Genomic DNA, 144,179 nt, shown 5'->3' with positions numbered 1-144,179 from the left:
AGAGCATATGTCAGCAGCTTGACAGCACACCTAAAAGCTCTAGAACAAAAAGAAGCAAATACACCCAGGAGGAGTAGAAGGCAGGAAATAATCAAACTCAGAGCTGAAATCAATCAAGTAGAAACAAAAAGGAACATAGAAAGAATCAACAGAACCCAAAGTTGGTTCTTTGAAAAAATCAACAAGATAGATAAACCGTTAGCCAGACTAACGAGAGGACACAGAGAGTGTGTCCAAATTAACAAAATCAGAAATGAAAAGGGAGACATAACTACAGATTCAGAGGAAATTCAAAAAATCATCAGATCTTACTATAAAAACCTATATTCAACAAAATTTGAAAATCTTCAGGAAATGGACAATTTCCTAGACAGATACCAGGTACCGAAGTTAAATCAGGAACAGATAAACCAGTTAAACAACCCCATAACTCCTAAGGAAATAGAAGCAGTCATTAAAGGTCTCCCAACCAAAAAGAGCCCAGGTCCAGATGGGTTTAGTGCAGAATTCTATGAAAACTTCATAAAAGACCTCATACCAATATTATCCAAACTATTCCACAAAATTGAAACAGATGGAGTCCTACCGAATTCCTTCTACGAATCTACAATTACTCTTATACCTAAACCACACAAAGACACAACAAAGAAAGAGAACTTCAGACCAATTTCCCTTATGAATATCGACGCAAAAATACTCAATAAAATTCTGGCAAACCGAATTCAAGAGCACATCAAAACAATCATCCACCATGATCAAGTAGGCTTCATCCCAGGCATGCAGGGATGGTTTAATATACGGAAAACCATCAACGTGATCCATTATATAAACAAACTGAAAGAACAGAACCACATGATCATTTCATTAGATGCTGAGAAAGCATTTGACAAAATTCAACACCCCTTCATGATAAAAGTCCTGGAAAGAATAGGAATTCAAGGCCCATACCTAAACATAGTAAAAGCCATATACAGCAAACCAGTTGCTAACATTAAACTAAATGGAGAGAAACTTGAAGCAATCACACTAATATCTGGGACTAGACAAGGCTGCCTACTCTCTCCCTACTTATTCAATATAGTTCTTGAAGTTCTAGCCAGAGCAATCAGACAACAAAAGGAGATCAAGGGGATACAGATCAGAAAAGAAGAAGTCAAAATATCCCTTTTTGCAGATGACATGATAGTATATTATAGTGATCCCAAAAGTTCCACCAGAGAACTACTAAAGCTGATAAACAACTTCAGCAAAGTGGCTGGGTATAAAATTAACTCAAATAAATCAGTTGCCTTCCTCTATACAAAAGAGAAACAAGCCGAGAAAGAAATTAGGGAAACGACACGCTTCATAATAGACCCAAATAATATAAAGTACCTCGGTGTGACTTTAACCAAGCAAGTAAAAGATTTGTACAATAAGAACTTCAAGACACTGAAGAAAGAAATTGAAGAAGACCTCAGAAGATGGAAAGATCTCCCATGCTCATGGATTGGCAGGATTAATATAGTAAAAATGGCCATTTTACCAAAAGCAATCTACAGATTCAATGCAATCCCCATCAAAATACCAATCCAATTCTTCAAAAAGGTAGACAGAACAATTTGCAAATTCATCTGGAATAACAAAAAACCCAGGATAGCTAAAGCTATCCTCAACAATAAAAGGACATCAGGGGGAATCACTATCCCTGAACTCAAGCAGTATTACAGAGCAATAGTGATAAAAACTGCATGGTATTGGTACAGAGACAGACAGATAGACCAATGGAATAGAATTGAAGACCCAGAAATGAATCCACACACCTATGGTCACTTGATTTTTGACAAAGGAGCCAAGACCATCCAATGGAAAAAAGATAGCATTTTCAGCAAATGGTGCTGGTTCAACTGGAGGGCAACATGTAGAAGAATGCAGATCGATCCATCCTTATCACCCTGTACAAAGCTTAAGTCCAAGTGGATCAAGGACCTCCACATCAAACCAGACACACTCAAACTAATAGAAGAAAAACTAGGGAAGCATCTGGAACACATGGGCACTGGAAAAAATTTCCTGAACAAAACACCAATGGCTTATGCTCTAAGATCAACAATCGACAAATGGGATCTCATAAAACTGCAAAGCTTCTGTAAGGCAAAGGACACTGTGGTTAGGACAAAACGGCAACCAACAGATTGGGAAAAGATCTTTACCAATCCTACAACAGATAGAGGCCTTATATCCAAAATATACAAAGAACTCAAGAAGTTAGACCGCAGGGAAACAAATAACCCTATTAAAAAAATGGGGTTCAGAGCTAAACAAAGAATTCACAGCTGAGGAATGCCGAATGGCTGAGAAACACCTAAAGAAATGTTCAACATCTTTAGTCATAAGGGAAATGCAAATCAAAACAACCCTGAGATTTCACCTCACACCAGTGAGAATGGCTAAGATCAAAAACTCAGGTGACAGCAGATGCTGGCGAGGATGTGGAGGAAGAGGAACACTCCTCCATTGTTGGTGGGATTGCAGACTGGTAAAACCATTCTGGAAATCAGTCTGGAGGTTCCTCAGAAAATTGGACATTGAACTGCCTGAGGATCCAGCTATACCTCTCTTGGGCATGTACCCAAAAGATGCCTCAACATATAAAAGAGACACGTGCTCCACTATGTTCATAGCATCCTTATTTATAATAGCCAGAAACTGGAAAGAACCCAGATCCCCTTCAACAGAGGAATGGATACAGAAAATGTGGTACATCTACACAATGGAATATTACTCAGCTATCAAAAACAACGAGTTTATGAAATTCGTAGGCAAATGGTTGGAACTGGAAAATATCATCCTGACTGAGCTAACCCAATCACAGAAAGACATACATGGTATGCACTCATTGATAAGTGGCTATTAGCCCAAATGCTTGAATTACCCTAGATCCCTAGAACAAACGAAACTCAAGACGGATGATCAAAATGTGAATGCTTCACTCCTTCTTTAAATGAGGAAAAAGAATACCCTTGGCAGGGAAGGGAGAGGCAAAGATTAAAACAGAGACTGAAGGAACACCCATTCAGAGCCTGCCCCACATGTGGCCCATACATATACAGCCACCCAATTAGACAAGCTGGATGAAGCAAAGAAGTGCAGACCGACAGGAGCCGGATGTAGATCGCTCCTGAGAGACACAGCCAGAATACAGCAAATACAGAGGTGAATGCCAGCAGCAAACCACTGTACTGAGAATAGGTCCCCCGTTGAAGGAATCAGAGAAAGAACTGGAAGAGCTTGAAGGGGCTCGAGACCCCAAAAGTACAACAATGTCAAGCAACCAGAGCTTCCAGGGACTAAGCCACTACCTAAAGACTATACATGGACTGACCCTGGACTCTAACCCCATAGGTAGCAATGAATATCCTAGTAAGAGCACCAGTGGAAGGGGAAGCCCTGGGTCCTGCTAAGACTGAACCCCCAGTGAACCAGACTATGGGTGGAGGGCGGAAATGGGAGGAGGGTTGGGAGGGGAACACCCATATGGAAGGGGAGGGGGGAAGGGGGATGTTTGCCCGGAAACCGGGAAAGGGAATAACACTTGAAATGTTTATAAGAAATACTCAAGTTAATAAAAAAAAATCCAATTAAAAAAAAGATATCCAATTTAAAAAAAAAAAGGACTGGGATTACAGATGGATTCTACCACATCAGCCCAATGTGTGTTCTGACAATCCAAACCCAGGTCTTCCACTTGTGTGGCAAATTCTTTACTCTATAAGTCATCTGTTTAACCCTATACTTAACATTTTTAAAAGATTAGCACTTCAACCGATAAAGTCGTTTTAGGAAAGTCAAGTAATGTAGAATGAAAATTTAAAGATATTTATGCTATTCTACTATATTCGTGTTGAGTAAGAGGCTGTCCTCCAATGAATGCTCAGCAGCTCCCAGTAACCTGTGTGAATAATGAAGGGATACAATAACAATAATTGCTCAAGTTACAATTTGTTCTACTTCATTGTATATTCAAGCAATTACTTTTCAGAGCATTTTATTTTTCCAGGAGCTTCACATTCATTCTTTTGTCAACAGAATTCTATGCCTTCACATTATTCCTAAGAACATCCAGAGTTTTTCAGCCATATGATTTGTTAAAATGTGTCTTTTGATAAATTATTCTTTTCATATCAACTGACTTCTATTCCAGTTTGGACTCACTGTTTGTAGACTAAATGCATAGTTGCCAAAATACAATGTTTCTCCCTTGCATTTTCAAGATAGGCCAATTGTTTCTTCCACATTTTTTTTCATCCAGGTTTTTAATCTCTAATGTCATACTTCTAGAAGCACTTGAAATCAAAGGTCTGTGTAGCATTAGCATTCTACCACATCACCTGCTGTAAATATCTGTTTTGCCACCTGACTAGGAGTTTGGCTTTACTCCTTTGCCATATGCTTAGCAAGAGCAAAAACATGTGAGTTCTGAAAATCATTCATCTGCTGTAACTTTTGTGTTATCCTGGAATCACTGAAAAGTATCTATATTCAAAAAAAGAAGGGTTAAGTTTGACCTTGGGGAGACAGAGTCACCTCAACATCTATCGCCTGTGACTGTGCTACTTTTAATATGCAGAAGAATTTTTCAGATGTGATTAACATTAAAGACCTTCAAATAAGGAAAGCAAAGCAGAACCTCATTCAAGCGAGTAGAATATAATAACTTGAGCTCTAAAATGCACGGAACTTTCTTTCACTGAAGAAGATACAGGTGTTGAAGGAGAAGACAGCATGAGAATTACCAAATGTATTTGTGTGGTCTTGAGACCAAAAGGGCAATATGATGACAAATGTAGATGTCCTAGAGGAGTGACTCCACCAACAGCCAGAAAAGAAATGCTACTTCTGTGCTAGAAACAAAAGAAGTAAAGTTTCACAAAGTATAGACACACATACACATATATACACACAAATACACACGTACACATACATATACACACTTATTTATTTGCTGTTTTGTCCTTCAGGGGACAAAGTACAGGAAGATGCACTGTGTAAACTTGCACCACTCTTTGACACCTTGTTCAACAGGTCCTATTTTCTTTCCCATCAAAGGCTTCTGGGCCTGAGCAATTAGCACTTGAAGATAGGAGGGAGATCATGATCACTCAAGTCAGGATTTCTAACACTAGATTTATTTTTTACCCTTAGTCAAGAAACAATCTAGTAGACTACCTATTTTATTCTTAGAGATTGTAGGGTATGTAATTAATTAGCCTCAATCAAAGATCCCTGTAGATTAAAAAAGTCTTCTATGTGTTGCCCACCTTTCTTTTCTCACTTGGCTTATAAAGGAAAGGAAACCAACCATAGGTATTTTTGAATATGTAGACCCTCCTTTCATTAACATCAATCCCTGGGTGGAAGGAAAGCCTGTGGCTTCTCATGTAATGTAGTAGGAAATGAGAATACAGATTATACATGACACAGCTGCCTCAACTTTCTAGTCTTCATAACTTTACATTTCTTCTTCTATGCCCTGAAAGTGAGTCCTAGTGAACCAGCCAATCAAGCCAGCTACTAGAGATAGTTCTACAAGGTACCACACTATAATTCAGATCTCTTCGAAAATGTGAAATTGTGTTGAATCTTCAATACATTCTGCTCTTTGTCTTAATTCATTAAAAAGTCATTCATAATTATCTATTCCCAAAAATGTGTTGACATGCTTACAAAGTCTTGTGATTCTTTTAGTAGCTGTGCTATTTCATTCTAGTTTATAAAGTGCCAGTGATTTTGGTACTGGGTGATATTTGGGAAATTTTGGAGATTTGTTTTAATTCTACAATGACAGGGTGGTGTCATTTCTGGTTTCAAGTAGAATTACCAAGTACTCCATAATCAACAATACAGAGCAGAAACCAAGCTCTTAACATGGACCTCTATGAGAAATCTCAAAGCTGCTACCTTCAGTAATCATCAAGGAAGTTTAAAGGTGATGCCTCTGCAGACCAAGGGGTGTCACCCTCTATTTCTCATTGACAGTAATCTTAGCACCACATTTTAGAGGAATGGCTAACCCAGATCATATGCTGTTCTCAGTGATCCTTGAACTTTAAATCAAATGTGTAAAATCAATCAGTAAAATAAAATTTATAGGTCATCACACTTTTCTCCTAATTTTGTGTTGATGGAGAAAGAGCTCATAAATTCAGCTTTATTCAGAAAGACTATTACTAGAGCAAGAGGAAGCCAAAGAAAGAATGCAAGGCAACAGAACTAAATCAGGAAAAACAGGACATGAGGCAGTCATGGAATATGAACCTTCTTTTCAGAGTACTCATCCTCTTCAACCCAAATCAGTAAAAAGAAATTTTAGTTAAAGATTATATTTTATTTTCAGCTAAATTTATTACTCTTAAAATATTTCTTGCTTCAAAAAGATTTGGATATATTTTGGAACACACACACACACACACACACACACACAAAACGTGTTACTAGTGGAAATTTTAGGATGATGCCTCAAGGATGTAGGAGTGGGAAGTCATGCTTTACACTTAATAGTTTATTCTTTGAGGTTTTATTTATCAATGAAGATGCATACAGCCTATGCTTGTGATAAAAATAATCAAAGTAAATATATACTAACTAGATGCAAAACATTTTCAAAGAGACATATCTACTAAGGTTGGTAATTATGTAAATACAAGAGTGCCAAGAGAAATAGCCAAGATAAAATATATTCTGCATCTAGATTCTTAGGCTTTATTTAAAAACAAAAACAAAAATAAAAACCAAGTTATGTGAACCTAAACTTTTAATCTATTGGAAGAATTACATTCATATCACTATACAGAACGATCTAGTAACTAATGAAAAACATCAAGTGTTTAGTAATGAATTAATAACATTTCAACCCTTTCATCAACATTAGCCTAGGGTCTCCTTCAAGAATAAGAACAGCTTAGTTTCTAGACATAGTAGCTTTTACACCCCTACAGTCTAGGTGAATTACCCCTCCATAGTACTTGAAGAAATTGGGATCATTGACAAAACCTGGACTGGTAAGTAAGGAGATACATTCTGAGGTTCCGTTGCTTTTTGGTTGAGGAACATATTTTATCTTAAACTAACTGCTATTTTGAAAATATTATCATGAATAAAAAGTCTTACATTAAAAAAGAAATTTTATTCTGATGCCATTTATAGGAAATGACCTGACACTTTGCCAGAATAATTTCACTGGCCTCCTCTGAGAAATCTACATTCCACCCAAAGCATCTGTAGGCTACAGAATATTATCAGACAACTAATACATCCCAATCAGACTGAATTTATTTATAGACAACGTTCTTTTTGCAATGTTAGATGCCTCATTAACTTGATTCAGCTTGTGCATAGCAAAAATATTCCCTCCCTCTTCAGATTTTTTGATAGAGTGAATTATAATTTCTTGTCTCACTCATTATAAACCTTTAGTTTGAAGGACATTTAAAAAATGTGTAGTGCCACTTACATAGATCCTGGATTGCTTTCCTGTATTAATTATATGCTTTATTTGTTTTACATTGGGGGAGTGGATAGAATGGGCCATTGTCACATTTTTCTTTGCATGGAAAATAAGTTTAATTTTCCATAACCTTAATAATTAAGAAAAATGAGCAGTGACTCTGTATGTTGTAGATGCCAGAACTCTAAAGTTAGTGGTATGTAAGCCTCTCTGGAGTCTTAATAATTCTGTTTACTTTTAAAACGTGTGCCATTGTAAGCAATGCTGTGAAGATGCTGTGAAAATTTAGGTCACACAATGTACATGAACCACATCTTCACATTTTCTAATTTCCTTTTCGATGTTGCTCTATAACTTTCAGGTTGCATGCCTTTTTGATTTGGTTTCCACATTTACAAGTGTGAGTGGAGAAATGCTTTTCTTTCCAAGCCTTCCATCACAGCCATTTAAAGCATCTCTGCTTAGAATGTTGTCATCAAGGGTTATGCCATTAACTGGAAAGGATCTCCCCTCATAGAGAAGTCCTGAATGTATGTTATTTGACGAAATTCCTAATTCTTTGAGAAAACTGGGAATTCATACAGAAAAGTGTCACCAAAGTTTAGTACCTGTTATTCCTTTCTCTTGTAAAGGAGAAAAAGTAGATCATTATTATGAAGCCTCCTCGCTTACAAAATGGCAGCACATGTGCCACATGTTGAGTGTGACTTACATCCATGTCGTTGGCTTAGCTGGTGAGCTCACTTCCACAACATATATGTGAAAACTTCCTTGGAAACTACCTTTTCTTTTCTTTTTTCTTTTACTTTTTTTCTTTTGGTTCTGGAGAAGCTTCAGGTTTACCTGATGATCGATCGGGCTTTAAGGCTTTCAAGGCCATATGGCAAAACCAAGTAAACCACCATCCTCTATTCTAATCACAGCTAAAGTCAGCTGTGGGAGGCTGTCTCCTTTGAATGGTTTATAATCAGCTTGAGACATAAAACTGACTCACTCTGGAAGTGTGGGGGCTGCTCTCTAGTTTTCTCAGTGCGCGAATGCCACTATCAAGCAGGAATAAACGCTCTGACCCCACCACCACTTTTCCTTCCCCGCTCGTTAACTTCTCATGGCATGTGGGCTCATACTGTATGCTTGCTCAGCTTCGAAGCATCTCTCCCACTATTTTGCATTAAGCATCCTGCTTTGTTGTATTGCTATAATAGGCCTAATATCTCCCATGATGTTTTATTTCATTATATTTCTCTATGAAAATCGACACATTAAAAATGAATAAATATAAAACTTGAACTCAGTAAAACAAATTCATTCAATGTCATCTCTTAGGAGACCGCTTGCATTCTCCCTTCATGTTGCTAATGGGAGCTGTAAACTCGTCCTGTAAAGTACTGTTATTATGGAGTCACGCTGAAATTACAGACCTTCGCGAACCTTCTAAAGTTTAAGCTGTAATGTTTTGTTCCTTTCTTTTAGGAGTGTTTGATCTCCTAAATAATGGGCACACATCTTCCAGAATTTTATATTTTACTTGGTGTTCCTTTGGGTGTTGATAAAAATCTTAAAAGATCTATCCTGGTTAAGTTGTTCTTGTCTTGTGCTTCAAATAATCTTCCCATAGCAATTCATAAAGTTAAAAATATTACATGATAATAAAAATTTGGGAGTTGTACCATCAAGCAATCATATTGACTTTTGACTATGAACATTTTGATTCACAGAGGAGGATTGGTATCTACTAAAAGGTTAAATTCAAAAGTTCTTTCAAAAATTTTTACTCACTGTGGGCATAGATGAACTTTTTGAAGGCTCCATGTCTCACTCTTAACAAAATATAGTTTCCCAGAGCATCAGCTCTGTATTAATGCAGAGAGGCCTATGATAGCTTCCCACTAATAGAATGCCTGCTGGATCTTACTCTTTTTTTTTTAATAACTAAAACCAGCTTTTGTGTTTCTTTAATTCAGTTGTTGTTCAGATAGCTTACAAATGTTTTATTTTCCATCTTTATTAAATGGGGTATTTCTTATTTACATTTCTTTTTATTTTTTTTATTAACTTGAGTATTTCTTATTTACATTTCGAATGTTATTCCCTTTCCCGGTTTCTGGGCCAACATCCCCCTAACCCCTCCCCATCCCCTTCTATATGGGTGTTCCGCTCCCCATCCTCCCCCCATTACCGCCCTCCCCCCAACAATCATGTTCACTGGGGGTTCAGTGTTAGCAGCACCAAGGGCTTCCCCTTCCACTGGTGCTCTTACTAGGCTATTCATTGCTACCTATGAGGTTAGAGTCCAGGGTCAGTCCACGTATAGTCTTTGGGTAGTGTCTTAGTCCCTGGAAGCTCTGGTTGGTTGGCATTGTTGTTCATACGGGATCTTGAGCCCCTTCAAGCTCTTCCAGTCCTTTCTCTGATTCCTTCAACTGGGGTCCCATTCTCAGTTCAGTGGTTTGCTGCTGACATTCGCCTATGTGTTTGCTGTATTCTGGCTGTGTCTCTCGGGAGAGATCTACATCCGGTTCCTGTCGGCCTGCACTTCTTTGCTTCATCCATCTTGTCTAATTGGGTGGCTGTATATGCATGGGCCACATGTGGGGCAGACTCTGAATGGGTGTTCCTTCTGCCTCTGTTTTAATCTTTGCCTCCCTATTCCCTGCCAATGGTAGTCTTGTTCCCCTTTTAAAGAAGGAGTGAAGCATTCACATTTTGATCATCTGTCTTGAGTTTCATGTGTTCTGTGCATCTAGGGTAATTCAAGCATTTGGGCTAATAGCCACTTATCAATGAGTGCATACCATGTGTGTTTTTCTGTGATTGGGTTACCTCACTCAGGATGATATTTTCCAGCTCCCTCCATTTGCCTATGAATTTCATAAAGTCATTGTTTTTTTTTATTAACTTGAGTATTTCTTATATACATTTCGAGTGTTATTCCCTTTCCCGGTTTCCGGGCAAACATCCCCCTCCCCCCTCCCCTTCCTTATGGGTGTTCCCCTCCCAACCCTCCCCCCATTGCCGCCCTCCCCCCATAGACTAGTTCACTGGGTCTTAGCAGGACCCAGGGCTTCCCCTTCCACTGGTGCTCTTACTAGGATATTCATTGCTACCTATGGGGTCAGAGTCCAGGGTCAGTCCATGTAAAGTCATTGTTTTTGATAGCTGAGTAATATTCCATTGTGCAGATGTACCACATTTTCTGTATCCATTCCTCTGTTGAAGGGCATCTGGGTTCTTTCCAGCTTCTGGCTATTATAAAAAAGGCTGCGATGAACATAGTGGAGCACGTGTCTTTTTTATATGTTGGGGCATCTTTTGGGTATATGCCCAAGAGAGGTATAGCTGGATCCTCAGGTAGTTCAATGTCCAATTTTCCGAGGAACCTCCAGACTGATTTCCAGAATGGTTGTACCAGTCTGCAATCCTACCAACAATGGAGGAGTGTTCCTCTTTCTCCACATCCTCGCCAGCATTTGCTGTCACCTGAGTTATTGATCTTAGCCATTCTCACTGGTACTAAGTACTGGTACTGAGGTGAAATCTCAGGGTTGTTTTGATTTGCATTTCCGTTATGACTAAAGATGTTGAACATTTCTTTAGGTGTTTCTCAGTCATTCGGCATTCCTCAGCTGTGAATCCTTTGTTTAGCTCTGAACCCCATTTTTAATAGGGTTATTTGTCTCCCTGAGGTCTAACTTCTTGAGTTCTTTGTATATTTTGGATATCTTATTTACATTTCAAATGTTATTCCCTTTCCCAGTTTCCATGCCAACATCCCCCTAACCTCTCCCCCTCCCCTGCTATAGGGGTGCTCCCCTCCCAATCCTCCCCCCATTGCCGCCCTCCCCCCAAGAATTCCAGAAGATTTCTGTAGTGACAATTCTGGAATTTTGGTTTCTTAAAAAAACAATAATATTATAAGAATATGTTTTCATCTTAATTCCAGATGTAGGGAGGAGGGGATGTTTCAAAGCACCTGATGATTTGCTTCATACACTGGCAGAGGCATAGTTTTGTCAGTTTCAGATAGTTTCTATGATTGTGTGATATTTCAAATTCCAGGAATACTTCAGAGGTTATGTTATAGCCCTGAGAGGCAGCGTGTGGGTGATTGTTGGTGGTAGATTTGGGGTGGGGAGGATGAGAGGGCAGCTCCAATCTGTCAGTAGTCATAGTCAAAGAGAAAACAAAGAGTAATTAGATTCATAAATCTCTATACCTCTCTCCCTGTATCCTTCTTTTTCTCCTATCTAGTGATATGGGGTGAAACTGGGAGGATGAAGAGCGGAAAAAAGAAGAACTCACAAAATAGTAAAAGACCAACTGTAAATGTCTCAGCTCCAAGGTCTCCTTGGTGTTGGCATAGCTACATGATTCTTACTTCATTGACTTATCTGGAATCCTGCCCTCTGTAGCTTCTCATTTTCTGAGCAATCATTGTATTCTGACACTTCTGTTTCCATTCAAGCACCATCACTTATACTCACCCCATTTTTGACAATGTGCCGACACTGACTGTGGAAATGATTGTGGGCCTCCATCTGAAATCCCTGAGCCCATCATTTTAATCCTGTACCACTGATCTACATAGTGTATTTGAGATATATACTCCAGTGATTTCCAGATTGCACTTTTCACTGCAATACTAAAAACATCTCTCTCCCCTGTATCCTTCTTTTTCCTCCTATTGTCTCCTTCAGAAGTCAAGATTTTGCACCTCTCTCCTTAAAAATAATTGGATATCAATAAGAAAGAAAAAGGTCAGAATTTCAACTTGGGTGAAAACAAAAGTTACAGGATATAACTTCTAAATAGATTAAATTTCTATAAATTTGAAAATGCAAAACTAAAAGCAATGAAAAATTTCAGCAAAGACAGAAAGACAAAGCATTGGAAACACTGAATCTAACCGTGTTCCAGTGTGTGTAAAATCTTCCATCTGGAAGAGGTATGTAAAATTTGAGGTCCACAGCTTTGATTTTAAAGTCAGTACAAAATCTGAGGTAATTTCACTCTGAGTGTGTGAACGGTGTTCAAGAACATGCGTAAGGTAGCATAATCCACTCACGTCCTACACTTACCTTTCTGTGATGCTTAAGTGAAGAGTTGTACTGTAAAGACCAGCAAGCTGACAGTATTTGAGTGAGTTTTGTCTTTAATAAAAATCTTTTGAAAAATAGGCCTCTAAATAGTACACTATTCATTTTGGGTAAAGAGAATGATAATTAGAACAAAATTATTATCGCAGTGAAAATAAAATAATAAAATTTTCAGCATGAATTCTTTAAATAGTAAAATGGCTATTGGCTGTGCACACCTCTAATCCCAGCACATGAGGGGCAGAGCTAGGTACGTCTCTGAATTCAAGGCCATCCTGGTCTACAGAGCAAATTCCAGAACAGCCAAGGCTACACAGAGAAACCATGTCTTGAAAAAAAAAAACAAACAAACAAACAACAAAAAGAATTTAAATATTCTTTAAATGGTTAAGTAGTTCTTTTATAGGAAGTCTCAGGAAAAGGGGGGGAAACAAAACTCAAAGAATAGAGGGCAAAGCAACAGATGGAAATAAAATGAGATGTGAGCTGTTGAGATTTAGGAAAGTATATGAACAAAAGAATGATTATTCTAGAAGTCAGGCAAATTAAGAAGTATATGATTCTGTCATGATGGAGGCTGGATCAAGACTTCTCCACTCATAAAAGCCAAGAAGAATAATATAAAATACTTTTGTACATTATTATAACAATTTCTATATCACCCTGATCAATCACTAAGAGAGGAAGAAGAAATAGGTGAGTTCATATTTAAGCTGAATTTCTATACGGAAAAGCTCTAGGCCCTCCTTTGATGGTAGTTGGATCAAATGCAGCTCAGCACTTCAAAATAGAGACAGACAGGGCTCAGAGTGTCTGTGGTGCAGTTGTGAGTTTTTTGTTTGTTCATTAGAGTCTTGTATCCCAGGGTAGTCTTGGACTTAAAATGTAACCAAAATGAACTTGAACTTTGTATCCTCATATCTCCACTTTCTGGGTGCTGGGATTACAGGTACATGCCATCACATCCAGTTTTCATGCAGGTTAGGCAAGCACTGTCCCAACTGAGCTATATGTGACTGACATCTTGTAAGGAAGACTGAAGAAAAGCAAACCGCATATGCATAAATATTCAAACTTGTCTCTGAGCTGGTTGTTGGCATCTGTTGTGCTGTAGAGTATGCAGTCAAAAGGAAAGAAAGATGTACACTGAGTTCTATCCCGTACTCACACAGGGCTTTAAGAAGTCCAGACAGCCATAAGCTAAAGAGCAGGCTCCTCACTGTACTCTGTATCATCTGTGGAAACAGCCCATGGGACAAACTGAAAGAAAGACATTCTCCACCTACCCTAACATCAAGGAATGCCATTAGTAGGCAAAACTGAATTACAAGTAATTTAACCATCTGTGTGAATAATTCCAACACATTTTCAAGGAAGGAGAAAATTTTCAACTCTAGGCAGCCGAAAATTTATAGTGTCCAGCCTTCAATCAAATACTACATTTTCCAGGAACAAATATGTCAGTCCAAACAATTTACCAATGACAACAGTAAGGAAATTAACACATACTAAAAGTCTAAAATTATTTTTAAAAAGCTATAATGATAACCAAAACTAAAAAGTAACATAACTGTGATGAGGAAAATATAAAAGTAGATAATAGAAATAGAAAATTTTAAATATGAAGGGATGAATTAGATGAAATAAATACTATGGTACAAACTACTCAAACATCAGATTAAAAACAAAGAGGTCTAAAATCCAATAAGGGACAGAGCCTCAGTGACCTGTAGGGCAACAGTATATAGTAAAACATGGGGAAGGAAAGGGAAAAAAACAGGAGACACTACTATCACAAAATATAAATGGAACAAAGAGTAGACAGGTTTGTACCTTCCAAGAGTGACAAACATCCTCAGGGCAAGTCAGAAAAAAAAAACACACGGGTGAAAGTAATATTTCAGAGATTAACAGAGTGCACATAATATGAACAAAGGGTATTAAATTGTGCTGTGCTTTTAAAGAGAGAGGAAATTCAAACCAGATAACATTAAGATGAGCCACCTATGTGCATTGTAGAAGGCGATCAAATGGGAAGGCTATGAGTCAAAGCAGTATTGTCCACAAAGTCTATCCAATTTGTTTTAGTCTAGAAATATTCCACATATTCAATACTTTAAGTCAATATTTTAGAATAATGGGGAAAAGCATTTAAAGCTTAATGTAAATAAAAACAATAAAGACAACTGTACTTTCTATTAAAAATGAAAAATGTGGTGATGGGGACATGCAACAACTAATATTATAAAGTGACATTTGAACACAGCAATTTCCCCTCAACCCATGGAAGATAAACAACTGTTAATGAATCCTCAAGGTTTCTTTGATGGGGAGATATAGGAGATTGAACAAATGAGGTAGGTTTTGAGCCTAGGTTTTCACTGTGAAGACAGAGCAACACAAACAGAGCAAATCACTGAATGTAGGTTTTGGGGTTGAAAGAATAAACACGATGTCTTATCCACATAATTTCTTTTTTTATCGTGTCAAGCCAGGAGAGGGAGAGAGAGAGAGAGAGAGAGAGAGAGAGAGAGAGAGAGAGAGAGAGAGAGAGAGAGAGAGAGAGAGAGAGCAGAAGAGAAGAAGAGCAGAAGAGAGAGCACATAATTTCTTATGCACATATCAAAGCTCAGTTTGTGGAAAGTGTCTAGGAGTCGTGACATATTAGTAATGAGTACTACTGCAACCCAGTCTTGATTTCAAAGCATTATTTGCTACATAGAAACCAAGAGAGGATCAGAAAATGTACAAAATCAATCTAAAAACCATATTATGATGAGGAACAGTGCTCCAATATATAATGGAGCTGCTGAGTGTTGGCACACAACTTTCATTTGGGCTATCAGAAGATGGGAAAACAGATCTCTGGAAGTTCAAAGCCAAGATTTGATCTATACATTGAAATCCAAGACAACCTGGACTACATAATAAGACTTTTCTCAAGAAAAATAAAACTTATAACAGACAAATGTGGAAAACACACAGAACCAGGCCAAAAAAGGTTTTCCTCTGATGGTTGAAGCCAACTTGAGCACAAAATAAAATAAGGTTATAGACTAGAATACAATAGTGACACTAAAATATATCTGCATTTGATAATTATTAAATATCATTTAATGATTCTTAAGTAAAATGCTGACTGCTGAAATCTTTAAAGGAGAAATATTAATTAAAGTAACTAACTCTTAAATAAGTTAGAAAAATCTATGCTTGCCAAGCATGTGTGATTCCCTGGGTTTAAGCTCCAGAGTCACAAACTATATCATATATATGTATGCATACATATGGGTAGATATACACACAAATACAATGAAGGGTGGATGGACAGAAAAGGGAAGAGGGCAACACTAATGTAGCTAAATATTTTAAATGATCCTTTTTGCTGACATATGTCCTATATTGTCAAGAAACTGTACCTACTTGAAACTGGTCAAGATTATTAACTCATGTACCACTTCATGGTCACTGTGTGAGTGATGAGAACAGAACGTCTACCTTGGGTACATGTCAAGGACATAGTACTGAGTCTTTACCACAACCATCACCTGTGCATTACTGCTCCAGAACTTACTGTCCTTTTTACTGGAAGTCTGTGAGTCCTCTTTGGTCAGTGCCACCTCATTCCCTCCACCTCACGGTCCTGCCAGCTCTTCCCTTCTTCTGTTGGCTTCTTTGAGTTTTGCTTTGGAGCTTGCAAATGAGATCATACAGTCTTTGTCTTCCTGCATTTGGATTTCTTCACACAGTCCTGCAGATCCATCCATCTTATTGCAATGGCAGAATTTTCTTCTCTCTGTAGGCAACATACAGTTCCAATGAGTTTCTTTTCCACAGTGTCTAGATGGTTTCCATACCTTAGCCATGAACAGTGCAGTGGACATGGAGATGCAAGGATCCCTTAACCATACTGAATCAGATGCTTAGGCTACATAGCTTGTAATGGGATTGCTAGGCTATGTATTACACCTAATGTTTGTATTTTAAAATATTAGGAAATTCCATACTCTTTTTATAATGACTAAAGAACATTTTTCCTTTTCCTAGCCATTCATAAGAGTTCTCTTTACCCACTTTGACAATACTTACCAATTCTTCATTATCAAGATTACATCAGTTGATCAACAGGAAATTATTGACTGCTTGGTGGAGGAGAACTGGTCTCAACCCTGATGATCCTCTTGTTGATTGTACAATACAAAGTTATCAGCCCCAAAATTACATACAAACAGAGAACAAAAATGGATTCAGGACAATGTATTTATACGTATTTGTATGTTAACATACATATATATCTAAACATAATTAAAGAATAGGCTAGCAACTTGGAAGATTCAGGAAAGGTTTAAGGAAAGTAGTTGGGGAGTGTTGAAGTAAATAAGGGTAGGGAGAAGTGATTTAATTCTTTCCAAAAAAATTTCCAAATATATATGTATATATATGTATGTATCTTTAAAAATGATTATTTAAGTTTTATTTATATCATGTAAGTTTTATGGTTTTTGTTTTCTATTTCTTTAAAAACTGTATTGAAAATATGATACAAATTATATAGCATCTATAATTAATTTGGATAGCGTATTTTTAAAATATTAATTTTTCCAGTGTTTGAACATGAGATATCTTTACTACTCTGAAGGCAACAGTATAATGAAGCTAAAAACATAGCATTAACTATATCACAAAGTAATATTTGTGATACAGAGTACTAAACTTAATTTCTTATCTTTCATATAGCTGGGTCCTCAGGTGGTACAATGTCCAATTTTCTGAGGAACCTCCAGACTGATTTCCAGAGTGGTTGTACAAGCTTGCAATCTGACAAAGAATGCAGGAGTGTTCATTTTTCTCCACATCCTTGCCAGCATCTGTTGTCCACTGAGTTTTTTACTTTATCCTGACAGATACAAATCTATGTGAGGAATTTGAAATGATTAAAATCAGAACAAGATTTTTTTTTAAATCTGTGTTGTGGAATGGTAGAAAGGGGCCTCACAAAACTAAAGCAGATTCATACATGCGCATGTCAATGGTGCATCCTGAGCCCTCAGGGAGTCACTATGAGAACTGTAGATTTTAGATTATGGGAAACGGTTCAATGACAAGGAAATGGCAAAAAATGGCAAGTTATAAAGCATTCAAGGAACAATACTGGAGAAGTCAAAAAAGACATACAGTACCAAGCATCATTCGAAAGGAAACCCAAAGCAATTGACTGCTTGACTTGATTTTTGTTTTCTCTTCACAAGTCCGTGCAACTGAAGATTCACTGGAAACAGAAACTAGAAATTTCAGCTTACCTTATAGGACGTGGATATTAGATTCATCTGCATGCTTAGCATGCATATATATATTATATATATACATATATATATATCCAATCAATAACTTTCATTTAAATGTTGCTGAACTCAGGGGTAGGGGTATAGCTCCGTGGCACAGCCTTGGATTCAAAACTTCCACCAAACACATTTAATGATCTGTCGGGGTCATTGGGAAAAGTCACACCACATACTTCAGACTCTGTTTCCTACCCCAAAAGTCTAGAACATGACATTTTTTCCAAGGAGCTGTAGGGCCTAATTTCACAAGCTGCCTCCATGGACTCAAAGGGCACTCCAAGGTTGGACTCAGTGGGGATCCCCAGTGCAACTAAGTCATGACATCCTGACATCCAGAACCTGAGTTACTTGCGAGAAAGAGAGAGGGAGTAGGAGCTAAGGGGGGAAAAAGCTTTTATATTCAATGAAAATATGTAGTTTCTTTAGAAGTAATTGTCAAAAAATCACAAAACATTCCTCCTCATATGATAGGATGTGTCACAATTAATTAAACTTTTGATGTTTTATTAATTAACATCTCTATTTCCTTTGTGATTTTTCATGACCCTGGAGGGCAGGTATGTTGATACATGTTATTCTGCTGCACACCATTTTACCTTAGACATTCAACCCACTCCACACTCTTGCACATTCTTTTCCCTAGCATCTTTCCAAGGTGCCCCAATTTCTTAAAGAAAATGTCTATAGAAACAAATATGTGAAGTCCAAGCTGCACATCTGCTGCATATGTGCAGGGAGGCCTAGGTTCACCCTGTGTACGTTTGATCTTTAGTTGATGGTTCAGACTCTGAGAGTCCCAAGGGTCCAGGATACTTAACTCTGTTGGTCTTGTAAATCTTCATGCGAGTCCAGAACAACTGAAGCAGGGACTATCCTAAAAGCTGTTGTCTGTACCTGGGACATATTCTTCTAGCTAGGCTGCCTTATCTCAAAGGGAGAAGAGGCACCTAGCCTCGCAGAAACCTGACATGTTAGGGTGGGGAGATACCTGGAGTTTCCACCCTCTCAGAGGAGAAGGGAATTTGGGATGGAGGAAGGATTGTAAGAGGGGGTTACTGGGAGGGGTGCAGTGAACAGAACATAAAGTGAATAAGTAAAACAATTAAATTAAATTAAAAAGCAATGTCTAATTCATAACCTTTGTCTTTGAGATATATAATGATGGTAATAAAATTTATTTCTGTTAAATGAAGGCATAACTGACTGAATGATATTTTTTTCTTCCTATAGTTCCTTGAATTTTGCTGTAGAAAATTATAAAGAAATTAAAGTGTATTAATATCAAAAATTAAAAAAAAGAAGCCAATATGTTCCTAAGAAGTGCCTGCTGCTAATGAGTATTCTCATTTCTCAGTTCTCTTAACCAATAGACTAAAGGAAAATATGTATATTCTAACATTTTTTTTCTGGACATACAATGTGAATCTGTGCATGAGCCCATAGGAAATGTTCTGACATTGCCACCAAATGAATCACACTTCTTTCTTGTGTATGAATCCTCTTGCTTCAGCAGGAAGAACTGTCACTGTTAATATTCACTATGCATTTATATAAATGACCAATAGTATAAGTATGTGGAGATTTTTAGAATCGATAACACATACCCCTTCGGAAAACAAAAACTAAACCAAAGTACATTGTTTATGTGTGATTCTTTTGCCTTTAACTTATTGCCTCTACAGTTCCAAATATTTTATTAGGCCAAAATATTTTCTTCCCATCTTAGAAGTTAGAGGTTGTTGAACTCATGCTCTACAATATTCTTTTCTCCCAGTTTGCGTCAAAATGTCTCGATGAAGAATCTTTATATCTACTGAGATGTCTCTGTGCTATAAAATTCTACAACTTTGACAAAATCATACTATCTCTGTTCTCTGTTACTTCAGTACCATGCATAATAGCTTCATCATCCCTAAATAAGTAGTCCTGAGAGCTGGACATATAGCACCGGATACATCTGAGCTCAACTCTTAGAAAGTTGAGGCAAGAAGGTCAGGAATTAAGGATCATTCTCAGTTAGATGATGTCTAGACTAACTACAACCACAAGAAAACTTGTCACAAAAAGTAGGGGGACAGTCCTGATTTTTCTAACAAAAACCATCCCTCTTTATAATATTTTTGAAATTATAGCATAATTACATCATCTCCCTTACCTTTTCTCACTCCAAGGACCCAATGGAAATTCCATTTTCTGTGTTAGCATGCCATTTAATGTAATTCTTGTTCAGGTGTTGCTTAGATTGCTATATTGATGAAATTTTACAAGTATAGCTTCTTTGATCATTATCCTTGTTGTCCAACTAAACTCAAACAGTTGAGTACACCTGTGTAGGATGCTTTATTTGTGGACATGGATTAAATAGTCTGACGTAAAAGACCCACCTTAAATCTGGGCCACACCTGGAAGCAGTCCACATAAAAGGACATGGAAGAGGAATCCTTTTGCTCATTGCCTGCTTTCTTTCATTCTCACTGGCAAGTTCATCTATCATATTTCTCAACCATTCCTTGCCTGGTGTTAGAAACTACTTCTTCAGGATTGCAATGTAGATTGAAAACAGGCAGCTCCCTAGGACCTCCCTATGACTCCAGGACCACATTGAGACAGCTAAACCATTCAGCCTCATGGGTTAAACAACTAACAGATCCATTGCATTCCTAGCAGGAGACAGCCATGTATACATCTCATTCAACCAATTCTGGTGCTTTACAGAACCTGACAGATGGATACCTTGGAAACAACAAAGAGAAACGTGCAGTCTGTGTCTTTTGATTAGAGCATGGACTCCATCATTACTTAAAGTTATTGTTAAAAGGTGTGTGTTGGTTCCAGTTATTGTACTATTTAATTTTGTTGCTATTGATTATGTTCTCATTGGTATTTTATGTTTCAGTAACTAAAGTTTCATTTTTTGTCTTTTGATGGCCTATTACCTATGCTCATTCCCTTCGTCAATCTGAAATATTGCTTCCAGTATGGTTGTTTTGTTTGTTTGGTTGGTTGGCTGGTTGGTTGGTTGGTTGTTTTAGGTTTGGTCTGTTGGACATAGATGTTTTAGTTTGTTTGTATTATGAACAGTTATTCTTTCTCCGTCAACTATGCCAGATAATCTTATTGGGTAGATTACTCTAGGTTGGCTATCCTTGTCTTTTAGAGCATGAAATGCATTGCTCCAATTTCTCTTGACTTACAAATTGTCCACTGAGAAATCAGCTATTGTCTTGATTAGTTTTTTTAATATGATTTTCACGTTTTCTCTTTCAGTTTTTAATATTCTTTCTTTGTTCTATGTATTTAGTGTTTAATTACGGTATGACATGAGGAGTATATTTTCTGGTCTTGTCTAGTTGGGGTTCAGTGAGCTTCTAGTATTTTCCATGGATATGTCTTTTCTTAGTTTGAAGAATTTTTTTTTATTGTTCTTGTTGAAGATCTGGTCTAGGCCATTATCCTGGAATTCTCCATCTATTCCTATAATTTCAAGATTTGATAGTTTCAGTGTATGTAGTGACAATTTTGAAATTTTTGGAATTTTAGTTTCTTTTTGAAAACACATAAACATTACAAGAATGTTTATTTTGTTTTAATCCCAATTACAAGATATGGAGCTGCTTTGGATTTTCCACAGTAGCTGACTATGATTTGTCTCATGCTCTAGCCAAGGTATGATTTTTCCAGGTGCAGATAGTTTCAGTGAGTGTATGATGTTTGGAATTCTGTAGCCTTTTCATGGGGTATATAAATGATAGGACCCCAAGACACAGTGGTGGGTTATTGGTTTGTTGTGAGTTCTTGCTGGCTTGCTGTTTTGTTGGTAGTGGTTGCTGCTTGTCACAGTTCATTATGTCATGCACAAAGAAGAAACAAGATGAACAAAAAAATTAGATATCCTGACTGAGACCAAACCTGACCCAAGGAACTCGACACCCCCAACCAGCAGGAAGTAATCTAACGTTAACATCACCCCCTTCCAACTTCTAATTTATTTACAGAGATCTTTTCTTTACCCTCTATCCTTTTTCTCTCCTGTCTAGTGTTAGGGGGATGAACTGATGGAAGAAAAGGGATGGAGATGGAATGAAGAAGCCACAAAATATCAAAGTCCAGCTATAGGTATGCTCCTACATGTCCCCACATTTCCTACATTCTCCTTTTCTGTGTGTAAAAACATGTTTACATATTTTATTTATTTTATCTAGATCCTCTACTTTGTCTTGCAGTCTTGATGGTCTATCTTCAGCTAAATTTATTCTATTTGTCAGACTTTTCTGTACATTTTCCAGTTAGGTTATTGGGTCTTTCAGTTCCATCATTACTTTGGGTCTCATCTTCTTCAATGTTTCCTTCTATTCAGTGTTGATTGAATTCTATTTTCAAATCCTAAACTTTCTTTATCATTTCCATGAGTCTTATGTTTATGTTTTCTTGGGCATCACTTGAGAATTTATTCTCTTTAACTCCACAGAGGTATTTCATTGAGTTGTCTTTAAATTCTTGGAGCTATTTGCTGAAATATAGGCTTGTTCCTTGAAATTCTGTGTCCTCTAGTTCGTGTAGACAATTGAAGGACATTTCTGTAGGACTGATGAATTTGGGACAACAGATACTGTCTTGATTTCTTTTTATATGGTTTGTATTTTTGCAATGAGTTTTGGGTATGTGGACTTTTTCTTCATTAGTTCTATGTCTGGTGTGGTTAGTGAAGATTGAGACAGAACAAAAGATGTGTAATTTGATTTGAGCCTAGAGGTTGAAAATGTCTTAAGTGTAGTCCAAGTGCACAGAAGTCTGGGCCTCTGTGTAAGAAGTGATGACTGGTCTAAGCTTGGAATTTGGAGGTAGATCTAGGTGGTAGGTTTGTTGCATGGTGAGAGGATTGGATAGACTCACCCTGCTAGACTCCAACAGTAACTTGGCTGGGAAGATAATTTCTTGATTGGTGTGGGAGGGCCATGTGAGTTTGGGACAAGCAGGAATTTCCTGGTAGAAGCCTAGAGGTCATGAACAGTGCACACAATGATGGTCAGACTAGGTCAGGATCAGTCACACTCACCAACCTAGATCCTGGTGAAGGATGGCATTCCCTTTTGCTAAATCAATGAATTTTGTATATATAACATTTTAACATTTCTTCACCCATGCATGTACTGAAAACATAAGCTATTTTTCTTCAGTGTTTAGATTTCTTCTTTTAAAATACTATAGGAAATTTTGAATATGAAAACTATACATGTTTGTGTCCAAAACAAAATTAAAGTTTACAAATTATATTTTTGTTAATTGTTTCTATAGGCAAACAAGGTCAAACATATTACTTTCATAAATGTAATTTAGTAAATTTCATAAAACCTAAAATACATTTACTTAACATAATGAATGGGTGATGGTGACATGCATAATGCAATTTTCACAAATGAAGGAAAATGTAAGTTCATATATCTGTATTCAAGAGAACTACGAACTAACTCAATAAAGATGAGCAATATTAACCTTAAGGAGTTAATCATAGCAGTGAATGAGGAAAGATAGTATAATTACCAGTATATGAAGGTAGTCATTAAGGTGAACCAAGTCACATAATATAGTTTGCAGTTTAATGTAAACAAAAGCCAAAGTTCCCATAGCAACACAAACTTTTTTCAAATGTATATATACTAAGCTTTGGGTTATTACTTAATGTTCTAAATTCGTAGTTTCTAATGAATACATATAATTAGGTCATATCAACCTGATTCTGAAAACAATGAAATTTATGCATTAAAATCATGTACAATTTGATTTGCAAGCTTCCTATTTCATTTTCTAGATAGTTGGCATGCCCTCAAACTGTGCTGGCTTTTCAAGACATTGTCATGAAATCATATTTGTTATACTTCTAGAACTGTTTGTAATCTTCCTTGCTGCTTTTGCTGTAAAAGTTCTATATTTTAGGACACCTATATGGTCTGTCAAGTTTAGTTTTAAGAATGTTCATTATTAACCCTAGTGATGTTGACATATAGGGTTATATAAAGTTTAGAGGACTCAGGATGTAGGATACTATCATGGAACCCTTCTTAGTCGGTAAATCAACCTAGATAGCATCCCAAACACGTCAATAGCAGCAAGCCTAGAAAATAAAACATCTAGCTCTAGATCATTTATTCACATAAGCAGTAGAAATATAAAATATAACAAAACTGTATTTTTACTACACATGCACAATTACACTGGTATTTATTCTGTAAGGACTATTTTTCTATAGTTTTAGTTCAAATAATATACCCCATTTAAACCGAATCTATATCATTGTTGTTTTTATGTATATGAGTGCTTGCCTGTCTGTACTTACAAATATTAACCATCTATTTGCTTGGTGACACGGGCCAGAAAGGGGAATGGATCCCCAGGGATTAGAATTAGAGATAATTGTGAGGTACCACGTGGGAGCCTGGAAACAACTAAGGTCTTCTGCAAAAGCAGCAAGTACTGTTAACCACTGAGCCCTCTTTCCAGCTCCTTAAACTGACTCTTTACCTTGAATTTCTTCTTTGAAGAGGAAATGAAACCAATTAAACGTTTATGTTTACAAAATGCTTTCTAATGGCTTCTATTGTAATATTTGTGAGGTTTTTATGAATTGCTAAGTAGATGATAAGGACAATTACTTGTACTTTGCATATGGAGCAAGAAGTGAACATATAAGAGCATAACAGTGACAATTAGCAATGTCATCGGATATCAGTCTAGCATTGTTCATAGCAGGTGGCAAGAAAATATGTATTTTAGTTCATATTCATGCATGTTATTTATCTATATAGAAACTCAAGCATTTTGATTAAGAATTAAAAACTAGATGCTTACCATATTCAGAAATCTCTTATTGGTTGACTATTTCAAAGAAAAAATGTTTTGTTTTACAGATTTAAAGTATTGGCAGAAGACTTTGTTCACTGTAAAATGCACTTTAAGTATGTTTTAGTTGTGCTATTTTATCTGCCCTTAATTTCAATGCTCTCAAATTTTTATTAGTCTCCTTTGAGACTACATTATAATGTAGTTGAATTCTCAATCATTAAATGAAGGCTAGTTCTCAAATCTCAAAATTAAACTATGTTGGAATTTAAACTATCTATGGATTATAACTGAGCATTTGAAGTATGGGAGATAGTATTTATAATTTGCCAGGACAGGATAACAACATATAACTCACAATGGCCTTTCCAGAATACACAGATATACATATACAATGGTAGACAGCTAAAATATATTTAATACATATACAAAACTCAAAAGATCTGAAAACAAGAATGAAAATTAAAGCACTATTTCAATTTAAATTTGAACAAATAATATTTATAATAGCATATTATTTTGGCATTTTCTGGCACAGACAGAAATGACATTGTGGTATGAATATAAATAGCTTTGTTTGTGTTGCTATGAAAATACACATTTAGATACATAAGTTTCAAAGGAGGAATGTCCGTTTCCAGGAGAAAACCATCCCTTTTAAAGACAATAATATATATTCAAGTTTTCCTTCATGAAGGTAATATTTCTTGTCTGAGTCAACATACTTTACCATCTTTAAACTTTTCTCATCATATTTTTGACAGCAGGTTTTCTAATTTTGACAGCTTTTTAGAAGTAATTTTAACAGCCGAGTGACTTCTCTTCTAAGCAAAGTCAGATTATGTGAAATGTCAATGCAAAAACTATAGACTTTGACACATAACCATTTTACTTGAATTTACTTATTAATTTTGCTTGCTATTACTAATAAAATCTAAGTGCTTAGCTAATTGTATTTCTCTCTGAAATATTTTAATAGTATTTGAAGGGGTATTCTTTTCTACAAAGCTTCTCCTTACATCATGAGTACTCCCCATTCCTAATCAAAGAGGAGGGGAGAGTATCACATGGCTAAGAAGACAACAGGCAATTGAGAGATGGAGTACTGTGGAGACTGTAAATTGAGTGTGCAAATCTTCCTTTTCCTTAACCAGGAGGGAGGCAGACATTAATCCCCTAGAGGAAACTCACTTTCTTGTCTTGAGTGAAAATCCCTGGAGCCATATAAATTTAAAACAAAACACCACCAACAAAACAACTAGTGACTTACTTGGCTAAATTAACCTATCTAATTTACTCAATACTTTATTTCAGAGTGTTTCAGGATGTAAAAGTACTATCTCTAAATACAAAGAAATTATCATTTCGAAGGCCATCTTAAAAGATTCTCTCTTGTTGTCTACTTCCTGTTCATTTTATTTTGACATTGGAAAGTGAGTTTTTTCCATACAGTGAAATAGATAGTCTTAAAAGGTTAAAATAAATGACAGGATTACATAGCAAACACTTGAGCTATTACTCTATATTATTGCTGAGTATTGAGTCTAATGATTAATAACTACAAAATACATGTTCCACTCTTGAATTGCATCTATACTCCCAAAAAGTTCATTTCAGTCAGTGATCCATCGGTAAGAATGAAACATTAGATCTCTAAGTAAAATAAAAATTTTATCTCATTTATGTCAAAAGACATTCTAATAAAACTATTTATTTTAAATAGATCTGGTGAAATGTCTCCCTAAGTAAAGGCATCTGCTACTGAACCTGATGACGCTATTTTGATCACTATGGTCTTGTGTTGAAAAAGCAGAAGTTCTGCAACTTCTTTGACTTCAACATAAGCATTGTCACATTCACTCACTGACACACACATACTAGCAAACATAAGCAAGAAAATTGGAAAAATAAAATTAATATGATAATTTGCATAAATGCCACTAAGGACAGAAGTCACACAGTCATCTCAGTAGGTGCAGAAAGGGAATTTGATAGAATAAAACACACTTTTATGATAAGAATATTACAAAGAGTAAAGATGGAGGAAACATGCTTCGATGAAATAAAGGCTGTATATGACAAACACACAGTAAATAATATCCTAAATGGAGACAACTAAACCCAAGACTACTAAAGTCAGGAACAGGGCAGGAATTCCATTATTCCCACTTCTTTTCAATATAGTGTTTAAAGCACTAGCTGTAGAAATAAGGCAAGATGATGAGATCGCAGGTTTAAAAAATAGAAGAAATAAAATTATCCTTAACCATATACAATATTGTATTATACATAAGGTATGCCTAAAATGTGACCAGAAAATTTCTAGAATTAGCAAATAACTTTAGCAAGGATACAAAATCAGCTTACAAATATCAGTAGCCTTTCTGCATTGTAGCAAACGTACTAAGCAAGAGAGCATGGACACACTCTCATTCACAACAGCCTCAGACACATAGAATAAAACTAACCAAGGATGTATCAGGCATCTATAATGATTTGGTCTTTTGATAGTATCCTGTATTTCCTGACTGTCCCTTTCCTGTGGGTTTTGTTTGTTTATATTTTGTGCTTATTTCATCTATGCCTTCTATTTTCAAATTCTTACAGTCTGGCTTTTGCTTGATTCATCCTATTTATAAGGCTTTTCCATGAGTGTTGTCATTGGGAAACTGAGTTTTAGATTTCATCTTCATTTCAGCTTGTGTTTTTAATCAACATTTCTTGTTATTGAATTTGTCTTTGAAGCCCTGAGTTGTCTTCATCACTCAGCTCTATGTATTTGTGTTTTCTTGGATATCGCTCAGGTGCTACTGTTGTACTCTTTATCTGCCTGGAGTTCAATGAAGAACAATCAATTTTTTTCAAATAATTCAAGTAATTTAGAATAAAGAATTGAACAGCTGTTCATCAGTTTCTGTCTTATTGTCCATACCATAGCTGACACATTTGCTGGAACAGCCTGTTTATAGCTACGTCTCATGCACACTATTTTCAAATATTGTAATATATTCTCTGTTCTATCAGAAAGTTTAGAAAACAAAATCAACAAATTCAGAAGATAGATCACATTCACAAATGAGACATATTGTTCCATACTAAAAGAGAATAAGGTGGCCACTCTGTGATTCTCCTAAAGATTCTCTACTCTTCAATGATATGACTCTGATTATGTATCTTGTTACCCATTACAGGAAGCATTGTTATTGTCTATGAAAGACAATACTACATAGGGAAGGGTAGCCATATTAAGATTGCTTTCAGAGATAGAACACCTACAGACAGATGAAATCTGGATACATGTCTTATTATCAACTTTAGACACCATATTCTCCAACTCCTCTCTGGTTCATTTAGTTCCTCAGAAAGTGTCTAATTATGAAGCATTTCTTTCATGGAAAATACAAACAAATGTCTACTTATCTCAGTCAGTAGGGTACCAATGACATATGAAAGAAAGAATTCCATCCAAGTGAGTCAAGTCAGTGCATTTATGAGGATTACTTGCAGAAACATGGGTGAGGAGTAACTTATAAAAGCACCTCTGTGTCTATTACACCTGCATCACTAAAATTCCCTCTTGGCATGAGTAATGGCTCATCAACGCACCAACTATGGAGTTCCCTGTCCAACCTGCAATCAGCTCTACTGAAAATAAAAATCCTCTGCATAGTACTTGTTTGTTATATTTGGGGTGAGGTCCTGTGAACTTTCTACTGAGTTTCCTAGGCTTTATAAATCTCAGCAAATTCCTGAGATTTATTTGATGTCAAGTTAAAATGAGGATGTATTAGGCAGATATAGATAGGGTTGGAAATAAAAGGGGATACATGTTATAATATTTTATTGAACATAAATATGAAGTTCTCAGGTAATGAAAAATGATAATGCTTTTAAATAAAACAGAAAACTATTGTAAACAAGAAATACTCAGTGTATGAATTCTTTGACTTGAGAAAGAATTTTAAACATGAAATAAAAGAGCATCTTATATGCTAGCTTATGCAGATGTAGGGAAAGGCAAGGGGATCTCTTGCAGATCAAAAAAGTTTAAAGTGTCATGAAAAGTCAGACATGTGAAATAATAAGGCAATCAAGGAAGATAAGTGGTGAAAGCAGATAAAGCACGTGTCCACAAAGGCAAATGTCACAAAAGTGTGTGTGAAGGCAGAGTTCCCAAGGGACAAAGTCACAGAAAGCCAAATCCTGTTATTCAATTTGTAGGAAGCTTAAAGTCCCAAGCAACAGATCACAGAACGCATAAACAGTAAAACAGTTCAGGTGAATTGAAATGTAAGTTTTTTATTATGAGTGAGCAGTTATTCTCCAAGATTATGTTGTGTACATTTTTATATTACAAGGAAATATAATTGGAGCTGCTGTGGCCAACAGAAGATCAAGGGCCACAGTGCTGGCCACAAGGCTGTCAGAACTGAGATTCCAGCATCAAGGACAGGTACTCCAGACCAGATGCGCGTCTTCCTTGGACCTGAGCTAACCCCAGAGACATAAACCAGCTAGTCAGTGACTTTGGGAATGGAGAAATGTGGGGCTGCTTTGCTGCTGCTGCTGCACTTCAAACAATATTTCTGTGAAACAATTTGATATTGTTGTAGATCCAATTTATGTTGTACTGGGCATCACTAATAAGTCACTTATTATCTCTTTAGCCATCCAAGACCAATATTTACTTGATTGCAGGAAAAAGTGATTGGCCTTCAGTTATCTTTCCCATTCTCTACAAAAATAACAGGTTTTTTTTTACATAACTGACAAATTGGCTACAGCTATATTTTCTTGGGTGGATAGATATTTGTTTATATCCCTAGAGGAAAATTCACTCAACAACATCCCACCATTCCTAGAACTCTAAAGAAATTTATTTTAGATCTTCCTTTTCTGACTCTATCCATTCTTCTTTGATTCTGAAACTGAGTTCCACCATACAAACTCTTAGTCAGGTAATAAAGAAAATATTTTAATTATTTATCAATCAATGCATTTACTGTGGTAAATTGGAGCTAAATACCCTAGAAACAATGTGTCATGATTATCTAATTCAGAGAGAAGGAACTTAAATACTTGTTCTACATTTACCATTTCCATTGTTTAACATTGGAACATAGGAACATTGGACCCCTGCTACTATGCATATTGCCTGATCAAGCTTTTGAAGCATTGTAGGAAGCTGTCAGTCAAGTGTGCAGAGAGACTGTGGAGTTTGCAATGCATACTTGCTCAGTAACTGTAAACTCTACCCACAGAAACTGCAACGAACTCAGGGAACTAGAAACCACAAGGTGGAATGTGGTAGTATCTGTAGTATAGACTTGGATTTCGTCTTTACAATTCCACTTAGTGGCCCTTCAGAGACTCTGTGAAAGGAGTTTAAGCTTGCTATAAATCAACATTGCCTGGCATCATCAACTTTACGTAGGCTCTTTAGTGTATGTTTCTGTAATCTCAGCACCTCACACTGCATAACTCAGCAGCCAGTACCATGTGAATGATGCAGAGTTCCGTCACCAGCTTGAGGTATAGCCAGGGACCCTAAGACGATGGATATGGCAACTATTGATTGCCCGGATGGCTGAACCTGGGCAAACACCATAAGCTATTATTTGGGTGCAGGGAACCCAGTGTCAGGCACTTCTGAAGAAGGGTCTATATACTTCTAAAGGAGTTTTATGTCCTGGATGATTCTGGTACAGCCGCATTCTCCAGGCATCTTTCTTATTATCCTAGTACAGTGACGACGGCTTATTTTTAATAGCATTCGGCATTAATCTCTTTTTTTTACTAATCTCTTTAATAATTACAGCCACTGTGTCTGCACCTGTATTGTCTGCACACTTCTTGTCAAACTACATGTATTTTTACATTGTTTTGCTCTGCTTTTTGTTCTGAGTTCTATCAATCTGACTAAAGCCCATGAGCCATAGCAAAGATAAAACTGAATGCTGTGCTACTAAACTAATTATTCCATTGTCTTTAAAAATTCAGTCACAATACAATTTTTAGGATATAAGCATAAAATGGGTGCATTATTTGCTAGAATGTGGTGTGAGTTTCCTGGACCCTAATTTCCAATTGAGTCTTCATTTTCATTTGATTTTTCCAGAGCATAGTGTGTCATCAGCATATCTATGGCACTCTAGTCATCTGAACCATTAGCAGGACCAGTCAATATCTTCTCATAAGGCTGTGGACACTTCTCGGTGAGTAAAGTGTATGTAGTGTAAGTGGGGGCAACTGAGTTCTGATCATTCTAGCCAATGTAAGGCCAGGCATTACAGGATATGTGATGGAGACAGAAGAATTCCTAAACGCTCATGAGCCAGTGAGTCTGGCATGCACAGCGGTAAAGAAAAAAACAAAACAACAACAAAAAATTGTCTTAATTAAGATAGAAGGTGAAGACCAATAATCAGGGTTGTCTTCTGGCTTCTACAGATTCATCACTGTATGAATGTGTCTGTACATATGCACATGAACACACAAATATGAATACACAGGGGGGGAGGAAGAGAGGGTGTGGCTACCAATTATCTCATTACAGCATTCTATGGATTACCTAATTCACAACTCCAAACTTCAGATTCCAATACAAATCATTTTCAAAAGTCCTTAAATGTTAATCAGTAGATAACCTCCTACCAGAGGCAAAAATTTGATTCAGTGGGAAAAATAAAAAATAAATTTTATAAAGGTAACAAACACGCTCAGAAGTTGTGGATTTAGACATGGAAGGAGTTACAAGGAATTGGAGAATGAATAGAATGAAAATACCTTGCATCCATGCACTAAACTGTCAAAGAATTATTACATATATTTTTATTATTTAAAAGAAAAACATATAGATGAATAGATGACGTTGTCAAGTTTAACAGTGAATGCCCACTCCTGGTACCAACTTAATGAAATATTTTTCTTGGCAGTGTGACAAAATTATTGACAAAAACAGCCTATGACATGACAAATCTGAAACACATGACTTCAGGATCTATTAGGTCACCTAGTGAGGAAGGAGAGGTGTCAAGAGCAGTTCTTGGTGACAGAAGCTTGAAGTTATAGTTTTTGGCTTTTTTTTTTCCGGAGCTGGGGACCAAACCCAGGGCCCTGCGCTTGCTAGGCAAGCACTCTACCACTGAGCTGAATCCCCAAAGTTATAGTTGCAGTTAGACCAAGAATAAGAAACAAACTGAGAATGGAGCTAGTCTCTAAATCTCTACCCCTGGCAAGGCACAGATGAAAGGTAAAGTTCACGCATGTCTAGCTTAATGACTAGTGAGTTTGGGGGGATTGCTTGCCGTATTTAGATGCCTCCTAGACATCTCCACCACTAGGAATACCACCACAGCATGTGTGATAATTCACGAAAGTTGCATTTCTGGTTCTCTCTGAACCATTTGCAAGCAGTTCAGTGATCAGATTTGAACCCGAAGGAAAGGTTTTGAAAGTCTAAAGCAGTTTCCTGTGCCTTGTAAATTTTACTTACTTCCTGAATCTTATGAGCTCCCATTCTTTTTCTAGTAGGAATGAAACAGTTACACAAGACCATTGCCCTTCCTCTAGCTCTGAGGTACTTTCCCATCAGAAATTAGCTTTCTGCAGACATAACATTCATACCACTATTGTATTGTGTCTGGTGTGTTGGCACAATAGAAGGCAGGATCTATCGTCAAGGAGTAAAAATGAAAATTATCCACCAGGAGCCTGTATAGTAACTTCTGGCACTTTGAAAGCCTCCAGCACAAAGGAAACTTCCATCTCAATCCCATGGTGGTTTTTCAGTGCCCACCAATCAAAGCATGGAGTGTCTTCATAAGTAGAGACTCACCAGGTATTTATGGCCAGAAGCTAATCAACATCCGCGGCAAGAATCTTTAGAGCCAACATCTTACCTCTGAAAATGAGATACTTCATTCAACAGCCTTATGTTTCCTGGGATTGCATGTTCTGACTTACACAGTTTTCAAGCCACTCATACTAAGAATATCCTCTTCCACACAATTATATTACTCTAGAGAAGGTGTTTGTGAATCTGGAAACTTTTAGGAAATTTCTGGGGTCCTTAAGTTTTGTGTGCTTCCTGGATCCTACAGGATTCATCAAATCCTGAACCTTACGAGTCTCCTTCCTCCCTCCAGGAGGAAAACGCCTAATTTAGAATAAATAGCCTTGTATATTATATAAGGATTTTGGGTTTTAGGTTAGATGCAATAAAAAGCAATAAGGGTTTCAACAGAAAAAAGTGATACCTAGTTTAAATTGAGCACTGATATGTTACTAATAAAGGGTAAAAGATCAAAATGTAGGATATATCTCAGTTGGTAGAGATTTTTCCCAGTGTTCACTTAGCCCCAGGTTCTATAAACAGCACCACATAAACTATGCATGGTGACATATATTTTTAATCCCAGAGTGAAGTGGGTTTGAGACAGGAGAACCATAATTCAAATCCATCCCTCAATACTTAATAAGTTCAAGAGTAGACTTGGATACATGAGAACTTGCCTCAAAGAAACAGAAATGTTAAAAAAAATAGAAGGAAACAAATGAAGAGTAGAGGCTGCAAAAAAAAAAAACTCAGGAGAGATACTGGATCGCTTTGATCTGGACTGTTGAAATAACGTTGGTGAAAAGAAAATGGATTTGGGATACATTCTAAACCACACAGCAACAAAGGTTCCTGGTCAGTTAGGCAGTATACAGGAAAGAGTATTAGCACAGAGTCATTAACAATTTTAAGGGATTTTTGGATTCTCCAGTTTGAAGAAGGAAGTTACATATCCCTGAGAATTCCCTGGTGAAGAGAAAGTTGTAGAAAGAGCATTCTGAACATGGTAAGTTTAAGATATATATTCTATCAAACAGAGATATGTTACGTGTAACTCAGAAAAGAAACATGAACTGCTGATTCATATATGTGTATGTACTGTATAGAAATCAATTTACATATTGCTATATTTATATTTTTGTATTTATATAAGATATGCTTATCTATATATTATTATATAAATATAGGCTTACATATTACATAAGTATAAAAATGGAAGTCAAAGCCTCAAGAGTAAAATGTCCAGTAAATTAATAGTTAGTGATAGGTGAAAGAACTGATGTAATTAACAAACCTAGGGAGAGTGAAATATTCAGAAGTCAATGGATTTGCTGAGCTATGTTTACAATCTTAGGAGGAGGAGGATGTCTACAATCGAAGAGGAAAAGAGGAGATTTTGATTTTTAGACACGCTATCATAAAGAGCAAACATTTATCAAAAAAAATGGAGAGAAGGTTGGGCAGGGAGAAGTAGATTAAAAAAACAAAACAAAATACAAAAAAACAACAACACAGTACTGCAGTCTTTCTATCATGGAATCCAAATAATGTTTTAAGTTAGGAATACACAGACATTCTCTTAATATTGGCAAGAATTTAAGTAAAATAAGGATTAAGAATTGGGCATAGTAAACTGGTACAACCATTCTGGAAATCAGTCTGGAGGATCCTCAGAAAATTGGACATTGAACTGCCTGAGGATCCAGCTATACCTCTCTTGGGCATATACCCAAAAGATGCCCCAACATATAAAAAAGACACGTGCTCCACTATGTTCATCGCAGCCTTATTTATAATAGCCAGAAGCTGGAAAGAACCCAGATGCCCTTCAACAGAGGAATGGATACAGAAAATGTGGTACATCTACACAATGGAATATTACTCAGCTATCAAAAACAACGACTTTATGAAATTCGTAGGCAAATGGCTGGAACTGGAAAATATCATCCTGAGTGAGCTAACCCAAACACAGAAAGACATACATGGTATGCACTCACTGATAAGTGGCTATTAGCCCACATGCTTGAATTACCCTAGATGCCTAGAACAAATGAAACTCAAGACAGATGATCAAAATGTGAATGGTTCACTCCTTCTTTAAAAGGGGAACAAGAATACCCTTGGCAGGGAAGAGAGAGGTAAAGATTAAAACAGAGACTGAAGGAACACCCATTCAGAGTCCGCCCCACATGTGGCCCATGCATATACAGCCATCCAATTAGACAAGATGGATGAAGCAAAGAAGTGCAGACCGACAGGAGCCGGATGTAGATCGCTCCTGAGAGACACAGCCAGAATACAGCAAATACAGAGGCGAATACCAGCAGCAAACCACTGAACTGAGAATAGGACCCCCGTTGAAGGAATCAGAGAAAGAACTGGAAGAGCTTGAAGGGGCTCGAGACCCCATAAGTACAACAATGCCAAGCAACCAGAGCTTCCAGGGACTAAGCCACTACCTAAAGACTATACATGGACTGACCCTGGACTCTGACCTCATAGGTAGCAATGAATATCCTAGTAAGAGCACCAGTGGAAGGGGAAGCCCTGGGTCCTGCTAAGACTGAACCCCCAGTGAACTAGACTGTTGGGGGGAGGGGGACAATGGGGGGAGGGTGGGGAGGGGAACACCTCTAAGAAAGGGGAGGGGGGAGGGGGATGTTTGCCCGGAAACTGGGAAAGGGAATAACACTCGAAATGTATATAAGAAATACTCAAGTTAATAATAATAAAAAAAAAAGAATTGGGCATAGTGGTACAGGCCTTTAATCCCAGCAGTCCAGAGACGAGACAGACAGATCCCTGAGGTGGAGGCCAGCCTGGCTAGCTGGTACTATATAGTGAAGCCCTGTAATAAAAAAAAAAGTTTATTCTATCTCGTGGATGTAAGTTGTTGCTCTCTAGATAGAAGATTAAATTTAATGTAACAATTAGGCCATATTATATCAGCTACTGTGAAATGTTGACATTGAACCAGATATTGTGAAGCATTACAGAAGAAACTAAAATCAAATACAAAATTTAATCCAAATGCAATAGTAAATATGCATGAATTTTAATCTCTATTCATTAGCAACTTCGATATTATTTTACCATTACTAATGCCAAACTCTCAACTTAGCTGTGATCATAGAATACATTAAGTTGATAGGTAATAATCTAGGAACAGAGAGAGAGAGAGAGAGAGAGAGAGAGAGAGAGAGAGGGAGAGAGAGAGAGAGAGAGAGAGAGAGAGAGAGAGAGAGAGAGAGAGAGAGAGAGAGAATCGGTCATTAGATGTAATGACATGGAACTGAAGGGCAATAATCAGGCATGTTTCAGTTGAGGTCTGGGGCTAAAAATGTTTGGAATGAATTCAAGAAAGAAAATTACTAGAGAAATTGGAAGCAACATGGAGAAACTGTTTTTGTTTGTTGTTGTTGTTGTTGTTGTTTGGTTTTTGTTTTGTTTTGCTTTGTTTTTGTTTTTTGGGTTTTTTTTATTTTTGGGGGTTTTTTTGGTTTGGTTTGGTTTGGTTTGGTTTGGTTTTTTGCTGTAAAAGAGAGCAAAGGTACTGAAAAAGAACCAAGTGGAAGGGGAAATGGAGTTTAAGACAAGGATCTCTAGAAATAAGTTTATGAGCTGTTCAAACTCTCCTTGAGAGGAAAATACACATAGTACCAGAAAAAGAAGACTTGCGGGGACCCTACCCTAAAGTAGCAGGGGAGGAATTGAATCTAGTATGCAAGTAACAAATTAGCTTTTCTAGGAGCACAGTGATAGAACCTAAGTAAAAGAGAACTAGTGTAGGGTTAGCACATCTTCAAGCCAACGTGGGAGCTCATGGAAAGCCCCTTCTGTATGCGCCGCTCTTAGTGAAGTAGAATAGTAGTTGTTGACTAAGGCTACGAGGAGAAAGTGCTGAGGTTTGAACAACGAAGTGGGAAAATAGCCATCCAAATCCTGTGGGTGAAAAGGAAGATGCAGTATGATTACCACTCAGGGTAAGGAAACTGAGAGGTCGGCTACCCAACTTCAGGTGAAGACAACATGACTGCATTTTGTTCTCCAACTGCACTCAGTGGAAAGTAGAGAAATGCAGAGTGACCTAACAACTGTGCTGTTCCCAGGTGAGCACGGGGAAGCATCAGAGACTGAAGGGTGAACGGTATTCACGGGGAGTGAATCTCTGTTGATAGAAACTCTGTAGAAACTCACACCAACTTAAACCCAAGATGTGTTCTTTAAGCAATCTTTATCTCAACTGTTGATAAGTTTTACAATGCACCTTCCCAACAGGGGAAAGCAAAAAAGTTTATGAGAACCTTTCCATTGTCAGTTCTACAAAAGTTGCCTTTAATTTCTGCTAGCCTTTAAACTGTAGCATTTAAAAATCAGAGCCTTCCATTGTCGATAGATGAATTGGGATATGGGCTGCTCCATAATAGTAGAAAGTTAAAAAGAAAAAAAAACTTAAAATTTAACAACCAGTAATATTAAATTACCCTTGAGTGCACACTATTTAGTTCCTCATTATCTTAATTGTTTTTCAGTAAAAGTGAAATGTGCAATATGCAAATTAAATAATATTATGTGTCAGAGTTTGAAAGAAATATTCATTTAACATCGGAAGAGATTTTTTTTTCTCCCAGGAAATCTTGTTCATTTATTTTGTGAGAAATTTTGTTTGTCGTTATTTGTTCAAAACATAATACAATTGTGAGACCCAGTGCCTGCTGGCAAAGTTGGAATAGCTGTCAGCAGGAAATGGCAAACTAATAATAAGTGCTGGTAAAATATTTATATTATAGTTTACTGGGAAGCTGAATGTAGTTTTGTATTTCATTAGTGCTTGAGGCAGTACATAGTAGCATATTTGTGCTCCAAAATGAGTGGATAGAATTCTAAATACTATGGTAACTTATCTTTCAGCTATCTGCTGGGGGAAACTAGAATTAATAATAATAAACCCTTTTAGTGCTTGAAATACAAGAAATTTTAAACAAGGTCCGTAGGGCAGTAATTAGCACCATCTCACACTCGGTGTTATTGGACACTAGGCTGCTGGATCAACCACTTCTGTATGTGGCCTAGTAATTTAGCTCCAGTTCATAATTTTCAATAACAGAGCTATTCACCAGGGAGGGGTGGTCTTAAGCCACCAGAGGACTCAGAAGTCTGGTGATGTTCAAGTACAGCACTGTGTTTATGTACTCCCCAAAGTGTATCAAAGCTCAGATCCAGAGAAATAAAAGAAAAGTCAAACAAAACAAGCATTAGACTGCGTAAAATACGGTATGGACAAGGCAGACAGGTGAGGCATTGTTTAGGTGGCTGAGGCAGATCAATATCTATTCTTGCAAGCCAGGAATCCTGCCTGTTTTCCTGAGGAGCCGTGCAGATCATCTTACGGCTTGCAGACAGACTGTCGCCTAACGCCAACTGACAGACAACCTACTTCACCCTGTAAAAACCATACCCATCTTTGTGATTCACTGTGCGGAGAGAACATATAACTGCCCACATAAAATAATGCCAGATTGGCTTTACCATGCACCTAATCCTCTTCATTGACTTAATTTTAAAAGACTCACTCCTAATTTCTCTTTCATCTCTGATTTTAAACTGTTCAATAAAGTCTAAGTAGATTATTACATGTGTGTGTGTGTGTGCGCGCGCGTGTGCGTGTGTGCGTGCACGCATGCATGTGCATGCCTGGTTGGGTTTAATGGAGAGGTAGCAAAAATTTACTCAAAATAATATCTGACTCACAGCAATCACTAAATAAATATCAACCAATAGCAATATTCCTCTCATATTAGTTTTACCTAATAAAAGGATCCACAGAGAACAAATAAGAATCAAGAAATAAATGTATATAATTATTTGTAACTTATGAAACAAAGATGTAATATTTCATCCATCCTGAGAGAAGTCCAGTTGTCCTAGTGATAACTGAACTTGGACTTAGAAAGTCTGATGGCTACCTTTGGGCAGAGAAATGTGTATTTGCTTTGTTCCAGGAAACTACAAGTTCCTACCTCACTCTATTTTAATCCTAATGGGAAAATCAAAATTATGATTATTTCCTAAAAATATCATACTTCAGTGAAAAGTAGCCACTTAAATCTGTTCTTTAGTTATATCAAATTTAGACTAGGAAGATTTCCATGAAAATTATTCACATGGCTATTTTAAATTTACATATACAGTTTTTATTGTTATCTTTACAATTTTAACAAGCTGGGATAGTAACTTTTACTGACATAAAAGTGACGGAAATTCCCACAGCAAAGCACTGTGTAAAGGAGAGATTACAATAAAAGTCACTTAATTTAGGGGAAAAATACTTGAAAACCCCTTAGTTCTCTCAATTTTGATTTAGTAGATCAAATAATAAATAATACCATCTGGATGAGGAATTTTGATTTACTAAATCAAAATATATAAATTAGGGACTTTTCATTTGTATTCTCTTAAGTTTGACATTTACTGAGGCTAAAAGTTTTCTTAATTGTAATAACCTATAAAGGCCATTTTTTCCTTATCAGATTTGTTCCTTTGTGATTCTCCTTCACTTAGTCGATCAATTAAAGTGATAAAAATTTTAATTAAATACTCAAAATACTAATTTCCAAGACTGGGTCATTTTAGTTATTATATAATTTGCCATATTTTAAAGGTCATGTTTTGTATACTCTAGGGTGTCATATCTCAGATCAATGAAAATATGTTTTTTTCTCAGGATGATAGTTCTCTGCCTACTCTTCATAATGGAAGAAATTTTGAGTTGTCATATTGAGATATTTTATATGTAAGTCTTCCTATCTTTTGAACCAGTACTTGTGAAATATTACATTTTAAACAAATGATATGTTTAATTAAACAACTACTTCAGTCTAAATACAAAAGAATATGACTGTCAACTTAACAGCAAACTGAATAACTAACATGCATTAGAAAAACATTTTAATTCACCAAAAATATGGTTATGCCAATTTAAGTCAATACAAAATTACAAGGTAAACAAAATACATACATTGTTGCTTTCAGGGTATCATCAAAAATTTTCTCTCAACATTTAAAAATAATATAATACTATTTTTAAAATATTAGCTTACATTAAAACTTTTTTCAAGCAGTAAATCTCAATTTAAAAATCACTTAACAGTGATAAGAGTGATGCCCAGGTGGGTGTAAGTGCTTGCCATTTAAGCCTGGCCTGAGTTCAAATCAACAAAACCCACATAAAAGCCAGACAGGGTACATACATAATGTGTGCATTTCCCAAACCAGAACTCAGGGAATGGGGAGGCCAGAGAAAACTCCCCAGAAACTCTTTCTCCATACAGTGTAAGCAGTGAACCAGAAAAAGATCCTGTTTCAAAGGTGAAGGGTCAAGACCCATACCCACAGTTGTCCTGTGACCCCTACATAGGTGCTGTAGCATTCACATAACCATAATCATATACATGAATGATAACATATATATTATATGCCACACACACAAACACAATCAATTAGCAACTTACTATGATAGCAAAGGCTTATCTTAAATATAAATTTGACTCAACTAGAAGACTCGTTTTATTTTTGTGTATGTAACTGAGTTTTTCAAAGCTGTAAGTTAATAATTCTAAAATATGGTTGCTCGATTGTAAGGAGAACAAACTATGGTGATATAAACTCTGTTGGATAATTAAGAATGCTATAACATACATAGTTAATGCTTGTATGTCTAATATATGTACATTTAATGATTATACATGATTGTTTGAAAGACAGAAATTGGTGTTATCTTTAAACTTCAAAACACTAAGTAATAGATTTGCTGTGATCATTTAGAAGCTCGTGCTGAAGGTCAACACTAATTCATAGTCACAAAAGAACCAAAAGTTAGAATGTGACCGAATCAAAGCCATGAGATGTTTGTGAAAACATGGATTGTTATCCTAATTATCTCTATTTGTGTTTGTTTAGTTAGATAAACAGATGAAACATTTCTCATCCAGATGTGACAATCTCAGTGCTGTCATTTACCTTTCAAGGATCATAGAGTTTTTGCTTTTAACACATTCCCCGGAGAACCTACATGTTTTCATTATGAGCCAGTAGTTGAGAAAACATGTCAGATGTTAAATTTAAAATCCACCATGCAGGAAGCACTCAGAAATCTAACAACTGTTTTTGGAGGAAATGACTTCACATTGGTTTACATAAAATCTTCAATGATTTGCCAATAAATTTTGATTAGCATTTATGTTGCACTAGACCTCAAATACTAAATGATTTCTGCTTAACAACTTATCGTTTATGTGTAGAACTTGAGACCAAAATATCTATATACTAAAACATAAAGTAAAGTTTAGGAATGAAAATATGGCTTTTTCAACCCTGAGATTTCACCTCACACCAGTGAGAATGGCTGAGATCAAAAACTCAGGTGACGGGGTTGGGGATTTAGCTCAGTGGTAGAGCGCTTGCCTAGGAAGTGCAAGGCCCTGGGTTCGGTCCCCAGCTCCGAAAAAAAGAAAAAGGAAAAAAAAAGAAGAAGAAAGAAAAAGAGAAAAAAAAACCTCAGGTGACAGCAGATGCTGGCGAGGGTGCGGAGAAAGAGGAACACTCCTCCATTGTTGGTGGGATTGCAGACTGGTACAACCATTCTGGAAATCACTCTGGAGGTTCCTCAGAAAATTGGACATTGAACTGCCTGAGGATCCAGCTATACCTCTCTTGGGCATATACCCAAAAGATGCCCCAACATATAAAAAAGACACGTGCTCCACTATGTTCATCGCAGCCTTATTTATAATAGCCAGAAGCTGGAAAGTACCCAGATGCCCTTCAACAGAGGAATGGATACAGAAAATGTGGTACATCTACACAATGGAATATTACTCAGCTATCAAAAACAATGACTTTATGAAATTCATAGGCAAATGGTTGGGACTGGAAAATATCATCCTGAGTGAGGTAACCCAATCACAGAAAAACACACATGGTATGCACTCATTGATAAGTGGCTATTAGCCCACATGCTTGAATTACCCTAGATGCCTAGAACAAATGAAACTCAAGATGGATGATCAAAATGTGAATGCTTCACTCCTTCTTTAAAAGGGGAACAAGAATACCCTTGGCAGGGAATAGAGAGGCAAAGATTAAAACAGACACAGAAGGAACACCCATTCAGAGCCTGCCCCACATGTGGCCCATACATATACAGCCATCCAATTAGACAAGATGGATGAAGCAAAGAAGTGCAGACCGACAGGAGCCGGATGTAGATCGCTCCTGAGAGAAACAGCCAGAATACAGCAAATACAGAGGCGAATGCCAGCAGCAAACCACTGAACTGAGAATAGGACCCCCGTTGAAGGAATCAGAGAAAGAACTGGAAGAGCTTGAAGGGGCTCGAGACCCCAAAAGTACAACAATGCCAAGCAACCAGAGCTTCCAGGGACTAAGCCACTACCTAAAGACTATACATGGACTGACTCTGGACTCTGACCTCATAGGTAGCAATAAATATCCTAGTAAGAGCACCAGTGGAAGGGGAAGCCCTGGGTCCTGCTAAGACTGAACCCCCAGTGAACTAGATTGTTGGGGGGAGGGCAGCAATGGGGGGAGGATGGGGAGGGGAACACCTATAAAGAAAGGGAGGGGGGAGGGGGATGTTTACCCGGAAACTGGGAAAGGGAATAACACTCGAAATGTATATAAGAAATACTCAAGTTGGGGCTGGGGATTTAGCTCAGTGGTAGAGCGCTTACCTAGGAAGCGCAAGGCCCTGGGTTCGGTCCCCAGCTCCGAAAAAAAAGAACCAAAAAAAAAAAAAAAAGAAAAACAAAAAACAAACAAAACAAAGAAATACTCAAGTTAATAAAAAAAAATATGGGTTTTTGTAGTGACAATTAGGATATAAAAGAGCGGTAATAAAACTATTAGTCTTTAGCACTTAAATCCTGTCACTACACAGTACCTTACAGAAAATTGCAGACAGAATACATGGTGCTTGATGGTCTTTTTATAAGACTGTTTAGTGACATGCACAGTCACATAGATTGTAAACTTTAACATTAGCGGGTTCATAGTCACTACTATAAAAGAAAATGAAAAATGTAGGGGGAGTCAAAGGTTAAAAGATTTCAAACTATTTTCTCACTAAACATTTTATTTTACACAGATTATTATTTTAATACCAAGAAAATTATTTATATAATATAAAAATAAAAATATGTACATAGTCATTGAAATGCAAAATGGATTTATTTAAAATGTACAAAATAGTTCATTGTACTTCTTATATGAGTTCCTACTTAATGTAGTTTGACATAATAAACTACCAAAAATATTTATTTCCAATTTATACCACTGTCTCTACTTTGTTTGTTCGTTTTGTGTGGATAAAGATGTCCTTATTATGCAGCCTAGCCTAGTCTCAAAGCTATAGTACTTCTGCCACAGAGTTCTAACACTGTATGGGCCACTCTACTGGTCCCAATTTCTACCTTTTATTTTCCTTTTGCTCCAACACAGCTGTTCAGTTTAATATTATATGTCAACAATTAGAGAGCTGATGCATTTGAAATGATTTACTGTTTGACATCTCTTTACTAGAGATAGGCATTAGGCTAATACAAAAGCCGAAATTATGATTCTATATTTAACTCTAACCTCCTTTAATTTACAAGCAATTGTGTGACAAATTCTAAAACACACAAATTTACCTGGAAGATGATACATATTTCATATACAAATTACTAATTAGTACAAAAACAAGCTTGGATATGACTTATACTAATCTCAGACTTTCAATGTTAAACAAAGAATGGTGGCACATATGTGTAATGACAACCTTGAGATGCAGAGAGGGGGATTAGGAGTTCAGATCCACCCTAGACTACACAGGGAGCTCAAGGCTAGCATAAGCTGCATGAAACCATGCCTCAAAAAATGTCAGCCTTTAACTTTACCTGCTAACTAAATAGACAATTAAGAATGCATTATAATGAGTATTGGAAATATTTCATTTGATTAAACTTAGGGGAAAGATAGATTAGGTCATTTCTTCTATGGCTGTCCTGGTTTCCCTTCCACCTCTGAAACAAGGCTTCTGGTATGGCTGTTTCTGATGGTGTCATCAAGATACAGGATGCTCAATAACAGGATAGTGAGCAAGTTGCCAACTCCAGGGGAAGTGAAGAGCGTAAGAAAGCAGTGCCCGTCTGCCCGAGGGAGGACAAAATCCCCATCCTGAAGGACATCAACCAGACCCTAGCAGGTGATGCTGAGCAAAGTGATGACTGCTACCCACCATTGTCAAGATGCCACCAGACGAGAAATATTGCTATGATGTAACCTGTTGATACCTAGTAGAGGAAGAGGAAATCCCAGCCTTTGAGCTCCTGAGAATGAACCCCTTAAGAACAAAATTATCTTGGTGCCAAAACTTCCATCAAAAAGTAGTTGACAGGCATTAAACATAAATTACAAGCAACGGTCTATGAGGAGTCGAAGGACCACTACATCCTGGCAGAAAAACAAACTTACTGGCAGCCCTGGCAACTTTGAAAGGCAGGACTTTATTAGCTTCCTCTAATCCTTTTCTGGAGCACCTAGCATTTACCAGACCTGCTCTTGAGTGTTGCAGACTATCACATTCTTGACAAACAGGAGCGACTGAGGGGATTCCTTCAAGGGGAGGGCATTACCACAAATTACCAAATACCACTCCAATGCCACTACCACCGCATGGACAGTTCTTCCGTTCTTGATAATTCAGCCTTTCCCAAACTGTTCTTTTGATCCTCTGATTCCACTTGGGTTAAAGCAGACAAATCCTCTGGCACAGGCATCTTATGTCATACCTATTTCCAACCTCTACCTCTGCATCCATCCCCCTCAATCCCATGTTGCAAAGTTCCAGGCAAAATAGTGAGTCTGATTGTCTGTTTATCTCTGTGTATAAATGGAAAATGGCCCTCCCTGCACCAGCTGGTTGCCCTCCCTTTACTCTTGGTCTTGGCCACTCAATAGATGGAAAAATCAGCAAGGGAATATCAACTTAAAAAAATTAAGATAAACTGAAAGGCATAATTAATAAGCAAGGTATAAAAGTTAAAATACCATACTATTTTTACATAGTCATATTAGAAGAAAGTAAGTACAATAGTTAATTGTCACAAAATAATATCAACGTAATTGAGAGTACTCAATAGAAAGAAACTGAGTAAATGCAGTCAGTGGAACACTAGTATTAATGCAGTAAATAGCATGAGTATCACCTCAATTTGCTCTGGCAAGTATGCAATAAGCAAGATATCTGACTCTGTTTCCTTGACCATGCTGAGCAGGGCATCATGAAAACTTTAAAGGAAGTCTTTAGTTTGGAGAGAAACTTCAACTAGTTACTGGTTAGTGGATTTTAATACTAGAATAGAATACTCTCTCATTAGCAAAGCGGAATCAGTTTAAAAGTCATATTTTGGAATATCATAGCAAGGCTTACACTCTGCATAAAGTTTACCGTCACAACAATTTTTCATGGAAAAAAATCTGAAATTAACCATTGTCAATCTACTTCTTTTTGAGTTTTTAAGTCACTTAAAAGTAGCAGTTAAAACATACAGCAAAAAAAAAAAACTCTTAAAAGCACTGACTTTCATAGTTCATCCCAACAAGAAAATTTGCTATTTACTTGTTTTACAGTTAATCTCCATGCTAAATCTGAAAGTGCATTCTCAATAACAAGCAGAATTAAAGAACATTGGGATAATGGCAGAAGACGATAACAGCAAGGAAAATGCTCGTTTGAGGATGTAATCTCCTTCACATATACGAGCTTTAAGTTGTAATGAAGCAGGTTATGGGCCTCACAGAAAGTTGCCAAGAGGATTTGTATGAAACAAAAACTTAACCACGGAGTAGGAAGCCTTTCTAGACTCAATCCCTGAAGGCAAGTGCTTTCTAACAGGAGCCACCTGCCTCCTTAATATGGAGTGGAGATTAGTTTTTAGTTTAGTATTTACAAATTTTAACTACCTGACAAAAAACAAAGAACGATATTCAAATGTAGTCAGTAAGTGGCCACCCTTGGTTGATTGTCAAAACAGAGATACTGCCATGTACTTAGAAAAAAATCCATTTATTTTCCCTCCTAAATACATAAATGAACAGCAGGCTATGCTGATGCTGTACCTACAGTGAAATTTGACAAAGTGAATTACTCCAGGCATATGAAATTAAAGGAATAGAATCAAAGAATCCTGAGCATACTTTCTATATGCTATCCAGTGTTGATTATGCAAATTTTGCATGGCCCCAAAGATGACAGACTCATTCCTAAGTCCCTAAGGGATTGAATAAGGCTGAATAAAGATCTACTCCCACGCTCCATTTGTTCTGAGAGGATTAAGCATGTAAGGTTGTGGAGAAATATATAAAAACACTTATTCATTAATTTATTCCACTGGTATTCTGAATAACAAAGATTTGTGAGATGAAAATTGCTTTTAGAAATTCAGAATAAAGCAGAAAAGGTAATTAAATGGAATTTAAAGATCAGATAGTAATTTCTAAAAACTATATCCTCTAAAATATACCGTTGTTACCTGCCAATATCTTGCTTGTGCAATCATATCCTAAATTTCTACTGTTTTATTGAGATTCTATCTTTATTTAAGTACTTAAAGTATGATTTCCATTCATTTATTTTTTTTGATCTTTTGGGGATATAGTTCTGCAGTTCATGGTGTATACTGTTACATTTCTATATATGTATACACTATGTGATAATCGGATTACAGCAACTGGCATATCCTCCACTATTTTTGTCATTTCTTTGTGTCAAGAACAAACCTTTTCTAGTCTTTCACTAGTGTAATCATAATTACATTGTTTGTTGCCATAGAATATTATAAATTGTTCCCCTGTCTAATAGGCCCCATGAACCCATCCTCTTCCCATTTCCTTCTCACACTTGGCCAAATCCCTGTTAACCATTTCTACTGTTATGAGATCAACTTTTTAGTTTCCACAGATAAGTAAGAAAATGCAGTGTTTGTTCTTTTATACCTGACATTTGACTTGATATCTTCCAGTTCTAGCCATAAGGCTGCAAACAACACAATTGTCTTTGTGTATAACTAAAGTATTGCTGACCTGAGCTTCTTTAGATTGCCACTAAATAATAAGATTAGGGGATGATATGTCAGTTCTACATCTGTTTTTCCCAAAGAATGCCCCTGCCATACTGAATTTCAGTTGTAATAGTGTGAAAAAGTTTTTTTTCCCTTTGACTCCTTACTAGCATTTGTTTTAGTATGTCTTTTAATAGAAAACTGTTGAAATGAGGTGAAATAATATCTCATCGTTCATTGAATTTGTATATCCTATTATACACTAGTCCATACTAGTATACTAGTGCATAGTACTATGTAGTTTGTATAATTTTCACAGTTTAATTTCCTATAGGAGAATGTCAATATAATATCATCATTGAGAGATGAAATTGATGTGCACACTTGTTAAAGTGATCTCACAGTTCATAAGCTACTAAATAGCAAATTCAGCATCTAAGTGGCCTTGCCTTTATACCCACCATTACAGGGAATGCTTGGTCCCATTAATTTATTATTTGAGCCCTGGTAATTTACATCAAGAAATTGCCTTCATGCATAGAAGCATGTGGTTGTGTTTTATATCGTATTTATATTGAAATTGGACAGAAGTGGCTGGACATGACATGCACAATGTTGAATTAGTTTGCACTTTGAAACTTTATGCTTAGGTAACTTTTATTAACATACCAAAATGTTATTCCTCTCCATAAAATATAGTTATGTAGTAAAAGAATTTTTAATACAGTCAAGAACAGTTTTGACTTATTTATGACAAACAACTTCAACGAACAAACTTCACGGAAAGCATGGAATATTGCCTAATGGTAACTGTCACTGTGCTAGTTTCTGTGGTTAATTTCTAAGTGAAGCTACTTTGAAAGTCATGTAACCAAGAATATTGCTTGGAAAACATGGGTTCTAAATACATCTGTCATTTACAATTTCAACAGTTATTAGCACCAAATTTAGATAGCCTAATATTGATTCACAACTGGACTAGGATTGTCACTGAGACAAGAGTCTAACAGGATGACCTTTCAATCCCTTATCTCCAAGCCATGCTCAAATAAGTTTTTGCTACGTGGCTTCTGTATTTATCCCCTTCCATGGCTATCTATTTCCTCTAATGCCTCCAATTAACTTAAATCAGATCTTGTAGCTGAAGAATCCATCTTTTCTCCAAAGGTAGTTTGCATGGTTGTGAGGTCTATTTTGTGTTGACGTTGAAATTCAACAACCTAAAAGTAATCTCATCCTGTGCTTTTTTTAATTTAAACTTCTTGATGATACCTCTCTGGGTAAATCCATAAGAATTGAGAAAAACATCACCAGGTTTAGTACTACATGCCTTTAATATCAGCACTGGGGAGGCAGAGGGAGATCTATGTGATTATTTAGAGTTCTAGGAAAGCCAGAAATATATGTAAGTTGAGTCTCAAAATATTTTTAAATTATTTCAAGATAATGTAAAGCACACTAAAATATCTCATATATTTATGATATATCATAGCAGCTGTTTCCTCTAACTTAGGATAGAAACAGTACACACTTGAATTAATCATGAACTGAGGATTGAACTTAGGGCCTTTCTTACTTTCTAGATACCATCTAGCACTGCCTTATATCTGCAGCCCTAGGCACCCATTTTATCACATACATCTTGAGTGCTAGAGTAAAACTCTACAAATCCCTCCTTTAAAAGAATTTATTTTGGGGTTGGGGATTTAGCTCAGTGGTAGAGCGCTTGCTAGGCAAGGTCCTGGGTTCGGTCCTCAGCTCCAGGGGGAAAAAAAGGATTTATTTCATATTTGCACTAAGTCCTATACCAAGCAAAACATTCGGAAAGAAGAGTGGCCCAGAAAATGCACACACTTGCATGCAACCTAAGGAAAACATGGTGTTGCACCCTATGCTCTCTATGAGTGAAAGAATTACTTCTTCAGGTGTGTGTGCTACAAGATCAAAACCCAGTGATACAACATCTTTATTCTCTTTCCCAATTAGACAAATATGGAGAGAAGTTTTGACCCACACATAAAACCTATATCATCAGGAGGTAGCAGATGCGATAATAAGATAAATTATAGTCCTATGCAGCTCCCCACACTTGGACTGATTCAGCCAAGCTTCAATTGATTCACTGAGACCAAAACAATTTTATCCATTTATTAACATTTTATTTTTATTTATGGAACTAGAAGATAGGAAGATGAGCAAGAATTTTGGCATAAAGTTCTGTCTAGTCATTCTGAGAATAGAGGATTCTGAAGAGAATCTGCTTCTTCTTTTTATTTTTTTCCTTCTGAAGAATGATGAAGCAATTTTCACCAGGGACATGTGACTACAGGGAGTCTGCTCTCTACTTGGAAATTCCTGCTTGGTGTCAGCACACTGGTGGATAAGACACCCTCTAATGTGAAGTGGATGATCATGCCAGCCTTCCTTGTACCAAGGAGGAGTAAAGCTCTGAAAATAATAGGACAGGAACAAGAAAATAGATGATCAGTACAGAAAAGTCAAAGGTTTCTTAATAAAAACAAGATTGTACAAGCAAGAATTATTTGAAAGGTATTTGAAACATTTCAATTTCTCATGGTAATATGTTATTACATTATGCTTGACAAACATATGAAACCTTACTCTCCAAAATCAATAACTAAATCTCTTTAATTGATGTAATCACCAGATTTAGGGATAAATTTTAATATGTTTAATTACGTACAAGGAGTTATACATATCTATTCTATGGTTTTATTTACCTTTGCACGTTTTAATTGATTTTCCTCATTTCTTATCAATTGCATTAATTATATGAATGGAATGGTATTTTTTATCTGAAGGGAGCAAAGTACCATGTGAAATAGTGAGAGAATGATTCTTGGGGAAATGCATTAAAGGTCCTAAAAATTCAACTATTCAAATGTAAATGACAAAGCAACAGTGAGCCAAACCCATCAAGTGGCATATGTTGTCATGTGATTGTTTTTCAGTTTCTCATTGTTAGAAACAAATTGAACTACATTAATAGGAGGAATCTGAAGAAATAAAAATGAAGAAAAATAGATATTTCAAAAGAAAAAGCTTAAGAAATACCTTAAGTGAGAGGAAATTCCTCTTTGGTAGAATGAATCCATGAGGAAACGTGAAAGAATTAAAACGTATCTGTCCATTACTATGAACAGACTAAGATACCAGTCCAAATAATACACATGTAGACAATGACTTTTGGTTAGTGGGATTTTTTTTAAACACCACTTAGTAGTGTGTGAATAAAGAGTAAATAATAGATCAGTAATAGTTCCCTGGAAATCATGAAATAACGATGGGCTCCAATAAAAAAAATCTTAACATTGACTCTAATCGAAGTGTTCATCTCAGAAAGTGTGTTACTAACTCTATATAGTTAAATTTCGACTGAAAAAAAATGGTCTCTAAGTCCTAAGAACTGATTGTAGTGAGATTCTATTTCAATTGTGTAATGGAAATTATGAACATGGTCTTCTAAAACCAGAAAACCAAATATGGAGACTTAGGCACCCAATGAACTTGCCACTTTGCTTTAACCATATGGAATTGCTGTGTTGGGAGATCACTGTTTCAGAGGAGGATTAGGTTTGTTTATCCATAACAATTACGTGGATTAATGCACAAAAATGAACACTCACCCCAGGGTTTTCTCTTCATTCTTTAATATGCGTGCACGCGCAGACACACACACACACACACACACACACACACACAGAGAGAGAGAGAGAGAGAGAGAGAGAGAGAGAGAGAGAGAGGGAGAGACAGAGAAAGACAGAGAGAGACAAAGAGAGACAGAGAAAGACAGAGAGAGACAAAGAGAGACAGAGAAAGACAGAGAGAGACAGAGAGACAGAGACAGAGAGCTTAGGTCTTGGAAGTTACCTGTCTTGTTTTGTAAGTCGCACCTGTACTGTTGCTACACATCTGTGGAGCTTGGTGTCAGCCAACTGTTAATCAAGGATCACTTCCTTTCAGAGTGACTGATGAGCCACTGTTACAGCAATTTACAAAAATAACTTTTAGAAAAAGGGACTCGAGAGTTCCAGACAGTTCTCAGCAGCCCTGAAAGTTCCATGCTTGAAAGTTCACGCTTTACTAATGTACGGGTAGACAATTCAAATGGTCCATTAAATTTTAGAAATAGAATATCACGGGCAATATTTTCTTTTTGATTACAAGCGATGATAATGTCCCAGATCGTCTTTGAAAGTCTTTAGCCCTGGCAAGGTGAAAAGAAGATGCAGATTAGGTAGGCTCAGCAAGGCATGGTCAAAAAGTGCAAATTCAGAGGGTGCTGGAGAAACTCTTCTCACAAGGAGTGTGACTATTGTCTGATGAAAGGAATTGGAGGATATGGTTTTTGAAGAAAAGCTAAGAAAACAAGTATTTTATGACAAACCTGTTTAATTTTCCTACTTTGGTTTTGTTATCTCGTCAATATTACACTAAAGTTCTACACACAGCCAATGTTTGTGGGATACTTGATGCAAATCTACCAGACATTGAATGTTTCAATTACCAGACACAGGGAGCAGAACGTGTGTTGAAACTTCATGTTCCATTTTTGGTGTACATTTCTTTGTTGATTTATGTAATGTAGCTAATAATATGCAGCCTACCCTCGTTTTTAAACAAACAAATGAACTTTTAAAAAGCTTTTCGTAAGTTGCTAAGCAACTCCAAAGACACGTTTTATTAATTTAACAAATAGCATTTAGATGACAATCCTTAAAGATTTCTACCTCTGCTTTTATTAAAAAAAAAAAAAAAAAAAAAAAAAAAAAAAAGGAAATCCCAACAGATACCCTCCTAGTGTTCGCCATCTAAAGCCTCAGGGCAAGTCAAAGACATTGCCTTCTTCAATTCTATTTTTCTTACTGGGCAAAATAGTATTTTTTTTAAATGTTACTAAAATAAAAGTTAAATCCAAGGACTTCTGGTGTAGATATCCAAAGTATTCCCAGACCTGAAGATTGTTTAGCCTGGGTCCCACTGACAAGTTGGACAGAAGAGTTTGAAGCTAAACAGGAATGAAATGTTGACTTGCCTAGTGGCATCCAGCAACTTTACCTACCGGGTGCTAATGGCATGCCATCCCCTGTAGTTGCTATAATCAAATTTTTCTGCTGATAAATCCAAAATATCTAAAGAGGGTGGATACAGTAGGAAGAAAACTTCATTCATAGTTGAGAATCGCTTCAAATGAAGGTGAGTATAAATGCTAAATGCAAAATACACCTTGAGCCTAACATGTGGTAGCACTAACTCAAGATTTATCCCCACATGTCAATACCTATCCTCTTCACCGCTGCTGGTGATGAAGACTAGGTAGGTAAGTAATATGACTCTTGGGTAGCACAGCTCTCCCTGTATTTGAATACGTTTATGTTTATGTTTTGGTTTACCATTTCAGTGTAATTCCACTGTATACACACCAGAGTAAGGGGTCCAGTGGTTATTGTAATGATAGGCCTTTTCTAGCAATACCATGTTTCAGATATTTACCTGAATCTTTTCTTAATCCTCTTCAATTTTCTTTACATTCAGAGTTTAGATAGAATCATGTAGAAGTAAGTGTCAGGGGATGGAAGAGATGGCCCAGAAGTCAAGAGCCAAAGCTGCTCTTCCAGAGAAGCCTGTTTGGTTCTCAGCACCGTGTTGTCGGTGGCTCACAGCTGCCTGTAACTCCATCTCCAGAGAGCTCTGATTTCTCTGGCTTCCTCATATCCCTTCATTCACATGCCCATGCCCCATGCATACATCTAATTAACAAAATTTTATAGAAATGTATCAATAATAATGATCTTGTAAGGTTGTTTACACTTTCACCTCGCGTTTTTCCTATCCCACACTTAATACCATTTTATCCCTCACAAGCAAACAGCTTATATGCCCCCAATCTTCACACATGACTTAAGAAGGACAAATTCATTTTTTCCATGAAATTTTTTCCTAATTAATCCTTCCATTACTTACAGTATTATATTTCTGTTAAAAGAATGTCAGGGCTACAAATTAATGTGAGGCAATCATTTTCTGTCTTCAATACGCCAGACACTGAACACTGCTTAGGAGCTCTTTCTATCAATTTACATTTCATTATTTATGCCCAACTAGATTGTAAGTTCCCAGAGGATAGGAACAGGTTTTATCTGTATCCTCTGGCACCTTTTAATAATGATGCTAATAAATATGCTTTACATTTGATTAGCAATTATAACCTTTCAAATTAGTTTCATGCTTATTAGCTCATTGGTTATATAATTTCACTATTTTACAATCAATGAGAGTAGGACTTAAAACGCTCTAGGGAATAGTCCGTGGATTACACAACTGGTGCTCAGTAGAATATGTATTTAATATGTATGTACCAACTGACTGAATTTAGTCTTACACATTTCCAAACCTAAAATTGCTTGCCTGGTTATATAAAAAAATGGTTACGGCATTCAAAAAAATAAAAGTTATGATAAAGAATAAGAATCATCAAACCATTCGAAACACAACAAAGAAAGTGACTCGGTTGAAAAAGTGTTCAATTGTAATAAAGCAGCAGGAGGTAAGAAATCTCTTAGTTTCTAAAAGAGATTAGCTTCATTTTGCAAGGTCTTCACCTCTTATGAAAGAAGTAAAATCGTTTTTTAAAGACATCAAAATGTAAAGGAAACGCCTTAAGAGTAACTTCAACATCCTAAAATTCACAGCATATATGTATATGAACAAGACCAAGAAAAATATTTCCAACAACTTTACCCCCCCCCTTTGGGGGCATAGCTATATAAATAACACCAATGTAAAACATATGTGTTTATCTGCCTTTCAGCTGAGTAGAAAAAAAAAAAAAACTACACCCTCAAAGTGAGCTGATCTGAGGGCATTCCGCCCAAGGAAGCTATCCTTTATCCAACTATTTATACTGAAGGCTAAGTGCAGACTCTGGTCTAGGCCCTGAATGAAGGAAGAGGTCTAAAACTCAGTTGCCGGGTGTGAATCTTGGGCCAACGGTGGAGAAAGGGACAAGTGAAAAGGTCTGAAAAGCCAGAAGTGATTTCCTTCTCACTGGGCCTTTTCTTTCAGCCCTTAGCTCCTTCCGCTCACTTAAGAAGTGAAGGCATTTAAAGAAAAACGGAAATTAAAAACAATTGAAGAGGAAAAGTTTAAGGCATCACCAGCCAGGAGGAAGGTGCCACCGGGCGCCCGAACCATCCTCAGCCACGTGACTGGTGTAAAAGGAGAGAGGGGAGCGACCCCCTAGGCCGGGGCCCGGACTGGCTGAGGGTCTGGCGAGGGCCTGGGGAGGAGGGGCGGCGCCGCTAGCTGACCGCGAAGCCGGCCTGAGAGCTCCCGACCCTGGTGCCGCCGCAGGCCTTCACTGGACGCCTCCTCCGGCCTTTCCCAGAGGTTCCTCCTTGCGGAGCCCCGGGAGCCCGGCCTGAACCTCTCCCGGCACCTTGCAGACAGCGCCAGGCGGGTTAGCGAGCTGCGTCCGAGCTCGGGGATCCCGGGCTGAAGAATGGTTGGGTTCAGCCGCGAGAGTTCTCCGATCCTCGGAACGACCAGCGCCAACAGGCCAGCCTGGGAGACGCCCCAACGACCGCGAAGGGAGCGCAGAGGCCGTACCGGGCCGTGGAGCCTGGCGCCTTCCTTCCCGAAGAGCGGTAGAGCGCAGGAGCGCGCGGGCTCGAGACGCGCCACGCTTTTCAGTCTAAACTGGGAAGAATAAGATTGTTCCCAAGGTCTTGTTTATCCAGAGGGTGAAAAGGGAGAAACTCAAGTCTGTTGGCATCTTCCCTCGCCCCGCCCTACTCTGAATTAGTTCTGAAAAGCCTGCCCAGCGCAGGAGGGGATGGAGGGAGCAACCCTTTTCCTCTCAGCAACCCTCTCTCCCGCCCTCAGTCTCCACACACCCTTCTCTAGCTCGGCTCAGGAGTTCGCACGAAGTCCGCCAGAGGATCGCAAGAACCCCTAGTACTAAGCACCATTAGATGGCTAGCTTATCAAAATGGAAGTAGAAAATCGCTTGCTGGTCACGGTATGATTAAAATTCACTACCCTCACTAGTCTTGATAGTCAGGGCACTTCTACCACATTGTTTATAAACGCCGGTAGGGTCTAAAGAGAAGAGGGATTCCATACGACCTTGCAACTACTAATCCTCTACCTCAGAAACTTTACTTTCATTCCCAAAGGCCAGGCCTAATGACATAGCGGAGAGCTAAATCAGGGTCCTGCCAAAGCGTCTGTTCCCTCCTATCCTGGACAGGGAGAGCCGTCGGGGATCAGAGTCTGAACTGAGTATTCTATAACGTGTGGTTATTGACAAAGGGAGGGGGAGAGTGGAGGAGGGAAATGGAAAGGAAAAACAGGGGGAAAAATGTGTTCATTTACACATTTCCTGTGCAGAACAAAAAAGTCCCACCATCAGCAAAAGAAGCCTTTTCCTCCAAAATAGCAGCCAAAGAGGGAGAATTAGAATATGCATAAAATTCCTTCATTTTCATTTGCACAGAGCATGATTTCCGGCACATTCGATGTAAGCTGCGCGATTAATCCCAACGCCTAAACATTATTTCACTTAGCATCTTTCCAAAACTCACCTAAAGGAAATTACTGTCTTCCCATGACCCCTTTTTAAAGCTACCATTTCCTTGTCTGTCTGCCAATGAGAATTCCTTTGATAGGGGTTATAAGTGGGGGTTTCCTGACCATCCTTCCTCCTTCACTGCGCTGCTACACCGGAGCCCCATTCCCCTGAAAGCTAGCTGCCGGCTATGAAGCCAGGACTGGAAGCCTCAGCCTAATGGAAAGTGTGATTTAGAAATGTGCATAAAAGATAATAAACATGCAGGACAGATGCTCTTTGTACACTCTTGTGTCCTGAAAAAAATCTTTCAAGTTAGCAGTAACCAAGATGCTTGTCCATAGACACCTCTTGAGTACCAGCCTGTCCTCAAGAATAAGAGAATGTCAAAACCTTACTCAGAGTAATGCTGTTCCTCACAAATATTCAGCCTATGTAGCCACTAAATCCCACAGCATAACCCACATCATGTTTTGTTTTGCCACTTACAACACATCTGGTTGCATCTTCCTTGAAAAATTCTTTGTTGTGAAAAACTATTAGCATTATTTGAAACAATTCTTTTTTTTTAAAACCAGGGCTTACTCCTGCCTGTGAAAAGGTATGTTTCTTTTATTTAATAGAATGTGAATAATGGGTGAAAATTTTATGTCTTGACTTACTGTTACAAGAAAATCTTCATTCCAGGAAACTCTACTCTAATTCTTCACTCCATATCCCAGTATGGAAAGAAAATCTATATTTGCTCACAATATAAAGGTGCATCTGCAAAGATTTCCTTCAGTATCTGCAGATTTCAAGCAAATCTCAATTGCTAGTACTTAAAAAGAAATGCTAATATTTATTTGACTTTTAGTTTGCATAGAATAAGCAATATTTGATGCATTTAGTTTGGCATATATCGGACATGAATAAGCATTTAATATATGGTTTCTGTTGGCTAAAGATGTATTAAGGTATTGGGCTATAGAAGCTTATAAATTTAATTAAATGGGTTTGTAAACTTTACAGACACAAAAGTTTCTGCATACTGTTAACACTAAAATAGACGCTTCCAGTTTTTATTTACATCAAATATCATCAGCAGTGAATCATTAAATGTAGTTATTCTCAGTTGTGCAATCCTGTATTGGTTCAGAAGTTCTCAGTCACATGAAATAAAATAAAAATTATTAGAAAATGAGTTCTTCCAAAGCCATATTTAGGGAGTGCATGTAACAGAATTGAGAGCCATGTTTTCTAGTAAGGCTGACTTCCCTTAATGTTCTTACTGAAACAAGTGATAGTTTTATTTCTCAATAAAGAAACATTTCTTAATTAAAAGAACCGTGGTAGCAGAATATTCTCCTTAAAACATTATTTTGGTTGTAATTAAATTAAATATGAGATGCTCTTATCTTATTTTAAGTTGCAGAAGTATGTTTACAGAGGAATTGGAATGAATTCAGTGGGCTGTTGAGCTCCAAGCATTGAGAAATTCTGGGGCGCCACTGAAATGTAGACCTACCAGCACCTAAAGCTGCCACCTCCCACCGCAGACTTACAGAGATGCTTGGGACCTGAGTACCACTTCAGTGTGTTTATTCTCCAAAATGAAAGCTTCTCTTTCTTTGCTGAAATTTAATGAAATAATGTTCTCCCAAACTGGAAGTGTTTTCATTAAAACAAAAAGACTACAAGGAAGTGTAAAAGGGTGTTCAGCCTCCTTCCCATAGACAGCAAAGATCACAAAGAGCTAAGGCAGTGAAGGTTGTGCCCCCCCCAGCTCCCCACCCCCTTGCTTCCTTCTTTTGGTGTTTCTGTTATGGACTGTGTGTGCATTCATGTTTGAAAGAAATATCTCTCACACAATAATAATAATAATAATAATAATAATAATAATAATAATAATAATAATAATGATATAAAAGTTTCCAGAACACAAACTGGCTACTGATATTTATGTCTTTGATTTTGTTTTGTTTGTTTTACCTTTTTAAGGGTCTGGGGTCTGCTTGTTAGACATTGCCAGGGCCACATTCATGCAACTAAGTTTGTCAATCTCTTATCCCAATCCATCCTGTAGCTAAGAGCTCTCCTCATATGTATGGCCATAGGTGCTGAACTGACAAGGAATCTCTACATTCGTCTGTTATTCTTTCCCACAACTGCCCTCCCTCTTCCTACCATCTTTCCCATCTTTCTCATAAACAAGGCAATAATAAACCACCTGCTTGAGAGCTAACATCTACCTGACAAATGCCAAATCTAACCTCATACCTTTTATTTTTTTTCATTTTATTTCACTTCATTTCCCTTTTTGTGGGGGATTGAAAGTGGGGCTATATGTTCAGGAGACAAGAAATATTAGACTGAGATGATGTTAGACCTACTGATTCTTCCTACCCAGGCCTAGGGCTGAGCTGCCATTTGCTTACCCAGCATGGGTAGCTCTCACAGAAGCAGCTCTTGTACCTGGGAAATGGTTTGATTTCCTGGCTAGACCATCACTGGTGAAGACTACTGCCACTAAATCTACTTTCTTTCCTCTTCTTTAGATCTACCTGTTCCTAAAGCAATAAAAAGAATTCATTCTGGGGTGGGGGTGGATGCGATGCTAGGATGTTGTGTCTCACTTTACAGAGTGGATCCATGTTCTCTGAGTTCCCTGGAAACTTAAAACTCTCTTATTAACTTCCTTGGCTTTTTGAACATAGTTTTTAAATACCATTACTTTCCTACCGACCAGAAATGATCTAGGTAGAACATACCCCAGCCCTCCACTCAAGAACTCTTTACATGGCTACCTCTGTTCTAGACTGCTTTAAGAATGACACCTTCAGGGGAACATGCCCATAGCCATGATGGAGCCTGAACACAGAATTGCTAAATGGCATTTACAAGGGCTACTATAGCAGACTAAGGGAGACTTTCTTCAGAAACTTGAGTTTATCTAGACAGAAATCATTCATGAGCAAAACATGAAATTGGAGGGAGGCTCAACCTCCTCCATGGAACACAAATCTAAGGTTGAAGTGGGTTTTATCTCCTTCCTGTTGGCCTTGGAATTATTTTAAGCTCACCTCTGCTATGAATTTTCATTGTTATTATTAATAGTTTATTTAGCAATATTGTTGGGGGCTTGTTACTTTTCTTGTTGTGGTTGTTACACTATTCACCAGAAGTTTAGGAAGATTAGTCAGATTAATTAGTTTATTGGTAATTTAAAGCTGAAAACTAGTAATTAAACCAAAAGCTATAAATGATCGTGGATGATTCATACCGATGTAGGATTTAGAAGGAAGATAATCTAAATTTTGGCCACTAAATTTTTGCAGCTGTGAAATAACAAGGACTTGGGGATCAAGAATATGATAACTGTTGTATATTTTAGTCACCCAATCACTCTCTCTCCCCCTGGATTATCAGTAATCTGTTTGATAGACTTAAAAACCATTTTTTGAGTAGAGAACAAAGGTGAGATGAATGACCCTCATGTCACCAGATTTTTCACATGGATTCCCTGTGCTCAGGACCATCCTAGCATATAAGATCTCTCCCTTTCAAAACAGCTTTTTCTTTCTCTCTGCTCCTGTTATGAGTCTGTCTGAAAAGGAAGCATACTATAAGTCAAGGAAACAAACTCACCCTTTTAGGCAAACTATATGGAATATAAACTCAACAATGCACTTCTTACAATGAGTTCCTGCTCTTTCAAATATAATTAATGTTTTGATAGTATAGTTCCTTAACTACATATATACACATAAAAACAGACCCACCCTCTAGCTCTACTGTTTGTACATCTAAAACAAAAATGGATACATTCTTTCAGTGGCTCCTAAAATACTTCTAGACCATCAGCACATTAAGATAGCTATAGTGCAAATATTGTCAATTTTGTTAAGTATTATTTAAAAACAGACGATATTCTAGATCGATATAGTCTGATACAGAAATTTTCTACATATCAGGCAAAATCTCCAAAACCCTATTTATACTTTGAAAATTTAATAATGGAAGCATGATCTTAGTATCTTTATTTTATCTAGGTGAGGCTTAATTGACAAATGTGTATAAAAACAAGTAACTATAATAACAAAGTATTCTGACTTAGTTCAGACTTACTTTGTCAAATACCTCATCTCTCTGTTTTAGGTCAATGAGTTCAAAACGTTGGTGTTAGTTATACATAAACACATGTGGCATAAATGGTCAGAAACACAGACGTACAGATATGTAGCTAACAGCATAGAGTTAAATGAAGATGTCTGAGGTTCCATATTTTTGCCTTCTTATATTGCACACCCAGCATTTCATCCTTCTGAATGATTAGCATGTTAAGAATGGATAAATATACAGACAGCGGGCTGTGGCATGCTTTCTCTCTTTAGTAAAAAACGAATACTATTGAACCCAGCACAAATATCAAACTTCATCTACCTACAACAATATGGGATAGAGAACTAGATATGGGAAACTCATAAATTGATTTGCAAACCTCCTGGAGATACTGTTTGATATTTGAACATATCGAAGGTACTGGCAAGAGAAAGAAATATCTTACACATTTCTCTCTTCAAACTTTTTAGAAGGAATGTGTCAAAGAATTTGCTCTTTGTAAACATTTTGAAGCTCCTTCTCTTACTTTTCTTATTTAATATTTGAAATTATAAAAGAAGATAAAAGGAACAAGGGAGTCTATGAATGTGATTTTTAAGTAGATTGTCTTTCAACAATATGAGAGAAACATAACTTTTTCTCACTGCAGTATGATTCTTGAGAACCCCTAATTTTGTGGTTGTTTAAGATGGGGCCCATTAGCGATCTTTTTTTATTGCTTTCCTCCAAGCATACATGTGAGATTGACACTCCTTCACACTCACGAGGTTAACACAGATTATTAAATATTAGTTAATTTTTAACAGAAAAGCCCCTAGGAGTACAGACTCGGTGTTAGTATAGGAAGAAACTACTATCCCGGTCGTTTTGGGTACAGGCAATTGAACAAACAGTTTCTATCTTTGGGTACAGGCAATTGAACAAACAGTTTCTATCGTATAGATCCCCAAGAATGTGTGAAACATAAAGTACAAGTTCTCCCCCAGAACTCCTGATGTGTCCTTATTCCTTCCCAGATCTCCTTCCTTTTGTTTTGCTTTTTCAGTGGAACTACTGTGATCTTGAGTGAGGTTTTGTTTGGCTCTGGTTAATATTAAAGAAGATCACACACGGTTGAAAAATATTGTTATTTTTCTTTAATGGGGAAAATTGGACTCCTGCGTGTCAGATCTGTGGATTTCCGAAAGGCAGTGGGAATGGTACTGACATCACTTTGCACTTTAACAATCCGATTTGGTCAGAGTACAAGTTGTTTGTTTAACCCGACAACTCGGTGCACCCCGTCGCACACTTTGCACACTCATTAAAACGATTATTCACGACCTGTCGAGTGTTTTCGGGTTCATTCACAGGAAAGGCTTGCATCCAGGGAGCAATTCAAGTCAACACTGTCCACTATACCGGCGCACGTGAGGACGAGCTGGTGCATGCGTGAAGGATGCGGGAGGGGTTGGTGAGTAAGTGCCTTGGCTATTAAATCCTTCTCTTCAAGGGACGCTAAGGAATCTCAACCTCCTTACAGCCCTGGACTCCACAACACTTCACTCTGCTAGCTTCAACGACTTGATAAGGAAAAGAAAATTTAAACAAACGAAACAAATAGAGGTAGCTCTCTTCCCGCTCTTCTCTTCTCTCCCTCCCTCCCTCCCTCCCTCCTTCCCTCCCTCCCTCCCTCCTTCCCTCCCTCCCTCCCTCCTTCCCTCCCTCCCTCCCTCCTTCCCTTCCATTCAACCTTCTGCAAAACTTTAGATCCCAGGATACCTTCTGCCTGTGGCCCGGTTCTCATGGACAACTACTGAGGAAAAGTAATTCCCTTTCCACTTCCCAAGGTACCCTTGATCCCCAAAATAATTCAGATCTGTTTTCCATATGTCTTGTATTCACTAGGGGAGGGGGAAGGGTATAGCAAATAAATAATAATAATTCAATGGGGGGGGATCCCTAGATGCTTTTGATAGTTGTGGAAGGACTGGTCCTGTACAATAAGAAAAGAGTTGCAGATAAAATATTAAATAGCCTTCAAGAAGCTACGCCACTTTTGTTTTTGTTTTTCAGTTTTCAGCAACTTTGTAATACTTTGTAATGGCAGTAGAAGACCACAATACGGATGTACTTCCACCCTTACTCCCGCGCCTTTACTTACAGGGAATGCACTGAGCGACTCAGGTATTCCTATTATGTGCTGAGATGGATGCCGGTACTCACCCCATGTGTTGCATTAGGGGAAGGGATATGACTATCTTCAGAAGATGTAATAACACGCACACTAATAAAACATATGTACATACATGTATTCAATATATAGGACATCGTATGGCTTTTTTTCTGAATGACCTTTGGCATAATTTCGAATTAGCATTTGTTTAAAATGTCCAATGTCTAAATGATTCATCCTCTATTTTTTCATTTTAAGGAAAACTCTGCAAACATATAACTAGCTTATTTTTGTGAGGCTAACCCGGACAAACCAATTGAAAACGATGTCTTATTTGTGAGTTTCATTCCATTTAAACCTAAGATCACCAAATCATGTTTCCTATTTATCGAAACATGTCAATACTATGTGTGAAGAAAAGAATGGAGGCTCTCAAGCAGCATGGGGCTTGAAGCAGAAGCCTGTTCCTAATTTCTTAAAAAACGAGGATGAATAAACAATTTATATTAAACTGGCCATACTCTCAGGATCCACTATGAAGTGCATTTAGAATGGATGGGTTTTCACTTCCTATAATAAACTCCTGCATTAAAAGCAATGTGTGACAATAATAAAGAGGGAGACACTAAAATACGGGAAGCAAATAGCTGAAACCTCTGCATAAATAAACACAAATCAATGTAGTAATACATAACACTATTGACGCAGAAATGATCGATTTTAGTCTTCCAACCTGCAATCGGAGTTTGCCATGTTTAATTAACAGTTTTTCCCGGAAAAAATAATAGATAAATAAAAAAAAAAGCAATGCCTGCTGTCAAGTCTATCTGATCCTACTTAATTTTTCCCAGAATATTTTAAATAAGATGGGCTGAGTACTCCTTTTTTCCTAAGAAAGCATTGCCAACCTTTAAAATTACATTATTAATTATAGAAATTATTGAAGTATTAAATAATAAAATTGCCACCTTATTCTTGCTCTGAATTTTTCAACATTCATCCCAGTCTCTAATTATTCATTCAGCACATTTTAATAGAGCAAACACAATAGTACTTCCTATTATCAAAGTTTTCTCAAACACTGGAATACTATTGGGTTCAAAGATTCTTCAGCTACGAGTAATATAATAACTGAGAAAGGTGTTGATCCCTCAGTACGCATGAGCACCCTCTCTCCTGAGACTATATGAGCTCTATGGAAGAAAAAGAGGAAAATCTGCACTACTTCAAGACTATTTTGTACTATACATACAAACTGAACATATGTCAGACTCAACAAAATAACTATACTTTAGATTTCTAGAATGTACATCTAAAACAAGGTCGCAAGTTTCCATACAGCTAATTTTTCGTTTGTAAGAAATTATTAGCAGGCAGAGGTGTGTGATACCTTTCAAATTTGGCTTCTGAGTACTAATGGGAATTGTGTTCATAATTTTTTTTCATCTATGACTCTAGGTTTCTTATGCACAAGTGTGAAAAAGAATTTCCAACTTATAATGCTCAACCTAGAGATAAAATCATTGCACATAAGCCGTGAGTGGATTATTTTTATAATAGTGCACAATCAAGAATTTTTCTAGACTCCTGTCATCTTCATCTAGGGCCAAGAATTCAGGGGCAACCAGACCCAAAGGGAAAATATCATCAGTTATTGTTTAGGGCTAATTTAACAGATAATTTAACTTCAAACAACAATGATTAGGTCATTAAATTTCAGAGTCATGAGAAAATGAAAGAACCAACCGAGAGACAATTCTCTCTAACCCCATTACAGTTTTCAGTCTTCCTATTCAATCAAATTAAAACAAACAAACACACTGTATCTGCCTATGCAGGATGATACGATACGTTTGCTCCTTACAGCACACAAAGAGAGAAGCAATAACAGGAGATGAAGAGGGGGAAGGAGAATGAAGGTGGATATTTCAACCCGGGATTCAAGCAATATAGGAAAATTCAACTTTAGCCGAAAATGAATCTCCAACGTATAGTTATTGAACACGCTCTCTAGTACCCACCCGAAATCACAAATCTCTTCAAGAGCTGTATGCTTTTTCCTTCTGTTCGGGCTTTTCTACAATGCCAAAGACTCTGAAATGTTTTAGGCCACAGTTCCAGAAAAGATGTAGGCCATTCCATCTCTTCACAGAGATTTAGATACAGAATTCTGAATTTTTTGTTATTATCATCAGTAACTTTTAGGATCACAGTCTCAGGATTTCTGCCTATTTTATGTTTTGCTAAAGCGATGTGGAAGCTTAACAACTAAGCTTGACGGCTGGAAGAGGGAGGTGGGAGGTGCAGGTGGAAGCATCCCTCGGCATTTCTCATCTTTCCCCTCTAATTCTTTCAAAAGAAAGATATTTCCTAGCGAATCTCCGCGCTTCCACCGGAATCTGCTTCCTAGCCCAGCTTTTGTCTTCCCCCCAACTCCAGGCTGCTCCTAGAGTTCAGGAAATTTCCTATCGGAAGGATTACTCTTTCCGAAACACCAGAGGCATGGGCAATAAACCAGAAGGAGACAGACATAATAGAAGACTATTGTAAAATCAGTTTTTACCAACTACCGGGTGAGTGCTGTGATCTGAAACTGCACCCCACAAACAAAGACTAACAAGTTCTAAGGAATAGGGAAGCGTTCTTAGACAGCTAAGAAGGAAGGGAAACATAAGGGCGCCCACCGCCAGAGCTTTGGGAAACCAGGTCCCTAAGCGGCGGCAGTGTCCTGGGCTAGAGCGCCCTCGCGTTGCTGCTCACCAGCAGCGCGGCTCCTTGGGCGGGTTCGCAGGCTAGGACTGTCTGAACGCCGGCCCCTCAAGGACAGGCCGTGCGACTGAACGGCCCCAGCTAGCTATCCTGCCTTGCTCCATGCTCTGCTGTTAGCCGCTAGCCGGAGACCTAAATGCTGGGCCGAGCCTGCCACTCTACTTGGAGTCCAGCCCGGGAGCCCTCGCCAAAGCCAGTCCGGAGGCGCAGGGCAGGCCATCCCGACACCGCAGCCCGGCCTCTCGGGAGCTTCGGGAGGAGCCAGCCAGAGTCTGGCGCGCTCGCAACCACCCTGGGACAGCCAGACTCTGGAGCATACAGCGCCGGCTCCTAAGTGTGCATTAAAAATCAATTATTTTCTTGAGATTTCCAAAGCCGGGAACTGAGCTATTCCCAACAGGGACAGAGTCAAGCCCAGAATGGTGCTCATTTCCCTAGAATTTTTTTTCTGCTCCGTGAGACCACGAAGTCTCCTTCTCTTAAGTGGTGCTGAACTCGACCTGCACCCCGATACGCTTAGTCTTGTAGAGACCCTAGCTTGACCCAGCCAAAAGAGCTGACGAGAGGGGCTGCACTGTGGTGAGGCTGGCAATGCCAGTGTGAAATTGGGAGAGAAGACAATATGAGAGAGAGAGAAAGAGAGAGAGAGAGAGAGAGAGAGAGAGAGAGAGAGAGAGAGAGAGAGAGAGAGAGAGAGAGAGAGAGAGAAATTGAGATTCTTCATTGTAAAGAAATTAATCTTGATGCCGAGGATCCCGCATTTGAACAATAAATTTCCTTGTTCTCTGAGGCAGCCACGAAATTCAGAAATCTCTATTCAACGAAATCTTTCTCACACTTTTGTACATACTCTAGTATTCTATTGCCTTCTCCATATAAACTTGCCTTTTCTTCCTCCTTTGAAGTATCTAAATCCTCTTCACCTAGGCATCATCCATAATTTCTGCCCACGTGGACAGATCATGAGTCCTTCCACCTATGACTGTGGGAAAATCTACTCGCTTGGAACAATTTCCAAGTGGGAAAAAAGAACACTTAAGCCTACAAGAGGTTCCATCCACAGTAGTCTGTGGACAAGCTAACCACCCACCACCATGCGGCAGGGAAGACTTTCACTTACCGATCTCCTGGTGAGAGTGTTCACAGTTCTCAAGTCCTCAGCAGCCTTCCAACAACGTCGAGCAGAACCTTGGATTGGGGGGTGGGGTAGGGGCACCAAATCGGGAGGGAGGAAGACAAAACATAACACTACGTCATATATTCCGCAGCCCAGAGCCCCTGGGCCTACATTCCCTGGACAAGGTCTTCAAGAACTGAGTGAGGAACAGGGTCAATTTAGGAGTTGTAAACTAAAAGATAGCTTAGTTTTAACTATTGGTGGTCAGGGAAAGAGTTCCAGAATGGTAAGGCAGAACAATTGGGGTGAGAGAAAAGAGTGGAACTGGAAGCAAAAGAAAATCGAAAATGGATTTTCCAGCTATCTGGAAGATCGCTGATACCTTTTAACTCTTACAGGAGGGAGAATTCAGACATATTGTTGTGAAAGAGAATCTAGATGACCACTGTACTTTTTGTAACTCCAGGATCTGGCCTTGAGTAGAAGTATAGTGAGGGGGAAATTTAAAATTCAATGTTTACCTACCCTGCTTCTTAGAAGGACTGTGCAGATTTTCCTTTGGAGATTTCCATGTGTCTGGTAGAAGCTGGGGACAGGTTATCTGCTGAAGTAGGAATGTACGGGAACCCCGCCCTTTAGGCACAGCTGTACAACCTCAGCAGCCCATCTCGGTCAGCATCAAAACCTGTAATGATCTTCTCCTTCACCCTTTGTTAACCTAATTCTCCAACATGCTTTCAGCCTTAAAAACAACCGACTACATTAGCTACTCACAGAATCAATTCATCAAAATTAAAATTATTTCAATGCATGCAAATTTCCCAATGAGAAAGTAAAAAATACATGTTGTAAAAAAATCAAATTTTTATATGGACGTCTAATATATTTTATGTACCCACCTATTTGGAGTGAAATATGTACCAACTTGAATACATATTATCATCAATGCACTTCCAGATGGATTCTTTTTTTTTCCTCTCTGCCCTGCCTGTGATCATAGAAGACTCGGTAAAACTATCTTGACTATAAGGACACTTGCATTGAACAGTTTTAGATTAACTTAATTTCCAATTTTGCAATTAGAGGAAAATATTTGGAAGAAACTCCCTTTCTGTTGCATTTTCCATCATTTCTTTGTGTTTAATGTATTAACAGTTTCATTAACTGTTCATTATGTCAACTCAAGTAAAATACTAAATGTGTAATATTACAATTTTGAGTTTAAAATATTAAGATGTGATCATTTTCTTTTCCAATTTCTCAAAAAGGGCAGTCTCTTGCTTTGTTTTAAGCAATTATAAGTTTAAATAAAAACAATCTTCAAAGAGTTTTAGAAGTGTTTGTCTGGAATGAACTAAATGTAATCTGCAAAAAGTTGGTGACAATATAGAGTAAAACATTGTAACAAGTCTGAAGTAAAATTAAATGTATCAATACCGTGCCAGATTGTCATTTTTTCAAAAAAGGATCTCCTAAGGGAGGGTAAGCCAGATCAAGATTAATGAAATTAAAAAAAAATGTTCACACACTGGGCTTCAGTCTTTACCAAATTGTCTTTCTGTATAGGTTCTTGCTTATGTCTAGGGAGCCTAATAAACAAACTTCCAATCACATCCTCTACATTTGTAAATTAGACATGTGATAAAGCACGCTTGTACTCCAATATCTAGCTCCCTGAATACAAAAAGTCAAACTTCATTACGGTCTTGAAAGTACAAAAATGTGGTCATTGAAATTATATTTCTCTGTCTTCTAAATAAATATTTTATAAAAATCAAAGTAAGTATAGATAGTTCATGTATGCTGGCCAGAGGGAAAATACTCACAAAAGAAATGTTTCTTCAATTTCTCTTTTAGCTTTACTATGTGAATTCGGCTTTCTTTTCAACTTTTGATACTCAATACTGTATTTCCTCTGTGTAGTACATACTCATTCCATAAATAAAACTCATAGCAGAAGCAAGCAATAAACCATATCTTTCCCCCAACCTAAATGTAGGCCTTTCTCTGTCTGCCTCATAGCTATGAAATGAAGATTTCCTTTGCCTAAAGCCCACATTCCCTGCCTCCCCCCTTACTTTGTGGGGTGTGTGTGTGTGTGTGTGTGTGTGTGTGTGTGTGTGTGTGTGTGTGTGTGACAGAGAGAGAGAGGGAGAGAGAGAGAGAGGGGTTCACTTTTAAAAACTGTTAGATCTTAAGAAACTCATATCTAAGCAAAATCTATTCTCACATTAAGAAAACAAAATCTTGTCCTCATAAAGAAGATAATCAAACTAGTCTATTTTTGCCTATCTCTCTCTTTTCAGTTTGACTCCAGTTTTTTAAAATTTCTTAAGATCTCTTTCCCCTTCTCCCTTCTTCCTTTCACAACCCAGCCATCCCCATTTCCCAACATCAGCTATTCTGAATTTAAAATCATTTTTAGCCAACCTGCTTCTCCACTAGGTTCACTGCCCCCCTTTCCCTGAGCAACTCTCTAAGTGTTTGCTGATAACATCTTCTGGACAGATTATTTTTCACTGGACCCATTGTAAAAAGTGGCCAGCTTATTGCATTACTGCAGAACACATTTCAGACTATACAAATGTAACAAATGAACAACTTGTCTTCCACAGAATCACCACAGGATCCAATTAATTACTAAACCTTTAACTCAGGTTTTCTAATTATTTTCTGGAATTATAGTAAGTGGCCTGTTTGAAACAATTTGAAAAAGTTTTCACTTTTCATATGTATGCATATATACATACACTCAATATATCTCATATATATGCATATTGTAATTAAAACAAAAAATCTTCCGTGTAAGCAAAAGAAACACATCTATAAATTAAATTATACAAATATATTGAAAAGAAAATCAAACAAATACCTCTGTTGTAAAAATGGAGGTGGAAGATAGGGCTATTTTACTTGAATAACTAGAATTTTAAGTTGATGTAATTAAAAATATAAATATAAACATCCGTCTATAAATCATTACAACAGGTGATCACTTCAGTAAGCTCTACATTCCAACTCAGCACATCTTTATTAGAATTCTTTCACTGTGGGTAAAAAGCCAGAAAAATAAATGCTGACTTAGAAAGTATAAATACAAATAGTTAAAAAAAATGTTTGCAGCATTCATAGCACAAATTGTACCTGAACTGAAGGGATGTATATAATATACATATATAATATATTATATATCATTCTGTATTGCTATTATTCACTTATATCTAACTATATACAAATATTTATTTATAGCTTGTCAAGTTCTATAAACACATACCTGAAACAATATATATCAAGGACATTCTATCAACTGATTTGAAAATAAGCAAAGAATAAACAGCTATGTATATCTTTTTCAGCTGCATATCTACAAAAGCAAAGATATCGGTCGAAATCCTAGGTTTCATTTAAAGCTAGTATTTATTAAGTAGCCTGTTCCTGGTAAAAAAAATTGTCCACAAAGGGAGAAAAAAAACTACTATTCACAGCTTTAGAGTCTCAGCTCAAATTAAAGGAGCAGTTTAAACTCCAGCTTGGCTGAAAAAAAAAAAGCCTTCAAATTTCCTCTAAATCGAATGGTAGTTTTCAAATTATCTCTACTTAATAAAAGAGACAAAAATATCAAGATATATATGAATTTAGCCTATTTTTTATTTCTGTGTGTTCATAGTAAACATTTTTGTAAGTGACAAACACGGGCATATGACCACAGTATCACAATCAAGAAATTTTAAGACAACATTAACAATCACTCAAATTGATGCGGCATTTGCGCAACACAGGTTACATATTTGCAAGGTTTACCTATAAGTACAATAGGTATTAACATTTCACTACATTTAGAAAAAATAAAAGTGACCTGTTAGTGACCACATACATCGAAATATACACAACACAAACTGAAGGCAATCCTTAATTTTGTCTCCTTCGGATTCAATTGAATGGGCAGTGTTGCCAAACTAAACAACCTTCCTTTTTTGTTTGTTTGTTTGCTTGTTTTAATACTTAGTATACCAAGTGCATTTGCTAGAATCCAATCTTTGGTCTAAAAGTAAACAAAAGAAAAAAACAGTTCTTTAAAGAAAAGGACAAAACAATAAATGGCCAATATAATTTCTTGGGCACCTTTACTACAAATTCTTAAATACAAATTACAGTTTAACATTTTAAAACTCTCTTCATAATTTAGGTTGTTCTTCAAGGCCTGCGTCCACCAGATAGATCCATGATAACTTATAATACTGCACACATGGAAATCTGGCAGCCTTTAGAGATAGACTTGTCAGGTTTGAATGAAATGGCAAAGCAGTCACTATTTAGATACACATTCTACTATAATTTGACGTCCAAACCTTATATTCTACAATGTATTCTCCCACATTGCACCTCGCTGACACTCCACACCGTGTTAGAATAGTAAACAACCCTAAAGACTGAACAAACGTACAGAAATGGGGGGAAGGGCTTAATAAAAAATACCTGGACTTATTTTTTAATTATCATTTACAATGCAAATGTGTGTAAAACGTTCACTTACAGTCTGGTCCCCGGGATGTTAATGTATTAAAGGGTTGGAAGAAGACCCCTGATTTTGATGTGTGAAATAATCAGACAGTCCCCCGGACAGTCCTGTCGTAAAACTTGGCAAAGAGGGTCTTAAAGACTCACAGGGCAGGGTCGAGGGGGCCTGCGGCGACGTAGAGGAGGACGCGGCCCGGGCGCTCATGGACGTGCTGGTCTGCGAAGTCATTGACGGGTGCGGGACGTGGGGGAAAAAGTAACTGGTCTGGCCCGCGAGCAGGTTGACGGAGCAGGGGTTGAGGGAGTAGGTCCCGGAGCAGGGCACCGACAGGCCGCAGGGCACGGAGGCGGCGAGCGCAGCGGCCGTGAGGTGGTGCGTGGCGTACGGGATCTCCCCGTTGACCAGCCGGTCCACGCTCAGCCCGTTGGCGGTGGAGAAGGAGTGGTTGTTGCCCAGCGAGTTTTGAGTCAACACGGAGCTGTAGGGCATGGGGTGGCTGGGGTAGGCCGACGTGGTCCCGTTGTAACTCAAAGTGCTGCTGGCGCGAGGGTGGTGCAGGGACAGGAAGGGCGACATGGGCCAGTAGAGGGAGCCGGCGCGGTCCATGAAGGTGAGGCCGGTGGAGGTGAGCCGTGCCCCGCGCTTAAAGGCTAGCTTGGCCCGAGACGTGGTGGAGCGGCGCCGCAGCTTGCCGGTCGTGCCGCCGATGAACACGTCGTCGCTCGACGGGTCCAGCATCCAGTAGTTGCCCTTGCCCGGGTCGTCGTAGTGGCGCGGTACCTTCACGAAGCACTTGTTGAGGGACAGGTTGTGGCGGATGGAGTTCTGCCAGCCCTGCTTGTTCTCGCGGTAGTAAGGGAAGTTCTTCATGATGAACTCGTAGATGCCGTTGAGCGTCAGGCGCTTCTCGGGACTCTGCCTGATGGCCATCATGATGAGCGCGTTGTAGCTGAACGGCGGCTTCTCGTACTTGCCGTTCTTCTTGTCGCCCTCCTTGCCCCCCTCCCCGTCCTTGCCGCCCTCGCCCGCCCCCTTCTTCTCCTCCCCCCCAGCGCCCGCGCCCTTCTCCTTCTCGTCCGGCCCGACGGGCGCCAGCTCCGCAGGCCCGCCGCCTGGCTCGCCTTTGGCTCCAAGTGCGTCAGCCTTGGCCCCGTCCAGGGCGGCGGACGGCGGGAGCAGAAGCGGCTGGGGGCCCTTGTCGTCGTCCGCTGCTGGGGCGCCGCGCGCCTGCGGGGGCTGCGGGGCCGGGGGCGGCTGCTGCTGCTGCTGGGGCGGCGGTGGCGGCGGCTGAGGCGCGGGCGGCGGCGGGTGGTGGTGGTGGTGATGATGATGGTGATGCTGGGGGTGGTGGCTGTTGTGGTGACCGTGGCTCGCGTGGTGGTTGTCGTTCTGGACGGCCTCAGGGACCAGGCTGTTGATGCTGAACGAGGACTTGGGAATCATTTTCACCTCTTTCCTATCTCCCATGTCCAGCATCACCCAGGCGTCGGGGGGCGGCGACGGCGGCGGCGCAGGAGCCGAGCAGCAGCGCGGCGAGCGACCGGCGGGTTCGGAGTGGGGAGCGGGGGGAGCGGGCAGCGGCGGCGGCACTGAGCGCTCCGGCAGCAGCGCAGTTGGACCGCAGGCTCCGGCGCTGGCAAGGCATGTAGCAAAAGCTGCAACCACCCCTCAAGAATTAGAGAGAGAGAGAGAGAGAGAGAGAGAGAGAGAGAGAGAGAGAGAGAGAGAGAGAGAGAGAGAAGCTAGAGGCAGAAGCAACCCGTCGCCCGGGGTGCAGCGCCCCGCTCCGTTCCGCGCCCGGCCTCCCCCTCCCCCGCTGCCTCCTCCTCCTCGCGCCGCAGCAGTCACAGCAGCAGCAGCGGCAGCCCGAAGGGGGGGAGAGCCGGGCAGCGGGCGGGCGCGTCCCGGAGCGGCCGCGGCGAGGCTAGGAGACAGCGATCGAGTCTGCTATAGCCACAATTAATTTTCCGAGCTACAGGCGCACACTAGGGCTGTAAAAAAATTTTTGGTTTAACCTTTCCTACTGCTGAACCAATCACTGCCGGCGGCGTGCGGGAGCGTCTGGCTAGCCGTCGACCAATCGGGGGCCCAGGGCCCGCCCACCCCCGCCCCGCCCCGGCCCCGCCCCCCACGCACCGCCCCCTCCGGGTGGCGGGGCCCAGGCCTGGAGCCGCGGGGATCGGCGGGAGCTCGCCCACCCGGCCAGGATTAGCGTGGGGCGTGCGCCCCGGGCCTCGGCCGCTGGACTGTGGCCTCCTCCCTTTTTGGGATTATTTTCCTTTGCGGGTCAATATTTATCCTTATTGATTAAAGTTTGTATCCAATTTTTGTCTCTAAGAGAGGGGAGCGCGGCGGAGGGGCGAGCTGTGAGGGTGCGGGAGAGGGCATGAACCCTAAAGACGCGGCGGCCCTGGCAGCGCCCTCGGAACGAATGGGCCAGCGGCCCGGGAGAACCGGGCTTCGGGGGAGCGAGGCCTAGGAGGTGGGACGGGGGCGGCCACGGCCTGGCCGGTACTTACAGCTTCCTGTTGCCCCCGGCGAGCTCCGCAGTGAAGCTGGGCTGAGGGCGGCGAGCGGGGGCGGCTGAGCGGTGGGTGCCTTCTGTGGCAGCCTTCCGCGCGGGCGGAGAGCTGCCCAGGGCGAGCACAGTACCAAACAGTCCCGAAACACGTGCGCTCTCCCTCTGTCTCTCTTCACTCCAAGACTGGCGCACACCCGCCGGTGACCCGGTGGCGTTGTCTCCTCGGCGCTCCACCTCCTCTTCAGCTTCTAGGCAGTACTGGAAGCCGGTAGCCGCGATCGATCATCCTGGAAATATTTTCATTTTGCTTGACATTGAAGAAAATATGAGTGGGCGTCTACTTCCGTTTTTTAAAAAATCCTATGTTTGCTCCTTTTTCCCATTTCACAAATACTTATCTCTTTAAAACCTCAATCTTGAAACACCAGTATGTTGAAATCAGCTCTTATTCTTCCTGGATACTGCTGGAATTCTCTGGGGAGCCCGAGGAAGGTGGATTTGACAGTCCCAGCTTCTGGGGTTTGGGGATGGTTTGTTGGGGAGGTTGAAATGAGTGGGTAGCTTGTGATCCAAGGCCTTTAAAAAGATCGCGGCCAGAGCCAGGGCTAAGGCCCAGCATTTCCCAGGGATTGGAATTTAGTGCGGAGCACATAGATCAGAAACCTTCACCAGCTCGAAGCGCGCCACGTTGTAAAGAGAGACGCAGCCAGAGAGGAGAGGGAGGTGGAGACACACACAGGTCACGAGTATCTTTCCCCTCCTCTTTAAGGTAAAATACTCTAGCCATGCAAGCATTCTTCACTTTGATGAGCTCTTAGCTAAATGATCTGGCAGTCTTGATATTAAAAAAAAAAGGAAAGAAAAAAAAAAAAACAGGGCCTATGTGTGACGTTAAAATCTAGCAGAAAAATGCAATACTCCAAATAATAGGGAGTTATTCCACTGTTCCCACCCCCAACTTTGAAATGGGGCGCGGGAAGAGGGGAGGGAAGGAGAAACTCTGGAGAGAATAAGTCGCAATTAACAGATAGCTAGCGAATTTTAATATACCTATTGGGAATGTTGTAAGGGCTCTTTGATTATTTGTCCCCAAATATCCTTCCAGTGGTTGGATCTATTCCTACATATTTGCTGACTTTAAAATAAGCCATGCATGACGGAAAATTCCAGGGTAGTAGAATTTGCAAACCACATCGGTGCCAAAGGTTGATTTCTAAGCTTGGGGTTTCTTACGGAGCCTGGCAACGTGAAGAGATTTGCCAACCTAGCTAGAGAGATCTGTGAGCCTGAGTTGCCCTGTTCACTTCCCTTTCCACTCTTTTCTCTTCCTCAGGCCCATTTTCCATGGTGGTTCCTCAATGCGGTTGCTTTCCTTCCTCCTCCCCTCTTCCTTCTTCCCCTTTCACTAACCCACCCCTTCTCCCTCCCTCCTTTCCTCTTCCCTCCACCTACTCCTCCCCATCCCCCAGCCCCCCTTCTCACCACCGCTTATAATGGCTCACGGGGCTCCCTCTGAGGTGGACGGCCCGGTACGTTTTCGTAGTCGGTCTAGCGTGAAATGATTCGGTGTAACCGGATTCTTGGGAAAGGACAGGTTACGTAAACATTTACTGATGTGGAGTAACTATACTATTTGTACTCTGATATGCAGGAAGGAAAGTGTTGATTAACACAGAAGAAAAAAAAAGCGAAATTAGCTGATTGCATGCTCATAAGTGCAAGCTGTCATTGAACTGCTTTTAAAATAGACACAGCTGGGTGTTTGTGTTGAAAAATTTCTTGTGTTTTTGCTAATACTGAAATAAGCATGATTTTGTATACCAAACATTTTCAGATCATTAAAATTTGTAATCTGTGCTGGTTTTAAACACAAAGAAAAGAAACAGAATCATTTCGATGTAAAATTTGCTGATATTATATTAACTCAATCAGGTCTGTACAAATTGTGCATTGTGTCTCCTAAAATCTGTTTGATCAATTTAATACACAAAGTGCCAAACGTGGGTATTGTTTGTTAACATTGGACATTTTATTCAAATCTGAGCTCAGCAGTGAACTGGAGGAGTGTTCCTTGAATATACCACCAGCTCTGACTGATGAATTTTTAATGTTTTGAGGTGCTTCTTAGGTTAAAGCTAAGTGTGTATTGTTTTGTTACCCTGTGGAAGAAATTAGCAGGCAAAGTAAGTTTTCTCTTTTTTTTCCCTTCTGTTTACTTTCAAGGAGCAAAAACTGGGTTTGTATAGTGAGAGCTGCAATATTCTGATTTTTGTATGTCAAGGCTTACAGTGGCCTGAAAATTGTTTTGCATGCAAATTAAGTGTGTGCTGTGTTATTTTAAGGTTGCATGAATTCAAGTCTCTCAAAGGAGAATGATTTATAGTAAAATATAGCGCATAGTTTGATATAATATTAAAACTAGTTTCCTGATGCAAAGGTTATTTGCAATTCCCGAAAAGGCAAGTTTGAATCCCTTTAAATAATTTTACTTGTTCTTTATGATGAGATTGGGATGTATATCAGAATGCACACACATATGTATATCAGGCTTGCTAAACAAAACATGTACTGTTTACTCAGAGGCTTATATTTGTATCAGCAATGGTTTCTTTTTAGATCTGCTGCTAGTTGAAGCAGAGCGGGAAGGAGTCCCTGGACAAAGTATTGTGAAGTTGAAAGTCTCTGGATGAGGCTTTGTATATCCTACCAACCAATTTGGGTGCAAATTGGATTTGAAGTCCTGCCCACGTCCACCATGGGCCTCTTCCCTCAGCACATAAAGCCCTGTTTTCAGCCTCCTCCATCACTGATTACCTTCAGAAGACAGAGGGCAGGCAGCCAGTGGTCTCAGACCGGAAACAAATCCCCCCACCAGTATAAATTTCCCTCCTAATCAATTTAACCTCACACTAAATTTTCAAATGTGTAGTCTTAGAGAAGTAATGAATATAAGAGCATATCAGAGTAAATGTGATCTGTTCGTTTACATAGTGGTGAACTTGTAGGCCTCAGCTCTCATCCACTACCCTCCCACTTCTAAAAGAGGACAAGAATTGTAGAGTGAGCAATTCCAGCGGAAGAGTTGCTAAGGAAATGTAGATTATTCCTTCTTAATTTTTAAATTAATCTCCAAGCCTAAACAGGGTCATTAGAGCGGGGAGCAGTTTATTTTTGTTCAGTCTCTGAAGGTGGAAGTTACACTGTCTTCCTTACTGACTTTTTTTTTTTTTTTTTTTTTTTTTTTTGCTTTGGGCCTTCTTTACTTTCTAGTAACAAGGGTGGGCCATATTTATCTACCTCCACCTTTCCCTTGGGATCAGGGACAAACTCTGGCTAAAGTTCTTTTCTTACAAATGCACAGGACGGTTTGTGACCTCTTGACACGTGGGAGTCAGCAGATCCGGTGCTGAGACATCCAGGTATTTCCAGTGATTCTGTAACAAATGAAGTCTGCCCTCCCTAGAGCCAACTTGTCTATAATCTCTTCCTAACAGCAGGTAATGGTGCTAACATTTAGTGATTAGAAGTTACTCTTTAGCGTGTTGTATCCTTGTTCTGTGGGTTTTGGTTACAGGTTATACGATTAGGTTTGCGAGAACAGTAGTGAACTAAACTTCTCAGTAAGAGGTCTTCACACCAGGGAAGTGTTACTTTTCCTCAGCAGCCCTGCCTAGTCACTCATTAGGGAGCTGCAGGTTGTCAGAGGCTGCTCTCAGCAGGCTCATGCACGAACCCCTAACGTCATCGAGGGCGCGCATATGTGCATGGAGTGGGTACACACACACACACACACACACACACACACACATACACACACACACACAGCTCTAAAACTAAATTAAGAAGACGATGATTAAGACAAGCGTCTACTAGGCCTGTCATTTCAGCATCCTTCCATCATAACATTGTGGCACTGGCAATTTTGCTTGAGAACCTTGAGGAAAAAAAAAAAAAACTAAGGGAGAGCCTCATATTTGAGAGTTGAAATGTTTAACTTCTATAAGCTAAGGAACCACTTCAGAAGCTAGACAGTTAAAAGGAGGAGGAAGAAGAGGAGGGAAGTGGTCTTCATGGAAACTCATTGATTTCTCTGGGCACATCTCTTTGACATGGCCATGCATTCCATGTGTACCAAAGCTAGATCCACTGGCACCCCAAAACCCCTGGTATCAACACCCCAAGAGAAACAACATAATGGCATCACCCTGGAGCAAAGAACCCTTGAGTTGCTCTGAGCAAGGTCTCCGTAGAATACTCTGAATGTCTGGGAAGACTAGAAAGGTCTGCTGCCCTTTTATGTGTTTTGTTACTTGCTAGCAGCTCTGGGACTATTGAGAGTTTAAGAAATTGAGTCCCTGGTAAGAAGCTTCAGTTGCAGATCAGATCCAATTGGGAGAAACTGTCTCACACGCCAGCTAGGCAAGCCAGTCCTGAAAGGCAGTGTCTATATTTTCAGCTAGTTGCCCAAGGAATCAATGCAGTCTACTTTCTCAAGAAGACATGGAATGTTGAACAGAGAAGAGAGTGGAAGTGTGGTCCCAGAATCAAAAATGGAAGACAAGGGTTGACTTCTTAGTTCACCCCACCCCATCCCAGTCTTTCTGAAAAGGAAGGAAAGAGACTTACAAAATCCAGCATGTATGACTATGCTGTCTTTTCTGGTTTGTTCATCAGTGCATCTTGAAAGGAAAAGAAAGAAAATTATTTCATAAACACCACACACACACACACACACACACACACACACACACGCACACACACACACACAGTGAAACAAAAGCTTGCAGGCTGAAAAAACACAGAACTCCTATGACACAGAGGTCCTAACTATGCTTATTATGTCATTACTAGTTTTAGTTTTTTTCTGAGAATCAGGGAGATGTTCAGTAGGAGCCTGAATTACCTTTGAGAAAAAGTATAGACTTCGCTGAGAGCACAAACATCACATCTCCTATGCTCTGAAGCAACTTTCCAGAAGATCCCAAAAACTCCAATTGTGAGAGAAAACTGGAAGAACAAAAAGTGTGACTCAGTTGCAACTATTAGATGGTCAGTTCAGAAGCAGTCACCTCTTAAGAGGTAAATGCATGCGGAATTCATAGGGTAGTATGTGAGATAAATAAATATAATGACTCCTGCTCACTGAAAGTCTGTAGAGGAATAAGGACAGGGAAAACTATATGCTTGAGGGTACTCCGAGAGCCTCAGCCCCAAAGCCTCCCTTAGTCCAGGAGAGAAAGCAAGCTGTGTACTAATAAAATGTCTGCTTCCTCAACAAAAAATAACCTCTGCAAACAAAACAAAACAAACAAAACCAAACTAGTGAAAATCCAACCAAACAAACACAAAACTACCAGAACAAACTCACGTGTGCAACTCATACCCACCTGCCTAGTACCCACCTCTCTAGTACTGGTTCTTCTAGGTCCTCCCCCACGCCCCACCCCACCACCAACCCAAAGCAGAACCTGTGGCACCAGTGTTTGCCAAAGGTCCTGACTGCCCACCCTCTTGGGGCAGCAATGGTTGTGGGGCTGTGGTTCCTGACGACTGAGCTTCTCCGCTGCGGACTGACTTGCTAGTCTGCTTGCCTCTGCTCTCCTCTCCTCCCAGCGCACTCACCCTGAGCTCCTTTGTAGTCCACGCCTGCCAAGTGCAATCCAGCGGGAGAGAGAGGCCTTGCCTTTAGGTTTCATCTCCAGATCCCTCCTCCCCTTCTGAAAAGGCAACTTTCAGCTTAGATGTCAGGTTTTTGCACATCAGACTGGAAGTATGCACAAACAGATCAATATTTTTGGGCTTTATAGGTCATCTGCCATGGTGAACGCGGAGGGGGAGGGCGGGGGGGGGAACAGTTAAAGGTTGTGAGCTTGTATTGACATAGTACACAAGTCTGAGCTGAAATGCCAGTGCGTGGTGCTGAAGTTAATTCGAATATTCAATAACAACTAAGGAGTATTGAACCCAGTGGGGGAGAGCAGTTACACACCACTTCTCTTCGGATCTTCCCAAGAAGCTACACAGAGGAGACACCCGACAGAGCAAGCTAGAAACGGCAGGGCACAGGAGCAAGCTACTACGGTCACCGAATGAAAACTAAAACAACTCAATTCCTTTTCAGAATTGATAACAAAGGTGGTGGGATATTTTTTATATTAAACAATTCCTACTGGATTGATTTTGCCAAATTCGGTGTCTCCCTTCTGGCTTAGTGCTAAGAGAGGAGAGAGAAAGCAATATCGGGATAATAGCTCAGCAGCGCAAATGTGGCTCTGAGTGTGTGGGCTACAAACCTTCAAGCCAAGAGGCTCGCTCTCTCTTTCGCTCTCTCTTTCGCGCCCTCTTTCTGTCTTTCTTTTTGTCCCTCTACCTCCTCTCTCGCCTGGCTCTCATCCTCTGTCTCTTTCTCCCTCCCTTCCTTTCCCTTTCGTCCTTCTCTCCCTCTCATTCTCTTCGTCTAGAACGTGAATTTGTTAGATAAGAAAGAGATAAGAAGGAAGAGAAAATGGAAACTCAGAAGAAGCCCCCCACCCCAGTTTGCCGAGTGCAGCGGCACGCATGGTGTGGTTGGCTGATCTTAGCTGCATGCTCTCTGAGCGCAGAGTCTAGAGAGGCTCATTTTGGTGCTTTCTCAGTTTAAGGCTTCCAGGATCCCTGTAGGGCCAGGCGCTCCACCGTTTGGGCTTAGAATAAACACCTCCCCCCCAAAAAAAAGGTCCCCAATTAAGCTGAGTATATGCTAACCATCTCGCATCAAAAAACTGGGCCTGGAGGTTTGCATAGAGGGAGTTCTAGGTCCAGACCACCAAATAACCCATGAGGGGGAGAATCCGGATATTGAGTAGGTCTGGAATTGTACACAAAACATTATTTTCTAATTAATTAAAGTAATTCTCTTTCTCTATTTATATTCATATACATGCTATTGATTACATGCCCCTATTTGCTTGAAAAAGTGCTCAGAGTATCTTTAGAGCACACTGCTCTTTCTTTGTCCCCTTGAACATTTACAGCTGATCTTGCGGCTGGTTGAGATCAATTAGCACTGGATTTTGCCCCGGGATTGCTCCCCAGGGCGGACAAATGGAGCCAACTGGTCTCCAGAGACTTTATTTGCCCCTGTGTATCCGCCAGGACTCTGTAGGCAGTTCAAAATCTCAAGCCTTAGTTTCACTTGATTTTGTTGTTGTTATTGATAAATATTGGGTCATACACAAGCCACTTATCAGAGCCTTTGGCTCCATCTCGCAGCGGCAGCTCCTAGCAGGGTGTTTGAGTCCTGTCCTACAAGCTGAAAAAATTTCCTGGGAAGAGAACTGCACTTTCTTTGCTCTTTCAGTTTCAGAGATGTCTCTATAAGATCATAGCCTGTCCTTCTGCTGTCAGGTTTGTTACTTAATTTGTTCCAATATGTGGACACCGAGTAGATGACTGTGTTCCACCCATTTAAAAATGGTGATGATTGAGAGGGAGTGTTGGTAAGTTGATGCTAGTGCTGTAAGTATACCCGAAGCTTCCCCCAAAGCTCAAATAGTCATTGTAATTGTGGGGAGGTGGAGGATGACTAGATAGGTAGGACACTAGAGGGTTGTGTAATTGGAGTGTTGTATACAGTTTATCTTTCAGCTGTGCTGTGTGTATTTCTCCCCCTTGATACATACTGCATATGAACAGAATCCATGATCGGCTTGCCTTGGCATGTTTGAAGCCCCAGACACCTAACAGTATCATTACAGGAAAGAGACAAAGCCCCAAAGAGTCCATCCAGGCAGGGAGGTGACTGCCTTTGGGGAGAATGGGAGTTTCCTTGGCATTGAACTTGTCAGGGAAGCACAGCCACTGCTGGACTCCCCTGAGTTCAGGTCTTTCCTTGCTGAAGTAGAGGTGTGTGTGTGTGTGTGTGTGTGTGTGTGTGTGTGTGTGTGTGTGTGTGCGCGCGCGCGCGCGCGCGCGCGCGCGTGTAACCAACTGATTTCCGACATTTCAAAGAGATTCATTCTATTTCTCAGCGTTACGGAAATGTACGTTGCTGGAGAAGCAGTAAAAACAAGCATAGAACTGCAATTTTCAAGAAAATAGGATCTCCAAATATAAAAATAAAAAAGTAGCAGATAAGATGTATAATTCAATCAAATTACACAAAATTGCTTGAGAATCCAGAACAGTAGCGATCCATTATGCCTCTGTTTTATTAGTGACAAGTACAATTACTCTAAAATAAAGAACACTGGTGAATATATAATTGGCTGTAATCATGTTAGTGTTTGAATAAAAATGACGGGAACATTTAACACTTTGACAACAAAATGTTCAGAAATAACTTATTTATTCAAACAGTTTTTTATTTTCCACCCAGCGAAGGAGAAACACAGTTTGCTTAGGAAAATCAATGACTTTTCCATGCAATAAATAAATACCCCAAAGGGGAAAAACAGCCCCACACCTCTATATTATTACTACTATTATTTTTAACCACCAAGAAGCTTAATCCTATTTGAAGTCAACACTTCAGATAGCGGTTGTTTGGTACTAAAGTCCGCCACCTAGAGGAACAGCTGTATAATTCAATGCCAACCCCTTTACCCCCGCGGTGACCCGGAGAATCAGTTAATATTCTTTGCAAATTGCAGTCCAAACTAACTCCCTCACTCCACCCCCACATATCCCCTTCCGCCCTGAAACATCGTCACAATATTTTCTTAGTAATTGTTATGCGCAATTGACAAAAACACCGACTTTCTCCGTTAGTGCAGATCTCCCGGGAAAGTGCCTGGGAGTGCGTCGGGGAAGCGGTCCCGGGCTAGGAAGGTACAGGAGAGACAATTCACTTTCACCTGGGGTTCATTAGAGCAGTCTGATTTCTGGTCCCTTAAAGGAGCAGCTAAAGAGAGAATCACCGTATTCCGGCTTTCTCTGGTTTTGCATAGAGAAAGCAATCAGGTCCGCAGTCCTACTCTTCCCGCAACACCCTGCTCCGCCAGCAAACAAAATCTGGTCCCCTGCTTTTTACCGAATTAGTCCAGTAAGTTTTATCGACCCAGCTAGGCTACTGGGAATACACATAATGCAGATTTTCGTTTGGTTGTGTCCCTCGGAGCCAGACCCACGCAAGAGGCAAATCTAGATATTTGCACAGTCCTGGAGTGTCAAGAATTGCCTGCAGTTTGCAGAAGAATTTGGGGCTCGACTCAGCAGGACCTTTCGCCTTTAAGTCTGGTTGGATCTCCTGGATCTTGGGGGTGGGGAGAGCCACACTTCTTCTCACGCACTTTAATTTAAGCTTTGGGCAGGGATACTCCAACTGGGGGTGGTGGCGGCTAGAAGAAGAATTTCCGAACGTGCGCTGCATTTCCTTTAGAGGACATTGCTGCCCACCGCCGCCTTTATGGTGATCCAGGCCAGACATTGAGCCTTCCCCATCTCACTCCAAAGTTTTATTTTATCTGCCCGAAGTTGCCTAGAAAAGTGTTTAAGCTAGCAGGATGAGAAAGGAGCAGGATAATTGAATTCATTAAAAAAAAAAAAGTGTGGCAAACACCGGAACTTCAGCTGAGTTTTATCTCTTCTGTGCCCCCCGGCTCCTGCTTTCCTCCTCTTACTATTCTTTCTTAGGTTTCTCACCTTTCATTCCCCTTTCCTCCTACTCTCTCTTTTCTAGCCTATATCTTTCAACATTTCTTCAAGAATAAGATGAAGAAACCGAATGGAGGTGATGAAGAGAAAGGCCCTTTCCCCCCATTCTTTCTCCCTCCTAGTCTCAGATGCTCCACGCGGGATACCTCTGGGAGGCTATTCTTCCTCTTCTTCTGGCTCAATAGCAGCTCAATTGGGAACCAGGAAACTATTTTCATGGTTTATGTATAAATTATTTTAAGGTAGTTAAATATATATTTTAACAATCACAAAATCTAAGTTAATGTGACCCGTGGTTTGAGAGTTCTAAACCCACTTTACTCCACAGCCCCAAGAACTCAAGGTCTCAGGGTTTTGTTTTGTGTTTTTTTTTTTTTTTTTGGTTTATGCAAAACTAGCTCTTCCACTCTCCTCTCCCAGGTCTATCATCCCTCCTCTGCATTATATTAACAGCGTGCTAGCCTTCCTCTACGTGTGTAGGCTGCTAATGCGAACCACTTAATTCGACAGAAGTGCTCATCTGTGGAGATTTTCCCAAGGCTAGTTGCAATGTTGGCTTTTTTTTCTTTTCTTTTCTTTTCAGGGCATGATCACCACTCCCCCTTCTCTTCTTTTCTTAAGAAGGATTCTGGAAAGGGGGTACAAAAACTCTTAGTGAGTATGTGAATCTTTCTCTTCTTTCTGCTGCTTCTCAGTTATCCTGGAGTAAACTGGACGTTTTGGTTCTCTCTAGAAAGCAGGAGTATCCAAAGTCTAGCTCTTGGTTGCCTCTAACAGTAAACCAGACTTCATCTTTTCTCCAGTCCCACATTTCCTTTCTCCTCATTGAAGTTTGTCCTGGGAAATCAGGTTGGTCCTCACTGAATCTCTAGAGTGTTCTTCACTCCAGTCTCTAAAGAGAAATGCCACAAGAAATTGCCATAGATGTGCTCTATGCTTTGCATGGTCTCATGTGTAGGGTATATTTCTCTACTTGGAAGAACTTTTAGGGACTATTTTTGGGGGCTTGTAGGTATCCCTTTACAAGAAGGATACAAACCCGAGAGAGGTCACCTTATTAAACTTTCTTTCATATAATTCTGCCCCAAAAGTCATAAGTCTACATGATTCATGCATCCAGTTTCCAAGGAGATCATCAGCAAAAAGCCAAGTAAAATTAGATGTGTAATAAATGTTATACAGTGGGTTTAGGGATGGTTTGTGATTCACAGATGAAATGTTCCTGCCACTTAAAACTTGGTGACATGCAGAGTCAAGAACTTTTCCATTCTGGCTTTACCATTCTTTCTCTTGGGAACTTATGTCACCTTTGGAGTGCTTTTTTTTTTTTCAACAAAAAATTCCTGTAGTTGTTAATATACAAGGTGCCAGGTATCTTCTGCTTGTACAAACTCCCAAAAAATGACACCCCAAATCTCTCACAAACCACATTTAAAAAAAAAGGGTGGAAATGAAATCTCATTCAAATAGCAGCAGTGCCATCTAGTGACCATGAGACTGAATAGTACTGATGAAAGTGAGCGTTGGCTATTTTTAAGATTTCTGAGGCACAGTGGGCTTTTCTAATACAGTTTGATTGTCTTACAAAGAGAACTCTGTAATATCAAAATTTATAGCATGAACACATAAACTAAACTATGTATAAATTAAACTATGTTTTCTATGTCAGTTTTTCATCCAAGGTAGTTTTGTGGTATTAAATTAATTTTACAAATTATCAGCAAGAATTGATAACGAGAGTTATAAACATATAAATAATTAAAATGGAAACAAGCAGACACTTTGACATTTCTTCTGAGGCACTGGGTACTCATTTGAGACTACTCTCTAGTTTGTATCAGGAACTAACGATTTTCTATCGTTTTTTAAATAACCACATCTGTGCTTTCTCTATGTTACCATTGCTCAAAATGTTTTGAAATTCAATGTAACAGAATTCGTATGCTTGGACAGACTCCATTTTTTCTTTTTGTAGAGAAGATTATAAATGGACTCTGTGGGCACAGGTGCAGTCTTAGCAATGGCAGACTAGAGAGTCCAAGAATTTTCAGAATAACAACTTTAGCATTTGCTTGGCATTTAGCACTTTGGACTGAGGTAGTAGAAGAATTCATCTCATTCCTGTGACTTTGTATGCTGGCCATATGTGTGGGTGTGGTTTGTGCATGTACTTGCTGAAGTGTGTTTTTAATTTCCCATCAGCAAAACAGCTGAGGGCCCTTGGAATACAAGGACCCAGGTTTTAGGGTTACAAGTTTTGTTGATCACGTTTTACTTTTACTAATACTTCTCTTGATTTCCCAGTGCATTGTGGCCACAAGCTGGCACATGAACCAAGCTGACAGTCAGAAATATGAAAACTGGAACACTTGGCAGTATCTGGTTGAACTTGAGCTAGTCCCAATGCTTTTCCTTACCTTCATTTCTTTATACCCAAAAATGAAAAGGATGAACCTTTTTACTATTTCATGGAGCTCAGAAGATCTATGAATCTGTAAACCAAGAATTCTCCTTGCAAGATACTCTTCTGGAGAAAGCACTGTTACTTGCAACCCCTCTTTCCCTGAGACAGGAACTGATTCAGTATCAGTTCTGAATTGATATAACAGACGGTTTACCAGTGATAAGCCTGTCTTTTCCTTTTGATATTTATCATAATCTCCTCTTATCTATTTTGTTTTTGTTTTTAATAGAAAAAACCCCAGCAAAACCAGAAAAATAACCTTCTACTTTTTCAATCAGCGTTTCACTAACTCATTGGCATGCACTCCACTCTATCTTCCTGTCCATCCAGAAAAATCATGTGAGAATGTGATTAGACTGAACATACATCCATAAAGCTGAGGCAGGTGTATTTGAGGTCTTCTGATGTGTTCCCATATCCTCATTGTAATTATAAATTAATATGAATTGTTTAGGTACCAGAGCCAAAGTAGTCTGACTACAAATAGCCTACATGTCTACTGGTCCCTGTGGCACTTTGAATAAATTCCTTCAGGAGCTGACAGCAAAGGTTTTCCAGCTTTCATCCAACAAGAAATGTTATTGCACAGATTTAACAAGGAGAATACTGTTTATAGAAGGCACACATCACTCAGAATGTACATATGCTCAGTCTCACGAAGGCTGTAAACACACACACACACACACACACACACACACACACACACACACACACACACACACACACACACAGAATACCATTGCCACCTGCCCAGAGTTTATAGAAGGTACACGGTTCATTTTGAGGAACAGTTGGAGTCTTTCAAAGGTTTCTTTCTCAGGTGCCATTCTGTTCCTCCAATGTTTCTGTCCCTTTAGCCCTTGGAATGACAACTAAGATGCCTTATGTCCTTGTGCTTGTGCAGTGTGAGGGTCTCTTAGCCCTGTATCCTGGGACAGGAAGGGTTTCAGACTTAAGGAATATTTATGTAGACGTTGCTGGTTGAAGATCCCTAATCTGAAAAACCTTAAATCTCAAATGCTCCCATATCCAAAACCTTTAAAATGGCATCTAGACATTGGATTTATGAGCATTTCAGATTTAGAATTTTTGGTTCAGAAATGTTGAGACTGTATAAGATTAATAAGGCATGTTTTCTCCTGTGAATTTTCTAAGAAAACTGACCACGGGGTTGAACATCTTACATAAGGCCATTCAGCTTGCAAGGCAGAGAAAAGGACACCATATCCTGGCCTTGGAGTCAATAACTATTGCCTGCACTTACCTGTCTTAGGCTTGGAGTCAGTACTTCAGGAAGTAGAAGTATTTCACAGTACAAAGTACTTTCTGATGTGCCCCACACTAGGATTCTACCACATATACTTTAAAGTGTTGAGATTCCTTGCAATGTGATAGACTGACTTTGTGCTATGGTTTTCCCTCTTTATTCATTTTTTAAAATTTTTCGAGATTATAATATAATCACGTCATTTCCCCCTTCCTTCTTTCCACACTCACTAACTTTGATTTCTTTCCTTTTCACTGTTGTTGTGTGTATTCCTAATACATAGATACAACCAGCACAGTTTGTATATATTAATGACAATGTTATTTCCAAAGGAAACATCACTGTTGCAGAAAGATTGTCTACTCAACATCTTTGGTAGTCATCCTGGGAGGCAAAACTTTGGACATGAATAGAATCTAAGATGCCATTCAAATCAGCAGTTCTGGAGAGAGATGACTGAGTCAATTCATTGTGGGAACTAAACTGAATAGAGTCCAGAACATCCTCAGTTTCCTGGCATTGTGTCTTGTCTTTCTCTGTAGATATTTAGTGTCCTTTATTAATGTATTTGGTTACTCTGTTCTTGCTGGCATAACTGTAGACTTGCTTTATTTTTTTATACAAATTCAGATCTTACAAAAACTCCATCTTTAGTTTCATGCGATGGCAGAATTTCAATAGCTTAGATTAATTTTCTCCCAAATGGCTTTCTGCTGCCCTCAACTGGTAGTTAGACATCAGTGCAGTACATCTCTCCATTTATGCTAACCCCCAACATTGTTTGACTCCAAAGGAGATGTAGAAAGATTATTAACCACATTACAGATGATTTTATTGCAGGGAAAAAGATGGAACCAAGACTTTTAAGGGTGTCCATCTATTATTCTCTATTTCCTCATTTCCTACATGTTTCCTTGTGATACATGAAGTATTTGGCCTTTTCTTCTTTCAAGTTTGTGTGCCAGAGTATTTGGAAGGACTGCTTAATTATCAAATTAAGATGCATTTCAGCTGGTGTAATACCTAGCAGATATTTCTGTAATTACTCATAAGTGATGTTAAGTATTTTATCTCTAATGTTATAAAGAGACAGAGAATTATATAAGGACCATAAATAGTAAGTGTTCTCTTTGTTTTGACAAATTTATATTGGGCATATGCTGTATGTCAGACAGTGTTATCAGTACTGAGAATATAGTATTGGTTACAGGACACAGAAAACCCATATGCTTTCATTTCTTCATTTTCAGTTTTTTTAAGCATTACATGGGGCATAGCATACTACATAATATACCACATAATCTTCTAGAAGAAACAGGTGATCATTAGTAAAAAAAAAAAAACTATCATCCTCTGTGAAAATGATGTCTTAAAATATATTCTCCAAGTCCATGGACAGATAGTAAGCACTGAATCCAGAGATGTATCTCTCTCTTCCCATCAAGTCCAATGATATTGTCAGCCCTACTCTGTATTTCAATTACTGAACTAATCGATAGATATATGCAGGGGCTATTCTTGGAATGAACAAGCATGTACCCATGATACAAAGTCTGGAGAGAATATTTTCTAATAGATTTATTTATTTATTTTATGTATGAGTACACTATTGCTGTCTTCAGACACACCAGAAGAGGGCCCAGGATCCCATTACAGATGGTTGTGATCCACCATATGGTTGCTGGGAATTGAACTCAGGACCTGGAAGAATAATTAATGCTCTTAACCGCTGAGCCATCTCTCCAGACCTCTGGAGAGAATCTTTAACTCCATCTAGGTAGGGTTACATAAAATAAACCCTACAGGAATGCAAACATGTATTGTCACTATGGAAATGGATGTGACAATTCTTCAGAAAGATGGGATGTATACCAAAATACAGCTTACCACTCTGGGTCATATACCCAAAGGACCCGTCATCCTACCACAGGGATACTTACTCTCCAAGTTCATTGCTGTTGAATTTATAATAACCAGGAACTGGAAATAACCTATAGGTCCTATAATGAAGTTTTACTGTGCCAGTTCATGAAATTTGCAGGAAAATGAATGGAAATAGAAAAGTTCATCCCAAGTTAGGTAACACAGAAAGACAAATATGAAACATATTTGCTTGTAAGCGCACGTTAGACATTAAGTAAATGATAACAAAGCTACAACCCGCAGAGGCAAACAAACTAGGAATAGGGGAAGGAACTGGTAACAGAGTACACGTGGATCTCCCTGGGAGAGGGAAATAGAACAGATTTTATGGGCGAACAGTGGGTGGGGCAATCTTGAATGTGTTACTTGATGTGGCAATTTCCAGCCTGAAAGTGGATGGCACTGTTGCAGTGGGGTTGGAGCCTGAAGAGTAGGGAAGAGAGCTGATAAGAAGGTTCACCTTTTCTCCCTGTTTTTTTGACTGTGGATATAATGTAATTGTTTCAAATTCTTGATGTCCTGATTTCCCCAGGATCACCAACTATAACCTGGAATTGGGAAGGAAAACAGATTTCTCGCATAGGTTGTTTTTATCGGTTTATTTTTTATCAAGGCAACAGAAGCAACACTACGAAGGTGATGTAGTTGTCTTTCAGCAGGTGGACATGACATATCTTTCTACGCAATATGAGTCTAAGTATCAGGTAAACTTTTCATATGACATGGCCTAGGAATTTGTCAGTAAAAAACTTTATTATTATTTTTAATTTACTTTTATAGGTAGTTTGGTTACATGTATGTCTATGCACCACCTGTGTACATACTTAGTGCCTGGAGAGGCCAGAGGAGGGTTCCTGATACACTTGCACTGGAATAACAGAAGATTGTCAGCCACTATGTAGCTGATAGGAATCAAACTCAGGTACTGTGGAAGAACAGTCAGTGTTTTTAACCTCTGGGCATCTCTCTAGCTTTAGAAATATATATTCTTGCTGACAAGCCAGTTAAAATAGCTTTCATTTTGTTGACTTCAGATTTCGGTTATTTATTTACTTATTTTATAAAAGAAGTATATATACAGCTTATGAGTTCAGGAAGTTATACTTCATGATAGCAACTCTTACAACTGATAAACACCTTTAGCCAACCAGCTGGATACAAAATTAACTCAAAGAAATCAGTAGCCCTCCTTTATACAAACAATAAACAGGCTGAGAACATAATTAGGGACACAGCACCCTTTACAATACCCATAAATAGTATAAAATATCTTGGTATAACTCCAACCAAGGAAGTGGAAGATCTGTACCTGAAGAAAGAAATTGAAGAAGATATTGTAAGACGGAAACATCTCCATGCTCATGAATCAGTAGGATTAACATATAAAAATGATCACCTAAATAAAAGCAACCTACAGATTTAATACAATTCCCATCAAAATTACAACACAATTTTTTACAGTTGTTGAAAAAGCAATTCCCCACTTCATATGGAAAAACAAAAGCAAAACAAAACTGTAGAGATCTGCGACGTGCGGTGCCTCAAACATGGCGCTGGTTTCCGGTTTCCGCCTTCCATCCTCCCAAGGGAGAGCGCCCCTTGCAGTAAACAAGTCCTTATTTGGCTATGTCTGCCTGGCCTGCTAGCTTCCACATAGTGACAGCCTATCTACATGACACACTAGGACTGGCCAGTCCTAGCTATTTAAGTGTGGTGCAGGTCGTTCCCCGGGGAGAGAGAGACAGAAGAGATAGAGGTCAGAAGATTGTATCAAGGTTCCTGAGTAAAACTTCTTGAAGAAGATCTCCTGTGGTCATGTCTTCCTTGCTGGTCGAGGTTGGGCGCGGCACAAAACAAAACAAAACAAAACAAAACAAAAACAACAAAACAGTATAACTTAAACAGTCCTGAAAGATTACAAACTTCGGGGTTGGGGATTTAGCTCAGTGGTAGAGTGCCTAGCAAGCGCAAGGCCCTGGGTTCGGTCCCCAGCTCAAAAAAAAAAAAAAAAAAAAGAGAGAGAAAAAAAGATTAAAAACTTCATGAGGAATAACAATCCCTGATCTTAAGCTGTATTACACAGTAATAGTAATGAAAATTTCATGGTATTGGTATAGAAAGAGACAGGTTTATCATTGGAATAGAATTGAAGATCCTGAAATAAACTTAGACTCCTAAGAATGCTTGAGTTTTGACAAAGAAGCCAAAACTATACAATGGAAAAAACAAAGTATTTTCAACAAATGTTGCTGATCTCACTGCATGTAGAAGAATGCAAATAGATCTATATTTGACATCCTGCACAAAACTCAAGTCCAAGTGAATCAAAGACCTCAACATAAAACTGGATATGCTAAATCTAGTTCAACAGAAATTGGGGAATAGCCTTGAACACATTGGTACAGGAAACAGCTTCCTAAATAGAACTCCAGTGGCTTCAGGATCTAAGATCAACAGTTAATAAATGAAACCTCATAAAACTGAAAAGCTTCAGTACGGCAAAGGACACAGACATTAGGACAAAACAGCAGCCTACAGATTGGGAAAAGACCTTCGACAACCCTACATCTGACAGAGGACTAGTATCCAAAATATATAAGGAACCTAAGAACTTAGACACCAGAGAATCAAACAATCCAAGGATAAATTGGGTACAGAGCTAAACAAAGTGTTCTGAACAGAATAATCTCTAATGGCCAAGAAGCACTTAAAGAAATGTCCAACATCCTTAGTCATCAGGGAAATGCAAATCAAAATAATCTTGGATTCCTTCTCACATGCATCAGCATTGCTAAGATCAAAATCTCAAGTGACAGCACATGCTGGTAAGGATGTGGAGAAAGAGGAACACCTCTCTCCATTGCTGGTGGAATTGTAAACTTGTACAATCACTCTGGAAACTAATCTGGTGTTTTTTCACAAAAGTAGAAATAGTTCTACCTGAAGACCCAGCTTTATTGCTCTTAGTCATATACCCAAAAGATGATCTACCATACCACAAGGAGATGTGTTTCACTATGTTTACAGTAGCTTTATTTATAATAGCCAGAAACTGGAAACAACCCAGATGTCCTTCACTCAAAGAATTGATACAGAAAATGTGGTTTATTACATAATAGAGTTCTATTTAGCTATTAAAACAAGGATATCATGAATTTTGCAGGCAAATAGATTGAACTAGAGAATATCGTCCTTAGTAAGCTATCCCAGACTCAAAAGGGCATGCACAGTATATACTCATTTATACATGGATGTTAGCTATAAACTACAGGATACCCATGTATAAAGTACACTTCACAGGCCTAAAGAAGTTAAACAATATGAAAGACCCAAGCAAGGATGCTTGATTCTCACTTAGAAGGAGAAATAAAATTTCTTTAGAAGACACATAGAGGGAGACAATTGGGTGTGAGAGTGGATGGGGAGGGAAACTGGAAGGTCAAGAACAGGTGTGATGAAAGATAGAAGAGAGGGCCAGGAGAATGAATGGAAATCTGCAGCTGGCAGGGGTGGGGTTCCCAGAGACCTTGAATGGGGAAGTATTCTGTAAGTCAATGTGAGTCTGAGAGGAATGGCAGTGTGGATATGTAACCGAAAGGGGCCATTTCCTGTAGCCAGGCAGTCCAAAAGTAAAACCAAAAACTAGCAGGGCAAACTCTTTTAAGCTCTGCATACCCATATCTAATATGCCAAAGCACTCTAAATGTCCAACTCCTTTCAGCATTGTTGACTGTAACACACGTCCTTTTTCTTGGGCTGATTCTACTCCCTGTTAGCAACTTTCCTTAGCAGGTACCCATGACTGGCATTTCCAACACTTGGGGTCTCCAAGGCAATTCATGCTCTTTACAGCTGCATCCAATGGCATCTCTTGGTCTTCATGCAGGGACACCCAAGGCATGTGCCCAACCTCAGAGGCTTTCTGTAGTCATGCAGGATGCCCTTTCCTTGTATCTTTCACTATAAAGCTAAAACCATGTGGTCAAATGTGCCACGTTCTGTTGTTTGATGAGGATTGTACATGGACTCCTTGTTCAAGTACATTTTTTTTCTTCCTTCCTTCCCTCCCTCCCTCCCTCTCTATTTCTTTCTTTTATTGTTTAAAGAAACATTGTTATTTAAACGTTGTTTAAAGACACTCCAGCACACTCCAGCACCTGGACTGGCATGGAGTCAAAGCTTCAGGAACAGTTGGGTGACCCCAGGGAGCCTCACATGGTGAAGAGGATGAGGAAGGTGACCATCAGACAGAAAAGTCTCATGACCTCAGATAGGGCAAAACCCAGAATGGGATAGGAGGAGAGCTGCTGCTTGAGAGACAGGTTCCTGGCATAGCCAATAATCAAGTTACCAAACACTGTGCCAATGGCAGCCCCTGATCCAGCCACACCAACTGTGGCAGCCCCTGCATCAATAAACTTGGCTGCTGTGTCGCTGATAAAACTGGTCTGAAATTCTTGTCTGGCCACCTGGAGATGTAGGCTGCTGCAGAAAGACGTCTTAGATGGGGCCTCTGGTCTACTCAAGAGGGAGGCAGACACAGGTCTGATTAGACCCCTGGTACAGGAGCGGATCGTAACTGGAGAAATGAGCAGTGCCTTGGTCTGCATATTTCAATCTTGCAGCTTTAGCCCTTGGTCTAAGTACCCAGCCTCAAATAGATTTCAACAGCTTTTTGTTTTCAATGGTTTCCTTCATTGCCTAAGCTTGCCTGTCGTGGAACATTCTCTGTAGACCAGGCTGGCCTTGAACTCAGAGATCCTCCAGCCTCTGCCTTCCCAGTGCTGGGAATAAAATTGTGTGACACCATGACCAGCTCTAAGCTTTTCTTCAACTTCTTTTTACGTTTCTTAAATTCCTTTTCATAAATTGGGAGCTTACCAGGGTGTGATCTTGCTGTGCGGTCACCACTCCCTTTATTTCACTTAGCATAAGACATCTAGTTTAACACTTCCCGATGCTCCTTTTCTCTTCCAACTGTAGATTTTGTATTTTTCCTTGCTTACTTTTCTACTTTCCTATAGATCTAGATAAGACCGGCCACTAACAGCTGCAAAGAACAGTCAATTCTAGTTTATTTTGAAATATCCTCTGTCAAAACTGGTAATCTGTAATTCCTCAATTTAGCTTTAGGCAGAACTTTTAGTCAAGGGCAGAGAGCAACCACATTCTTCACCAAAATATCACAAGAATGGTGGATAGGCCATATGTTAGTATTCTCCTCATGTGGATCAAAAATGTTGATAGGAATACCAATAGTTATTAACCTAGACCCCTGGGAGCACCCAGAGACTAAGCCACCAACCAAAGAACGTACAGTGGCTGACCCTAGGCCCCAAACCCTGTAGATGCTGTATGCCCCAGGGATGGAGAATGGGGAAAGGGAGTATCTTCTCAGAGGCCAAGGGGAGGAGAAGCTGAGGGGAGGAGGGATGGAAAAGAAGAGGTAGGGGGTGAAGAAGTCTGGGAAGGGGGATCAGGAGGGAAGCAACATTTGGGATATAAATAAATAAAATAATTAAAAAATATACTCTCTTCATCTGAAACCTCTTGAGCCAAGCTCTCACAGTTCAATACTCTCATCACTACTGTCTTCTAAGCTTCTACTTTATGTATTAAATTCTGGTTAAAGCATTTAACTGCTTTTATACTTTAAAGTCCCAAAGTCCATATTCCTCCAAACAAAAGCATGGTCCACTCTATCAATACCCCAGTCCCTGGCACCAGCTTCTGTCTTAGAATTGCTATTGCTGTGAAGAAATAGCAAACCCACAGCCACTTTCATACAGAAAAACATTTAATTGGTATGGCTTACAGTTAAGAAGTTAGTCCGTCATTGTCATGGCGGGAAGCATGGTGGCATGCAGACAGACATGGTGCTAGAGAAGGAGCTAAGAGTTCTACATTTTTTGAAGTTGCTTTGATTTTCTCTCCATTTACTCTGATATTGGCTATGGGCTTGCTGCAAACTGCCCTTATCATGTTTAGACATGTTCTTTGTACACCTAATCTCTCTGGGACTTTTATCATGAAGGGGTGTTCTGCATCATGCAGATCTTCATCTGCATGAAGACCTTGCTGCATCTACAGAAAAGGTCACGTAGGTTTTGTCTTTCAGTTTGTTTATGGGGTGGATTCTATTTATCGACTTACATAGGTTGAGCCATGGCTGCCTCTCTGGGATGAAGCCTACCCGATTACAGTTCATGACCTTTTGTTTGTAAGCACTTTATGGAGAAATTTTGCATCTGTTTTCTTAAGGGAAATTGGTCTGTAACTCTTTCTTTGTTGGGTCTTTTTCTGGTTTTTGTATTGGGGTAACTGTGGCTTCTTAAAAAGAATTGGATAATGTTCTTTTTTTGTATTGATTATTTTGTTTATTTATATTCCAAATGTTGCCTTCCTCCTAGTCCCCCCCCCCCGCAAGAGTTGTTCCCCCTCCTCCCTCCCCTTTACCTCTGAGAGGGTGCTTCCCTGGGGTTTCCCCCTATCCAGGATTAGGTGCATTCTTTTCCACTGAGGCCAGACAAGACAGACCTCTGCTAAGTATGTGTTGGGGTCAAGTCCTTTCTGTTTCTATTTTGTAGAATAATTTTAGTTCTTTGACACTCTGGTAAAATTCTACAAAAAAACCATCTGGCCCTGGGACTCCTTTGGTTGGGAGACTTTTAAGGACTACTTCTATTTCAGTAGGGGTTACAGTTCTGTTTAAATTGCTCATCTTATCATGGTTTAATTTTGGTAAGTGGTACCTATTGAGAAAATTATCCATCTCTTTTATATTTTCCAACTCTTCAGAACACGGAAGTATGTACTTAAAATTCTCTGTTTCCTTGGCATCTGTTGTTATGTCCCCGCTTTCATTTCTGATTCTGTTAATTAGGATATTTCTTCATCTTTTAGTTAATCTGGATAAGGGTTTGCCAACCTTAGTAATTTTTCCAAAGAACCAATAACTGGTTTCATTAATTCTTTGCATTGTTTTTTTGCTTCTGTTTTATTATTTGTTTAAATTATCACATATTCAATATAATATATTAGAATATTGAATAAATATAACATATTTATTCTATTCTATTGATTTCAGGCCTGAGTTTGGTTATTTCTTCCCATCTACTCTTCTGGGGTGTAATTTTTATTTTTCTAGAGTTTCCAGATGTATGCAGTTACTTTGCCATCTTTAGGTCATCAGTTAAGTTGTGAGGATGACAGTTCTGCAGTTGGTTTTCTAAGTGGGCACTTAGTGCTGTATGAACTTGGCCTTAGAACCTCCTTCTTTGTGTCTCAGAAGTTTGGAAATGTAGAGTATTCATTTTCATTCAACTCTAGAAACTTTAATATTTTTCTTATTTGCTTTTTCACAATGTTTTTTCCCTCATTAGTGATATTTTCAGTTTTCATGAGTTTTTAAGGTGTCCGTTGTTTCTGTTTATCGTTATCCAGCTTTAATCCACAGTCTTCAGATAGAATGCAGAGTGTTATTTGGATTTTCTTGTATCTGTTGGGACTTGCTTGGTGTCTAGGTATGTTTTCAGTTTTGGAGAATATTCCATGATGTGTTGAGAAGCATGTATATTTTTTTGTGTTTGAGTGAAATGTTCTTTAAAGGTCTGTTAGGTACACGTGGTTTATAATATCTGTTAGTTTTAGTAACTGTTTAGATTTTGTCTAGATGATCTACCCACTGGTGAGAGTGTGGTATTATATCTCCCAATATCAATGTGCAAGAGGGTCATGTGATCTAAACTGCAGTTATCTGTCTTTCATGAGCTCAGTTACTCTTCTATTTGGTGCATTCATGTAAAAATTGTAATGTTCATTTAATGGAGTTTCCCTTATATGATATAATGTCCTTCCTTACCTCTTCTTATTAGTTTTAGTTTGAAGTCTGCTTTCTTGAATATTAAAATTGTTACAACAACATGCTTCTGAGGTTCATTTACTTGGAATTTCCTTCTCCATCTCTGATAATGAGGCAATATATAGTTTTGATGTCAAGATGTGTCTTTTGGGTGCAGCAGAAGAATGGGTTCCTTTTTTTTTGCATTCATTTTGTTATTATGTCTTCTAACTGGAAAGTTACCAGTAAGATTGTTCATCCATGTCTAGATGCTCTTGTATACTTTATCTGCTGTCTCTTGCTCATTGTCCCTTCATTGATCATCAGTCTCCTTCTCTAGTTTTATTTTTAAGACTTTTCTGGGCAGGGGACCTGGTAGATGGCTCAGCTGCTAAGTGCTCTTTTAGAAGTTCTGAGTTCAATTCCCAGCAAGCCCATGGTGGCTCACAACCATCTGTATTGGAATCTGATGCCCTCTTCTGGTGAGTCTGAAGACAGCTACAGTGTACTCATATACAGAAAATAATTAAATAATTCTTCAAAAAAAAAAAAGTGGGAGGGCCCATAAACTTCCCTCTTCCCTCCCAAAAATAAGACTTTTCTTGGGGGAGAAATACTGACCTTTTGCCACGTATTTTATAGTGTTCTGTTTTTAATTTGATGCGAATATTTTTCTATAGCTAAATACAAAATTAGATATAGTCAGATGTTATGAATACACAAAGGTTAAAATCGAAGTGCTTGAGACATTGTGGTTAACAAGATCAAGCTTTCAGATTCTGCTCTTTGCTTTTGAACCTGTTCTGTTCCTTCCAGCTTGTCAGTATTGCATACATTACCAATCATCAGCACATGAGTGTGTCCTCTTGGTTAAAGGAGGGGTTTTTACACTTCGAACAGATGAGTGATAAAACTGATGCTTAGAATACCAAATGCATGGTAAGCCTGAAGTATTTAGCATTTCAATTGCTTATGATGTTCAAGTGTAGGAGTTTAAAAGATTGTTTTGTTTGGAGACAAAGACTCAATTTTTATATCCCTGACTGGCTTGTAACACACTTATGTGGCTCAGGGTCATCTCAAACTGATGGTGACCTCCTCTTCAGTCTTGTGAGTTCTGGGATTACAAGTACATACCATTGTTGTCCCCTATTCTTCATCTTTAAAACCTATACATCTAGAACTAAGATTAAGTTATCCAGTAACTTTATTACATCTACTCTTATTATTATTATCATTATCATTATTATTGTCCGTGTATCTTTGTGTGGTTTGTGGATCCATGGTGTGCATGGTGTCAGAAGTCAAATTAAGAAAGTCAGTTCTGCACCCTTAATAGAAGGGGAGGGGAGGAGGTTAGGGGGCTGATGGACAGGAAACTGGTAAAGGGAATAACATTTGAAATATAAATAAGAGATACCTGATTTAAAAAGTGGGAAAAATAAAAAAGAAAATGAAATATTTTAAAATTATATATATACAAAAAGTTAGTTCTGTCCTTTCAGCCATTGGACATGAAATCTTGTACCAAACTCGTATCTTCAGGTTTAGCAGGCAACATGTTTATCTGCTGCTGCACTTCTTTTTTCCCTTACATTATTATTATTATTATTATTATTATTATTATTATTATTATTATTATTTTGAAGCAGACTCTATGTCTTCCAAGCTAGTCTCAACTTTTTTGGGTAACCCAGAGTAACCTCACATTCAAAATTCTACTAGCTTAGCCTCCTGTAAACAGAAGATATCTAGTTTTATAAGCTAAATGAATGATTGATTATTCTGGAAGAAATATGAATATTTTATTAATATAGTCAAATTTTGCTTAGTGATTCAACAAATATTTACTAAGCTTCTACTCCAAACTTAGTATTTATTAAGACAGATGATAATTTTTGTTCTTGTGGGGTATACATTCTGTATGAATGGAGACAATAAACAAAATAAATTAGTGTCATGGAAAATCCAATGGAAGTGGATAAAAGGAGGGGAAATTTCAAAGTCATTGTTTATAATTTTTCCTTGTTCTGTTAATGTTACAGTGATGTCAAGAGAAGGGAGTTTATCTGTGTTCTTCTGCAGGTCAATAGGATTGAATTTTGCACACTTCACTTCATGAGCAGGTATGACCAACCTGTGGTCTGTGGATTTCATGTGTCAGACGATTATTATGAATGTAGCCCAACAGAAAATTGTCAGCTTACTTAAGAAATTTTGAGGTCTGGTAAGATTGATCAGAGGGTAAGGTGCTCATTGCCTACCTATGCAAGCCTGTTGGCCTGGATTCATTTCTCAAATCTCACTTTAAGATACGGTAGAAGGAGAATACTAACTCCACAAGTTGTCCTCTGACTTTTGTGTCACTTCTGTACTTGTGCCACAGCACACACACATTATACATATGGATACACAATAACAACTACATATAAAATGTCAAAGAACATTGAATTAAAAAATCCAATGCATCATTCTCAAACATGAGATTTGTACATGGCAACCTCATGTTACAATGTAAAAATGTTAGATACATCTACATGGGCTTCTGTGTCTGGGGCAGGATCATTTATTATAATAACCAAGGTATCTTTTTTGTAGAGGGCCGCAATAACATTCGCCACCACTAGATGGCGCTGGCTTCCACTGCGCCCCACGTGGAAGGCCAGGAAAGCCTCCGCCATTACAAGATGGCACCAGCCTTCGCCGCGCCAGCCGGCCCTCTTTCAGGAAGTTAACTGTGCGCATGTGCAAGAGTGCCGTCGTGCCAGGTCTTTGCCCACTCCGGGGCGTGCCTTATGAGATCATGGGTAAACAACAAATCAGGTGTGGATGGGCCGCACTAGGGGTTTATAAGCGCGCCATGTTGGCGCGGCGGGGCTTCCTCTTCTAAGAGTAAAATACAGTTTGGTCATAGCAAGGATTTCTAATGTCCACGTGCTTCTTGCTGGCGGAAAGTCGCGCGGGACACTTTTTTCATGGACCCAAAGTCAACTGCATATTACTATATCCCATAGTAACATGATTAAAAACAATCAAGGCAAAGAATCACATGGCATGTGTACTTATGGAGAGAAAAGTCATAATGGCTTCTTTTGAATCTTGTTTATCATAGAAAAGCTGGTATTTGAGCAACACATGCAGAAATTTAGAGATTGACCAATGAGTAATGGGCAAGGACAGTCCAGGGAGAATAACTACTTCTTTTTTGCAAAGGCCATGAGAATTAATTATTTTAGCATGTTTAAACAACCCCAAAATTAAGGAGCACTTATTGAATTGCTGAGCAGAATCCTGAAAAGAATAGAAGAGGAAGACAGAGATAGTGGCTGACATCCAGGTAGGTATAAGGCATTCTGCTGCTACTAAGAACAACATTTGTAAATTTAGAAAGTTGTGGAAAATCTAATAGCCTTAATTTTCTCAGTGTGCCATGGAATAAAGTCAGATGTGGCTAAACATGATGGAAGTGCCTGAAATTGAAACAGAAGAATTTGGTGTGGGGTGTCCATGTCGGGGAGCAATGGTCTTGGCATGATAGCATAATATCCAGGCGGCGCTACAAATCAATTTATAAGAACATGACTTCATTGAGATGTAGTTGCGTATTGTTTTGTTTTGTAGGCAAAATTCTGAACTAGCAAGAAATAGAACTATGTGTTACATTGTTGTAGTTCAGCCAACTGCACATGAAGTAAGAGTGGTGAGGAAATTCAGGGTATAAAAAGGAATAATGACATAATTAGCCTTAGCATTTAATATGGTTGGGAAGAAAAAGGTGGAAGAGGGGGAGGAAGAGGGGAAAATGAAGACGTACGTTGTGGGAATATACTCCAGGCACTATAGTGGATTCTCAGAAGTAATTTGATACAAGCCTGCCTTTAAAGTTGGAATTCTGCTTACTCTAAGAATGTTCTGTGTAAATGCTTAGTGAGTGATTCCAATACCTCCTTCTTAAGGGCCACAGGAATTTCAGTACCTGAGCCCATGTTCTTAACCAATTCCAGATGGCTATTATTTTTACCTGTGACTAAGTCAGCAATTTGTAAATTTCCTGGGATTCCCATGTGTTATGTATGGTCTAGCTATAAGACAGCTAATGATTTTTTGTTAATAACTATATTGTGCTGAGTCCACTGTGGTAAGAACTTTGAATAAGTAATTTTTAACATTTGGTACAGACAGAACATTCTTATGATTCCTATCATCTAGAAAAGGGCAAGAAGAAAAAATGCTTTCTAATTTATAGGTGGAATGCTTTTTTACATCAAGATATCCACAAATAGGCAAGAAAAGCCTGTTTGTAGCTCTCATATTACAAATTATTTCACCACAAAACTTTTTTCATCCTTTATCCTACACATGAGAAAATTGAAGCTATGTAACTGAACAATTTGTGCAAGATTGTGTAGCTGTAGATAGCCAGGGAAGGTCTCATATCTAGTTCTAAATCCAGCAGAGAAAGGGGGATGGAGTTTCAGTCTTTCAGATTTAGATGGTGTCTTAGTTAGGGTTTCCATTGCTCTGAAAAGACACCATGATAAAGGCAACTCTTATAAAGGACACTTAACTGGGGCTAGCTTACAGGTTCAGAGGTTCAGTCCATTATAACCATGGAAACATGTAGTGTGCAAGAAGGCAGACATAGCACTAAAGGAGCTAAGAGTTCTGTATCTTGTTCTAAAGATAAACAGGAGAAAACTGACTCCCATGTGTCTAGGAGGAGGGTCTCAAAGCCCAACTCCACAGTCACACACTTCCTCCATAGGCATCCCCAGTACCAGTAGTTGAAGAAGCTGTTATTTATTGAATGTATTTTTTTCTGGCAACTTTGTGATGAGTTAGGTGGATATAGTTATCTGGATTTATTTGTGGGTTTTCCCACTCTGTTAGATTTGTTCATGTGTTCTTTTTGTGTTAGTGCTGTTTTGTTTGCTGTTTTTGTTTTTGTTGCTGTCATCATTGTTTGTTTGTTTCATTGTAACATCTGTAGTAAGGGACAGTAATAGTCTTACCTTTCAGGTTTACTCACTTACTCCTCATCGACTATGAACTCCACAGACCAAAAGGAGTCCTATTCATATGCAAAGGCAAAGAGTCTTTATTCAAGTCCCAACTCATACCCTCCAACCTCACCAGCACAGTGAAAGCTTGGAAGGTCATGAGCTGGTACCAGCCTTGCTTATTTATCATGGTTGCTGTAGCAGGATGAGGGACTTTTCAACTTGGCATCTACATGATTGGTTGACATTTGGCTGGCACAATTCTATTGGCTTGTATGAACAATGGTTGCTAGCTTAATCAATCTACTTTAAGACAGTAGGTATTTTCCCCTTAAGAATTAATTGGTTGTTGCTAGGGGTGGATTGGTCATTTCCTCAGGAGAATTGTGATTGTTGCCAGGCTAGCATGGTTCTTGGAACAAGGTTTTTTTTTTTTTTTTTCAATAGCTTACTTGTTCAGAGTGCAAGTTAATTATAAAATGGTATGGAATCAAAATAGAGTTTGTTATGTTAAGCTGTGTTCTTCATGAACATCTTTCTCTTTTGGAGGACCCATTACTTGTATGTGTCCTTTATGAAAGAAGTCTTTTATACAATACTTTTACTACACCTTTTATTTATATTTAGATATGTTACCACCTACCATTGTGTAATACATGTTAATCAGCTGTACAAGGTTACAGCCTAGGAGAAATAAGCAGTACTGTACAGCTTAGGTGTATAATAGGACACAGCATCTGGATTGATGTAACTATACCTACCACAAGATGAAACAGTTTCATGATGCATGTCTCAGAATACATTCTCATCATTAAATGATGATTCATGACTGTATGCTCTTTTGAAGAGTTCTAAGATATATAACTGTGACTAAGTGAAACAAATGTTCCCAAAAGATATATTGGATGGTTAGGTTCAAACAAATTCTAATGTTTTCCCAAGTGATTCAAATAGATCATTTAAAACCCATTGGCACTGCAGTCCCTCTTCCAAATTCAGCTTTGAATTAGAAGCTTTTATTATCTGTTAGTACTTGCGTAATTCCTTCCTTGGTACTGGCAGAAGGTTCCTGTAGATTTCACTTGAGGGGTCTATACATTCTCTGTTCACTTGTCTTCTGTGAGCCCTTTCTTATGACAGACTTTAGAAATTGATTTTGATACAACTCACCACAAACTTAACTGACTTACAAAAGTTTCTCCTGATTTAGATCTAAGAGTGTATGTTTGTTTCTGTAGCTGAAATGTCGGAGACAAGCATATAATAAAACTACCTGGAATATCAGAAGGCCCCAATATTATGTTCCATTTTATTACTCGACAATTACCTGACGGTGAGCTTCATTTTTTAACATCTTTGTGTATATCTTCTAGTTAAAATTCAGGCTCAGTTGAACATGATGCTAGGCACTTGTGACTCTAGTTAGCATGGAGTCTGTGGTAGAAGGGTCCCTGGAGCTGAAGAATTGGCAGTCAGTCTCAGCAGCATAATGAGAACCTAGCTTAACACCACCACATTTGAGATATCTTCCAGTCTAACTCAAATTTATTCTCAAGAGCAAAGCAGACATAAGTGATGGAAGTTTAGTTTTAGTTCTAAATTTGGTTTGTGTTGGGCCTTGTAAAATCATTTGACAGATGAGAATGTTCATTGTCATTGACTCTTTATTTTGATATTAATTTCTCATGTACTCTTCAAGTATGCTGCCATGTGTGGTTATGTTATTCCTTAAGTATTCAAAATAAAATTTACCAGGTAACCTCTTTTACTTAAAAGATTATATTTGCTAGATAAAGTATCTAATGCTTTTTTCATGCATTTTAGAGCAAATGAGTGCTTTTCGATTCTTTCATTAGGCTCTTTGATAAGCAGGAAAGGCACAGTTGTACTACAGTTGCTGTATGTTTGCTTTACTGAATTTTCACTTCATCAGTTATTGTTAGATGAATTAGTCAAAAGTTTCATATCTAAAAGGAAACTTAATTGTGTTTGTCATATTAGTACTTTTTTAAAAAGAATGTTGACATTCAATGTATTTAGCCGAAACTCAGCTATCTATCTCCTGTTACTTTGCCTGTCAACATGGATAATCTCAAATCAACAATGCCCTTTACATTTTAAATATTTTAGATCTCTTTTATGGCTAATCCTGGTTGTGAACTTGACTACATCTGAAATCTAGTAAAAGTCAAGGAGCAGGGCCTGCCTGTAAAGGATTATTGTGATTACATCATTTGAGGTAGGAAGATCCAATCCTTCAAGGGGCATCCCACATAAAAAGATATTGAAGGAAGAAGCTTTTGCCTTTTGTCTGCTTGTTCTTATTTTTACTAGTGGATTCATCTATCCTGTTGTTGATCTATTCCTTCACTGCTGTTAGAACTATGTCTTCAGCATTCCAATGTAGACTGAAGATCGGTGGCTCTCTAGAATTTCCCTGGAACCACAGACCAGATTAAGAGTACTGAAACATCTACAGAATTGTTGAAGAATCTGGACCACAGCCTGTAAGTCACTTTAATTAATTGTGTGTGTTTGTGTGTGTGTGTGTGTGTCTTTTCATTGTAGAGAACACTGACTAATACATGTCATCAATGTTTTTACCCTTTATTATTTTTTTTTTTTTTTGGTTCTTTTTTTCGGAGCTGGGGACCGAACCCAGGGCCTTGCGCTTCCTAGGCAAGCGCTCTACCACTGAGCTAAATCCCCAACCCCTACCCTTTATTATTTCAATTAATCAATTTTGTCCTTTATCTTTTACTCATCAATGTAGACTAAATTATAATTGCAACATTTCTATGAAATAATACTTTGAAGGCTTTTAGTAACATCCTGTGACTTAGTGAAGGATATTAACATTTTGGAGCAGGCTGTTGATTTAAAACCAGTTAGTATTCAAATCAATTTAAATTTTTGTTTAAATTATAGTTGTGAGAAATTTTGAATACTTCAATGCATTTACTTATATTTCCCTAAAGGGTGTGGTAAATTGTGGTTGTTTAAAATCTACCCAGCTTTGGGTTACCTCTACCTTATTGTGCTATTATTACATATCTAAAATATACAGTGAAGTAACAAAGGAATTAGGTATTTTAGACATGTCTGCATTACATTCCATAGATTAGTCAGTGTGGTTAATGTTTGCCACAAAAATAACTGGGAGTTATACATTAAAAAAGACCTTTATGATTCCTTATAAATTTCACATCATGTTCTCCATTCCCTCTCATGTCCCCATTCCTTTGTATCTGCCCTCTGCCCTTGCGACATTCCTGGCAAAAGAAAATACAGAATACAAATGAAAAAAATCTCATCCTAGAAGATTCAGCATGTCACGGTGTGTCACGAAGTATACCCCTTTGTCCATACATTGTTTTTTATTCAAGAGATTCTTTACTAGATGCTATTTTAGGAAGATGCCCAGGTTCTATCCCAGGAATGTGGATATCCTCTCTCTATAGATCACAGTGAGTGAGGTGTTTCTTCAGAAGAGCCTAAAGTACTGGGGCCACTGAGTCCCAGGGTCAGAAGCAGAACTAGAAGGCCTCAGACACGCATGTGCTGCTTTCATGCTTCCATGCTGGGCAGCAGCAGGGAGGAGAGACCCATGATGTGCCAGGAATCTCCACCACATACCTTAGAGTTTTGATGGACAGGCATTCAATACCTATTTATGCCATGAGGCCAATCATCATTGGCAGCGTTACAGGGTTAGAGGGCTAAGCCTGGAAGAACAGAGGCTGGCTCCTGCATAGTGGTACCTCTGGCCTGAAGATAGTTCCACTGAGCATGTGCAACATTGCTGTGGACCAAACCCACAGCTTGATAGGGGACACCTGCCAGGACCACAGTCTGGAGGCATTCTTTGCTGCCCTGCTCTCCTCGGACCACAGAGCTGTGGTAGGTGGTGATACTGAGGCCAGCCTCTTCACTAGAAGTGTAGCATTCACCAAGTCTGCCTGTCTTGACAATTCTGTAAGAAGTTTGATAAAGACTTCAGGGTTCAGTCAGGCCCCACCATTCTTCAGAGACGTTTCTTGTGTGACCCAGTTTAGGCAAGCATCTGTGTGTCCAATGCTTCAGTCAGAGCAGTCCAAGGCTTGGTGTGTGGAGAGAAGGCACTAGTAAAGGCCTGGGTGTTTACAACATCTGTTAGAGATTTCCCCTTCACTATATCCACAAACTGGACATTGATTTCCTTCCCACAGTAGCTCTGGGCCTTCTTGGTGCTGGCACCAAGGTTGGGACAATGTGATGGTCCATTAAGGCTATGGTCCATGATGACTATTTTGTGATCACATCCATTCTGGCACCAGTACACTGAACAGACTGCAAGGCACAGAGCAGGGCACTTTCATCCAAAGTTCCTCTTGTGCCCTATTGAAGGGCCCTATTTAAATTGCAAACCCCATTTTACTTTTAGACTCCATTTTATGTTAACTTGCCCCTAGACTGAACTCAGTTACTGAAAAAAATCTCAACTTGTTCCTGGAACTGAGACATCCCTAGCAACAGCCACTCCATTCCTAGTGACAGCCAATTACTCTTATAAGGAAAGCACCTAATGTTCCAGATGTCCTTAAAATAGATTGCTTAAGCAAGAAACCAATGTTCACACCAAGCTGAAATCATCACTAGCCAATAGAAATGTGCCAAGCAGCAATTTTAAATGTCAACCAATCATATAGCTGCTAAGATGGAAAGCCTCTTACCCCACAGTAACTGATAAAAAGACAAGGCTTCACCAGCTCAGGACCTTCCACACCCATCCCCTGTATTGGAGGGGTTAGAGGGTCCAAGTGTGAGCTTGAATTTTGCATATAAGTTGGATTCCCAGTAAATTTTGGTGGTCTGTGGGAACCTTGAGATCTGCGCATGACAAGCACAGTTCACTAGCACCATTCAGCAAGCCTGTGATAGAGGCAGAACAGGACTGTGGACAGTGATGAAATCACAGAGAGATATTTCTCTCTCTCTCTCTCTCTCTCTCTCTCTCTCTCTCTCTCTCTCTGTCTGTCTGTATCTCTTTCTTCTCTGACTTCTTTATTTACTTGATATTTTTAATGTGCATTTCAAATATTATTCCCTTTCCTGGTTTCCTTTCCATAAGCCCTCTATCCTATCCCCCTCCCTCTTCTTCTATAAGGGTGTTCCCTGGTCTTCCTGCCTCCCTGACCTGACATTCTCCTACACTGAGGCGTTCAGCCATGGCAGGTCTAAGGCTTCTCCTCCCATTGGTGTCCAACAAAGCCATCTTCTGCTACATATGCATCTGGAGCCATGGGTCAGTCCATGTGTACTCTTTGGGTGGTGGTTTAGACCCTGGGAGCTCTGGTTGATTGGTATTGTTGTTCTTATGCAGTTGCAAGCCCCATCAGCTCCTTCAATCTTTTCTCTAACTCCTCCAACTGGGAATGTATTTGTCACACTCTGGCAGAGCCTCTCAGGAGACAGCTATATCAGGCTCTTGTCAGCATGCACTTCTTAGCTTCATCAATATTGTCTAGTTTTGGTGGCTGTATATATATATATATATATATATATATATATATATATATATATATATATATATATATATATATATATATATATATGGGCTGGATGCCCAGGTGGGGCAGGCTCTAAATGGCCATTCCTTTAGTCTCTGCTCCAAACTTTTTCAACATATCTCCTCCTATGAATATTTTTGTTCCCCCTTTTAAGAAGGACTGAAGAAGCATCCACACTTTGGTCTTCCTTCTTCATGAGCTTTATGTGGTTTGTGGATTGTATCTTGAGTAATTTGAGCTTTGGGGCTAATATTCACTAATCAGTGAGTGCATATCATGTGTGTATTTTTGTGATTGGGTTACCTCACTCAGGATGATATTTTTTACTTTCATCCCTTTGCCTATAAACTTCATGATTCATTGTTTTTGATAGCTGAGTAGTACTCCATTGTGTAGATGTACCACATTTTCTGTATCCATTCCTCTGTTGAAGGGCATCTGGGTTCTTTCCAGTTTCTTTCTAGTTAAAGGCTGCTAGGAATATAGTGGAGCATGTGTCATTGTTGTATGTTGGAGCATCTTTTGGGTATATGCCCAGGAGTGGTATAGCTGTGTCTTCAGGTAGTGGAATGTCCAATTTTCTGTGCAACCTCCAGACTGATTTCCAGAGATGTTGTACCAGGTTGCAATCCCACCAACAATGGAGGAGTGTTCCTCTTTCTCCACATCCTTGCCAGCATCTGTTATCACCTGAGTTTTTGATCTTAGCCATTCTGATTGGTATGAGGTGAAATCTCAGGGTTGTTTTGATTTGCATTTCCCTGATGACTAAGGATGTCGAACATTTCTTTAGTTGCTTTTAGCTGATATTCCTCAGCTGAGAGTTCTTTGTTTGGCTTTGTACCCCACATTTTAATAGGGTTATTTGGCTCTCTTGAGTCTAACTTCTTGACTTCTTTGTATATTTTGGATATTAGCCCTCTATCAGAAACAAGATTGGTAAAGATCTTTTCTCAATCTGTTGCTATCATTTTGTTCTAATGACAGGGTCTTTGCCTTACAGAAGCTTTGTAGTTTTATGAGGTCCCATTTGTTGATTCTTGATCTTAAAGCATAAGCCGTTGATGTTTTGTTCAGGAAATTTTCCCCAGTACCCATGTGTTTGACAGTCTTCTCCACTTTTTCTTCTATTAGTTTGAACGTATCTGGTTTTATGTGTAGGTCCTCGATCCACTTGAACTTAAGTTTGTATAGGGCAATAACAGTGGGTCAATTTGCATTCTTCTCCCTGCTGACCCCTAGTTGAACCAGCACCATTTCTTGAACATACTGTCTTTTTTCCATAGGACAGTTTTAGCTCCTTTTTCAAAGATCAAATGACCATAGGTGTGTGGGTTCATTTCTGGGTCTTCAATTCTATTCCATCGATCTACCTGCCTGTCTCTGTACCAATACCATACAGATTTTTATCACTATTGCTCTGTAATACAGCCTTAGGTCAGGGAGGGTGACTGACCCAGAAGTTCTTTTATTGTTGAGGATAGTTTTCACTACCCAGGATTTTTTGTTATTTCAAATGAATTTGCAAATTGCTCTTTCTATCTCTGAAATTTCTATCTCAATTTCTGAAGAATTGAGTTGGAATTTTGATGGGGATTGCACTGAATCTGTAGATTGCTTTTGGCAAAATGGCCTTTTTACTCTATTAATCCTGCCAGTCCAAGAGCATGGCAGGTCTTTCCATCTTCTGAGATCTTCAATTTCTTTCTTCAGAGACTTGAAGTTCTTGTCATATAGATCTTTCACTTGCTTGGTTAGAGTCACACCTAGGTATTTTATGTCATTTGTGACTATTTTGAAGGGTGTCATTTCCCTAATTTCTTTCTCAGCCTGTTTATCCTTTGAGTAGAGAAATGCTACTGATTTGGGTGAGTTAATTTTATACCCAGACATTTTGCTCAAGTTGTTTATCAGGTTTAGTAGTTTTCTGGTGGAAATTTGGGGTCACTTAAGTATGTTATCATATCTGTAAATAGTGATATTTTGACTTCTTCCTTTCCAATTTGTACCCTTTGACCTCCTTTTTTTTCTGATTGCTCTGGCTAGGACTTCGAGTACTATACTGGATAAGTAAGGAGAGAGTGGGTAGCCATGTTTAGTCCCTGTATTTAGTGGGATTGTTTCAAGCTTTTTCCATTTAGTTTGGTATCGGCTACTGGTTTGCTGTATATTGCTTTTAGTATGTTTAGGTGTGGGCCTTGAGTACCTGATCCAAGACTTTTAACAAGAAGGGGTGTTGAATTTTTTCCAAATACTTTTTCAGCATCTATTGTGATGGTCATATGGTTTTCTTCTTTGAGTTTGTTTACATAGTGGTTTAAGTTGAAATATTTCCATATATTGTACCATCCCTGCATCAAGTAGGATGAAGCCTACTTGATCATGATGGATTGCTTTTTTGATGTGTTTGCAAGAATTTTATTGAGTATTTTAGCATCGGTATTCATAAGGGAAATTGGTCTCAAATTCTCTTTCTTTGTTGGGTGTTTTTGTGGTTTAGGTATAAGTGTAACTGTGGCTTCATAGAACAAATTGGGTAGTGTTCCTCCTATTTCTATCTTGTGGATTAGTTTGGACAGTAATAGTACTATGTCTTTTATGAAGGTCTGATAGAATTCTGCACTAAACCAATTTGGGAATTTTTTTCATTGGTAGATTTTAATAACTGCTTTTATTTCTTTAAGATTAAAGGGATTGTTTAGATGGTTTATCTGATTCTAATTTAACATTGGTACCTGGTATCTGTCTAGAAAATTGTCCATTTCCTCCAGATTTTCCAGTTTTGTTGAATATAGGCTTTTGTAATAGGATCTGATGATATTTTGAATTTCTTCAGATTCTGTTGTTATGTCTCTCTTTTCATTTCTGATTTTGTTAATTTGGCTGTACTCTCTGTGTCCTCTGGTTAGCCTGGCTAAGGGTTTATCTATCTTGTTCATTTTCTCAATGAACCAGCTCCTGGTTTTGTTGATTCTTTTTATAGGTCTTTTTGTTTCTACTTGGTTTGATTATTTCCTGCCTTCTACTCCTCTTGGGAGTATTTCTTCTTTTTGTTCTAGAGCCTTTAGGTGTACTGTCAAGCTGCTAATGTATGCTCTCCCCATCTATTATCTTTTGTAGGGCTGGATTTGTTGAAAGATATTGTGTAAATTTAGTTTTGTCATGGAATATCTTGGTTTCTCCAGCTATGCTGATTGAGAATTTTGCTGGATATAGCAGCCTGGACTGGCATTTGTGTTCTCTTAGGGTCTGTATGACATCTATCCAGAATCTTCTGGCTTTCATAGTCTCTGGTGAGAAGTCTGGTGTTATTTTGATAGATCTGCCTGTATATATTACTTGACCATTTTCCCTTACTACTTTTAATATTCTTTCTTTGTTTTGTGCATTTGGTGTTTTGACTCTCATTGGATGAGGAGGAGTTTCCTTTTTGGTTAAATCTATTTGGAGTTCTTTAGGCTTCTTGTATGTTTATGGACATCTGCTTCTTTAGGTTAGGGAAGTTTTCTTTTATAACTTTGTTGAAGAAATTTACTGGCCCTTTAAGTTGGGTGTCTTTGCTCTCTTCTATACCTATTTTCCTTAGGTTTGATCTTCTAATCGTGTCTGGGATATTCTGGATCTTAGGGTTAGGAGATTTTTGTGTTTCACATTTTCTTTGATGGTTGTCTCCATGTTTTCTATGGTATCTTCTGTCCCTGAGATTCTCTTTTCTATGTCTTGTATTGTTCATGATGATAGTGTCTATGAGTCCTAATTTGTTTTCTAGGTTTTTATCTCAAGTGTTGTCTCTCTTTGTGATTTCTTTATTATTTCTATTTCCATTTTTCAACCCTGGATGGTTTTGTTCAATTTCTTCACCTGTTTGGTTGTGTTTTCCTATAATACTTTAAGGGATTTCTGTGTTTTCTCTTTAAGGGCTTCTACTTGTTTACCTATGTTGTCCTGTATTTCATTACGGGAGTTATTTATGTCCTTCTTAAACTCATCTATCATCATTATGGGGTCTGATTTTTAAATCCAAATCTTGTTTTTCCAGTGTGTTGGGCTGTCCAATATTTGCCTTGGTAGGAAAACTGGGCTCTGATGATACCAAGTAGTCTTGGTTTCTGTTGCTTTTGTTCCTGTGCTTGCCTCTTGCCATCAGGTTGTTTCTAGTTTTATTTGGTCTTGCTGTCCCTAACAGTAGCTTGACGCTTCTGTAAGCCTGTGTGTCAGCACTCCTGTAGACCTGTTTTCTCCCAGTGGGATCTGGGTACAGGGAGCCGGGGGACCAAGTCAGCTAGAGGTGCAGGCAGAAACCACAAGTGTCATGTCCCAAACTGCTTCTGGGTTTGTGCATTCTGAGGCCTCAAAGGGGGTTGCTTCGAGCTGAAGAGTTAGTTTTACCTTTGCTCTCAGGTGTGTCAGTGTTCCTTGCAACTGACTTTCAGCTCTGGGTGGAAGCAGAAACTATGTTTCCTGCCCCTGACTGCTCCTAGATTCCTGTGCCCAGAGTACGCTAGCTAGGTTTCTTTTGGGCCAGGAATGTGAGCAGAAGTGGCAGTCTCCCCTAAACTCTCAAGATTGTCTGCACTTCTTAGATTTCAGATCTCACTCCCATAGGAATTGGATACAGAGAGCTGTGGGACAGTGTCAGCTCTGGGTGCAGGCAGAAACCATAAGTGTCTTGTCCCAGACTGCTCCTCTGTTTGTGTGTCCTGAAGCTACCAGGTCGGTTGCTGGGAGCAGAAGAGTTGGTCTTCCCTCTGCTGTCAGGGGTGTCAGCACTCCTGGTGCTGGCTTTCAGCCCCGTGTGCAGGCAGAAACCGGAAGGTTTCTGCTCCTGACTGCTCCTAGGTTACTGTATCCAGAGGGCACAGAGGGCACTAGGCAGTTTCCTCTATGGCCAGGAATGTGAGCAGAAGTAGTTGTCTCCTCTGAGCTCAGGATTATCTGTACTTCTGAGCGTTCAGCTCTCTCCCAAACAGGATTTGGGTACAGAGAGCTGTGGGTCCGGTTCAGCTCCAGGCGCAGGGAGAAACTGGAAGGCTAATTAATGACTTTTATTCATAAATCTTTTTTTTTACAGTCCAGTGGTTAACCCTTCCCCAGTCCATCCTTTGATTGTTCCTCATCTCATACTTCCTCATCATTCTTAATTTCATCTCTCCTGATTTTCCCACTCTTTATATCTGTATTCCATTTTGTCATTATTTTGTCTTTTACTTTTCTATCAGAGCAAAATAACTGTCGAAGGAAGAAAGGGCAATATATATATATATATATATATATATATATATATATATTATAATATCAAATTTATTTTGATCGTGATGTATGTATGTATGGTATGTATGTGTTTGTGTATGTGTGTGTGTCTTATGTGTGCATGTATTTTTATATGTTTGGCCTAGAGTAAAATTATTCCTTGCAAACGAAAAGGCATCGATATATTTTCTGGTCATTCAAAATTTTGTGGAGAAGAGACTACAGTCTGCCTGCATTTTTGACTCCAGAGGAAAACACCTAATGCCCTGGTGCATGGGGGGCTCTGGGAAAAGGCAGTGCAGGCCCTCCTGGTTGCCACCCTCACTAAGAGCTCAAAAGCAGCTGCCCACAAGCAAACTTGAGCCGCGGGACCACAGGTAAGACCAACTTTTCTGCTCCAAGCGACCTCCCCAGTGGACTCAGGACAGACAGAGGCAAAATTCCTCTCGGACCAGACACTTCTGGTTTTTAGCTGTAGCCCCAACCTCGCTCATCCCCGCCCACAGCTCACTGCTCCAAAAGCCCTTGGGAGAGAGAGCTCACCACCCGGACAGGTGGGCACTCCTGAGACTGCAGAGCGGGAGAGACCACCAATACTGCCCACCCCTGCCCACATCCCTGGCCCAAGAGGAAACTGTATAGGGCCTCTGGGAACCGGAAGATGGGGCACTCAAGCAGCAGGTCCCCTGCGGTCCAGATACCGTCTGGACCTGAAGGGGCCCAGTCAACAGTTCTCTGCACCCAAATCTCGTGGAAGGGAGAGCTAAACCTTCAGAGGGGCAGACACACCTGGGAAGCCAGAAGAGACTACACTCTGCCTACATTTCTGACTCCAGAGGAAAACACCTAATGCCATCTGGGATCCCGGTGCACAGGGACCTCAGGAAAAGGAAGCACAGGTCCTCCTGGTTGTTGCCCTCACAGAGAGCTCAAAAGCATCCCCCCCATGAGCAACTTGAGCCCTGGGACCACAGGTAAGACCAACTTTTCTGCTCCCAGTGACCTGCCTGGTGGACTCAGGACACAGGCCCACAGGAACAGCTGAAGTCCAGTAGACAGGAAAGAATACACACCCGGAAGCAGAACACTCTGTTCGCATAACTGGCTGAAAGAAAACAGGAAATCAGGTCTACAGAACTCCTGACAAACAGGCCTATAGGATGGTCTAGCCACTGTCACAAATAGCAGAACAAGGTAATACCAGAGACAACCTGATGGTAGGAGGCAAGCACAGGAACCCAAGCAACAGAAACCAATTCTACATGGCATCATCGGAGCCCAATTCTCCCACTAAATCAAACACTGAATATCCAAACACACCAGAAAAGCAAGATCTAGATTTAAAATCACATTTGTTCATGATGATGGAAGACTTCAAGAAAGACATAAAGAACTCCCTTAGAGAAACAGAGGAAAACATAAATAAATAAGTAGAAGCCTATAGAGAGGAATCACAAAAATCCCTGAAAGAATTCCAGGAAAACACAAACAGGTGAAGGAATTAAAAATGGAAATAGAAGCAATAAAGAAAGCATAAAGGATGCTTTCCTACAACCCTGGATGGAGAAAGCTAAAAGAAAAGACAAGGAGCCGTACATACAAGCATCATCAACAGAATACAAGAGATAGAAGAGAGAATCTCAAGAGTAGAAGATTCCATAGAAATCATTGACACAACAGTCAAAGATAATGTAAAACAGAAAAAGCTACTGGTCCAAAATATACAGGAAATCCAGGACTCAATGAGAAGATCAAACCTAAGGATAATAGGTATAGAAGAGAGTGAAGAATCCCAGCTCAAAGGACCACAAAATATCTTCAACAAAATCATAGAAGAAAACTTCCCTAACCTAAAGAAAGAGATGCCCATAAACATACAAGAAGTCTACAGAACTCCATATGGATTGGACCAGAAAAGAAACTCCTCCCATCACATAATAGTCAAAACACCAAATACACAAAATAAAGAAAGAATATTAAAAGGAGTAAGTGAAAAAGTCAAGTAACATATAAAGGCAGACCTATGAGAATCACACCAAATTTCTCACCAGAGATTTTGAAAGCCAGAAGATCCTGGACAGATGTCATACAGACCAGAAGAGATCACAAATGCCAGCCCAGGTTATTGTATCCAGCAAAACTCTCAATTAACAAAGATGGAGAAACCAAGATATTCCATGACAAAACCAAATTTACACAATATCTTTCTGCAAATTCATCTTTACAAAGGATAATAAATGGTAAAGTGTATAAGGAAGCAAGCTACACCCTAGAAAAACTAAGAAACTAATCTTGGCAACAAAACAAAGAGAAGAAAAGCACACAAACATAACCTCACATCCAAATATGAATGTAACAGGAAGCAATAATCACTATTCCTTAATATTTCTCAACATCAATGGTCTCAAGTCCCCAATAAAAAGACATAGATTAACAAACTGGATACGCAACGAGGACCCTGCATTCTGCTGTCTACAGGAAACACACGTCAGAGACAAAGACAGACACTACCTCAGAGTGAAAGGCTGGAAAACAACTTTCCAAGCAAATGGTCAGAAGAAGCAAGCTGGAGTAGCCATTCTAATATCAAATAAAATCAATTTTCAACTAAAAGTCATCAAAAAAGATAAGGAAGGACACTTCATATTCATCAAAGGAAAAATCCACCAAGATGAACTCTCAATCCTAAATATCTATGCCCCCAATACAAGGGCACCTACATACGTAAAAGAAACCTTACTAAAGCTCAAAGCACACATTTCACCTCACACAATAATAGTAGGAGATTTCAACACCCCACTCTCATCAATGGACAGATCACGGAAACAGAAATTAAACAGAGACGTAGACAGACTAAGAGAAGTCATGAACCAAATGGACTTAACAAATATTTATAGAACATTCTATCCCAAAAGAAAAGAATATACCTTCTTCTCAGCCCCCATGGTACTTTCTCCAAAACTGACCATATAATTGGTGGTAAAACAGGCCTCAACAGATACAGAAAGAAAGAAATAATCCCATGCGTCCTATCAGACCACCACGTGCTAAAGCTGGTCTTCAATAAAAATAGGGGAAGAATGCCAACATATACATGGAAGTTGAACAATGCTCTACTCAATGATAACCTGGTCAAGGAAGAAATAAAGACAGAAATTAAAGACTTCTTAAAATTTAATGAAAATGAAGGTACAACATACCCAAACTTATGGGACACAATGAAAGCTGTGCTAAGAGGAAAACTCATAGCGCTGAGTGCCTGCAGAAAGCAACAGGAGAGAGCATATATCAGCAGCTTGACAGCACACCTAAAACTCTAGAACAAAAAGAAGCAAATACACCCAGGAGGAGTAGAAGGCAGAAAATAATCAAACTCAGAGGTGAAATCAAACAAGTAGAAACAAAAAGGACTATACAAAGAATCAACAGAACCAAAAGATGGTTCTTTGAGAAAATCAATAAGATAGATAAACCTTAGCCTGATTAATAAGAGGACACAGAGAGTGTGTTCAATTTAACAAAGTCAGAAATGAAAAGGGAGACATAACTACAGAATCAGAGGAAATTGAAAAAATCATCAGATCCTACTACAAAAGCCTATATTCAACAAAACTTGAAAATCTGCAGGAAATGGACAATTTCCTAGACAGATACCAGGTACTGAAGCTAAATCAGGAACAGATAAACCAGTTAAACAACCCCATACCTCCTAAAGAAATAGAAGCAGTCATTTTAAGTCTCCCAAACAAAAAGAGCCGAGGTCCAGATGGGTTCGGTGCAGAATTCTGTCAGACCTTTATAGAAGACCTCAAACCAATACTAGACAAAATATTCCACAAAATTGAAACAGATGGAGCACTACCGAATTCCTTCTATGAAGCCACAATTACTCTTATACCTAAACCACACAAAGACCCAACAAAGTAAGAAAACTACAGACCAATTTCCCTTATGAATATTGACAGAAAAATACTCAATAAAATTCTGGAAAACCGAATCCAAGAGCACATCAAAACAATCATCCAACGTGATCAAGTAGGCTTCATTCCAGGGATGCAGGGACGGTTTAATATACAGAAAATCATCAATGTAATCCACTATATAAATTAACTGAAAGATAAAAACCACATTATCATTTCATTAGATGCCGAGAGAGCATTTGATAAAATTCAAAACTCCTTCATGTTAAAAGTCCTGGAAAGAACAGGAATTCAAGGCCCATACCTCAACATAGTAAAAGCCATATAGAGCAAACTAGTAGCTAATATTAAACTAAATGGAGAGAAACTTGAAGCAATCCCACTAAAATCAGGGACTAGACAAGGCTGCCCACTCTCTTCCTACTTATTCAACATAGTTCTTGAAGTTCTAGCCAGAGCAATCAGACAACAAAAGGAGATAAAAGGGTACAAATTGGAAGGGAAGAAGTCAAGATACCACAATTTGCAGATGATATGCTAGTATATTTAAGTGATCCCAAAAGTTCCACCAGGGAACTACTAAACCTGATAAACACCTTCAGCAAAGTGGCTGGGTATAAAATTAACTCAAATATATCAGTAGCCTTCCTCTACACAAAAGAGAAACAAGCCGAGAAAGAAATTAGGGAAACAACACCCTTTTTTTTTCTTTATTAATTTGAGTATTTCTTATTTACATTTCGATTGTTATTTCCTTTCCCGGTTTCTGGGCCAACACCCCCTAGCTGTTCCCCTCCCCATCCTCCCCCCATTACCGCCCTCCCCCCAACAATCACGATCACTGGGGGATCAGTCTTAGCAGGACCAAGGGCTATCCCTTCCACTGGTGCTCTTACTAGGCTATTCATTGCTACCTATGAGGTTGGAGCCCAGGGTCAGTCCCTTTGGGTAGTGGCTTAGTCCCTAGAAGCTCTGGTTGGTTGGAATTGTTGTTCATATGGGGTCTCGAGCCCCTTCAAGCTCTTCCAGTTCTTTCTCTGATTCCTTCAATGTGGGTCCCGTTCTCAGTTCAGTGGTTTGCTGCTGGCATTCGCCTATGTTTGTGCTGTATTCTGGCTGTGTCTCTCAGGAGAGATATACATCCGGTTCCTGTAGGCCTGCACTTCTTTGCTTCATCCATCTTGTCTAATTGGGTGGCTGTATATGTATGGGCCCTGTGATGACAACCTTCTTAATTGTCCCAAATAATATAAAATACCTCAGTGTGACTCTTACCAAGCAAGTGAAAGATCTGTATGATAAGAACTTCAAGCCTCTGCAGAAAGAAATTGAAGATCTCAGAAGATGTATAGATCTCCCATGCTCATGGATTGGCAGGATTAATATAGTAAAAATGGCCAATTTACCAAAAGCGATCTACAGATTCAATGCAATCCCCATGAAAAAACCAGTCCAATTCTTCAGAGAGTTAGACAGAAAAATTTGCAAATTCATTTGGATTAAGAAAAAACCCAGGATAGCTAAAACTATCCTCCACTATAATATATATCCTTCATATATATATCCTCCATATATATATCCTTCCACTTCTGGGGGAATCACTATCCCTGAACTCAAGCAGTATTACAGAGCAATAGTGATAAAAACTGCATGGTATTGGTACAGAGACAGACAGATAGACCAGTGGAATAGAATTGAAGACCCAGAAATGAACCCACACAATTAGGGTCACTTGAGTTTTGATAAAGGAGCCAAAATCATCCAATGGAAAAAAGATAGCATTTTTAGCAAAAGGTGCTGGTTCAACTGGAGGTCAGCATGTAGAAGAATGCAGATCAATCCATGCTTATCACCCTGTAAAAAGCTTAAGTCCAAGTGGCTCAAGGACCTCCACATCAAACCAGATACACTCAAACTAATAGAAGAAAAAGTGGGGAAGCATCTCGAACACATGGGCATTGGAGAAAATTTCCTGAACAAAACACCAATGGCTTATGCTCTAAGATCAAAATAGACAAATAGGATCTCATAAAACTACAAAGCTTCTGTAAGGCAAAGGAAACCATTGTTAGGATACAACGGCAACCAGCAGATTGGGAAAAGATTTTTACCAATCCTAAAACTGATAGAGGGCTTATATCCAAAATATACAAAGAACTCAAGAAGTTAGACTTCAGGGAGACAAATAACCCTATTAAAAATGTGGTTCAGAGCTAAACAAAGAATTCACAGCTGAGGAATGCTGAATGATGTAGAAACACCTAAAGAAATGTTCAACATCTTTAGTCATAAGGAAAATGAAAATTAAAACAATCCTGAGATTCCACCTCACACCAGTGAGAATGGCTAAGATCAAAAACTCAGGTGACAGCAAATGCTGACGAGGATGTGGAGAAAGAATAACAACTCTTCCTTGTTCATCGGATTGCAGACTGGTACAACCATTCCGGAAATCAGTCTGGAGGTTCCTCAGAAAATTGGACATTGAACTACCTGAGGACCCAGCTATACCTCTCTTGAGCATATATCCAAAAGATGACCCAAAATATAACAAAGACACGTGCTCCACTTCATAGCAGCCTTATTTATAATAGTCAGAAGCTGGAAAGAACCCAGATGCCCTTCAACAGAGGAATGGATACAGAAAATGTGGTACATCTACACAATGGAATATTACTCAGCTATCAAAAACAATGACTTGATGAAATTCATAGGCAAATGGATGGAACTGGAAAATATCACCCTGTGTGAGGTAACCCAATCACAGAAAAACACACATGGTATGCACTCATTGATAAGTGGTTATTAGCCCAAATGCTTAAATTACCCTAGATGCACAGAACACATGAAACTTAAGAAGGATGACCAAAATGCGAATGCTTCACTCCTTTAAAAGAAGAACAAGAATACCCTTGGCAGGGAATAGAGAGGCAAATATTAAAACAGAGATAGAAGGAAACACCCATTCAGAGCCTGCCGCACATGTGGCCCATACATATACAGCCACCCAATTAGACAAGATGGATGAAGCAAAGAAGTGCAGGCCGACAGGAGCCGGACGTAGATCTCTCCTGAGAGACACAGCCAGAATACAGCAAATACAGAGGCGAATGCCAGCAGCAAACCACTGAAGTTAGAACGGGACCCCCATTGAAGGAATCAGAGAAAGAACTGGAAGAACTTGAAGGGGCTCGAGACCCCGTATGAACAACAATGTCAACCAACCAGAGCTTCTAGGGACTAAGCCACTACCCAAAGACTATACATGGACTGACCTTGGGGTCCAACCTCATAGGTAGCAATGAATATCCTAGTAAGAGCACCAGTGGAAGGGGAAGCCCTCGGGCCTGCCAAGACTGAACCCCCAGTAAATGTGATTGTTGGGGGGAGGGCGATAATGGGGGGAAGATGGGGAGGGTAACACCTATATAGAAGGGGAGGTGGAGGGGCTAGGGGGATGTTGGCCGGAAATGGGGAAGGGGAATAACAATTGAAATGTAAATAAGAAATACTCAAGTTAATAAAGATGGAAAAATAAACCTGTTTTCCACCAAAGTGGAAAAGTCTTTAAAAAATGTTAATTTTCTTGACGTGTACCAGCTACCAAAGTTAAATCAAGATCAGATAAGCTATTTCCACAAACACATGGCTCTTACTGAATCAGAATTATTAAATTTTTCCTCACCTGTTTGTCCAAGACTATCCATGTGAATCATAAACACCCAGGTTGTTGCAAAGACTGTATATGTTTCTGTACAAACTGATAGTAAGTCCTAATCACTGAAGACAACATCTACAGAACTCAATGAAGATGGAGAAAGAAAGCTAATGCCTTTATAGACCCTTAACCCCTCTATTCCAGAGTCTTTGGTACAGGAACCTCCTCTCCTGGCTCTCAAAAGTGTGAAGCATAACATAAGCACCAAGATAAACCGTTTGACAACAATGGAGTACTTCCTGCAATATCTAATAGGGTATTGGTGGCACAATGGTTGTCTGAGTAACCAACCAAAATTGGATTTGGCTTAAGGCCCATTCCATGAGACGTTACCCATACCTGTTACTGCTTGGGTAGCCTTGAATTGAATCAGAATAGTTAGCCTGAGGACTTAGGATAAAACAAAAAAAATACTGGTCTAAAAAAGAGAAAAGAAATTTAGTGATAAAAATGACTCTTAATGATACATTGCTATAATCATAGGTCAGTGTCTTGTTCAACTATCACCAATGAACCTTCCTTCTGCAGTAGGTAGCAAAAATATAGAGACACACGACCAGATATTACTAGATCATTCAGTAGTAAATGTTATGTGTTCATCAAATCCCTCACCTTAGATCTAAGGAAATCCCATGTAGGAAGAGGTAGAAAGAATATAAGAGCCCAAATCCTTTGGGAGAGAGAGCTGGACTCTCAGAAGTGTAGACAATTCTGAGAGCTCAGGGGAAACTACCACTTCTGCTCACATTCCTGACTCAAGAAGAGCTGGCCTAAAGCCCTCTGGACACAGGAATCTAGTAGCAGTCAGGGATAGGATCCTTCCAGTCTCTGCCTGCACCCAGAGCTGAAAGCCCATCCCCAGGAGCACTGACACACCTGAAGGCAGAGGTAAGACCACAACTTCTGCTCTGAGGGACCCACCAGGAGCCCTCCAGATACAGACACACAGGAGAAGTCTGGGACAGGATACTTCCGTTTTCCGCCTGCCCCCTCAGCTGACCCTGTGACAAAACTCTCTGTACTTGGACCCTGCTGGGAGAAAGTCAGTCTTCAGGCTTACAGGAGGGTCAAGTCACTGCAAGAGACAGCAAGATCAGCTAATATCAGAGACAACCAGATATCAAGAGGCAAGTGCAGGGACCTAAGCAACAGAAACCAAAAGTACTTGGAATCATCAGAGCCCAGTTCTCCCTCCAAGGAAAATACTGGATATACCAACACACTGGAAAAGCATGATTTGGATTTAAAATCACATCTTATGATGATTATAGAGGACTTTAAGAAGAACATAAATAACTCCCTTAAAGAAATACAGGACAACACGGGCAAACAAGGTAAACAAGCAGAAGCCCTTAAAGAGGAAACACAAAAATCCCTTAAAGAATTACAGGAAACAAAACCACACAGGTGAAGAAATTGAACAAAACTATCCAGGATTTAAAAATGGAAATAGAAACAATAAAGAAATCACAAAGGGAGACAACCCTGCAGATAAAAACCCCAGCAAAGAGATCAGGAGTCATAGACACTAGCAACACCGAAAGAATAAAAGAGATAGAAGAGAGAATCTCAGGGGAAGTATACACCATAGAAAACATTGATACAACCATCGAAGTAAATGGAAAATGGAAAAAGCTCCCAATCAAAATCATCCAGGAAACTTGGACACAATTAGACTACCAAACCTAAAGATGATAGGTATATAAGAGAGTGAAGATTCCCAACTTAAAGAGCCAGTAAACATCTTCAACAAAATTATAAAAGAAAACTTCCATAACCCAAAGAAAGAGATGCCAAAAAAAAAAAAAAAAAGGCAAGAAGCCTACAGAACTCCGAAGAGATAGGACCAGAAAAAAAATGCCACCTGTCACAAAGTAGTCAAAACACCAAATGCACAAAACAAAGGAGTATTAAAAGCAGTAAGGGAAAAGGTCAAATAACATATAAAGGCAGACCTATCAGAATTACACCAGACTTCTCACCAGAGACTATGAAAGCCAGAAGATCCTGGACAGCTGTCATATAGATCCCAAGAGAACACAAATGCAGTCCAGGCTACTATACCCAGCAAAGCTCACAATTAACACAGATGGAGAAACCAAGATATTCCACGACAAAGCCAAATTTACCCAACATCTTTCCACAAATCCAGCCCTATGAAAGATAATAGATTAATAGATGGACTCCAACACAAGGAAGGAAACTACACCATAGAAAAAGAAGAAAGAAATAATCTCACAACAAACCAAAAAAAAAAAAAAGAAAGTCACACAAACATAATAATTCCCCCTCTAATAAGAAAAATACAAGGAAGCAACAATCACTATTCCTTAATATCTTTTAACATCAATTGGCTCAATTCTCCAATAAAAACACATAGATAGACTAACAGACTGGATACATCAACATTTTGCTGCATACAGAAAATACACTTCAGTGGCAAAGACAGACACAACCCTAAAGTAAAAGGCTGGAAAACAATTCTCTAAGGAAATGGTCCCAAGAAAAACGCTGGAGTAGCCATCCTACTATTGAATAAAACCTACGTTCAACCAAAAGTTAGCAAAAAAGATAAGGAAGGACACTTTATATATGTCAAAGGAAAAATCCACCAAGATGAACCTGGATATCTATGCTCCAAAGGCAAGGGCACCTACATTCATAAAAGAAACCTTACTAAATCTCAAAGCACACATTGCACCTGAAACAATAGTAGTGGGAGACTTCAACACGCCACTCTCATAAATGGAAAGATCATGGAAACAGAAATTAAGTAGCGTCACAGAGAAACTAACAGAAGTAATGAAGCAAATGGATTTAACAGATATCTATAGAAAATTTCATCCTAAAATAATATACCTTCTTCTCAGCTCCTTATGGTACCTTCTCCAAAATTGACCATATAATCAGTCACAAAACAGGCCTCGACAAATATAAGAAGATTGAAATAATCCCATGCATCCTATCATATCACCGTGGACTAAGGCTGGTTGGTCTTCAATAACAACAAAAAATGATAGAAATCTCACATACACATGGAAGTTGAACAATGCTTATTGGTAACTTGGTCAAGGAAGAAATGAAGAAATTAAAGACTTCTTAGAGTTTAATGAAAATGAAGATACAACATACCCAAACTTATGGGACACAATGAAAACAGTGCTAAGAGAAAAACTCATAGCTCTGAGTGCCTCCAAAAAGAAACTGGAGAGAGCATACATTAGCAGCTTGACAGCACATCTGAAAGCTCTAGAATAAAAAGAAGCAAATACACCCAAGAGGAGTAGACAGCAGAAAATAATCAAACTCAGAGCTCAAATCAACCAAGTAGAAACAAAAAGGACTATACAAAGAATCAAAAAACAAAACAAAACAAAACAAAAAACAAAACAAAACAAAACCAAACAAACCCAGGAGCTGGTTCTTTGAAAAAAATCAAGAAGAAAGATAAACCCTTAGTCAGACTAACCAAAGGGCACGGAGGGAGTATCCAAATTAACAAAATCAGAAATGAAAAGAGAGACATTAACAACAGAATCTGAGGAAATTAAAAAATTCATCAGATCCTATTACAAAACCTTATATTCCACAAAACTGGAAAATCTGGATTAAATGGACAATTTTCTAGACTGATACCAGGTACCTAGGGTAAATCAGGATCAGATAAACTGTATAAATAGTACCATAGCTCCTACAGAAATAGAAGCAATTATTAAAAGACTCCTAACCAAAAAATCCCCAGGACCAGATGGTTTTAGTAGACAATGCTATTAGAACTTCATAGAAGAATTAATACCAACACTGTGCAAACTACTGCACAAAATAGAAACAGACAAAGCACTACCAAATTCCTCCTATGAACCCAACATTTTGTTTGTACCTAAACCACACAAAGACCCAACAAAGAGAACTTCAGACCAATTTCCCTTATCAATATCAATAAATACTCAATAAAATTCTCACAAACCAAACCCAAGAAGAAATCAAAAAAATCATCCACCCTGATCAAGTACACTTCATCCTAGTGATGAAAGGATGGTTCAATATACAGAAATCCATCAATGTAATTCACTATGTAAACAAAGTCAAGGAAAAAATCACATGACCATTTCATTAGATCCTGAGAAAGCATTTGACAAGATTCAACACCCTTTCATGATAAAAGGCCTGGAAAGATCAAGAATTCAAGGCCTATAAATAAACATAGTAAAAGCAACAAACAGTAAACCAGTAGCTGACATCAAACTAAAAGGAGAGAAACTTAAAGCAATCCCACTAAAATCAGGGACTAGACAAGGCTGCCCACTCTCTCCCTACTTATTCAATATAGTACTCCAAGTCCTATAGCAATCAGACAACCAAAGGAGGTCAAAGGGATACAAATTGAAAAGAAAGAAGTGAAAATATCACTTTTTGCAGATGATATGACAGTATAGATAAGTGACCCCCAAAGTTACACCAGAGGACTTGTAAGTCTGATAAACAACTTCAGCAATGTGGCTGGGTATAAAATTAACTCAAAAAATTTTAGTAGCCTCCCTTTACTCAAAGGATAAGCAGGTTCAGAAAGGAATTAGGGAAACGACAGTCTTTACAATAGTCCCAAATAACATAAAATACCTCACTGTGACTGTTACCAAGCAAATGAAAGCTCTGTATGACAAGAACTTCAAGTCTCTGAAGAAAGAAATTGAAGAAGACCTCAGAAGATGGAAAGACCTCCCTTGCTCACGGATTGGCAAGATTAATAATGTAAAAATGGCCATCTTTCCAAAAGCAATCTACAGATTCTATGTGATTCCCATCAAAATTGCAACTCAATTCTTCATAGAGTTAGAAGGAACAATCTGCAAATTCATTTGGAATAACAAAAATCACAGGATAGTGAAAACTATCTTAAACAGTAAAAGAACTTCTGGGGGAATCACCATCCTGACCTCGAGCTGTATTACAGAGCAATAGTGATTGAACACTCTATGGTATTGGTACAGAGACAGGCAGATAGATCAGTGGAACAGAATTGAAGGCTAAGAAATGAACTCACACACCTATGGTCACTTGATCTTTGACAAAGGAGCTAAAACCATCCAGTGGAAAAAAGATAGCATTTTCAGCAAATGGTGCTGGTTCAACTGGAAGTCAGCATGTAGAAGAATTTTTATTGCCCTGTACAAAACTTAAGTCCAAGTGGATCAAGGACCTCCACATAAAAGCAGAAACACTCAAACTTATAGAAGAAGTGGGGAAGAGCATCGGACACATGAGCACTGGGGAAAATTTCCTGAACAAAACACCAATGGCTTATGCTGTAAGATCATGACTGGACATGTGGGACCTGATAAAATTGCAAGACTTCAGTAGAACAAAAATACCGTCATTAGGACAAAACAGCAACCATTAGATTGGAAAAAGACCTTTACCAATCATACATTCGATAGATGGCTAATATCCAATATATACAAAGAATTCAAGAAGGTAGACTCCAGAGAGTGAAATAATCCTATAAAAAATGGGGTGCAGAGATAAACAAAAAATTCTCAGCTGAGGAGTATCGAATGCTCAGAAGTACCTAAAGAAATGTTCAACATCCTTAGTCATCAGGGAAATTGAAATCAAAACAACCCTGAGATTCTACCTCATACCAGTCTGAATGGCTAGGATCACAAACTCAGGTGATAATAGATGCTGTTGAGGATGTGGAGAAAGAGGAACACTCCTCCATTGTTGGTGGGCTTGTAAGCTGGTACAACCACTCTGGAGGTTCCTCAGAAAATTAGATATACCTGAGGACCCAGATATACCACTGCTGGAAGTGTAATAAGGACACATGCTCCACTAAGTTCATATTATTATTCATAATAGTCTAAAGCTGGAAAAAGCCCCGATGTTCTGCAACAGAGGAATGCATGTAGAAAATGTGGTACATCTACACAATGGAATACTAGTCACCTATCAAAAACAATGACTTCATTAAACTTGTAGGCAAATGGATGGAACTAGAAAATATCTTTCTGAGTTAGGTAACCCAATCACAAAAAACCATACATGGTATGCACTTACTGATACGTGGATATTAGCCCAAAAGCTCGGAATACCCAAGATACAATTCAGAGACCGCATGAAGCTCAAGAAGAAGCACAACCAAAGTGCAGTTGCTTCAGTCCTTCTTTAAAGGGGGAACCAAAATATTCATAGGAGGAAATATGAAGACAAAGTTTGGATCACAGTCTGAAGGAATGGGCATTCAGAGCCTGCACCACCTGGGGATCCAGCTACTGGGGATACACCTACTGCCACCAAACCCAGACAATATTGATGATGCCAAGATGCTGACAGGAGCCTGATATTGTTGTTTCCTGAAAGACTTTGCCAGAGCATGACAAATACAGAGGCAAATGCTTGAGTCAACCATAGAACCGAGAAGGAATCCCCATTGGAGGATTTAGAGAAAGGATTAAAGGAGCTGAAGGGGTTTGCAACCCAATAGAAAGAACAATACGAACCAACCATAGCTCCCAAAAATAAACCATCATCCATAGAGTACACATGGACAGACCCATGGCTCCTGGTGCATATGTAATAGAGGATGGCCTTGTTGGGCACCAATGGGAGGAGAAGCCCTTGGTTCTGCCAAGGCTGAACTTCCCTGTGTAGGGGAATGTTAGCCCAGGGAAGTGGGAATAGTGGGTTGTTGAGTGGGGGTATACCTTCTTAGAAGAAGGGGTAGGGGAGATGGGATGGGGTTTATGGATGGGAAACCTGGAAAGGATAACATTTGAAATGTAAATAAAAAAATACCCATTTAAAAAAAAGTATAAGAGCCAGAGGTCAGGGAGTAAATAAAAAAGAAAACAAGAACAAAACAACAACAAAAACATCAACAAAAACAAAAATAATAATAACAACAAAAATCTCAAGACTCGCTAAATCACCACAAAGCTCATGTGATCTCACAGAGAATGAAGCAACATGCACAAGGGGTGTATATGTCTTCACCAGGTCCTCTATGCTTATATTCTGCCTTCTTATTTAGTGCTTTTATGGACTTTTTGAATGTTTGAGAGAGTGGGTCTCTGACTCTTGTGGTCTTTCTCTTGGACTATTTTTCTTTTGTTGGTCTGTACTTTCTACCTTGAGGTAATAGTTTTTGTTTTTATCTTATTATATTTTATTTTGCTAATTTTTAAAGGAAATCGAATGGATGAATAAAAAAATGAATGAAAACGTACCCACTGTGGTAAAGTTTAGCAACTGAACTGTCACTTATACCTCCTGGGAGAAGGGAAATCAATTAACTTCAATGAAGTGACACTGAGTAGATCAAATACTCCAGGTCAGGGTTCATTTCCAAAGGAATCTCTTCCCCATATACTCTCTCTGCTTTAATTTCTCACTACATGTATTCATTTATTTTGACAATAATTAAAGCTATGATCTGAATCATTAGCACAGTTTTGCTTACCTTTCCAATTCCACAGGAACTGAGATTTATAAAGTTTTAAGAATTTTTAAGACATTGAAATTAAAATATAATTTTATCATTTCCCTATTTTTCTTTCCCTCTTATCTCCTCCCAAATACAGTCCTCTGCCCCTTCTAAAATTTATGGCCTGTGTTTTATATATAGACCTTAACATATAAATCTCAAGATAACCTATTTGTGAACTTTGCCCTGGGGGAAAACTATTTTTCCTGCTCTCAGTATTTCTTAGTTGCCTATAGTTCTTTGTCTAAGCTTGAACTTATGAGATTTGCCCCCTTCTTTAACAAGAACCTGTCTGTTAGAGTCGTCTTTGTTCAAGTCTTATTTAGAAAGCCCTGTTAGGACTTCACGGGCATAGTGACTCTGATAATAGTAAGATAAAATATGAAAACTTCCTACTCCCCTGGGTCTTACAATTCTTTCTACCTTTTCTACGATCTCTGAGCCTTAGTTTCAGGAATTATATTGTTGATGTATCAGGTGAAGCTGGGAACCATATAGTCACTTGTCTGCAAATTTTTAAATCAATTGTGGTTTTCTATAATGGTCACTGTTTCAAGGAGATGTTGCTCTGATAAGGAGCAAGACCTATACTTAACTTAGCATATATGGATAAATATATAGACTATTAGGAATCACTTTGATTTAGTAAAAAGTGGAAATTGTAGGTTCTCCCCAAAATCGGCACCAGATAGTTGTGAAGGTTTCCAGGCATAACTCCCCTCTTATTGAGTAAGATGTATAGTCACAGAGTTGTGGGTTACAACCAATAGTTTTTACCACTATTGTGTCTTTTGAGATACGGCACTATGCTGGTCATTGCTGTATTGTATATGTATTATAGTCATGTGCGACTATTTGTTTCTTCCCATTCTTGGAAGGCTTGCATGGAATCTTTAGGGAAGAAACTTTCAGGTCAGCGTTAGTGGGGGATCTTCCAGATCCTGTAGATGAACTATGTGGTATCTTTAGCAATAGGAAAATTTTTTCAGCTTCTGTGAGGCAATCAAAGGTAACAGCAAAAGCAGGGAGTCACTTGGACTATCATGACCAACAACTGGGAACCAGGCTTCTCATGGTTGGGCTGTTTTTTATTTTTTCTATGGCCCCTGGTGGAATAATCAGTTTAATGGATTAGGATACTGGGAATCGTTCAACTGTGGCAGCGAAGGTAGAGCAGCAGAAACCTCAGTACTAGGGTTATTTGAATGTTAACATTCTGCTAAATTGTTCTTTGCTGGTAAAACTAAATTTTATTTACGTATAAATCAGAGGGCTTGGCACACGAAGTTGTGGATTTATTTATCCTTGTTATGTATACAATGTTCTGCTTGCATGTATGCCTACTTACTAGAAGAGGATGCCATATCTCATTGTTGATGGTTGTGAGCTACCAAGTAATTTTTGGGAATTGAACTCAGGACCTCTGAAAGAGGTGCCAGTGCTCTTAACCTCTGAGTCATCTTTCCAGCCTGCCAAATTTGTTCATAAGTATACAAATTACTTTCAATAAAATAGTAAGAGTTTCTTCTAAAAATAGAGAGTTCATGATGCAGCTTAGTGGTAGAGTCTACAGAAAAACAGATGTGTGTGTGTGTGTGTGTGTGTGTGTGTGTGTGCATTCACATCTACAATCTAAATACTTGGAACATTGAGACAAGTTTATTGATATAACTTTGGGGACAGGTTGGGCTTCATAGAAAAATTAGGACAAAAACATTTGTGTGTATGTTTGTTAAATTGAAGTTGAGACAAGAAAATTCTAGTTTAAGTGTTCTTTAATTTCTTGTTAAGTTTTAATTAGATTTACAACATAATTGGAGAAAAGGCAAATAATTAGAAACTTTACCTTAAAATATTAAAAACTTAATCCTATGAAATTGTAGTGTTTACATCTAATATTCGTGGGTCGGTAGTTAAATCCTTAATTTTATAAAAAATTTGATTGTCACAGTGTAAAGTCAAACTTTGTTAGATTACACCAATATTCTGATTTGAGTATAAATGGTGCCAGCCTTCTGTGAGATGTACTAGCACTCAATTGCATCTTTGTGCAAAAGATGTTAAGGCAACTTTTTCCCCCTCTTTTTCTCTTCTGTAAATAAAAGGTCAAGTAATATCTTCTAATAACTTATAACTCTATCTTTTTCTTGTTAGGACATGTCACCCAGCACTTTTTGATTACATGTTCTCAGATAATAGTTGGGGCAGATTGACCAAGGGAGAGCAATTTCTTTAATCAGGATAACATAATGATTCCATCACAGACTTTAGATAGAGCTATGGATATCATCAATTTTCTTCTTCTTCTTCTTTTTTTTTTTATCTATTAACAGTGCTGTATCTTTAGTGGAATTGAAGACAGGACCTTCTGCAGGTCTCAATACAACTTGATAAAAGGCCATAACAATGGCTTTAGAATCACATCCATTAGTTCTACAATGAATCGAGTTTTCTCATAACTTGGCCATAACTTGAGGACAGGACACTGTAAACAGCAAGCAGTGGTATATATAGGGAACTGAAGTCTGAAGTTTCTACTTGTTGAAGGACTTCTCTCTGCTTTTGAACCATTTGGTGGATATCAGTTTCTTTGCCCATAAATGAGGGAGTTGCCCCATGTGGTCTCATGTGCTGTCTGTTTTTAGTGCTTCCTGGACAAAGATGCAAGTCACTTTGTACTACGTGTTTAACGATTATGAAGAATGTTGAGAACCCTGGTAATATGGAAAAACTGTGACATTATAACATGACATTGTGGAAGCACAATCAGTGTAGTTAAGCTCCCCGGAAATACATTTCTTTATTTATGTGCCTAACATTTGACCAGCTGTCTAAAAATATGAAATGAATAAAAAACAAAATATCTTAATGCTGGGTGAAAATACAAAGTATTTATTTCTGTTGAAGTGCAAAATAATTAGGTTGAATATATTCAATGCAATTGTTATTTAATTGAATTTAATTTATGTACTATTGCTATTTTTGTGATTAATACATTTATTACTTCAAAAGTCTGTAATTAAAAACAAAATTTAAACAGTACAAGACCAGATTGAAGATTTCAGTTTTCTTTCTTGAACAAATCAACCTGAAATAATTATGTGTCATGTATTTATGTACTTTATTAAAATTAAAATAGAAATCTTAAAGGTATGTTTTTAATTTGTGCATCTAGAACAAATACTTTTACATATGGTGATATGTACTATAGTTTACTTTTAAGTTTATACAATGTTATAAATTCATTAATCTGTCTTTTAATTATTGTAATGAGCAACTGAACTATTGGTTATTATTTTCAAGGTATTAAGTACTATTACATCCATTTTGCAGATAAAGATATTGAGACTAGGGAAATTTATTAATTTGTTTAAAGGAATACATGCAGTTTGTAGTAGAAATTAGTGAGAAACTTGGCATTCTAGCTTATTGACAACTTACAATGATTAATTAAGCAAAACTAAGTTACTTAAAATGTTAATATTTTCTTTTATATTTACAAGTTTAGTAGGAAATTTGGTGCTTACATTTGTTCAGATAACACATACTCTTTATCAGTAATAACAATTTCTATTTTTCTGTGTTATGCAAATTTAAAGATCTGTAATATCCATTTTCCATTAGAGTGCCATTCATAGACATGGTTTGCTAAAATGTATACTATATTTTACTAATGACTTTTATTTTGCATTTAATTTGAAGGGAACAAATTTCTTGTGAAGTAACATGAAAAGAAAAGTATTCTATGCTCTACGAAGCTAAAGTAGCTAATAGATGCTTCTTTTCATTCTTTTAGGAGGTCTTATTTGATTCTGCTGGCAATATCTGGTCCCAAAATATGTTGTTTGGATCATCTGTTTTACTCATAATGCTGACACATTAATATCATTGCTCTTCTTATGCAGACTCTTAAGAATCAATTCCTTTCTCTCTTTTCAAAATAATTATAATGATATATATCTTGTGATATAAAGTATAATAAATTGCAAATGAGTCAAGAATAACCATAAAAGACAACTGAGGAAGAAAACTAAGCAAAAGGCACAGCTCCAGACAAATTATGTCCATAGTTTATATTTAAAGTCAGGGATGTATCTGCTTCTTTGTAATAGATGCTAACTCTTCTGAGATCTTGTAGTCCACCCACAAATGGCAAAAAGAATAAAGGAGAAAGAAAAATGCAAGCAAGTAGTCAACCATTAAAGCAAAGCACTCAGACTGCACTTTGCTGTGGTAGACATACCTTAGGAAAATACTTAATTTACACTAGTGGTGTACAAACATGAAGTTACCATTTGTAAAAGGGTAAAAGTTATTTTTTTAACTCAATTTCAGAGTAATGGTAATACATATTTAGATGATAAATTTTAAATATTGTAAATTACTGCTGAAATAAACATTAAAAATTAAAATGTCCTATTTGGTGAACTTCAAGTTTTGCATCATTTTAGTTCTATGCAACATAACTTAAAATTATTTGAAATTGTTTTTATGAGAATTGGTATGTTTTGGTAAAAAGTCTGTCTCTGAGAATTGTAAACAACTATAGAATCTTGATATAACTTGGTATGCCTAAAAGCAATGAATGGAGTACATATCATAAGATCCTGTGAAGCTGTATTTCAAACATTGACTGAGTTTGAAAATAAATATGATATTTCAAGAATGATCAAAGTGTGTTCACTCAGTGATTCAGGTTTGTAATCAAAATACAACTTTATTCAGTCTATTCCACTGTACTTTCTGCTTTACAGGAAGAATGCTGTTGTTCTTGATCCTGGGATGGCTGCTGTGGTTATTTGTCTATCATTTTTCTATTTCATACGCATGTGTATGTGCACATGTTCATACATGGCATATGTGTGTGCACGTGTCAGCAGTTGATATAGAAAGTCGGTCTTTGAACCCACACACCTATGGGCACTTGATTTTTGACAAAGGAGCCAAAACCATCAAATGGAAAAAACATAGCATTTTGAGCAAATGGTACTGGTTCAACTGGAGGTCAACATGTAGAAGAATGCAGATCGATCCATGCTTATCACCCTGTACAAAGCTTAAGTCCAAGTGGATCAAGGACCTCCACATCAAACCAGACACACTCAAACTAATAGAAGAAAAACTAGGGAAGCATCTGGAACACATGGGCCCTGGAAAAAATTTCCTGAACAAAACACCAATGGCTTATGCTCTAAGATCAAGAATCGACAAATGGGATCTCATAAAACTGCAAAGCTTCTGTAAGGCAAAGGACACTGTGGTTAGGACAAAATGGCAACCAACAGATTGGGAAAAGATCTTTACCAATCTTACAACAGATAGAGGCCTTATATCCAAAATATACAAAGAACTCAAGAAGTTAGACCGCAGGGAGACAAATAACCCTATTAAAAAATGGGGTTCAGAGCTAAACAAAGAATTTACAGCTGAGGAATGCCGAATGGCTGAAAAACACCTAAAGAAATGTTCAACATCTTTAGTCATAAGGGAAATGCAAATCAAAACAACCCTGAGATTTCACCTCACACCAGTGAGAATGGGTAAGATCAAAAACTCAGGTGACAGCAGATGCTGGCAAGGATGCTGAGAAAGAGGAACACTCCTCCATTGTTGGTGGGATTACAAACTGGTACAACCATTCTGGAAATCAGTCTGGAGGTTCCTCAGAAAATTGGACATTGAACTGCCTGAGGATCCAGCTATACCTCTCTTGGGCATATACCCACAAGATGCCCCAACATATAAAAAAGACACGTGCTCCACTATGTTCATCGCAGCCTTATTTGTAATAGCCAGAAGCTGGAAAGAACCCAGATGCCCTTCAACAGAGGAATGGATACAGAAAATGTGGTACATCTACACAATGGAATATTACTCAGCTATCAAAAACAATGACTTTATGAAATTCGTAGCCAAATGGTCAGAACTGGAACATATCATCCTGAGTGAGGTAACCCAATCACAGAAAAACACACATGGTATGCACTCATTGATAAGTGGCTATTAGCCCAAATGCTTGAATTACCCTAGATCCCTAGAACAAATGAAACTCAAGACAGATGATCAAAATGTGAATGCTTCACTCCTTCTTTAAAAGGGGAACAAGAATACCCTTGGTGGGGAATAGAGAGGCAAAGATTAAAACAGACACAGAAGGAAACACCCATTCAGAGCCTGCCCCACATGTGGCCCATACATATACAGCCATCCAATTAGACAAGATGGATGAAGCAAAGAAGTGCAGGCCGACAGGAGCTGGATATAGCTCGCTCCTGAGAGACACAGCCAGAATACAGCAAATACAGAGGTGAATGCCAGCAGCAAACCACTGAACTGAGAATAGAACCCCCGTTGAAGGAATCAGAGAAAGAACTGGAAGAGCTTGAAGGGGCTCGAGACCCCATATGTACAACAATGCCAAGCAACCAGAGCTTCCAGGGACTAAGCCACTACCTAAAGACTATACATGGACTGACCCTGGACTCTGACCTCATAGGTAGCAATGAATATCCTAGTAAGAGCACCAGTGGAAGGGGAAGCCCTGGGTCCTGCTAAGACTGAACCCCCAGTGAACTAGATTGTTGTGGGGAGGGCGGCAATGGGGGGAGGATGGGGAGGGGAACACCCATAAAGTAGGGGAGGGGGAAGGATTAGGGGGATGTTTGCCCGGAAACCGGGAAAGGGAATAACACTTGAAATGTATATAAGAAATACTCAAGTTAATAAAAAAAAAAAAAAGAGAAAGTCTTTTTTTATAATGGTTTGCCTAATTCTTTGAAGCAGGGTCTCTCAGTTGAATTCAGACTTCACTCACTGATATGACTATTTTAACTACTCAGTTTGCTTTAGGGATTTCCTGTCTTCACCATTCAAGTGCTGGAGTTACAGATAGGTGGCCATAACCATCTCATGCTTTTGTAGGAAACACTTTTACCACTAGACACTCCCCCAAGCCTCTATTCATTCATTCATTTTTTTTCCTGATATAAGATTTTTATTGACTATTTGGAGATTTCACACACTGTATCTCTATCACACTTGTTTCCCATTCCTCCCAAGCCCACCTTACCATCCTCGTGCCCTCCCCCAAAGTACACCAGGTCAAATTTTTGTTGCCCACACACTCATTGTAGCATGGTCAAATTCCCAGTAGTGGGGCTGTTAAAGATAACTGAGTTGGGTTGTGTCTTCCATAGCTTCTAGGAGGCATTAACTATGAAGAGCCACATTTCAGCATCCCTTTCACAATTTTTTAAAAATTTTCTTTTATTGAATATTTTTTATTTACATTTCCAATGTTATTCCCTTTCTTGGTTTCCTGGACATAAGCCCCCTATCCCATCCTCCTCCCCTTCTTCTATAAGGGTGTTCTCCTCCCCATCCACTCTCCCCTTCCCACCCCCCAATATTCTCCTACACTGGGATTCCAACCTTGGCAGGACCAAAGGCTTCTCCTTCCATTGGTGCCTAACAAGGCCATCCTTTGCTACTTATGTAGCTGGAGCCATGGGTCAGTCCATGTATAGTATTTGGGTAATGGTTTAGTCCCTGGGAGATCTGATTGGTTGGCATTGTTGTTCTTATGAGGTTACAAGCCCCTTCAGCTCTTTCAATACTTTCTCTAATTCCTCCAACGGGAGTCCTGTTCTCAGTTCAATGGTTTGCTGCTAGCATTCGCCTCTGTATTTGACATGCTCTGGCTGTATCTCTCAGGAGACATATGTCTGGTTCCTGTCAGCACACACTTAGCTTCATCAATCTTATCTAGTTCTGGCGACTGTACATTTATGGGCCACATGTGGGGCAGAGTCTGAATGGCCATTCTTTTGGTCTGTGCTCCACATTTTGCCTCCATATCCCCTCCTATGAATGATTTTGTTCCCCTTTTTAAGAAGGAGTGAACGGGCTGGGGATTTAGCTCAGTGATAGAGCGCTTACCTAGGAAGCGCAAGGCCCTGGGTTCGGTCCCCAGCTCAGAAAAAAAAAAGAACAAAAAAAAAAAAAAAGAAGGAGTGAAGCATCTGCACTTTGGTCATCCTTCTTCTTGAGCTTCATGTGGTCTGTGGATTGTATCTTGGGTAATTCGAGCTTTTGGGCTAATACCACTTATCAGTGAGTACATACCATGTGTGTTTTTCAGATGATTGGGATTACTCAGGATGATATTTTCTAGTTCAATCCATTTGCCTATGAATTTCATAAAGTCATTGTTTTTGATAGCTGAGTAGTACTCCATTGTGTAGATGTACCACAAGACTCACTTCAATGACTCCCTGTTTAAACAGTTTCTTTTTGTTTTGGGGAAGTTGTTATAGAGCCCTTTAATGTCTCTTATTTTCAACTATGAGTATGAAGACATCAATACACTTAAAAGAAGTTTCTTTGCTCATAAAAGACAGTGGCAACACTCATAGACATCCGCATAACTTCTCATAGCAGCACAGAACATAGATCTCAGCATGGTTCCTGAGGCAGCACAGACTATGGACTTCATCATGACTTCCAGCATCAGCATAGACACCAACATAGCTTCAGCAGATGGCACCTATTCATACATTTATTTCTTCTTTTCATGTATGTTTATGTGTGTGTGTGTATGTATATATGTTTATGTGTGTATGTGTGTTTATGTGTGTAAGTATATGTGTGTGTTACATGAATGTGTATATCAGATGAAGAAAGGATTACTGTGTGAATAATGAATTGAATTAGAATTATTGTTGAAAAAGCAATGTAAAAGTATAATATTGACAATGAAATTTTATGACATGAAACAGTATAAGTGGCATGGCTTCTCAGGACCTCAGAGTGGCAAATAAGGTCTAGTGGAGAGAGTCCAGACTAGAAGTGGATAGGTTACTTGAAGAGGGGAGTTTACTCAGTTTCTGGAATGGTTCAATTTGATAATTGTTCATTAGTCTCATGCATGGCTTCAAATGATGTTTGTTTGTGTAAACATTCTGACCCTGTTCTTGGGAAACTAATAAGCTGTCAACTCCATTTAGAAACTTCTGAGATACAGCTCTTAAACACAACCTTGAATAAATGTCCTGGCTATATAATGGAGTGACAGACAATTCCATATTTCAGTTGCTGAGAAGTCAAAAGGATGAGACACAAGGAAGAAAGATGTGGTACAATAGGCAAAAGCCTAGGCTAATCTTTTTAACAAAGTACTGGAAAAAGCACAACTTTTCTAGATGCAAAGCTGAGTGGAACCTGACTTAAAGGTTGTAAAAGCAAAGAACTGCATGTATGGAAACAAGAATATGAAACTTTCTGTCCTAATTTACACATCCTCATAGATGATCAGTAGTTTATTATCTTGAACACAAGTGATCTTCAGGTCTTGATGAACCTAGTGAGAACTAAAAATGTATTGTTCATCTGTTTTCATAAAACGGGGCTCTCAGACTGTATTCTCCTTTGTTCTTGTGCTCTAATATGGTTTTTCATGACATGACTGTATGAAAAAATAGGACAGTGAAAACAGAAGGAAGTAGAAGGAAGCAGACATCAGTCATGTGATGGGTGACAGGCTCAGATCCCAGAATTTATTTTACTTTTAAAGAGAAAGAAGGCTGAAGGATACTTGAGGTTCAACACAGAAAATGCTGTAAAGGAAGCTGCATTCTATGATGACTTCTGTGAAGCACATGCTCCAGTAAAGTTTGTACCTATTGGATTCAATCAGTATTATTTTATGTAATGTTCAAAGCTAAACTGAAAACTGCAAATGGTTCTCTATAGACTCAATTTTGAATTCAGTTTTGACTGTTATGCACAGAGCATTTAAATTCTTGATTTATAAATATAATATTAATATTTAGGAGAAAAGTAATTCTATAATGAGACTTTAGTATGCTTATTTCTCATAGCAGAGGCGATGATTATTCTTGTTAGTTTTAGTTATTTCATGTCTACCCAGATTAAAGACTGTTTATTCTACAGCTAGACACAGCTAGTGCATGTTAAGATGTATTTATTAGGTTGTTTTTGGAGTTGATATGTATAAAGTCCAGCTGAGAACTTCTAAAAGTATGACACTTTATTTGTGGCAGAAATAAGAAGAGGAAAACTATGAATACCACTCACATTTTTATTATTTTTAGTTTTTTACAGTCTAGGGCTTTGGACAGGCCCCTGTATGCTTCTGATTGGTGGCTCAGTCTCTGGGAGCTCCCAATGGTCTGAGTTACTTGAGACTGCTGGTCTTCCTACGAGGTAACTTTCCCATTAAGCTTATTCAATCCTTTCCCTAATTCAACCTTAGGGGTCCCTGTCTTCAGTCCAATGGTTGGGTGTAAGTATCTGCCTCTGTTTCAGTCAGCTGTCAGTAGGGTCTCTCAGAGGACAGCCATGCCAGGCTCTTATGTGTAAGGACATCATAACATCATTAATAGTGTCAGGCCTTGGTGCCTCCCATTCTCCATGAGATGAATCAAAAGTGGGGCAGGTCACTCAACAGTTTTTTCTCCAGTCTCTTTTTCATTTTTTTCCCTGCAATATTTTTAGACAGGAACAATTCTGGGTCAGAAATTTTGACTGTGGATTAGTAATTCCATCCTTCCATTTGAGGCCTTGTGTATCTACTGAAGGTGGACTTTTCTAGTTCTTTCTCCCCAATGTTGGGCATTTTGACTAAGGTCACCCCCAATGAATCCTGAGAGTGTTTTACCTCCTGGGTCTCTGGTATTTTCTAGAGGGTCCCCATATCTCTCAACCCCCTAGGCTGCTTATTTCCATTAATTCTCTTGACCCTCTGACTTGTCTGCTGTTCCCATCCCCATAAATGACCTTTCCCCCCTTTCCATTTTCATCTCCTTTTCCGCCCCTCCCACTCCCTCCCACTCCCTCCCACTCCCTCCCACTCCCTCCCACTCCCTCCCACTCCCTCCCTCCCACTCCCTCCCACTCCCTGATTCCTGTGATTATTTCCTTTCTCCTTCTACGTGGGCCTTTCTGCTTGGTACACTTATGCGTTATATCCTAAGTAATTCTGTACTCTTTGGCCAATATCCACTTACCAGTGAGTACACACCATGTATGTCCTTTGGGGTCTGAGTTGCCTCGCTCAGGATAATATTTTCTAGTTCCATTCATTTGCCTGAAAATTCATGATGTCCTTGTTTTTAATAGGTTTTGAATAGTATTTAACTATATAAATGAACCACATTTTCTGTATCTATTCTTTGGTTGAGGGAGTTCTGGGATGATTATAGCTTCTGGCTATTACAAATAAGGCTTCTATGAACAAGTGTCACTGTGGTATGGTGGGGCAACTTTTGAGTACATGCTTAAGAGTGGTATAGCTGGATCTTCAGGTAGAACTATTTCCAATTTTCTGGTGGACTGTCAGATTGTTTTCCAGATGGTTGCACCAGTTTACAATCCCACCAGGAATGGAGGAGTGTTCCTCTTTCTCCACATCCTCTCTAACATGTGCTCTTACTTGAGTTTTTTATCTTACAAATTCTGATTAGACTGAGGTGGAATCTAAGGATTGTTTAGATGTGTATTTCTCTGACTAAGGACTTTGAACACCTTCAAGTTTTTCTCAGCCATTTCAGATTCTTCTGTTGTGAATTCTCTGTTTAGCTCTGTACTTCCATTTTTTAACTGGCTTGTTTACTTTTTGGAGGTTAACTTCTTGAGTTCATTATATATTTTGGATGTTAGCTCTCTGTCCAATGTATGGTTAGTGATTTTTTTCCCAATCCATAGATTGCCTATTTATTCTATTAATGTTGTGTTTTATCTGCAGGCTGTAGTGTTTGGGTGGGTATTGGGCAGCTGATCCAGCCCAGGTAAGAAATCAGTACACCATGAAAGTTTTATGAACAACATTTGAGAGATGGAGAGGTAGCTCAGTGGTTATGAGCACTAGATGCTTTTGCAGAGGACCTGAGTTTGGTTCACCAAACACACCTAGTGGCTCACAGTCATCTGTCACTGTAGGATTAGGCGATGTAACACTCTTCAACCCTCTGAAGACACTGGACACACACATGGTACATAAACATACATGCTAGCCAAACACTAATACACATAAGGTAAGATAACAAAACTAAAAAATTAAATAATACAATAAGGTTTAGATAGTAGTCCAAACACTACTTAGTTGTAAGCTATTTTTAATTTAGTCTGAAGTTAAAGTCTAGTATATATGTAAACATTGTTGATAAAGTACATAGCAATGAGGCATGATTTTTTGATACTTAAATTGTATTATAATACTGGCTATGGTATAAAATACATTTACTATTGATGAATAATCTTTGAGAGGGGAGAATAGCATCATATGAAGTAAACCGAATTTTAATTTTAATATTTAGAATTTTTATGTGCACAACTGATTTAACTATTTTGAAATAAATTTAGCAATTTTACACAACTAACATCCACTGCGTCTCATAAAATAATAAAATAACACACATACACACACACCATACATCTCCACTGTTTATTAAAATGTCAAAGCATTTTAATAAGCCATTGTGCTGGCAGAATTAATTAGATCTGAAAACTGGCATAATTAAAACAATAAAAAGCTATAAGAATACATTAAAATAGAGTGCCGAATAAAAGAACTAAGTTTTAAAAAGTTACATTTGACTAGTCAACTGTTCCTTAATAACTGGATGCATCAGAATACATTGTTCATTTCAATATTAAAAGAATTTAGTGAAATGAAAATTGAGGCAATAGAGAATTCAGTATGCACCATTATTTGAAATTTAAAGTCTTTCTCATAATGAACATAGCTAAAAACATAAAAGACAAATGATAGAGAAATTAAAAGCAATTATCAAAGGAATTCTCTGCAGAAATTTCTGATTTAAATTAAAGCCTATGATTAAAAATCTCCTTCATCTTTGTCCTTCTCCATTCTTCTAATAGTTCAGTACTGCATTAGTACCTTATGACTTAATTTCTTCTTCAAAGACAATTATGCTGTGTTTGAAATGTACATATCAGCTTCACGTCCTGTTTCTATACGCACTAATGAATAACTTTTAGATAAAGGCAGTGGAGATACTGCTTGAAAAGGAACCTTGAAAAGCGAAAATTTCCCCTCATAACTGCTAATTTTAATTTTGCATATGGAAAAGGAGCTGTCTCAGATAGTGTTACTTCAAATGCAGCATAGTGTATTTCAGTGACCAGGGCTAGGGCACATTCCCTCATTTCCGTATGTGCTGCTTTTCTTTTTCCAAGAACAACCCTTTTTCAAGTCTCTACACAGACACTGCAATGGGAACCTAACAGATAAGTTAAGAATTAGCTTTTAGCATGTTTGCATTGCAGCAAGTAAGATCAGAATACAATAAAGCAAGCACCAAGAAAACTCTGGTAAATCCTGTTTTTTGTGGAAGGTAAAATTTATTAAGATGATTGTGTTATTTGTTCTGCCATGAGTGTATACTTAATCTCATATTGGTGTGGAGATGTTGGCACAATATGTTTACTGAGTATGTACTTCTGTCATTTTCAGATGTTATTAACACTTTTTTCTTTCATATCATCTAATGCTCCTTTATTTAGAATTTGTGTTTTCTTCATTTGTGAAAATTATAAAGAATTAAGCCCACCCTGGTCATGTCAGCCAGAGCAGCTGAAGAAGACACTCAAGCACCGGCCCTAGTCCTTCAGGTCTTGGCTACCAGAAGGAAGACACCCAAGTGCCAATTTTTGCCAGGCTTATCCAGAGAAACCAGAAGAAAGATACCAAAGCACACAACCAGCACACCACTACCACCAATAAGATGGGTGAATATGTGATGGAGAGATAAGAAAGAGTGTGTGCATGGTGGAGAGATGAGTGAGAAAGTACACCCAAGGGGTTCATACACTGCAGAGAAAGGTTGAGCTGGAGATTCCAGTCGATAAGAGGAGCCTGCATAACCTGAGGCCAAGGTGACATTCCAGTCCAGAATCCTGCCAAGGACCATGCTTTGGTGCGTGGTCCCTCTGTTTGTGTTGAGGTCCGTGGCCTGAGTTACAACCAAAGGCCATGCACATGTCTGTGGTCTAGGATGCTGCCTGAGACCATGTGGATGTTTTAGGGCTGTGGTGCAGGGGAGTGGGGTGGATTGGGTGAGGGATGTGGTTGGGAGTGTATCCTCATCTTAGTGGCTGGCACTGCCACTTGGGGCCAAAGTGACACCTGGGTCCATGTTGCCTCCTATGGCCATGTCCAAGTCTGTGGTTCTTTTGCAGCTGTGGTCTTTGTTGATGTCTCAGGCCAATATTAGCACCAAACGTCATGCAGATGTCTGGTCTGGGCTGCCACCAGAATCACTCTGCAGATGTGGCTTCATCCTTTTTATGAGCAGCACAGTAGAGCTTACCCTGGTGGCAAGGGTGCAGGTGAGCTGCCTTTGAGGTCATGAGAGGGAAGGCAGAATTGGGTAAGCTATCCTGGGCAATGCTGGAGAGTTTTCTCTGGTGGTGTGGGTGTGGAAGAGGTAGAGGACTGATTAATTTAGCCACTATTCAGGCTCTGATCTAGGGCTTTAAGTTTTCCCATACCAACATCTACCCCATCCGTGAACTGCTGGAGTGCATGAAAGAACCTGTCATGCAAATCTAAAGTTGCAACATCTCCATGACACAGGGCAACAACAGGATATCTGAGAGGAATCCAAGTGAGGATCCAGTATTTACAGTGCAGCAGAAGTCATAGGTCTTAATGAACATTTGTAAGTAAAAAATGTTTGGACAAAAGGGTATACTGTGTGACACACTGTGATACACTGTAACTTCCAGGACCTAACCACCCCAGGGGTGGTTGCAGGCGCAGAGGGCAGACAAGAAGAGATGGAGAAATGAATGGGACTGGGATATATCATGCAAAATTTACAAAGAATGAATAAAAAGTTAAAAATAAGAATAAAAGAATAAATGCATATGTATACACACATATATTTAAACCAATAGGAATAGGTGATTAAAAAAGAAGGGGAAGGATTAACCAAAACACCACACACACACGCACACATACACACACACACACACACACACACACACACACACACACACACAGACAGACAGACAGACAGACAGACACAAAGATATGACATATACATGCATATGTTATCATACCTATCCATCTGTCTTATATAAATCTACAACTTGTAGCATAATTACAAAGCATAACAAAATGTTTCAGTGGAGGAACTTTGCATGGATGGATAGCAATGCTATTATCCCAGAATCTATAAGTTAGTAAATGACAATTGAAGTGCCAAGAATAGCTCAAGAGGCCACAAAATAGTATAGAATATTTTGATTGTCAAGAATGAGATAACATATAACAAGGACACATGCTCCACTATGTTCATCGCAGCCTTGTTTATAATAGCCAGAAGCTGGAAAGAACCCACATGTCCTTCAACAGAGGGATGGATACAGAAAATGTGTTACATCTACACAATGAAGTACTACTCAGCTATTAAAAACAATGACTACATGAATTATTAAGCAAATGGATGGAGCTAGAAATATCATCCTGAGTAACCCAGTCAAAAAAGAACACTCACTGATGGTATGCTCTCACTGATAAGTGGATATTAGCCCAAAAGCTTGGAATACCTAAAAAAATTCAAAGATCCTATGAACTCAAGACGGAAGACCAAAATATGAATGCTTCCTTCCTTCTTAGAAGGGGTAACAAAATACCACTGGAATGAAATACAGGACAAATAGTGGAGCAGGGACTGAAAAATTGGTCATCCAGAGGCTACCCCACATGGGGATCTATCCCATATGCAGCCACCCAACTCAATAATTATTGCTGATGCCAAGTGCTTGCTGACAGGACCCAGATATGGATGTCTCCTGAGAGGCTCGGCTAGAGCCTTACTGATACAGAGGAGGATGGTTGCAGCTAACCATTGAACTGAACAAGGGAACTCCCCAATGGAGGAGTTTGAGAAAAGACTGAAGGAGCTGAAGAGGTTTGCAACCCCTTAGGAAGAACAATAATATCAACCAACGAGATACCAATAGAGATACCAGGGACTAAACCACAAACCAATGAATATACATGGAGGGACCCATGACTCCAGCCGCATATGTAGCAGAGGACAGCATCATCCAGCATCAATGGGAAGAAAAGCCCTTGGCCCTGTGAAGGCTTGTTTCCCCAATGCAGGGTAATTCCAGCGTGTTGAGGATGGAATGGGTGGGGTAGTGGGAGCATCCATATAGAAGCAGTGGGAGGGGTTATGGGAGGCAGGGGAAAAGCGATAACATTTGAAATGTAAACACATAAAATATCCAAGAAAAATAATGCCAATACACTAGACTTTTATAAAGAACATATTTCTGAATTTCTGATATTCTGTAGACTGTGATAATTCAATATTTATATTTAAGAACCCAATTCTGTTCAGACTTTAGGAGAATAAGTTTATCAAATAAAATATTTGAAACAACTCTTAAAATTAGTGGCACACAAGGTTACTAGATATTAATTTTTTCCTTTCATGGTGGAAATCCAAGCATTGTCATATTTATCATTTTCAAATTATAATTATCTTCAGGAATCAGTTTTATAAAGGTTAGGGGTTTAATGTCTCAAAGACACTTACTTTCAGGAAATGCTGAAGAACTCATTTAGTTTGAAGAATTAGATGTCTGCCCATCTCCAAATATAGTCTTCATATGCCCCTTAACTTCCTATTCCCTTTTGGATGGAAGAAAAGAATTAAATTATTCCATAATGATCAAAAAAGCAAAGTGTTACTTTTACTGTGACACATGACAGGAAAAATGTCAATTATCTTCATATTTTTCAAGTCTTTACACTGGCACTGCTTATACTGTAAACTTTTAATGAACATTGTACATGAAGTAAAACCTAACAAAAGGAGAATACTAATATGAAACTTTATCATGCCTGAGCCCCTACACTTCCAAGATGCAAGCAAATGAGAATGTATTTCTTATCAGAAAGATTTTTAAAAGCTAATGATCCCATTTAAGCTACATAAAAATCAGAGAATATACATTTATGATAACTAAGGAAGTGCCAAGATGCTTGTCTTACTTAAAAGGTAATTACAGGTAAAAGGGGCATTGAAAAGGTACAGGAATATCTTTTCTACACTGTGGTATATAATTAACAAACTCTCTACATACATTCAGGGAAGTAATAAGCCACTTGTAAATAATGGCAGTGTTACGTTCTGTATACTTAAATGTCAATAATCAGAGTGTAAATTTTCTCCTGTTCTCGTTATGGAAGCGTGTTTTTGAGATAATGTTGAGACAGGTATCATTACCATTGTTGCAAGTCCATTTTCTATGGAAGTAAATGTATTAATGTGAAACATGGAGAGTAAATGAAGAGTCCTAGCCCTATTCAGAACTCCAGTGCATGGAAATTAAATCAATATGTGGCTTTTAGAAACAGAACCTGGTGACAGCAAAGAAGTGAAACCAGAGTGCATTTCAGGAAAGACACAAAAGATGTAGGTATCTATTAAAATAACAATCTCAGGTGGAAGAAATGAGAACATATCTTTTCTACATTTTGATTGCTTGATGTTCTTCCTTTTGAGTTTTCAAGATTAATATCTTTAGTAAGAAGGAAGGTTCTTTTTTTTGTTGGTAAAAATGCATGAATAAGGACAGGT

The 144,179-nt window shown here is 38.8% G+C and overlaps 2 protein-coding genes, 3 long non-coding RNA genes and 1 pseudogene across 15 annotated transcripts; 2 read left to right on the top strand and 4 right to left on the bottom strand.

Moving 5' to 3' along the window:
• Positions 1-48,852: 48,852 nt before the first annotated feature.
• Positions 48,853-65,960, bottom strand: LOC102546421 (uncharacterized). 4 transcript variants are annotated; one of them, XR_010052655.1, is made up of 3 exons: positions 65,451-65,960; positions 50,607-50,943; positions 48,853-49,163 (listed from the first exon to the last, which is right to left on the bottom strand). It is a non-coding gene; the product is annotated as an uncharacterized LOC102546421 (long non-coding RNA). The 4 variants fall into 4 exon arrangements; XR_005505931.2 differs by lacking the exon at positions 65,451-65,960 and adding an exon at positions 54,345-54,471; XR_005505932.2 differs by lacking the exon at positions 65,451-65,960 and adding an exon at positions 53,894-54,232.
• Positions 54,665-62,014, top strand: LOC120103531 (uncharacterized). Its single transcript, XR_005505933.2, has 3 exons — positions 54,665-61,011; positions 61,156-61,235; positions 61,462-62,014. It is a non-coding gene; the product is annotated as an uncharacterized LOC120103531 (long non-coding RNA).
• A 3,112-nt stretch (positions 65,961-69,072) lies between the features above and the next one.
• On the bottom strand, positions 69,073-71,883 carry Foxg1 (forkhead box G1). Its single transcript, NM_012560.3, is given in 1 exon segment — positions 69,073-71,883. A coding segment is annotated over 1 exon segment (1,443 nt). The 5' UTR covers positions 71,443-71,883; the 3' UTR covers positions 69,073-69,999.
• A 1,238-nt stretch (positions 71,884-73,121) lies between these two features.
• On the top strand, positions 73,122-133,109 carry LOC134479380 (uncharacterized). 8 transcript variants are annotated; one of them, XR_010052661.1, is made up of 6 exons: positions 73,122-73,256; positions 75,849-75,906; positions 97,660-97,740; positions 101,853-101,947; positions 102,995-103,121; positions 130,334-131,273. It is a non-coding gene; the product is annotated as an uncharacterized LOC134479380 (long non-coding RNA). The 8 variants fall into 8 exon arrangements; XR_010052659.1 differs by having other exon boundaries at positions 75,849-75,984; XR_010052657.1 differs by lacking the exons at positions 73,122-73,256; positions 130,334-131,273 and adding exons at positions 73,529-74,016; positions 131,292-133,109 and having other exon boundaries at positions 75,849-75,984.
• Positions 91,986-92,384, bottom strand: Atp5mc1l2 (ATP synthase membrane subunit c locus 1 like 2). The gene has a single exon (XM_039113178.2). It carries the CDS (start codon positions 92,382-92,384, stop codon positions 91,986-91,988), a length of 399 nt encoding a protein of 132 aa, XP_038969106.1.
• On the bottom strand, positions 104,139-105,383 carry Phgdh-ps1 (phosphoglycerate dehydrogenase, pseudogene 1; annotated as a pseudogene).
• Positions 133,110-144,179: the final 11,070 nt, after the last annotated feature.

This window comes from Rattus norvegicus, chromosome 6, assembly GCF_036323735.1.
Source record: "Rattus norvegicus strain BN/NHsdMcwi chromosome 6, GRCr8, whole genome shotgun sequence".
NCBI classification, from domain to species: Eukaryota; Metazoa; Chordata; class Mammalia; order Rodentia; family Muridae; genus Rattus; species Rattus norvegicus.
Note: the sequence above shows the minus strand (reverse complement) of the source record. Positions and strands in the feature narration are given on the sequence as shown.

Coding starts and splice junctions, on each gene's coding strand:
- Atp5mc1l2 (XM_039113178.2), bottom strand. CDS start 92,384: ATGCAGACCAAGGCACTGCTCATTTCTCCAGTTACGATCCGCTCCTGT.